Source organism: Chrysemys picta, chromosome 12 (genome assembly GCF_011386835.1).
Source record: "Chrysemys picta bellii isolate R12L10 chromosome 12, ASM1138683v2, whole genome shotgun sequence".
Lineage (NCBI taxonomy): Eukaryota > Metazoa > Chordata > Testudines > Emydidae > Chrysemys > Chrysemys picta.
In genome coordinates, this window is record NC_088802.1 from 36,465,937 (window position 1) to 36,610,115 (window position 144,179).

General features: G+C 43.4%; 2 long non-coding RNA genes across 2 annotated transcripts; both read right to left on the reverse strand.

The window, feature by feature from the left end:
- Window positions 1–15,706: 15,706 nt before the first annotated feature.
- Window positions 15,707–23,731, reverse strand: LOC135974780 (uncharacterized). Its single transcript, XR_010591865.1, has 3 exons — window positions 22,108–23,731; window positions 20,559–20,740; window positions 15,707–16,450 (listed from the first exon to the last, which is right to left on the reverse strand). It is a non-coding gene; the product is annotated as an uncharacterized LOC135974780 (long non-coding RNA).
- Window positions 23,732–39,018: 15,287 nt separating this feature from the next.
- On the reverse strand, window positions 39,019–120,099 carry LOC135974781 (uncharacterized). The gene is made up of 3 exons (XR_010591866.1): window positions 119,954–120,099; window positions 54,380–54,550; window positions 39,019–41,410 (listed from the first exon to the last, which is right to left on the reverse strand). It is a non-coding gene; the product is annotated as an uncharacterized LOC135974781 (long non-coding RNA).
- Between the last annotated feature and the right edge of the window lie 24,080 nt (window positions 120,100–144,179).

Below are 144,179 nucleotides of genomic sequence, written 5' to 3' on the forward strand. Positions count from 1 at the left end.
AAGGTTGTGAAATCTCAATCCTTGGAGATTTTTAAGAGCAGGTTAGACAAACACCAGTCAGGAATGGTCTCGATAATACTTAGTCCTGCCATGAGTGAAGGGGACTGGACTAGATAACCTCTCGAGGTCCCTTCCAGTCCTATGATTCTATGAATGTGGCCTTCCTCCATTCATATGCAGGCATGTCTCCATTGAAATCACGAGGAGTAAAAATTGGAATAGTGAATCAAGTCTGAGATGCATTGCCTGTGCAAATCAGTGTAGCTCCACTGACTTTGGTGGGGCTATGCTGATTTATGCCAGCTGAGGATCTGGCCCTCAATATTTGGAAATCCAACAGGCCCCTTTCTCCTTCAGGAAATGCTGTCCATAGAAACTGCCCTATATAAGAAACCATGCCATAGGCTGGGGGCAAGCTATTGCTAACATTTCTGTCTTCTTGCTTCAGGACTCGGTGTATAATTAAGGACACTGGTAAAGTTAGCTTTCAGCTGTTTAAACTGCCTTCACTTGGTATTATTCATTCCCTGCTTTACTGGGCTAAGGGACAAATCTATATTTTTGTCCTTTTAAAAAGACAAAGGAAGCAAATGTACAAACACAAATCTGATATCCTGCCCACACCTGACAGACACACCTGACATAAAATATGTTTGCAAATTGTCTATACAACCTACCATGTGGTGGGGAGGGGGCAGGAATTATGAGTTATGACGTTCCCTTATTGAAATAACCTTTTGTGTCATTTTGAATTCTGATGTGAAGGAAGATTATGTATCTAAAACCCCAATGTTGAAGTCTGGCTGATTAGTAGTGACTCGAGAAGCAAATATGATTTTGCTTTACACCTGGAAGAGAGCCCAATTGGAAGGAATCACAACTTTTTTTTTAATTGGGGTTATAAAAATGGATGTTGAACATAGTGCCTTCAAAGACCTTGTCGGATGACATGAAAGATTTGCACGCCAGCTAATGGCACTTTTTAAGGGTTTCTCGAGGGAATCAGCAATTGCAACATCAGAGTTTTTCTCCCCTTCCTGTTCCCAGCTGTACAAATTAGCAAAATGGATTAGGAGGGGGAGGGAAAATGAAATGTGACAATTATGCTGGGTAGCAAAAGTAAAAGGAAAGAAAGGGAGTTTAGCACTTTGAATGTGATTGATGACTGACCTGATTCACCACTGCATTCTGCCTGTTTTAGGCAGGGGTAACTCCACAGGAGTTACTCCAGTGTAAAGCTGGGTGGTGAAAAAAGCCCCACAATTTCAGCTGTCAGTAATCAGTAGGGTGATTGGAGACGAGTTCCAGTTCAGGGCTGATGGAAGTCATCATAGCTCCATTGATTTCATGTGACCCATTATCAGCGTTGTCTCTGTTCCTCCGAAAGCAAGGATCACTTGGGATGGTTATTCTCTAGGCTGGGAAAGAGATTACTGTTGTGTCCTGGCTGTTGTTCGCTGGAAATATGTGGAGGTTTTGTCACTCACTTTGCTATCCCCAATGATTTTTTCTTCCATTTGTTGTTGCAGTTTATGTGAATCTGGTGCTCATTAAATTGGAGGTGACTGGGGAAGGCTTAGGCAAAGAGCCAGATATATACCTCAGCTCTGCCCTGAAGACCCCAGCCTCATTATTCTAGTCCTGTACCCACATAGGGCACTGCCAATAAACCTCAAACATGACCTGTAATATCCACTACTGTTCCTGTCCTGGACCACAATGGAAATTTGCCAATGCACCTTAATTCTGACCTGCAGTGTTCTCTGCTGTTCCATTCCTGAGCCTCTCTTGAGACGAGACCAACAGTCAGGCTGGTGGTTTTATGATGGAGATAAATGCCAGGAAGCAACTTGGAAGACCAACAAACCTATTTGCACTGAGATATTGGAACTCGTGTCTCAAGAGATGAAAGGCTAATACACTGTACATCAGAGACCACTTTGATGAACTTTACACATTGTTATAAACACAGAGGACCTGATTCACTTTTCCTCTGCACCTTGTGCAGTCATTTACACCCAGACAATGAGAGTGCAAAAGTGGGTATTCAAAAATTACCATTCTGATTCGGTAGCAGCTAATGCCCATTTCTGCACTCAGTTTGCAGTGGTATCAATGATGGCCCAAATTGCTGGCCAATGGAGAATCAGGTCCTAGGTGTTTGTAACAACGTGTGCTGAGTTGTTACTGGTATTTGGTGCATTATCAGTGTAGAAGTTATCTAGTTATTCAGAGCATCACAAAATTCAATAGTATGTATCAAAATTCTTATCAGTCCTGTCCCCAGCCACATGATTGTTTTAAGCAGCTCTGAAGTTAATAGTTAAGCCATGTCAAGGAAAACTGGTGAAAAATCCCCCCCCGGAAGACAGGGGCATTGTTCAGTCCACAAGAGACCGAATTGCTGATTGTTGTTGCAGAATGACTACATTTCTGTGTTTACTCTGATCTGTGCATATCCAACAACCTTTGAAAGTTTAATGTGAGGATCCCATGACACCAAAGCCCTGTGAGTGACTAGAGCAAAGATGAAACATTTTGAGAGAGATGAGGGATGTGTGTTGCGGTCATTTTTATTCAAATATAAATGGTGAATTTTGAATAGTGATTTTTACATAGGTGGTGTGATGCAGTGAAGTATTCAGCAGAGCGGTTTACGTGTGCTGAGAATGAAGGGATATACCTACTAAGCCTGGGCATGGTTTATTGAGATGGACTAGGACACAAGGGGGTGGTTAAATGGGTTGCTGTGTAATTCCTGAAGTTGGAATTCAGTTGGGATACCCTGCCCCACACCCATGCTCTTACAAAATGTGCCATGGGATCTTTAGTGACCATGAGCATCATTCAAAAGATGGCATCCCCAAGAAGAATGATTTTTTTTTAAGGGTTGAATTATCTGCAGATTGATCCAGATTCTGGATGCACTGAATGAATCTAGTATCAGAGGGGTAGCTGTGTTAGTTTGAATCTGTAAAAAGCAACAGTGGCATCTGAAGAAGTGAGGTTCTTACCCACGAAAGCTTATGCTCCCAATACTTCTGTTAGTCTCAAAGGTGCCACAGGACCCTCTGTTGCTTTTTGAATGAATCTAATGGGGTCTGTAAAGTGATTCTCAGTCAAAATAAGGAAGGTCCCATCTGAGGTGCCCATCTTCCTAACCTGATGCCTGGATTTTGCAGAGTTAAATGGACATTTAATTTGATGACAACAGGGGATCAGGGAAATGTGGGAATTACAATGTATACTATATGGAAAGAACTTCATGAACCCTATGTCTAGACAAAAATTTCCCGGCACTACCTATAAGTTGTTACCATCCACTACAGTCCAGCTATTAAGGATCTGCTTCTGTTACACCAGAGAGTAATTTAACCAGACACTATAGCTGTGTAACTCCGTCAACATCAGTGGAGTTAAATTGAAAGAATTCGGCTCTGAGTGTGTGTGTTTTATTCTCCATAAAGTAAGATGAATTCTTCTGTCCAGTGTAACTCCATAGACAGACAGTAGTTGGGAAAACACATATGATGGATATACAAGGTTATGAGTACAGGTTTTAAACCAAAATGGTTGAGAAGGGAAAAAGCCCTGTACCTAATGGCCGGTTTGAGAATAACGGCACATTTAACAAGTATTCTTGTTGGGGATGGATTTTGGCAACGTTCAGTAAAATAGCCACTGGAATGTGAAATATACCGATATAATACATACTGAAAAATCACTTAAGGTTAGGTTTGTTTGGGATGGAAACAAACTAAATTCGCACACAAGGGCCATAGACATTTGGCTACCTTCAGCATGTATAGCTCCTTTTTACACCTTCTGTAAACATTCCTTTTGCAAGAAGTGGATCCTCTTTTTGTTGTTTTTCTTCTGTTGTCTGTACCAGCTACACAGAACTATATTTGAATAGTTTGAATGTAGACATATATTACAAGCCCTGCACTCCCAGCAAACCATTGCATTTTTTTCAAAAAGCAAATCATTTTTATTAAATCCAAATTTGTTCCTTATGGTTTCTCTGAGTCTGACCTGATGTTGGCCTCTATTTTAGGATCAGTGGTGGGCACCATATTGGCTATTGTTACTCTCCTTTTGACCTGAGTGGTTAGCGAAATTCAGGGTCCTGTGGGTAGCTTCTGTTAGGAGGAGAAATTGATGATGGAGTCAAGCGTTTTCTTTAATGCAATCCTGTTTGTTTACACAAAAATCTATAAAGTCCTCATTCCCTGAACCCAGCAGGTATCAAACAGGAGATAGTTCCTTTGCTTATAGTTCCAAGCCGCTTTTCAGACAGCAGTAACCCAAAGTTTTCTCTGTAGGCTTTTCTCAGGATCTGCTTTGGCAGGCTGTGTCTTTGGCATTCTGTTCCTGCTTCTCTGGTATTTTCTCTTGCTTTTCATAAACCTTCACAAAGCAATAGCTAATGAAACCTCTACCCACATGTGTCTTGCCTGTGCCTTGGTTTTGGGTGGGGGCATATGCCTGGGTTTGTGTGGAGGCTGATATGGGTTTGGGTGGAGATATCTGATTTCATAAAGGAGTTTAACTGTTACAACTATCTTCAATGAATGGTGGTGATTATGCCCAACCCATATTTTTAGAGTTGGAGGTTTTGCTTTTTTTGTCAAATATTTTCAATACTAATCGCCAACCTCTCTCTCTCTCTCTCTCTTTTTTTTTTTTTTCTTTTTTCTTTTTCCCTCCTGGTCAGATACAGATTTGTTCTCTGACAATGATTGGGCTCCAGGTCTGCAAATACTTTAGTATGTGCTTAATTTTACTCCTTTAACTTAACAGGATTGTTAAACTGACATGCATAAAGTTAGTCCCATGCATAGATATTTCTGAGATCAGGGCCTTGGTTTATATTACAATATTACCATCTTAGCAGATGTTTGGCTAGTATTATGTTTTTTCCAGACATAGAGACACTGGAATCTACAGAACGATGTTTATTTGCGATTAAGACCACAGCCAAACAAGAAAACACTAAAGTAAAGTCTCCAGGAAGGATCACAGATATTTACAAAGCAAAAATGTCTAGTTTCTCAGATCCCTTCCTGTGTCACTTGTCTGTCCTCCTTGTTTCTAGTACAACTGGTTGACGAGCTTCAATATCTACATAAGTCATATCATTCATCCCAGTAGGTACCATCTGTGGAGGCAACCATGCATTACCATGTAATATGTAAAAATATACCATGACTTCATGCAGAGTCACTTCCTTGTGCTCAGGCATTGCTGCCTGGCAAACTTTGAGTTTTGTTCTGAGGTAGAAGTCAATTTGAATTAAATGTTCTTACCCAACTTGGCTCAGACGTTTGCCTACATCAGCCTGGCAGCTTTGGGGGAGATGAGTACATTATAAGGTGCCTCAGACTGGGATCAAAGATATGAGACCTTTGCACCTGTTTAGTGTTTTTTTTTCTCTTTGGTGCTTCCATGCAACTGCTCATCTATAGTACCCACAAGGGGTTGCCTGCTTTTAGTGCGTAGTTAGGATAATTTACGTGTCTGCTGTATAAATAAGCCAACCTTTTAGCCGATGCTGCTGCCCATTTGGATCTGAAGTCTTTACAAAGAGCACTGTCAATTTTCAAACTGCCCTTTACTTCCACAGGGCAGCAGAAAAAGTCCCCTGTGTTTTATGGCTTTTCTATGCCAGCTACTCTCCATTTTTCTGAATCCAGTGTTTTCTTTCTCATTGCCTTTCTTCGTGATATCCACTGAGAACAAACCCCCAGACCTGAACACAGCCCTGAGCACTGGGAAACTTTGGGCCTGCATACAAACTTTGCAGGTTGGGTCCATATTAATTACAGTGTCTCTTTTTCCAGGCCTTTCTTGAGACAGAAGGCTGCAGCCTTCTGGATCTCTAGTCAGACTGAGTACTAATTTATAATAAAGCCGGTATTGATGCAGTATTGAGTGATTGTTTCAACAGTTTCTTCCGTGCAATCTCAGCTCATGGCCAGCCACTGTGTACTGTATAAATGACACATGCTTTACCAGATAGACAACGGAGATCACAAGCTCCTTGGTGTAGGGGACATTCTCTACATTGACATTTGGACAGTGCCCGACAAAACTGGGTCTCGATCCTGATTGGGGCAAAATCTTCATAGTTTCTGTGAATAAGTTTTTTGTTTGAGATTTTTGCGTATGCATTTTAATGCCAGATCTGAGTGTTGTCCTGTGGTTAAAATGGGGCATGAGAGTCAAGACTGGCTTCTACTTATGGCTTTGCCATGTCTCAGTCAAGATGCCATTCTTAACTCATTAAAGAAATGAATCTAACCCCCATCACAATTAGCAGAAAGACTCATGCTGACTTCAGAAGTCATTTTGCATTGCCAATTGATTTCCTTGGATATATTTGGCTTCAGTTTTAATTTTGTTTTCTTACACTGGTTTAGAATTCCGTTCAGATCTTTCAGTTCATCTTATGGGTCTCAGTTCTTCTCTCATTTAGGTCTCAATCCTGCATGGTGATGAGAACTCTTGCCCTAAGGCAGCGATGCACTGAAGCGCACAACAATGGGACAAGCCATGTGCTTAAACACTTGCTGAAATGCTTGGTTGGATTTGGGACCTAATAATGTTTTTGCAGATGTGCAAATCTATTGACTTCAGTCTTGTTACTCCTCATTCATATCAGTATAAGTGGGAAAAGAATCAGAATACAAGGGCCCAAGTCCTCAAAGATAGCTAGGTGGCTAATTCCAATTGTAATCAATGGAAGTTAGCTGTCTAAATACCTTTTACAGATCTGGGCCCAGATGAAAAACCAATGGGTTGGTCTCCTTCTCAGTTCCCTAAATTTAAAAAAAACAACAGTAGTTTGGAAAGGGCTGAAAAACAGGGGAACCCTTTGAAGAAATTCTCCCATGCATGAAGCTTTCTGTGTGCAAACTGTACTGCCACCTGTCAGTAAGCAGCTTGGAAAAATTAGTTTAATTTTCCATAATGATACTCTTACATTAGAGCAACACATCCTGCTGTACTTCCTAATCTATGGCTTTAAAAATTAGTCCAGACAGCTGTGGGGTTTTTTTAATGAACTTAAAGTTCTCAGTAATTATAGATGGTGTCAGGAGCATACACATAGTGGAGATCACAGTACAAAAGTGACTTTTCTGATGGCCCTTTCTCTAAAGAATGGCTCATTTCAATGGTCTGGGCTGCAGGATGCCAATGCTCATCATTTATAACCAAACAGGAAGCTGTAGCACTCCAAGACCCTACTGGAAGAAGAGTCCTCAACTTTAAATACTCTGCCATATCCTTCAGTCCTGCAGTCAGAGCACAGCTAACAATATTATCCGGTGATGAGGAGAACTGGTCAGGATTTTTTTTGACGCAACAGTTTTGTTGGAAAATGCTGATTTGCTGAAAACAAAACTGGTGGAAATGTATCAATTTCAACTAAATTTTCTCAAGTCCAGGATGCTATTTCTGGTAAAAAAAAAAAAAAAAACAGAGGGTGGGAGATTTTTCTGGTCAAAATCAGCAAGAAAGAGACCTACTCCAAAACAGCCAATTGACTAGGACACTTACCTGAGAAGTAGGAGACTCAGATTTAAGTCGCTTCTCTACCTGATTCAGAACTTGGGCTTGAACCTATGTTTCCAATATCCCAAGTGAGTGCTATAGCCACAGGCCTGGGTCCCCCTGGCTTTTCAGTAAAAACAATGTGAAAGGTCTCAGTTTTGTCCCAATGCAGAATGAGAAATTTTTTTAAAATCACTTGCATCTGAAGAAGTGAGGTTCTTACCCACAAAAGCTTATGCTCCCTATACTTGTTAGTCTCAAAGGTGCCACAGGACCCTCTGTTGCTTTTTAAAATCTTAAAAATGTTCAAAGGACAGAGAACCAACTTCCCACCCAGCTCTAGTGATGAGTGGTTCCCTTTGACTTCAGTGGGAGTTGAGGGGTCTCTGTTCTTCCTAGGAAGTGCTTGGGTCTACTGTAAACTTGTTCCAAAAGAGGACTATTCTTTTTTTTCCTTCAGACTGAGGTCAAATTTCCACAGAGCAGGAATGAGGTTGGATCTGTAGCGCAGCTAAATAGCGTGCCCTAAATTGCTCTGTTGGTTTGTTTTACTTAAAAGATTGTAGAACACAGCTGGATCATCTGAATGCAGCTGCCTTGTATCAAATGTCTTAGATCTATTATTCAATGCACTCTCATCCGGAGGTTAAAGATGGGATCCACTTATTGAAGAGAAAGGAGCCTCCCTCCCTAAATTCCTTCATGTTACTCTGGTGCTGTTGTTATAATGTGAGTACAGCACAGCCAGACTAAGAGGATTTAGATTGGACATGGTGGTGGTTGTTGTTGTTGTTGGTTTTTTTTTTTTAACAACATACCAGACACCTTCTTCGTTTTGTTTCTTCTGTGGTCTTCATAGAGTGAAGCAAATAGCCATGCTTTGGGTAGATTCCATGCAAGTTTGAGGATGCAGCTTTCCCTCAGAGGTGTCCTAACAGCCAAGTGGCCAAGCGCAGCATATTATCACTGGGGATGGATGAACTCCCCTTTTCCCAGAAGTTCTGATGGGTGAATGCCCACAGCAGTGATGGACCCACGGTGCAACGTTCACGTCTGGATCCAGATCCAAACTTCCACAACGTTCTAGCATGTTTGGATCCAGGATTTGGGTTCTGGCCCATCTCTAGTCACAAGGTTTAGAGACTCAGATTCTGCTACATCTGTCCAGTGAAAACCAGGAGTAACTGCACTGAAGACAGTAGAGCTCAGTGTTACAAAACTGGAGAAAGGAGAATTGAGCCCTCAGTATGGAGAAACAGCTGTAAGTTTGAATGGTCATTGGAAGAATGTCTACATTTATCCAAATCTCTTGAGTCTAGAGGTAGGGCTGGAAATCTCATGAGAATAGGTTTTCCTGTAGATTTTCTTTTGCTTCTGTCTGGGATGGAAGCAGTATTTCTCACAGCATTTCACCTCTTCCACTTCAGGTTCCATTTACATCCAGCAAGTCAGAATTGCAACAAAGACAGGTATTTCCTTATGGATTTACATCATGTGCTCTTCCAACAGATGTTGGATGATGGTGGCCACTGTGCAAGGAGATGGTCTCAGTCTAGTTTCTGCTGGAGAAATGAATCCCTGTCACTAAACCAACACCACAACTGGAATTTAGTCATTAGAGAGGCCAACAGCTGAATGTGCCATGGAGACTGAATTCCTCTCTCAGCCCAAGAGGTGTCCCCTATGGGTTAAGACTGACACAGAGATGTAAAGTGGAGAAGCTTGCACTGCCACTGACTATAGCACACTTGTTCGGTAGATAAACGGAACTCTAGTCTCCAGAACTGTCAATAGTTACACTCTAATTGGTCATCTTTCACAAGCACAAAAACAGCTAGGAGGTCAAGAGAGGCTAAGGTAGAGGAACGGCATTCCTTGCAAATACAGCACAGTCTATGGTATATTATTACAATGACATCATATTTTCATAGGGACCCAAAGACATTTATTGCGTACCCCATGGGTTTGATCTCCACCAGGCCAGTTCTTGCCTGTTTTCTTTACACAACTGTCAGTTAAAACTAAGCAGAAACATTTGTATATCCTGGTCTGTAATGAATTCAAATAGGGCTTGTATTTACCGTAAGATTAGAAATGAAAGCTGCTCCTCTGATGACTTTAAAAATGTCTGAAAATATGGACATGACTTTAATTCAAGTCAGTGCCGCTAGATTCCCAGGCAAGCTGACAGCCCCAGGTAGATTGCACCAGGAATCCTGTGCTGCTGTTTATATTAATGTCCATCTTCCTTTACCTCTCACACTTTCACTGCTTTCTGCCAGATGGCTATTAATGTTTACAGGACTACAGACAATTATACCTGTCAAGGGCATGCCAAAGTATTTAGCATTTATGGGTTTTGGGAGATTACATTCTAAATATTAAAAGCAGACATAGAAATGGCAGCCCTCCCACTCAGGATCCTCATTAGATCACTGCTTTGCAATGCTACAGGGATGCTCTTGAGGTTCACAGGTGTAAAATTTGATCACCCTCCTCTACCAAACAAACAACCACTCCCCTCCCCCACAAGTGTGCCCACGCCTGACAACTTTTGTCGCCACCTAGCCCTGGGCAAAGGGCTCTGGTGGAGTCTTGCACCCACTTTGTACAGATGTAAATGGATGAGAAGAACTAAGAACATAGGTTTTTGCTTTCAGTTTGTTTCTCTGATGTAGATATAAGATTTTCACCTGCCAAGGAAAAAATGGCATGGTTCAATGTGTTCAATCTTTCTTTCTTTCTAATATTGGTGAAACGTACTGGCCTAACAGTCATGGTGGCCTTTTTATTTCAGGAACATTTGCAACGTAACAGTGGTATTGGAATGTAAGTCTCCTCCAAGCAAGAGAGAAAGAGTGTGTCTCTAGAGATGTGAGGGAATTTACCTCAGTATCCATAGCCATTGAGTGCTCGGCTTTCTGATGAGATAGGAAGTATAGACTAGCAACAACATAGTGAACCTGACAATGTTCAAAAGAAACAAACTGAAAAAATAGTGACATTTTCTTTTTTCTCTGATCTTTCAGTTGTAATGCCTTTAGGGGTTCCTTTTAACAGCAGTAGGCACAGAGATTTCCTAGAGTGTCCCTTTAAATTCATTTACTTTTTCCTGGGGCCTTACATCAATAGTGAATTTAAAAGCCCAAGAGCTTCTGTTATATTTAGCTGCTTTCCTCTGAAGTATACATGGTGAAGGTGTGGCTACAAATTGAGGGCAGTTTTTAAATGAAAATCAATGATGTTTAAGGATGCAGGGAATATTCCTGACAGATTATAAAGTAGGAAATTATATAGGGACCTTTCAGATTTCCATTGCACACCTGTGTTTTCAAAGGTAAATAGATTTGATTTGGGGGGCAATTGAGAGAGGCAGTGCAATCCAGTGGGCAGACCGCTGGACTGGGATATGAGAAACCTAGGTTCTAATCCCAACTCTGTCACTGACCTGCCTAGTCATTTTGAGCTCTCTCTCTTCTCTACTTAGATTATAAATGTTTCAGGGCAGGAGCTGTCTCTCACCATGTGTTTTTACAGCCCCTGGCACAATGGGGCCCAGATCTCAATTGTAGTGCTACTGTAATAATCATCATCAAAATAGCTTCTTGACATTTTGTAGAATACTGCTGTGTTCATCTGATTTCCAGGCAAACCTCTGAATCAGCTCCAGACTTACTCAAAATTCAGCTCAGACTCATTGGAAACTACCCCCAAAGTTTGTGAACCGGACCCAAGTTTCTGGTATTAAGGAAGGGTTTCCTTTGGAAAGTTTAGCATAGGTCTAAGTGATGATCCAAAGTTGTGCCTAAAGAAAACGGATCAAATTCAACTCCTGTTTAAACTCTCTGGGAACTGTGTGCATTTATGGCCAAATATCAAAGACAGTATGATCTTTAGTACCAGGCAACACACCTGTACTTGGGGATAATTGCTGCATTTCAGGCTTACTTCTGAATGTGCTTGCTTTTGTAGGGCAAAGTCAGATTCTTATCATGGGTTTGATTGTTGGGGATACTTTTCTGATGGCTTCATTTCTTATTAACAGCACATAGCTCTTCTGTGGCACCTCGCAGCCAAGGATCAAAGCACTTTATAAGCATTATAGATCTGAGCCAAAATGCAGAGAAGTCAGTGGAAAGATGTCCATTAACTTCAATGGGCTTTGGATTGGGCCCTAAATAATTAAGCCTCACAATACCCCTGCCAGGAAGTAAAATTTAAATAAGACTCGTGTTCAATCCAAAGGCAAGAGCCTATTTCCTTGGCCTTATTAAACCAGGATAAAAACACTCTCAGCAAAATGTTAAAATTTCCTTTGGCCTTTCCAGCCAAGCTGCAACCAGGTTAGTCATATAACAGCTATTGGATCTCTGTATGCTGTAGGCTGTTTCGTGCCACTCATGGCACTGTCATGCAAGAGATAGAGATGTTAGATCCTCAGCTGGTGCAATTCAGTGTAGCTCCATTGACTGCGGTTGAGCTATGCCCGTTAACACCATCAGAGGATCTGGCCCTTATTGTTTACTCATTCACGGAGTGTTTGCCCTCCTACATCCAAGGAGGAAGGTCAAAAGGGGATGGGGGGAGGGGTGTCTCTTTGACAGTGACCTTGAGAAAAACAAAAAAAGAACACCAAACAAAAAAGGCCGATCATTAAAATGTACTTCTCCCCCGTGCCCCTTCCACAGCTTCCCTGAAGAAGCCCCCGTAATGTAAAAGTGTATCTCACAGGGAGAGAGGAGGTTAGCCCACCCTTGTGAGAGTGGGGTCCCCAAAAACCAATTTCTCTGACATTAATGTGGTTAAAGAATAAAGGGGCTCATTACTGAGTCCTACACGTATTCCCTGACTCCCTCCGCGGACACACAGGCTTAGCTGCGAAAGCATTTCCAGGAGTCTCGTGTTGATGTCAGTGGGCCAGGCTCTGCCCTCAGAAGGGCGTGTCTCTCCCACATCGGGCCAAATTCAGCTCTCACTTACACTGGTGTGAATTCAGAGTGACTCCATTCTTTTCATGCAATGGGCGAACAAGAAACGTTATTGAATTCAATGGAGTTCACCTAAAGGATTACTCCAGATTTAACTGAGAACAGGATCTGGCTTATTCATTCCCCCAGATCCCTCCCCATTGCAGCCTTGCTTATCCAGTACTTGGATTTGGAACAATGGGTCAGATTTGCTGAGGAAACCAAAATCCATTTGGAAGTTTCTATAGAATTCCACCTCCCTAGAGGAAATAGGATGCAATAGAGCAGCCCGGTGCTATGGCTGTGTTCACTTTTCAGGAAGTGCCATCACTCTAAATAGTGAGGGCATCTTCCAGTGTTCATAGGGCAATTAATAAAATTGAGTCAGACAAGGTCATTGGTTTGGAGGATAAGATGCTGCACAGATGGTCCAACCATAGTTATTCACCAAAACGGAGTTTTCTATGCCCAGTTCTCCAGGGTATACCCAGTCAGTGGGGTAAGTTAATAACATCACATGAATGTGAATAATCATTTCAGGCATTGCAGTGTCAGCGTGACAGAGGCGTCTTGATTACATCAGTGAATGAGTGCATGTTGGCCCTGCCAGCTGCGCACCATACGAAACTCAAGAGTAGGAGGGAGAGGGAGGGTTCAAGGACTCTCAGACTTCTTTGCAGAAGTTTGATATCAGTCGAATTGGCCTTAGCATAATACATTGTCTGATCTGAAAATACAGAATCCAATTCTGACGAGATTTGAATAGAGACTGAACTGAAAAACACTAATATCTGTCTGTTTTAGGGTTTTGTACTGCTATTCATCATTGTAATATCTAGCGCTTTCCATATAAAATAGATTAGCAATAGCAAAATCTTTAGTGGACTCCTGGAGTCTCTCATTCTGCTCTCTTTTCAGGTTATAGAGGTGCAAGGTCTCTTTTCCTGGGATGGAAGGGGAAGAAGGGAGTGGTGGATGTTGTGAATGTCATTCTGGTCCTGGTAGGAAAGCATTATCAAAGAAGAAGCTTATATAGCATTTCCTAAAGGAAATCAGACTGTGGCTTCATCTAACCTCCTCTGGAGGTTCATCTCACAGCCAGGTCCCCTCAACTGAGAGCTTTTTCCCAGCTCTCTGGTACTTTGTTCTGTGTTCCGCATTGTCCTGGATGAGCAAAACTGTCTTGGCGGCTCATAGATGGAGACATGGTCTCTAATGTAGCTGGGACTTGATCCATTAATAACTGAACATTAGGACCAAGCTCTTAAAAGCACCAGTGGAAGCTGACTGGGAACCAGTGGTGGGACCAGAGCACAGACTTGTTGAGCTCATGGCAGCCTGACCTCTGGAGGAGGGGGGAGCTGTATTTTGCACAAGCGGGAACCTGTGTATTTTTTTTTCTCCAGTTACAGAGCATCACAGTAATCCAGTCGGGAGGTGACAAAGACACTTATGTAGCCCTTTTCATCTGTAGGTCTAAAGTGCTTCACAAAGGCCAATAAGTATCACTATCCCCATTTTAACAGCTGGAGAAACTGAGGCCCAATTCCATTGTAGGCCACATTTTTAAAAGCAGCTTCTAATCTTTGGCGTGTCAGTGTTTGGCTGCCTAGATTTAGATGCCTTGCACCTGATTTTCAGATGTGTTGAGCACCTCTATCTCCACACCTATTGAACTTCTCAACCCCTCTGTATTCATAGGCTTTTGAGAGGGGGCAGGGAGAATCATGAAGGAATACCTACACCCCAGATGTATGTATCAATAGTCATTGTGGTACTAATGTTCTCGATGGGCGGATTGATTCAATAAAATACAGAGTTTAATTCTTTCTACCCGTGTATTTTCTTTGGTACTATTTGCATTTATTTTATTGCACTCTTGTGCACTTAGTGTTAGGCACATGAATACATTCTTAAACAGAAGATTTTAAAATAAGTTCCTCCTTCACTTACCTGCCAAGAGCTGGGCCTATAGGGTTCTGCTGCTGCTAACATCTGTTGCACTGAAGACAGTGTAAGAAACTCATCTCTGGCACTGCTTTACGTGGCATGAATGGTGTAATTGGGTGTTACAGGAAAACAACAAGCTCAGGTCTTAGCAGGTAAAAACAAAACCAGAAATTCCTTTCAGTTTCCCTTTACAATGTAAATGGAAAAAAAAAAGTGGGGACATGGGGGAATTATTCTGCAAAAAGATTGGTTTCAGGTTCAGAGTGAGTTTCTGACAGAAATTCTGATCAGTTCTTATTCCAGCCTAACCGCTTGGATCCTGCCCTGTAGTGGTGAAATTCTCTTAGCTCTGATCTCTGCCTAGTAATTGAGGGCTGGATCCTGCTCTAGCTACATTGGTGTAAATCAGAGTAACTCCCCTGAGGTGAATGAAAGAATGGAGCTGACTTCAGGGGAGTTACTCCATTTCACACCAGTGCAACACAGGGCGGAAGCTGGCCTCTTAGCTTTCCTTGGAGAAACAGGACTCTGTAAGGCTTCCCCCGTGCTGTCTCTGTGCTTCCCAGCTGGAGATGACAACAGCCCATTGAACAGTGCAGGCACCTCCCAGCATTTGCAGGGGAATTAAAGAGAGAGACTCAGACAAGGTTATTGGTTTGGAAGATGAGATGCTGCACAGCTGATCCAACCAGGGTTATTCACCAAGAGTGAGCTCCATGGGCATACCTCCAGGGGATTCCTGGTCAATGGGATAAGTTAATAATGTAACATGAATGTCAGTAATCTCTTCTGTCGCCGAGTCAGCAGACAGAGGCCTCTCCTTGATTTCACTTGGGAACGAGTGGATCCTAGCAACCCTAAAGCAGCAAAGTGGGAGGGGAGGGTTTCAAGGACTCCTTGCCTCCCGCAGAAACTGACACATCCCATCAAGGTACCCTCGGCCTGACATCGCTTGATCTGCAAATCAAATCCCAGCAGAACCCCATCTCTCTCAGGAGGCCCAGTCTAAATGGATTACAGCAACGGGCTGGTGTAGGTCTGGCTGGGACCAATGCAGTATGCTCATTTCAAAACACGTGATGGACCAAGAAGTGGAACAGATGTGGAAAATGGCTTCTGGGGGTGAAAATGAGGACAATGCTGGTCTCCTGATTCAGGAGAAGGAAACAACTCTTTTCCATGCTGCCCACTATTATTATTATTAATTATTATTTATTAATTATGTACATTAGAGTAGTGCCAATCATCCCCAATCAAACTTGGATGCCCATTATGCTAGGACTATACACATACACACAGTAATAGTTCCTGTCCCAAGGAGCTTCGAGTCTGTTAAATAAACAAGGAAGAAAAGGGAAGCAGATACACAGAGGAAAAAGATGACTTGCTTCACAGAGCAAGTTAGCAATCAAACCCAGGTCTCCTGGTTTCTAAGCCAGTATGTGATCTCCACTGGACCACACTGTTTCTCTACTATGTGTTTGAAAAAAAGAATCCTAATTGCTGATCTGCTATCAGCACCTCATCCCCAGACATCAGCATGTTGGTTTCTGACTGCACTCAGCAGTAGGCAGGAAGAATTCAGGGAGGCGAGGGTCACTTTAAAACTGTTCCACAACAATACTTCCAGCCCTCTTGAAAAAGTCAAACCTCCCCCGCTGATGGTTATTCTTTTAGCACAGCATGGCGGGTTACAATGAGGCAACTGAGCACACAAATCGAAACAGGTGGGAGCTTTCCCTGGCTATGATGGTGTGTATGGAACACAGAGGTTCCCATGGTTCTGGGCTCGCTGGTTGTTTTTTTTTTAAATGTGCTCAGAAAATGCTTGTTGAGCAAAAGTACATAATTCTCCCATGGCCTTTTCGTTGTGCTAGTGAAAGTTGTTTATTTTGTTTGATCCGTGTATTATGGCCACACAGCTGTTGTGGGAGATTACTTCTCATTTCAGAGCGATGAAAGCAGGTAGAATGTATCTGAAATAACAGAAGAGGGGGGGAGGATGAAGGTGGAGCAAACATAAGCAAAGGGATCAGATTTTCTTAAAGAATATAATAGATCATATCTCCCGCATTTCAGATCTGATAAGACAGAGAGTGAGAAACCCCATTACCCCACCCCTCCAGGACTGATCCTGCAGACTTCCTTCCCTTTCCCCATTGTGAACACTCCCACGGAAGCACAATTGAATAGTGTTGAATAGTCACACTGTGCCATGCTCACATTTCTCAGGTGCCACCAGCCTCTACTAACAAGTACCATGGGAAAGGCTGAGTTTTCCAATCCCAACCAATTGTGTGGACCCAACAAAAATCCTTGCTTAAAGGAGGAGAAGGATAGTACTTATTGTTATCCACACCAACCATCTTAAACCTTTTTAAGCATATACCTCATCAATACACACACACAAAACCTTAGTGATCATAGAAACCTCAGTGATCATAGAATCATAGAATATCAGGGTTGGAAGGGACCTCAGGAGGTCATCTAGTCCAAACTCCTGCTCAAAGCAGGACCAATCCCCAAATAGAATCATAGAATATCAGGGTTGGAAGGTACCTCAGGAGGTCACGTGTACACACCCATACACATCCATATACAAAGGAGTGGTGAAATATTGGCCCTCTGACAATAATAATAATAGCTGGCATTGATATAGCATTCTCCATGACAGAACCACAAGCACTATATATAAAGGTAGGTACGGCACAATTATCCCTATGTGACATGGGGAAAATAACGATGATGTGCCCTTCTGCTGGGTCATGTGACAGAGCTGGGACTAGCTGCTATTCTTCTGGTCCCTCTCCAGTGAATTATTCTGCTGCTCACTTGCTAAGGCCTTTTTAAACCATCTCTAAGCTTATGAGCCAGCTCTGTTATTGTCACTCCTTCCTGTTATCTGTTCGCGCTGCACTCCATGTTCTGAGCCTAAGGGAGCCAGTAGCAGTCAGTACAGGGAGAGCACATTTATATACATCAGCTGAATAATGAATATACGGTTAAGAGAAATATCTTTTTGCCTAATACATTATTATAAGTTGGGCCGTGGTATGGCAAAGAGACAGGTATAAATGATTTATACACTCCAATTCTAAGTCCTTTGTTACAGGTGTTGCAGGCATCCATTAGAGTTTATTAAATCATTTGTACCTGTCTATATGAAGTGTTATAATAATAATAATACATTGTAGATTGTTTTATTACAAGAGTGTTTTCCATTCATCATTTAGGTAACCTGGCTATATGTGCCAGTACGGAGGCCATTTGACTGGCTGCACCAGGCATTAAGAGTCCCGGGGTGTGTGGAGAACCATCTCCACAGGTGGGTGGAGCGTGGAAGCAAACTTGGTTCCGTCCCTAACACCCCCTGAGTAACTGACCACAGGCCAGGCATAAGCATTTCTAGGGTTGTAGTAACCTACTTCCCACCCTGACAAAGAGGTGAGGAACTCAGCTGCTCTGAGTCAGAATTCTTTCCCTGGGTTCCTGCTGGGGCAGAGCAGCGATGCGCTATGAAATGAATTGTTGGGTTGAGTTTGTGTGGATGTTTTCTCTGTTCTGAGGCATGAGGTAAAGAAAAGCTGACACCAAACCCAGGGAGTTTTGTAAGGAAGAAGCACATGAAACAAGGTGTGGCCCCAAACCAAAACATCACCTTTCAATATATTCTGATCCACATCCAAATTTCACAGTTTGGGCACCTCTCTATAAGAACTAGAACTGCAGCTGCAACCTCTAGCCTCCCTCCCGTATGTTAGGAAGGTTGGGATATAGATTTGGTGTTTGCACTTCAAATCACTCCCTATGAAATAGATTGGAACTATAATACTAGACGCAAGCCCCTGGAATGACAGAACACGTTTCATTGTTTAGGCTCATAACTATAGGAGTGTTCTGTGTGGTACTGAATAAGCTGGATTCAGCTTTAATGACTCTGCTAACAGGGATCCTTTACTCAGGATGCTGCACTGGCTGCTAGACTGACTAAACACAGGTTGTGCTACCTAATGTCACCACACGCAGAGTCTCCCTAAACCCTGGTTTGGACTAAGCAGACAACTGGCTGAACTGTATTGTGAACCAGAACATCAGAACTGACCCCTTTCAAGCTTTGGGGATGTTTGTAATCAGAGCTTATCCTCTGCATTTTCTGTACAAATGGTTCAAGGCTGGAAGAGGAGAGTCAAACTTCGAGAATACAGAGTTGCATCTCTGGATCTCAACTTCATAGCTCAGTCCCCTCCCTATAGAGAACAGAGACAACTGGACAGAGATTTCAATGCCAAATTCCATTCCAATGTGGATAATGAAGACATGCTGAAATAGTTCTTGACCTCCAGGCTCTTTGAGCTAATCATTTCATGCTGAGGAAGGTCAGGTGAGGGGGAAGACTTGCCTTTCCATCCTCCCTGTCTTCCTGTTATCTGTCCTCACCAGACCCATCCTTGCCCTCACATTTAAGAAGCTCCTGCAGCCTGACAACTGTTCTTTGTTTTTGTGTGGGTGTGTGCATGTGTATTTTTTCTCTCAGCTGTACCTTGTGAGAGACGATTAAGGTGTCTGAGCTGCAGTGTTTTTAACCCAGTTGTCAAGACCAATTATTTCTGATAGTGCTTGACAGGTCTTAGCTTTTCTCATGGTTTTTCAAGGGGATTTCTTTTTTTCTCTTATAATTTTAATTCAAAGAGGGCCAAGGAATGGAGCACTTGGGAGAAGAGGAAGAAAAAATACCTTCAAGAATGCTTTGGAGCAGACAGCTTCCTTTAGAGGAAGCTGATTCTCATCCCCCTCAGAAGGCTTTCTCCTGGTTAATGGAACCAGACAAGAAGCAAGCATTTCCTTTATTGAGAACAGTGATGTTTGTCTTATGGGTAGAAGAACTTATTTTGTTAACGGAAGATGTCTATGAGATTGGGAGTATCCTTTACCAGTATAGAACCAAACCTGAAAACTGAGTTTTTAAAGGAGGGCATGGAAAACTTATGAAACGCTCAGTGGAGACAGAATTCTGCTTCCCTTTTATATAATAATATATATTATTTATGCGACTCCTGTCAAGGTATCCTGGGTTTATTTGTAATAAAACTACAGTAGATCATGGCTGGCATTTTCAATAGGGTCTAAAGGAGCTAGGCACTCAACTCAATGGAAATTCCCCATAGAAAATTCCAGCCTATGGGCCAGGTCCAGCCCAGGGTTACTACTGCTTTAGAATTCTATGGCCAAGTTTATAGTGTGTGTTTGTGGGGGGAGGAAAGGGGTTGGATTGAGATACAGGACAAATTTTTCAAAAGCCCCTAAATGGGGGGAGGGGTTCAAAATTTCAAAATACCTTTTCATCCTGAGGGGTTAAAAAGTCAAAAATTCTCACAAACTAAAAATCCATTTTTTTTTGGTTCAAGTCAATCAAAATATTTCATGTCCATAATTTCAAAATGTTTAATTTAAATTCTGACCATTTTTATTTTTAAACTTCATTCCCCCATATAATTAGCTTAAATTTCTAACTGAAAAGTTATTTTGAATTGGAAAACTAGAATTTTTCCTTTAAAAAAATGTTGAAACAAACCATTTGGACAATTTTAATATATTTTTTTTAAATCAAGTTGAGAAATTCATTAAAAAAGACCCTTTCCAACAAAAAGGTTCAGTTTCAACAAATTGACATCTTCTGACCAAAAAAAAAATCTTTTTTTTTTTCCTAAAAAATTCCCAGCCACTTCTACCTAGGAATTTAGGAATGTAGGAACAAATTCAAGTTGAATGAAAAGATCAATTTTCTAACTAAACAGGTCCGGCTGTCTCAAACAGTCACCCAACACTTTCCAAGGTGCTACGGGGATCTGCTCCAAATGCCTACCAAGTTCCCTGTGAGAATCAGTTGACGCAATAAAAGCAGGATGGACAAGACCCCCCCCGCAAAAACTAAAACAAGATGGCTGGATGGCGCCAACAGACACCTGACCCTTACAGGCATCCTACCCAGTAATGTGCCAGATTTGACTCAGGACAGAACATCAAGTATGCACATAATGCATTCAGTGGCCTCCACACTGTCCAAGTGACAGCATGAGAACTAACCTCTACTTAGGAGCCTAAGTCCCATTGATGCATTTGAAATTTTTGCTGTAAATTATATGAAGGTCTAAATCAATCAGGACATGGGTAGCGGCAAAGCAGCACAATTTCCACCACTTCGGCATTCAGTGGGTCCATTGTTGCTTTCAATCACCATGGTGTCAGTGGAGCTCATTAGATCCATACTGGTATAAATGAAAGCAGAATTCAGTTTCAAGTTCATAAAAACAAAAAACAAACAAAAAACCTCTTTACTCTGCCCACCAACCTGTGTAGCCCTCCCATCCTGGACAGCAAGAGAACCTCAACCAAAGTTTTCAAGTTCGGGTTTCTAAAGCTAAGCACCTGTAGCCATCAAACAGGTCTGATTTTCAGATGTGACTTGACCAGAAGCAGGCTCAGAGGCACAGCAGTTATGTGACATTATTCTTTAAATTTTTTTTAGAAAGAAGTATATCACGCTGTATATCACAAGAGCTGGTCAGAGTGCTCTAAATTTTTAAAATATCATCTCAGTTTCAAAATTAAATTTTGAAAATTAAGGAAATAGGAAGAAGTTCAATGAAATATTCTCAATACCCCCCCCCCCCCGATATTTTTTTACTAGCTGTAGGACTGGTCGATGTTTTTGTCTACTTTTCACATTTTTGAATTTCAAAATTTTGAATGATTGAATTTTTTAAAAAGGGAAATTTTTAAAAAATCCGCAGCTTTCCTCAGCCCCATTTCTTTTCTCCCAGCTCTCCATATTGGATTACATCTGGTATGTCAAAGCTTGAGAATGTCGTACTTTCTCTCTTCTGTAAATATCAAATCCCCTCATTGTACAATGTGCATATAGAGATTCAAGAAGAGAAATATAACCATTATAAAACAAGTCATTGATTGAGCTAGAAAAGGCTCTTTGATGAGTTGGATTGTATTCCTTCCCATGGTGTTCTAAAGGCTGTACAGATGTTACACAAAAAATGGATAGGATTGAAATGGGCTGTATGCAACGTGAGAATTTCTAGTTTTATGATTTGGAGCTTTTTACATGAAAGACGTTTGTGCCCAGCTTCCATTCTGATCACACTGAAAAGACTGTTGCACAATCTGGGGAAGAAAAGTAAACTTTCTGCCTCTGCCTCTTCTCTCTGAATCTATTCAAACAGAAGAATAGATCCTTAGTAAGCCAGCATGGCTCCAATGAAGACAGCATAGGTATGCCAGTTAGAACCAGCTGAGGATCTAGCTCAAGGAGTTTTGGAACATCCAAAGAGGGCTGTTTTCCTCCCCCTCTTTGTGTTTCTTTGTACAATTTCAATCGCTGTGTATGATTTAAAGCAAAACCACCTTCTGATTCGAAATGGAGATGGTGCCAGCTTATCTCCATTTGTGCAAACAGTTGTCTGGTTCATTTGCTACAGTAGTTTCACATATCAGTAAAAAACAGTCAGCTCCAGAGTTAGGCAGACACATTTTGGTTGGCTCCAGTTGTATTTTCCTCTGGTTGTGTAAAGTTTGACTGGGGAATGGGTGCTATATGTAAAATATTGTTCATGCCACAGACCTTAAGCACTAAGGATTTGCTTTCTGGTCAGATAAGTCACCTCCACCTGGGAAATAAAGCACAGTCATTATCATTGTTTATTATTATGAATATATACTACAGTTGTACCTAGACATACTATAGTTGTACCCCCAACATAGATTGTACTCCCGTTGTGCTAGGCACTGTACATGCATGTGGTGAAAGACAATCTCTGTAGTGTGGCCTAGTGGCTAGAATACTGGAGTGGGACTCAGGAGACCTGACTTCTATTTCTGGCATTGTCACTAGCCTGCTGGGTGTCCCTGAGCAAGCTGCTGCTCCTCTCTGTGCCTTAGTTTCCCCATCTGTCAAATGGGTATAATAATACTGACCTCCTTTGCAAAGTGTTTTGAGATCTGTGGATGAAAAATGCCCTATAAAAGCTAAGTATTATTACTGAAGAACTTAGTCTATATAAGCAAGGCAGAAAAATCAAATATTACCTACAGATGAGACACAGAACACCTAAGTATTTTGTGCAGTGTCACACAGGAAGCATTGCACAGTACCAAGAACTAAAGCCAAATCCCTTGAGTCCAAGACCAGTGTCTTAATCACAAGACCCTCCCTTCTCTGTTAGAAGTGTTTCAAAAGTAACTTGGGAAGGACAACAAAACTGGGCATGTCCCCTTTTTAATTCCTCATGATGTAGGAAGAACCTCCAACTGCCAGAAGCTGGGACAGGGATGGATCACTTGATAATTACCCCCCATTCTGTTCAGTCCTTCTGAAACATCTGGCACTGGCTGGGCTAGATGGACAATTGGTTTGACCCAGCATGACCATTCTTGCGATAAGAAGCACTGAATTTTTTTTTATCTTAAAAAGTTTGTCCTTCCTGCTTCTTTATCCCTTAGAAATATTATTTTGATGGAAGTTTCTAGCATGTAGGAAAAGCAGGAAAATGGAGCTGAAATATACTATGAAGTCTAATATGGGGATTTGCCCATATATTTTCCCTCTCTGTACCCACTGGATTTCCCTGGCAGTCACAACCTACTTTCTTATTTCCAATGCCCTTGGACACAAAGACAAAATCTAATGCCAGCCTGGATTTCCTTGCATAGACGTTATCCCTCCACATTACACTTACTAACTTTCCTAGTCAGAGTGATCAGTGACAAAGGGTTTGATGAAGAGTTTTGCTCTTCTCTAAAGAACATTGTCACTGAAGGACACCTAGTACATTAGGATAAGGAAAGGTGTCACCATTCACTCTACTTGTCACTTTACATCTGGCCAGCGGAGCCAGGAATGAAATCCTGGTCCAGGAGAGCAATATTAATTTGTTAATGAATGACAAGAAAAAGCCCTATTGCGTGCAAAGTGGAGATGGGGTGGAGGGGGGGAAGGAATGAGGGGAGAGGAAGGCACTTAAATACTCAGATGTGCAGGTCACATGAATCGTTAAAGAAATAGGTGTCCCGATGCTACAATGATGAACATGGGAGAGAGAGAGAGAGAGAGATTAGATTAGATAAAATGATATTTTCAGAGCCAAATTGTAAACTATAGCTTAGTTAAGCCCTGGAACAGATTTTTAACATTTTTAACATAAAATTGAAGGAAATTTTTAAACAAAAAGCCATTTTGAATACAAAAAGTCATAGACTTTAAGGCCCGAAGGGACCATTGTGAACATCTAGTCTGACCTCCTGCACATTGTAGGCCACAGAACCTCACTCACCCACTCCTGTAATAGACCCCTAACCTCTGGCTGAGTTACTAAAGTCCTCAAATCATGATTTAAAGACTTCAAGCTACAAAGAATCCACCATTAACACATTTTGGTCGAAAATTTCACCCAGCGCAAGTCCTAAGCATGTAGAGAAGCAAAACACGTGGCTGTAACATAGTATTAAAAGCATTTTAACTTACAGTCATTATTCTAAGTAGGTTTATTGCTATAGCTGTGACATAGCCATTAACAAAACACCCAGTTATTAGGCAAACATGACATTTCTTGTAATGTAACAGCCACATCGTTAAATATTGTCTGTATGCGCCTTATCAGAGGGTTGTTAAAACTCCAGAAATTCATGTTAAAATAACTGATTGGCATTTGTTTAATATGCAACAGCGTTCAAATAAATCTCCTTTAAAAAGAGGGAATGTATCTGGGACACATAAATGACTTTTGGTGTGTGTAGAGTGTGTAGCTCTCAATGAGTAATAAATTGCTCCAGATGACTTGTTGTTATGGATGTGATATTGCATGATATTAAATTTTAAGGCATACCTTCAAAACTCTGAAACTTTATGGACTCTCATGCTTTATGTTCTTGTAATCTCAAATCCTTCATTCCGCAGACTGCAGTTTTTTGCCATATCTCCAAGATTACCATGTGTATGTATGCTTGTTTATTTTCAGCACTGTAAACTGATTTTCCCAGCCTTTCAAGTCAGTTTCCTTAATAGATATTAGTTACCACTGCGCTGGAATATAGCAGCTGTAGACCATATTTCCTAATACCTAACACTTTACATAATGATTTACTGTTCCTACATCCTGTATGCACATTAGTTAACTAATTAATCCTGCTGAGTAGCATATTAATTCTTTTTAATTTCCTACCTTACTTAAGGTGTAATATGGGTCTGAAAGTGGTCAGATGGTATCAGAAAGAAGTTTTATAGGTTGTGATTTTCAAAGTCAACTTGGGGATGCTGCCACACAACTTTGAAATTAATGGGAGTTATGTGACTAAATCCCCCAAGCTAGCATTGAAAATCTAAACCAAGATGTGCATCTTCATTTATCTGTGAACAAAGCAGCATTGTCATAGATAGTATTGTCATAGTCCCAGGATATTGGAGAGACAAGGTGGCGGAGGTAATATCTTTTATTGGACCGACTTCTATGGGTGAGAGAGACAAGCTTTCGAGCTTCCACAGAGCTCTGCTTCAGGTCTTAGTAGGTTTCCGAGACCTGAGTAGGGTTTCCCATTGGCTACAGCCAGTAGCAAAAATCCCCAATGGCCAGAGATGGGACAAGATGTGGAGGGCTCTGAGTTACTACAGAGAATTCTTTCCTGGGTATCTGCCTCATGGGTCTTGCCCAAATGCTCAGGGTCTAACTGATCCCTATATTTGAGGTTGGGAAGGAATTTCCCCCCAGGTCAGATTGGCAGAGATTCTGGGCGGTTTTCGCCTTCCTCTGCAGCGTGGGGCACAGGTCACTTGCAGGTTTAAACTAGTGTTAATGGTGGATTCTCTGTAACTTTAAGTCTTTAAACCATGATTTGAGGACTTCAGTAACTCAGCCAGAGGTTAGGGGTCTATTACAGGAGTGGATGGGTGAGGTTCTAGGCTTGCAATGTGCAGGCGGTCAGACTAGGTGGTCACAATGATCCCTTCTGACCTTAATGTCTATGAGTCTATGACCTATCTTCCATCACTCATGGAGGTGACTTTCCTACAGTGATGGAAAAAAAACCTTCTGTCACTGTCAGCCATGTGCACACGATGGAGTTATGACACCATAGCTACGGCGCCATGGCTAGGCTACTGTAGTCCCTGGAGTATAGACAAGCCCTAAGTCCTGGCTGGATTTCCAAACTAGGCATTCTCTTGCCTGTGGGGCCCACTCCAGCAGGCATGCTCAGACCATGCCTGACCCGCACAAACAGATGGGGGTGAGCAGATTGGGAATTTGGGCGACTGGCTGGTGGGTGTTTGTTCCATAGTAGTCCAGTGGTTAGGGCACTCACCTAGGCTGTAGGAGATCTTGGTTCAAGTCCCTACTCCAAATCAGGCAGAGCAGGGATTTCCCTGAGAGAGGGCCGAGCTGGCTCAGGCACTGAACTTCTGAAGAGGGCTCACGGCTGAGAATTCTGAATGGAGGGAGGTGCCTCTCTCTGGCCTAAGGCCCAGATCAGTGGGAGTTAGGTGCCTAAGTTGCTTTGTGAATCTGAGCCCCATCCTTTTCCTCTGCATTTCACTGCTACCTAGCTTAGGTGGCTCCCCATTCAGCTTGCTTGTTTCACAGAATCCCTTTCTTAGGTACCTAACTTTGGCCATACATTGTCTGTGGCGCCTGGGCACCTAACTCAGGGCTGTGAATTCCACGGGAAGCAGAGTGCCCAGAAGCTAGGCCTTGCAATGCCGAACACTGCACCACCAAAGGCCCTTTGTGAATCTAGCCCTAAGCCGTTTTTGAAAATAGGACACAGGCTCCTGAATCGCCTAGGTGCTCTTGAAAATTTTACCCAGAGTCGCTTTTCAGATTACAGTGGCTGTTTAAATAAAATACAGCTGTTTCTGGCCTTTGCCAGTGTACAGAATTTGCTTTGGTCAATGTATCACTCTTGCACACAAAATCACTCTTATTGCCTCCTAATGAGTAGATCATGCCAAATACGTTTCCCTTGCCATTGCAATAATCTGTTGCTGGTCAGACCAGACACTCCTTGCTAAGGTGTGGAGACTACTTCAAGTACTACACAATGTGTGAGGTTAAACTAGTTCTTAATAAAGCAACAATTATCATCCAGTTTGATTTATCTGTTACACTGGTAATAAATCCCAACTTACTGCGTGCCTGAATTATACTCACTCAGAATTCAAGGTCTTGCTCAGAGCAGATCAAATACTGAAAAATCTGTTTCTGAACAGTTAGCAGTATTAGGGCTGATCCACACACAAATGGTGCCCCATTTTAACTATACCAGCTTAGTTAAAGTGGTACAACACCCGCTAGTCTGGACGTAGTATTGGTATAATGGTGCTTATACTGGTATAGCTTATTCTTGTGTGGTAAGAAGAATAAGCACCAATACAAGGCACCTTTATACTGGTATCAATGCACCCACACTAGGGGCAGTACTGGAATAACTATATCAGAAAAAAAAAACCCACATAGTTATATTGGTGTAAAATCTGTGCATAATAAAGGCCTTAAACAAGAACCTGCACCATTGAAGTCAATGCGAGTTTTGCCATTAACTTCAGGGGCTAAATAGAAATCTAGCCCCCCTTTCTTATTACATGTTTGCAAACATTCATATGAGGGAAGTTTTGTTTGTAGGAATTTTGGGGCCTTCACTCAGGTTTGTTTAAGCAAGGAATGGAATTTGTGTCTGATGGAAGTAACAGTTGATACAAGATATAAAGTGGTATCGTCCAGTGAGGCTAAAAGCTACAATACCATGTGACATAGATGTCCAGTCAGAACGCTTGAATTGTGAATATTTGAGCTAAATTCTAAACTAGGATGATGCGGTGAAGCTCCACTGAAGTGGAAAGAACTGGGCTGACTTGCCCCAGCTGAAGATCTGGCCCAGTGAATTCCAGCATGGCCAGCCCTCGCTGCTGGATCACGAGCCTCACAGTATTGGGGTTTCTCTTCAAACCCCAGTGGAGATGAATCTCAGCTTTCATTTAAAAAAAAAAGTTTCCAGACCTCGTGAGTACAGAGTTTCAAAATGTGACCCCAGTGCACCCTCAAGGCTCAGATAAAAAGAAGGCAAAGCTAAAGGTCTCATAATACATTTTTTTTTAAATCTCATGGTTTTCAAGCTTACCTCATGATTTTGGGGGCCTGGCTCATGATTTTTAAATGCTCAGTGTTGCCAATTCTATCATTCAGCATTTCAAAATGATAGACTTTTGCTCTAAAATAGGCCATTTGGGGCAAGACTAGCTCTATTGTGTTGGTGGTGGGCAGTGAAAATCCACAGGGGTTTGTGAAATGTTGCCGTTTTCATGCATTTTAAATTAATACTTCAAGCTTTTTCAAATGGCAAATATTTCACATAGCCTTACCTGCAATCTGCAGGGAGGCCTGAGCAGAGAGAACACTGGGCATCCAGAACACCTGAGATCCAATCTCAGATTTGTCACTGACTCTCTGTGGCCTTGAGCCAGTCTTGTTATTATTTCTATTATGGTAGCACCCATCCAGTAACAAGGCCTTGATGGGCTGGCTCCATATAGACAAATAATCCCTAATATACTGATGGGGAGAAAGTTCTTATGGTATTTTCAGCCTGACTAGAAACTGCAAGGACCAGAAATCTCCTGAGAGAGCTTTTCTGTGCCCTGTCCAACCCAGCTTTGCAGATCTACATGATTTGGATGGTTTATAAAAAGACTGGGATAAGCAGTCAGACCTATTGATGAGTCTTTTAACCGAACCCCTGGGTGAAATTCAGGGCCAGCCCAAAGTTTCAGACTTAAGTGGGACTTAAGTAGTGCATAGTCTTCATTGTGTCTCACCTTTCGATAGGGGTGAATTCCAATCAGTATAAAATGTGCTCTGAACCACTCTGCTCCTTATTTTATGCTTTAGTTCCTTTGGCAGAACGTGAAGATGTGTTCTTTACACAGCTTGGGAGAGGTACGAATCCTCGAGAAGTGCAGAAAGGTTATCCGGCTCATTGACACCCATATTTTTGGTATCTCGATTCTCCCAGGATGGTATTAATTGTTCTTTCAATTTGAATGACAGCTATAGCACTGCTCCAACAACCCTACCAGCCAGACCATTCCAGAAATTTATGACTTTTTGCATGAAAAGTTCTACCCAGGGGCTATTTGAATTTCATTCTCCCCACCCCCTCTCTGTTCCTAATTATGCCCTTTGGTCCTTGTCATTTGTACTGTGTTAGAAATAATGTGATTGACATTACATTTTCAGAGGGGTTTCCCCCCCCTTTTTAAAGATCCTCTTCTCAACATTTTGAATGAGCCACTTATATTTAAAGGGCATCAAACTCATCTGAGTTTGAGATAACTTGCCTCTTCCCTTGGCAAGCTGGGACAAGGCAATGTATTCAGGGCAGTTTTTGACTTTGAGGATTGTTCTCCAGCCTGGAGCTGGGTGACTGCTGTGAAAAGAATAAAGCAAAATAAAGTATTTATTTTAGTACGTGCCAGAGATCAGTTTGGGGCTAGATTATGAGTTGGCTGGCATGCCCGCAGGTGAATAAGAATCTCTCTTGTACCTCTAATACAGGCTAGCCAGTTCTTGAATCCAGGTGTGCAGGAGTAAACAGGGCTACGCACCTTCTTATTCATTTACTGTGAGTCCTGAGATACTAGCATGAGCTGAAAAACACCAGCCTGCATGTGCTCCAGCAGAAAACTAAAGAGGAAGATTCCCTTACTGGGGAGATTCTCAATTTATAAAGTTTCTCATACAATATTTTCTAGTTCACACTGATTACTGGAGGACCAAGAACTCTATGAGTTCAACAATATGTGTTCAAGGTTATATCACCTCTTTATTTGGCAGTGGTGCAACTGCTTCTGGAATACTGTATCCATTTCTGTGTCCACAATTCAAGAAGGATGTTGATAAATTGAAGAGGGTTCAGAGAAGAGCCATCAGAATGATTAAAGGATTCGAAAACCTGCCTTATAATGGTAGACTCAAGGAGTTCAATCTACTTAGTTTAACAAAGAGAAGGTTAAAGGATGACTTGATTACAATCTATAAGTACCTGCATGGGAAGCAAATATTTAATAATGGGCTCTTCGGTCTAGCAGAGCAGGTATAACACGATCCAATGGCTGGAATTTGATGCTAGACCAAATTCAGGTGGGAAATAAGTCATACATTTTTAACAGTGAGAAGAATTACTCATTGGAACAATTTACCAGTGGTTGTGGTGGATTCTCCATCAGTGGCAGTTTTAAAATCCAGATTGAGTGTTTTTCTAAAAGAGCTGCTCTAGTACAAACATTTTGGGAAATGGGTGTTTTGGGGAAGTTCTATGGCCTGGGTTATGCAGTAGGTTAGATTGGATGATTACAGTGGTCCCTTGTGGCCTTGGAATCTATGAACAACACCCCTCTCTTCCCGGATGAGGTGCATGACCACTTTGAACATATTAAAGATGGAGAATAGGCTCTGCCCCTCCCCCGTGTATGGGCCATCATATCTGAGCCAGTGCAGAGGCAGTAGCAACTTAGTGCTGGTATTGGACAGGAACAAATTACGACCCCCTTAGAGGTAGGAGGAAACATGAAAGGAATTGTGCTTACCAAGGGGGTCTCTGAGCCTTCCAGGGGGTGGCTTACGTGACCGGCTTCGGTGTGGAAAGTGAGAAGTAAACCCCTGCAAGCTGCTGCGAAAGTTATAGTAAAACTTTCTTTTCTCATTCTTTCTTCACCCCTCCCCCTTCCACTTTCCCTCCTCAACAATTGCTGGAATGGTGAACATTTTCAAAAGCGGGAGAAAATAGTTAAAACAAAAACAAAAAAATTGTGAAAACGGTGTGTGTGTGTGTGTGTGTGTGTGTGTGTGAATGAAACAATAGTCTATTTCGAGAATTGCAAAATAAAAACTTTTTTTTTCCAAAATAGGTTTTTCCCTTTTTGGACTAGGTCTGTTAACAGAGTATAGATTTATGAGCATAATTAAATTATAATGTAACAGAGACACCCTTTCCATTTGAAATTAGATAGATAGATTAGATATAGATATAGATGAACTTGGACTGAAGCAAAGGAAAGAAATAACATTTTTTCTTGTTATTGAGCCAACTGGGGTTGTCCGGAAGGGAAATGGGCACATCAAACATGCTTGTCTCTCTTCACAACTTCATTTTTCCTGAAATTTCTGGGCATTTAAAATAACCCTGTCTCCTTCCCTCATCATAATGTTCTTCCCTCCTCCTCCCCCTTTTAGTAAACTAGAACAAATCTGGGGGGAGGGATTGAAGGTTGGGCTCCAAAAGATGAACTTCAGGGCATTTTTGTTTGTTTCATTTTGTAATTGAAAAGAAGTAATAAGAAAGGCAGGACTAGACTGTAATTCTCTCACTCTTACAACCTGTAAGCTGCGGGCCACTGTAAAACAAACTGATTAAATCGATCCATAATGCTAGGCATTTGTAACATCCGCTGTGGTCTGAGTGTGGAAGGCTGCATGCCTGGAAGGAGAGAGAGAACTGAACAGAGAAAACTTCATCAAACAAAAAATAAGCATAAAATAGACTGAAACAATATTAGCTTCATGGCAAAGGGAAGCGTTTGGTATGAAAAGAACCAGCAGGTTTAACAAGATCAAATGTTAAGCAAAAGGTTGTTGTGCTTTTTGTTTTTTAGCATCCGTATTGCTATTGTGTGCAGGCAAGTGGCTAGGGGTTAGTTTGTGTGGGCTTCGGCTGTGAGTGTATGTGTTTTAGGGGGTATAGACGAATATAGGTTAGGGCGTGCTTGTATTTGAGTGTGTGTGTGCGCATGCATGGTTATGTAGTGAGTGTGAGTGTGTGTGCACGTGTTCAGTATTTGCCAGTGGGCGTGAATGTGGACACAAGTATATTTGGATGTGTGTGCAGGTTTGTTTATATATGCTTGGGTGTTGTATTTGCATAAGAGTGTGGGTGTGTAAACTGTCACCATTCAGATCATTGTCCCCCTGTCTAAGACGCTTGCAGAAACATAGTTCTCTGCCCTCCCTTGTGCACACCTGCACCGTCTCTGTTTTACACTCTATTTGATGTTGTGGCTTCCATGCAAATCCTTTGAGTTTCTGAACTCATGAAAATGACAGAGTAGAATGGAAGGCTGGAACAGCTCAGGGTGCCTTGAGAAAGGCACTTCCTAGCCCCCAATATTACGGCACTATCATGTTGCACTTAATTATTCCAAAGCATAGCAAATTGCATTAATTAAAGTGGCACATCTGGCCTTGTTATCAGAGTTGGTGCAGTTCTGGTTTTGATCCTGAAGTGACAGAATCAGACGCTATCAGTGCTCCAGGGTAAACATTCATTATGTGAATAGAATGCTTCCTTTATTTTCTGGGAAGCCTAAAAATGTGTCCAGTAGAAGTGTAGGAGCTTCATGTAATCTCTCTAAGGAAAAGCTAGTCAGTCATTAGCAAGATTTAATCACCATTGGTATGTTGACACTAACAAATCTCCTCCTCAGAAATGTTGTGTTTATGCCTGCACACAAACCCAGTAATCTTCCCTCCTCTCTTCTCACCAGTGCAATGAAATCATCCTGTGTGCAATTTTCAGCAGTGTGTTTTAAAAAGTCATTGAATAAAACAATCATTGTAAATCTAAACCCACTTTCTATTTACTTTAAGTATTCCTATGGCTCACATTGTCCTAATATCTGCGCCCCCTCACAACCTTTTCGGTATTTATCCTCATAACACCCCTGTGCGGTAAGGCAGTGCTGTTATCCCAATGGGGAATTGAGGCACAGAATGGTTAAGTGACTTGCCCAGGGTCACAGAACAACTTTGTGGCAGAGCAAGGAGTTGACCCCAGGTCTCCCCTGCCTAGGCTTGTGCCCTGACCACTGGACAATCCAGCCTGTGATCTATTTTCAGAAGCTTGTTGCCTTCACAATGCAGGTAAATGCATCTATATTTGCTACTTTGTGTAAATACTTTCTATTTAAATAATAAACCCTGCAAGGAGCTGGATTATCCCATTTAATGCAAAGTACACAAAAATGCGCTGTCACCAGAGACTTAGACAGCCATTCACTTCAGTGGTGATACTCCAGTGTTGGTTCGGGCGGGGTATAAAAACCTCGGTAAATTAGAAAGAGAAAGAGACGGAGAAAGAAAGAGAGAGAAATCAAATAGGAGTGGGATTAGACTCAGCATGTGATTTCAAAGCTAGGCCTTGCGTTTGGCTTTGACGAACACGGCACTTGATAGCGGGCTACACATGAAAACACCCACCTAGCCACACACATATCACAAAAGAATGTGCTTAGCTCACAATTAGATTAAAATCCAGAAAGTCCTAGTTGGAGTCAACAAATACAGTGTGTTTAGGGGGCTGTCAGAAAATAATTTTTGAAAGCCTGTAATTTCTGTGCTAATGCAATCAGCTCATCTCTAGGGTTTTCAGACTGTTTTCAGCAGTGCTTGCTATTCGGTTTAGCCTTATATCCAAAAAAAGCCCCAAAACTTTAAAAAACCTACTCTAATGAGCTAAGAAATGACCCTGAGTGCTATTTGTGATTGCTTGGAAATGGTAGATAATGACACAGTACCAGAGCAATTACTCCTCCCAGCTAATCCTCCACTGCCAGGGCAGTTCTTCCTACTGATTTGCTGCGTTCACAGAGTGCTCTGAACAGCCCAAGGTTTCGGTCAGGCCATCAGCTACTTAGATTTTGTGCTCTTTTGCTAGAAGCATGGGAGCACAGTTAGTGCTCAAAATCACCCAGGGTACCACACTTCAGAAAAAAGGTGGACAAATTGGAGAAAGTCCAGAGGAGAGCATCAAAAATGATTAAAGGTCTAGAAAATATGATCTATGAGGGAAGATTGAAGGAATTGGGTTTGTTTAGTCTGGAAAAGAGAAGACTAAGTAGGGACATGATAACAGTCTCCAAGTACGTAAGAGGTTGTTATAAAGAGGAGGGTGATAAATTGTTCTTCTTATCCACCGAGGACAGGACAAGAAGCAATGGGCTTAAATTGCAGCAAAGGAGATTTAGGTTGGACATTAGGAAAAACTTCCTAACTATAGCGGTATTTAAGCACTGGAACAAGTTACCTAGGGAGGTTGTGGAATCCCTGTCGTAAGAGTTTTTTAAGAACAGGTTAGATAAACACCTGTGAGGGATGGTCTAGATAATACTAATACTAAGCAGGGCCGGCTCTAGGCACCAGGCACCCAAGCACATGCTTGGGGCGGCACCTGGTAAGGGGCGGCGGGGGGAGCACGGCGCGGCATTCCGCGGGGGGGGAGGTGGCGCTCCGGCGACGCATTGCGGCGCTGGGGGGGTGGGCCCCGGTTGTGCGGGGCTCAGCGAGGGGGCGGCGCGGGCGCGGCACTGGAAGGGGGTTCCGGCAGCGGGGGGCGGGCTCCGGCAGCGTGGGGCTCGGCGCTGGGGGGGGTTGCGGCGCGGGCGCGGCGCTGGAGGGGGGTTCCGGTGGCGCTTGGCAGGGGGCAGGGGCGGGCTCCGGCGGCGGGGGGCGTCGCAGGGCTTGGCGCTCGGGGGGGGGTTCTGGCGGCACTCGGCGCGGGGGGGGTGGGCTCCGGCGCGCGGCGCTCGGCGGGGGGGCGGCTCGGGGGGGTTCCGGAGGCGCTCAGCGTGGGGTGGCGCGGCGCTCGGCTGGGGGGGCGGCGCAGCCCGGCGCTCGGCGGGGGGCTGGGGGAGGCGGCGCTTTTTTTTGCTGCTTGGGGCAGCAAAAAAGCTAGAGCCGGCCCTGATACTAAGGTGAAAAAAACACCCCTCTGAGCAACGTAAGTTTTGCCGGCATAAGTGCTTGTGTGCACAGTGCTATGTTGGGGGGAGACACTCTCCCACCAACATAACTACTGCCACTCATTGAGCTGATTTTATGTCAATGGGAGAGCCCTCTCCTGTTGGCATAACGCGGCTACATGAGCGATCTTGTGTATCAGTACAGCTGAAAACTTGTAAGTGTAGACATGGCCTTAGTTCTGCTTCAGTGCCATGGACTGGACTAGATGACCTATCGATGTCCCTTTCAGCCCTACATATCTGTGATTCATTGATTCTGTATGATATGTTCCTGCTTGCATGCTCTTGGGCAGAGAAATCAGGTAGGACACTCAGTATTCTGTAGATTTATTTTTCTTTAGTGAACTTAGTGCACTGAATATGCCAGAGAGACAGCTCTGGCGACTGGAGTTCTTTGCTGTGTCTGGCAAACAAATTGAACACAGACAGTGGCAGTGTAAAGGTTTCAATGCCTCCTGACAATGTACGGTAGCCAGAACCAGCTCCAGGGTTTTTGCCACCCCAAGCAGCCACACACACACACACACACACAAAAAAAGCCGCGATCGCGATCTGCGGCGGCAATTTGGCGGAAGGTCCTTCGCTCCTAGCGCTAGTGAGGGACCGTCCGCCGAATTGCCGCCAAATAGCTGGACCTGCCGCCCCTGTCCGGAGTGGCCGCCCCAAGCACCAGCTTGCCAAGCTGGTGCCTGGAGCCGGCCCTGACGGTAGCCCTGTTCTGAAAGGATCATCTTATGGTGGTAAGAGCTCCCCATTCAGCACATGCCCTCTCCACTAAGGATATTATCAAAGATGCGAAGCCATTTTGATGGGGGGGGGGGAGTGTTGGTGAGCAAACACCTGTGCACTAGGTATTGTTCCGAGGCAACCTTTCATTTAACATGGACCCCTGGGATGGTTATCATCGGATCAGAACAATTTTCCATACAGTCCCCTGGGGCATTTAAAAAGGAAAATTATTGTGCCCAGTTCTTGTCTCTAACATGAGACAATCTCACATGGAGAACTTTGTCTTTCTACAATCAAGCCCATTTAGGGAAGACCTCGACTACATCCTTTCTATCCCATCAGTTGTTTTCTAAACACACCGGGACAGCTCCCCAGCTGGTGTAAATGGACGGCTCTCCACTGATTTCAATGAAGCTACCTTGATTCACACCATTGGATGATCTGTCCCAGTAAGTGCTCAGTTAAATAACCTAGAGACATGGGTCTGAAACATAAACTCAGAGGTCTAAGAATGTTTCCACTTGTAAATTCAGTCCCAGCCAAACTCCTGTGAGAGGAACAGTCACAGATACACAGTCACACAAGGCTGTAACAGATTCCCGATTGTATAGGGTAAGTGTTTGCTTCACCCGCTCTGTATAATTGCTGTTACTGATATCATTACGGCTCTCTCCCCTTGGCACAGCACTGTGGGAGTTCACTTGGCAGCTCTGGCCAGGCACTGGGTTTCCCAGGAGCAGCAAAGATCGGTGGAATTTCTCCTTAAACACATAAATTGAGGCTAAAAGAGTAATTAGCTGGGCACTTTAATCAACCTTCACTCCAGATGTATTCACTGCTAAGGTTGTAGAAGGCTCTGAAGATTCCCTAATGCACGAAAGCTTATTGTTTTTTTTTTCAGGTAGAGTGGAGTTAAATTGCGCTATTTTCTAAACAGCAGCATTCTTTTTTAAGGCTACCCTCCTGCTCCAAGAATATACAGCATATCTCTTAATAAAATGGAGGCTAATCAGGAATGCAGATGAAGGTAAACGCCAGAGCTGCATGGTGAAGTAGCTCAACACCCGCCATGTTATGGCCAGTTCTATTTATGTCCCTCTCGCTCCTCGACAGAAGAAAATAATTCATGATCAGGGAGACGAGAATAAGTTGGGGAAAAGAAAGGTTGCCTACTCAGAACAGTTAGTGAAGTCAGCTCTTCTATGGTTTGCTGGGAACACTTTCCAGTCTCACACAGATAAGATCTTAAATTGCTTTGATTTGCTTGGCTTCCTGAAATTCACCTTTCTGCCTTCATCCCCTAGTCCAGACAGATTGTTCAGTGAGAAAAGATGGGGCTCCCAGCCTTACGTCATCCGTGTTACCTTGAAGAGCTCCCTCTGTCTTACATGTGGCAGATAATTAGTACTAACAAACGTGGATTCAGATTGGGGGATTGGAAGTTCAGGGATGTTTGAATCCATGGTTTTGATTCAGTCCATTATGGCTACAAAATTCAGATCTGTTTTTGGGGTGGGATTCTGAAACACCCTCCCTAAAGATTGGGGGTGTTCAGCTCATGGTGGCTGTTCTGTGACTATCTAGGCCTGTATATACTAATGGCATAGAGACATTACCGATGGAAGTGAATTTAGATAATTGTTTCATGACAACGCTAGTGGCACTTTCTGTTGCTCCTGTCTCCGGCCATCCCTTTCTGCCTCCAGGACATTCAGGCTGGTCAGCTCTTACTTAGATTGTAAACTCTTTGGGACATTCGTCCTTCTTGGCTTTGAAAGATCATGTATGTCCTTACAGATGAACTTTACTTTCCCTGTCATCAGACTGTGCTACTCCGCTGTCTTAGAGGCTTATAACACCCCTAATTGCTTTCATAACCCTGCTGGATGGTCAGTTTATTTCCTGTAGAAAGAACAATGGATTCTCTACCCTCTGATACTCAGGGCTCATTCATAATAATGGGAACAGAAAATCAGAGTAAACTCAAACTAAACTGACATTCAACCTGATTCAATGCACCACTCAGAGCTGTTAGTCAAAATGAAAACTTGGGGTAGGGAAAAGTCTCTGAAGTACACTGTCTTTATAATGCATATGGACACCTCCCAGTAAGAGGTCCAAAGCAGCAAATGCAGAACTTAACTGAATATCTTAGCAGCCACAGCTAAAGCACTTTCAAAAGTGCCACTTAGGGTATGTCTACACAACAGGTGGGCACGGGGAGAAAGACACGCGCTAGCTCTGCTCGAATCAGCACATTAAAAATAGCAGTGTGGCTGCAGTGGCATGGACGGGTGCAGGCTATCCCTCCTGACCACCTGGGTATGCATTCCGGTGGCTAGCCTGGGTTGCAGCCATGCTAGCTCATGTCTGTCTACTTGTGCTGGAAAGCACCATTCCACCTGCTGCATTGACGTACCTTAAGGGATGAGCATGGTTCGAGCTAAGGCGGGTCACGGGGCCCTAGCTAAAATGGTGACTGCGGCTATGTCTACTCTGCGCTTTCATCGTTAAAACTTTTGTCGTTCTGGGGTGTGAAAAAAAACAACCCCTGGAACAACAAAAGTTTTAATGAGGAAAAGCGCCGGTGTGGACAGCACTTCGTCGGTGGGAGACACTCTTCCAGCGATGAAGCTACCGCCCCACTGGGGGTGGTTGTATTTTGTCATCAGGAGAGCTCTCTCTTGCCGAGAAAGAGTGGCTACACTGTGCACCTTACAATGGCACGGCGGTAGCTGCTCAGCCGCGCCGTTGTAAGGTGTGCAGTGTAGACATAGCCTTAGAGCCATCATTGAGAAGGAGGTTTGTTTTCCCCTCTCATTTGTGATCTTAGCGGCAACACCACCCTGGACTTGTGAACAGAGCTCCCATTAAAGTCAATGTGACTGTCATACACAGACAGAAAATGCACATTAAAGGCCCCTGATGTGGCTCTCTTTATTTACTACAGTTGGCTGAAAATTTTCAAATATTGTTTTTGATGGGGGAGGGGGAATGAAAATACCCAGTGAAAATGTTAGGGGTTCCTGACCAGCTCTAATATTTAGTCACTTTTCCTTCAAGAGTCTTTTAAAATCTAGCTATGCCCCAGCACTGAATCAGGGTCATTGATCAGGAAATCAGATCCCCAGTGGTTAACCACCCATGTTTGCAAAGGGGTGGCATGGGACCCTGCTTCTGTTTCAAACTTATACATCTCTTAGGTTACTGTACTTCATCACCAAGATACAGGGGCGCCGGAACGGGGGATATAGGGGGCCTTGGCCCCATCACTTAAAAGGGGAAGAGGCGGCATAGGAGAGGGGCCTTGGGGGAAGGAGTGGCACGAGGGCGGGGGCTCGAGGAGAAGGAGTGGCACTGGGGGGTGGGGCCACGGTTCAGGTGCCTGTGCCCCCCCCCCCCACTTTTAGATTGTTTCCACCGCTCCTGCCAAGATAGCATGGTGACTTGTGCTCTGTAAAAATAGATAGATAGATAGATAGATAGATAGACCAACCCACCAGAAGGGACCATTAGATCAGCTAGGCTGACCTCCTTTATAAAACAGCCCATAGAATTTCATCCACTTTCACCCGTGTGTTGAGCCCAATAATTTGTATTTGACAAGCATCTCGTCCAGAAAGGCATCCATCCGGTCTTGATCTGAGAACATCAAGAAATAGAGAAGCTGCCACTTTCCTTGGGAGTTTGTTCCAATAGTTTTAATCACCCTCCCTGGTTAAAAATAAATAAATAAATGGTGCCTTATGATTAATTTGAATCTGTCTGCTTTCCGCTTCCAACCACTGGTTCTTGCTATTCTTTCTCCACTAGGCTAAAGACTGTTTTAGTACCCAATATTTTCTATCCATGAAGGTACTTATACACCATAATCTTGTTGCTTGTGGTCTTCTTTTTGATAAACTAAACAGACTGAGCTCCTTAAGTCTCTCACTCTAAGACATTCTTTCAAGCCTTTGAATCATCTATCTATCTATCTCCATGTGCCCATATTCTCTCTGAGCTGTATACCGAGCCCTTTACTCACATTGATGAACAGTTATTCATATGAGTAATCCGCTGACTTGAGCAATACTACTCACATAAGTAAGTTCTCATGGATGTGAATGAGGCCTGTACAGTCCAGCTCTCTCTCTCTCTCAAATTATTTGACTCCATAATTCCACCTGGAAGTGATTTTCACTGATTGATTATATGTGGAAGCATCTCCTTTTACCCCGCCAAAGTGGCTGGCAATATTACTTGCTATACTTAGCAGTCATCTCTGGCGTCGCTTGTGAAAACCACTACAGTTTTACATTAAAATTTGCATCACGAAACTCAAACTTGCCAACTGGCAGGAGCAACAGCGACTCTCTTCCACCTCCCCTATTCAGCTCTGGCCCCCAGCCAGTCAGGAGGTTCATTTATCGTAATGAATTTGTGTCATTAATATGTTGGATATGTGCAGCAATTGCAAAGTAGTACATTAGTAGAACAGCTATTGCTTGGGATGCCAGCATTTTATTGCTACGGCTGATTTACAGGACAATAAGCAACTCTGCAGTCGCCCTTGAGGACAGGAAAAGGACAGGTAGTGTGGCAGCAGCAAGGCAGAGAAGTCCTGGGAAGGGCCAGAGGAGAGGGTGAAATTTTCCAGGACTCTCGCAGCTGGGGGTGGACTTGATGATTTCATCTTTTCTCTTTAAAATGTCTTTGCCTTAGTGTGAGCACTCAGCGACTCTAGAGCTGGGGCGAGAGAAATGCCGTATGGCAGAGCTGCTGTGAAAATCTCAGGCATTTGGAAAGAAGATTAGATGCCGTTGCAATACTGTAGGTTTGAAAGCTTCTATGTGACCAGCTCATTCATCACTTTATGGTAAAGATACGGTAAGGACAGGCATTATATGGTGCTAACATTCAACAGTCATAACTTAACTTTCAAAAGACTTTACAGATCCAAGTCAAGACAAATTGTTTCTTTTTGTGTGTTTGACTCTGGGGCTCAGATACCAGGCTACAGGAATAGCTGCAGCAGAAATGGATTAGATTAGATTAGATTAGAGCTGGCAAAAGAATCTCTCTGAGAAGATCAACCCTAGAAAAGGTTTCAGAGTGGTAGCCGTGTTAGTCTATATCAGAAAAGTGATTTAAAAGAAGCATGAGGTGGGACTGAAATGTACAACAAACTTGGTTGCCAGGAATAAAAGTCAGATCCTCACCACCAGTAAGGGCTTGATCCTGCACCGTTGGAAATCAATGGTAAAGCGTCCATTGACTTCAGTGGGGCAGGATCTGGGCCTACATCTCCATTGCAGCACTCCAGCTGCACAAAGGGGACTTAAAGCTGCCCTATGCGGGCAGCTGGGAATTCCTCTGGCTCAGGGCAATTCCCAAATGACCTAAAGGCATCATTATTGGTTCTACATCACTCACCCCCAATTCTGTAAATGCTAGAAATTCTGCTCTTTACAAAGTCATGGAGGAAGCTGTGCTGAGCCATGATGGAACAGAAAAATTATGTAGCACAACATATGAAAGTGCAACACCAGAAATTAAAGAACTGCAGTTAAGAAAGGAGAAAAAAGGACATGATTTCATGGCTACTGCTTTAAAGAGAAGGCTGGGTGGGAGTGAAGCTCCCTGGAGAGATCCACTGGAAGTCAGATGAGGAGCATACTAGATAAGCAGGCAGCAAAAATGGACAGTCAGCAGTTTGGGGAGGTCTTTTTACAAAACGCTCTAGAGCTTGCTGAGTAGGTAGGGTTTGAAAGGTCTCATAACACCTAGGATGTTTGGTCCATGGGGGGAGCAGAGTGCACTCAGCTCCCACTAAAAGAACAGGAGTACTTGTGGCACCTTAGAGACTAACAAATTTATTAGAGCATAAGCTTTCGTGGGCTACAGCTACAGCTCCCACTGACTTCTTTTGAGGGACCCCTGCAGCTCCAAAGATCAGGTTCCTACTGGATAATCACCATATTTATGGTGAACTGTTAGCCACCTCCTCATCCAGAGAAGCGAGAACATGCAATTCACAATTAGTCTGTGGAACTCATTGCCACGAGTTATCATTGAAGTTAAGAGCTCATCAGGATTCTAAAAAGGATTGAACGTTTACGTGAATAACTAGTGTATCCAAAGATATAATAAGAATTTTAAAATACCAAGAATCTGGGAATGGATATAAACCCTCCAGCTTAAGGTCATAAATCAAACTTTAACTATTGGGTGTTCAGAGGAAACTTCCCTTGGGAGCAGAATATCCTATAATGGCCACTTCAGGGTTCCTTGCACCTTCCTCTGAAGCAGCTGGTATAGGCCACGGCTGGAGATGAAATATTGATTGAGGTGGAGCACTGGTCTGATCCCATCTGGCAATCTGAAAGAAAGAAAGGAAGGAAAGCTATAACACGTTTCATAGACTCTGGAAAAAATGCAGTGGGCAGTCCAACTTCAAATTGTCTCCCCGGCTCTTAATTACTATTGTCAGCTTGTCTTTTTTAACTAATTAATGATGCTGTCCTATAACTGCATTTCTCGTTGACACCATTGCATTCTAATGGAATGAGGTATCGATTTCACTGGCTCTATTCCTGGTTCATGTTTGTTTGTTCTTCCAATCAAAAGTCAGACAACAGGAAACGTCCAACTAGAGCCCAGCAGAAAATCAACAGTGTTATCTGAGAGCCATATCAAGTAGACTTAGGCCAGGAGTGGCCTAGGACTCAGCTGCTGAAAACCTATTAGCAGCATCTCCGATTTCCCATGCTCCTGCGGGTTAGGTTGAATGCAGATTAACATTGCCCACAGCTTGTGGTTAATTACTGTTTGTACAGTTACAGTCTGCAGTTATGCTTGACAAAATGCCCATAAAAAAAACCTTTCTGATTTTGGATAGATGCCACCTCCCCCCACACACACACACACTGGGTGCCAAAAAAACTTTACAGAAAATAGATTTGCAGTAGTGTGCAGCTCTTGCGTTAATTGCAAACAGTGGCACCTGCTGTGGCAGTGTTAGGAGTGAGGATCTCAGATTGCACTGTGCACTGGAGCTTTGCAGAGCTGTGACCTACTAATGCACCATGACCCAGGGCAGGCATCACACAAGCCCTCTCGCTTGCTCTCCACCATGCCTGATAGAAGCACCTGATTTGTAAGGAGACTGGTATATTCTGGCCCTTCACTGTTAGGACAACGGTGCCAGATCCTCAGCAGGTGTAAATTGGCCTAGCACCATTAACGTTGGTGGAACAATTTACCCCAGCTGAGAGTCCATCCCCTAGTCTCTTTCTATCACTTTAATAGCTTTTTCATCTTTCCTTGGTCACCTGTTATTAAGGACAAATGAACTGGGTCAGATAAAGCAATGACTGACCTGAACCTCTGCCCAAAACTCAAGCCTGCCCTGTCTCAAGTGTTGAAAACTTCAGGCAATTTTCCAATCTCCCTCTGTTATTTTTCATTTTCACGCTGCCTCTGCATTTTGTGGTTTGAGCTGGGACCAAAAAATGCAAATATGGAAATATCATAAGAAAACCTAGTCTCCCACCATTTCCAGTCCAATTTTACAGGTTCCAAAGCCCAGATAATAAGCTGGTCTAAATTGGCATAATTCTAGTGATACAAGATGGGCGAGGTAATACCTTTTATTGGCCCAACTTCTGTTGGTGAAAGAGACAAGCTTTCAAGCCACACAGAACTCTTCCTCAGGTCTGGGAAAGCTACTCAGACCTGAAGAAGAGCTCTGTGTAGCTCAAAAGCATGTTGTTTTCACCAACAGAAGTTGGGCCAAGATAGAGTGACCAAATAGCAAGCGTGAAAAATCGGGATGGGGGTGGGTGGTAATAGGTGCCTATATAAGAAAAAGCCCCAAATATTGGGACTTTCCCTATAAAACCTGGACATCTGGTCACCCTAGTCCAAGGAAAGATGTTACTTCATCACCCTTGTCTCTCTAATATCCTAGGACCAACACAGATACAACAACACTGCAAACAATAATTCTAGTAATGTCAGTTGAGCTATGTCTATTTATTCCAGCTGGTGGCCTGGTTCTAGGTGCTCAGATAACTTCTGAATAAGATCCAAACTCTAAATCCTGGTGCCTATGAAGTCAATGGGAATTTTGCTTTGACTTCACTGGGGCCAGGATTTCACCATACGTGTGTATCTAAGCTGAACCATCTAACCTTTGTAGTTCCTCCATCATTACCTGTGAGCCCCACTAATGGAATCTCCCACCCTTTATTACCATTATTTTTCTTGTCCTAAGTTCTAATACCTGAAACTTTAATGGCAGCTGCAAGGACAATTTGCTTATTCTCCTCTCTTCTAATCATTGCCTCTAAAAGCCCCGTTGCATTAAAAAACCAGACGCTCTTCTGTTGGGCTAGACGCATGGAATCCCCTAATGACCCACAGGGCTTTACATCACCACAGATCAAACATTACTCTAGTCTATATTAAGCATCAACAATGTACAAGACACAGGGCCAAACCCTTAGCGTATGTAAATCAACATAAACCCATTGCCTTCAGTGGAACTATGCTGAGTTACGCCAGCTGAAGTTCCATGAGATTGTCCTGCCCCTGGAGAATTTATAAAATAAGACAGAGATTCTCAATCTTTTTCTTTCTGAGCCCTCCCCCCTCCACAAACATGCTATAAAAACTCCACGGCCCACCTGTGCCACAATAACTGGTTTTCTGCATATACAAGCCAGGGCTGGTGGTAGGGGGTAGCAAACAGGGCAATTGCCTGGGGCTCCACAGCCGCTCCCCCCCCACACACACACACACACCATGAAGCTACATTGCTCAGGCTTTGATTTCAGCCCCGGGTGGCAGGGCTCAGGGCCCTGAGCTTCAGACCCATGTGGTGGGGCTTTGGCTTTCTGCCCTGGGCCCCAGTGAATCTAACACTGGCCCTGCTTGGCAGACCCCCTGAAACCTGCTCGCAGCCCCCCACGTGACCCCAGATCCCTGATTGAGATCCACTGATCAAAGAGACAGAAACAGAGAAGAACGGATGCAATTGGAAACCCAGAGGAAGGAATAACTTGGAGGAGATTATTTGATGCCTTTATTTGCTTTGGTGTACCTCTGTGGGCCTCAAGAAGGGAGTCCTACGAGGGATTTGAGCATGAGGAGAGGGTGAAGTAGGATGGAGACAGCATTCTATGCCGAGCATGATGGGTGGAGAAAAGCACTGAGACAGGAGTGGGAGAAAGAGGTAAATGGAACATTGATACTGTCATCATTGATGGGATGAAGGCGAGGTGCATGACAGGAGAGGGAACCTGAGCTGTAGGTCAGCTCTTTGTAGGGTCTTGATTGGGAGAACAAAACCTTTAAAATTGATACAGTACACAGTGCAAGGATTCGGAGAGGGTGTAGCTAACTAGGCCTCACACACCCTTGTGAAGAGGATAACAATCATTAACCCCATTTAGTGATGGAATATCTGGGAATATCTTTGTCCAAGGCCAAACAGCTAGTCATTGGCTGAATCAGCATTACAGTCTAGGAGCTCCTGGCTCCTAGCCCATGCTCAGTTCATGAGATCTGTCCTCTCAGGGGGGTCCAGCTGATTGAGGAAATATGCTTCAGAAGACCCCTGGTAGGTAATGGGAGTAGGGTCATGACCTCCTCTGGAGAACTGCTGGTGACCCCCCTCAGGGGTCATGATCCAGGGGTTGAGAATGACTAATGGAGAGATTTATGCCTTGTTAGCAATAGAATTGAGCAATCAGCATAATGAAATCCACGCTTTGCATTACTGAATGGAATAGAGAGAGGAATCGGTGCCAAGGCTTCTATAGTATCTACCACTTGGTTCAATCCCATTACTGCCTTAGGAACAAGTACAAGATGCTGCACCCAATGAGTCAGTAGGTGTTTTGTTACATTCTTCAGTGAACAGAGGATCAGGCTTATGGAGGCACAGGGAAGCTTATGAGACCAAATCAATCTGATTCTGCTACCCAGTTAGCAGCATTATCCATGGACAACTTAATAGTAATACCCTGTCCTACTAGAAAGGGATTGTTGTCTTGTGGCTAGTACGGAGCACTGGAAGTCAGGACTCCATTCCCGGCTGTGCTCTGATTTGTTGTGTAACCAACCCCCCCTCTCTGCACCTCAGTTTCCCCATCTATACAATGGGGATAATTTTTTTACAGATATTGTCTACTTTTCCCTGGAAGATTTCTATTGGTCATTGAAAAACTGAATGCCCCAAACCAAAAATATTTTGTTTCTGAAACGCATATGTGATACTTCGTGGGAGCTATAGTTCAGACATCTTATGCTCCCATTCTTCACTATGGGCTAGGCTCCAAGGCCAGACTATATCTCCCATGATGCATCACAGCCTTGCTACTACACGATGCACTGCTTCCCCCACCAAGAGTAACTTTACAACTCTGGGGCTGGAACAGGTTAGAACAAGGCCTCGGAGACCAGCTGAGTGATTCAGCTATAAAGCTAGAATGGTAAAGTTAGTGAAACACCACAACATTGTTAATTCCAGTCATTCAAACTTCATGAGTCAGGCCTCCAAAATTCATGAGATTGGCTTAAAATTCAAAGGACCTTTTTTTAAAATTGTAGGTTCTGTGTCTCCTGGATTTTGGATCCTTAGGGTGCATGTGGATCATATGTTCAAATAGAGCTGGTCAGGAATTTTCAGAGTGATTTTTTCAATGGAAAATACAGTTTCTGAAAAAATTTAAAAAAAAATCCATGATTTTGTCAAAAATTTTGATTTTTCTGCCAGGAAAACTGAAACAAAAAGTTTCATTTGAGGTCAGTTTGATCTGAACTGAAATATTTTGGTTTGTTAAATTAACCCAAAAGGTTTTATTTTGATTCAGTTTAACTTTAAACTGTATTTTCTTATGGTGATACATTGCCTTATAGAACGAATGGAAGCAAAAGGCACCTCAACTACAAATTCCACGGGACAACGCACCACCCTAGGGAAATGCAGCTTAATGTTGAAGTTACTCGAAACAAAACCTTTTGGGTCAGTTCAACAAACTGAAGTGAAACATTTTGATTCATAAATATCAAAACAGTTCCTTCTGATGTTGCACCAATTCCAAATCAATTTCACCTTTTGTCCCAATTCAGAATGAAACCAAAGTTGGAAATATTGGAATTTCCTGCAGGATGGTAATTTTGATTTTCGCTCAGCTCCATTTTCAAGTTTTTCTCTGCAATCCTGAGAGCGAGAGTCTATTTTTAAAAAAAATGAAATGCGGGATTTTTAATGAAATAACATGACTCCGAGAGAAAGACCAAATATGAGACTCATGATACAATTGCAAGAGTTAGCAGCATGGCACTGATCAAATTGTCTCAGGCCCTTTGATGTAAGCACTTTTCAAATTCTCAGTTGATTCAAACGTTACGTACAGTCTATGGTTTGTGGTGTCCAGTAAGTTAGATGTGCAACTGACGATGGTTTAGTTAGCTTTGGGGCTTGCTGTTGTCTCAACAGCTTGCTTGATCAACAGTAAGTCTTACTTTGGAATACTGTTCATGTTCTGAGAGCCTGTATTCACCAAATGCTGTGTGCTTCCCCACTGTACTCCCTACTGCCCCAAATATTCTCTCTTGTTGAGTGCCAATCCCGTTCATATTTGAACTGGCAATGGGCCTGGATTAAAAACTTTTGTTAGGATTGCTCCATGTATATGGAAACATGTGTACTTTCTGGTTGAGGTTTTTTTCAAAGCTCAGGAAAAAAAGAAGGAATGAAATGAAGTGTGTGTGTGTGTGTGTGTGTGTGTGTGCGCGCGCACACACACACACATGCCTCTTCTCCATTTAGTCTCAGAACAAAACGGATTCTCTCTCTATACACAGGGAGCATTGGCTGGAATGTAAAGATACAACATGAAGAAAATGAGAAGCAACAAAGGTTCATAGCTGATGCACCTTACGTCTGAAGCTAGATCTGAACCCAAACACTCTAAGTTTGAGGGGGTTTGGAATCATTGTTCTGGTCATGGGTATAGTTTGGAGAGGGCTACCCCACCAAAAAAACTGCAAGCCCTGGGCAGACTTGGAATTTGCCCCCCACACGCAGCCCCATTGGCTTGGCTGAAGCTGTTCCCCCAACCCCAATACAGAAGTCAAACCACACCTATGATTCTGGTTCAGTCACAGCTCTGACTGGAACATGGAGCTGCAAGCCCATTGATTGTGCTTAGGCAGCAGGCCACAGCATGAAGTTTTTTTGGTTTTTATAAAGATTGGACCACAGCCAAAACATCCAGCCCCAGATCTAATCTGGAGCTCAGACCCATCTCCGATTTGAACATGTCTATGCTAGAGTAGGTTCTTCTATTGCCCTTGAGAGATCACCGTATTCTCTGTTATCCAGCAGGCATGGGAATCAGCAATTGAGATAAGTTTGGAGAGTGAATGCATATAGTTGAAAGAAATGGAATATGGGTTTTTATTTTAAATATAACTTTTAATTTTTAATGGCAACAATACCCACACACAGGAAATCAGCTGGACTCCCAAGTCATGCGTCATTAAGGTTCTGCCATCAATTATTCAAAACCATCTTCCAGGAAAGCGATTCTTCTTCAGTTTTCTTGGATATGCAGTTTGGCTGTTTTCACTCAAACTCAAGGGAGTTTGAACTTATATCTTAAGTGCCAATTTTACTTTCACTTATATATATGCAGTGTGTGTTCTTTCCTTCAACCATGGAGACTCTGCAGTGTTGTTAGTCCTTGTGTCTTTGCTGTTCTTGCATTCTTTCCCATCCCTCTCTGATTGCACCGTTGTAATGCACAGGAGATGGCGAGTCAGTTTGTCAAGCTGTTTTAGCCAGTTGGTTGTCACAGGGGAAATTCAAGGAAAAGCATGTTATGTGCTTTGTGTCCCAAGATCTGGAGGTGGAAGCAGTAAGAAAGCAACTCTGTTTGTCTCAGCACTTTTCGAAATAGAAATATGATGTTGGAGAAAAGCTGTTTAAATACTGATCTGCAACTGCCTGTCTGTATGTCCCAGTGAAATGAAGATCTCTAAATAGGACTGCAGAAATCTATCTGTAAAACATCAGTGGTTAACTAGTGCCATGGGACCAGGCGAAGGTTAATCTGTTTCCATTAAGGATTATTAAGTAGAACTTTGATGTGTCTGGGGATGTGTGTGTGTGCGTGTATGTGCATTCTATCACTGCATTAGTCAGCGAGCCATGCACACTGTAAGAACGAAGGTGTGGGTGCGTGGGCGCACACACAAATATATACGCACATTCATTCACACCAAGCTTTTGTGCATCAACAGGAAACATCCCATCAGCTTTTCGTTTTTTTTATTTAGTTCTCTTTAACCTCCCATCCTTATACACTACAATGGTGCAAATTAAGCAGGATACCCATTGGTGTTGAGGAAGAAAGGTGCGAGGGAAGACCTGGAAGCGTAAAGCTTCACCCCTGGTGTCATTAGTATAAATTACATTTGTGCAATTTATATTTTACGACAGGCGTGTCAATTAGTGTGTGAAATTTAATAACCCAATTGAGCATCCCTCGCTCAAAGCTAAATTGAAATCTGTTGCCTGTTTCTGAATGGGGAATCGTGGACGGGAGGTCAGGGAGGGGCGTTATTCACATTGATTAAAAAACGAATAGGTTTGTCAGCCATGCTCACTGGCAGGGTGATTGACTCCAGCTTTGCTCGTATAGTGCAGCTGATTTTTTTTAGCATGCTGACAGGTTGAAAGAAAAGGGCTGGAAGGGAGATGCTGGAAAATATTTATTTGATTACATTTGCTTATGTTTCTGGTGGGGGGTAAATTACAGTCCTAATGACTTCAGTACTTGAAGGCGTGCGCTGAATGAGCCTAGCTCTGAACACCTGGAACCTTTGCTGCTGTGGAGAAGGAATGCCTATTAACTGCAACCTCCTTCTTGAAGGTGAAAGGCAAAGGAAGCCATTGGTGTCTGAGTAAATTCCAACCACGGCCAAAACACTGGAGCATAAATACACTGCAATTAACATGGTCTTGCCAACCCTAAGCACACAAAAAGCACCAGTCCCACGAAATTATGAAATTAGCTTAAAAATCATGAGCCTTTTACATTTTTGTTGTTCTTCTTTTTATTTGCTTCCTGTTATTTCAGAAATGAGGGTTTCTGTTTTCAAGCTTTTCTCCACAATCATGAGGCATAGAAATGTACTTTTTTTTTTAATGGAAGCTGATATTTTCACCCAGTCATATGACTCCAGGAGCTGGGGCTTTAAGACAAAAACACAAGTTTTTAATGAACCTCATGCTATTTATTGTTTGTATAAAAGGTCCAGTTCCTGAACTCAGGTGGACAGTTAGGTGAGATTTCAGCACCAGTTGCTGGAATGGCAAAATTGCATGAGAATCCCAGCTTCAATTTTTTGAAAAAGTAATTTTCTAGCACTCGTGGTAAAGAGGAAATCTCTAAAATGTGAATGAGTGAACTTTGAAGGCTCAGAAACCAAAAGGCAAATAAAAAGAACCCAAATTTTTAATATATTTTTAAAACATCACATGATTTTTAAGACAACCTCATGATTTTTGTATATTTGAGGCTGGGGGTACAGAAGTTAGCAACATTTTTAGCCCAAACTACACAGTTTCTATTTACAGCCAAATCCTATTCTTCTGAACCATAGTTCATTTAAATATTCTTTTCCTCCAGGCATGGTGGCATGGGCCATCACCTGTTTACCTGAAACCGTGATGTTTTGACACCTTGGTTGCACATTTTAAAATGTTTGGTGAAATGATTTTATGAATAAAGCTGGTTGAAATGTTTTTAGCAACATCTTTTTAAGCAAAAAAAAATGCAGATTCGGGTCAATCAAAACATTTTGCAAATATGTGTTGAATTCACTGAATTGTTTCAGTTCAAAACAAAACAAATTTCCAGAAAAGTCAAAACATTTTGTTTTGCTATTTCTGAAACAAAATGTTTCAATATTTCTATTCCAAATGACTTTTTTCTTTTGAAATTTCCTTAAATTGTATTTAAAATATTTTCAACATTAAAAAATTGACATCTTTCCATCTAAACAAAACATTTTAGTTGTCCTAATATTATTTCTGTTTTATCTTTTCTGTTTGCTAATAATTTCAAAGAAGTTTCATTTTTGCTCAACTTGAAATTTGTTTCAATTTTTCAGATATGCCAACAAACCAAGAAGTTAGTTATTTGCACAACTCTAGTTCAGACATGCCAAACCCACAAAAAAACACACAGAAATTGGGCTTGTTTTTGGCTTAATTGACTTGTGAGTTGCTTGTTGTCTAGTTTTTGGCTTGTAGCTTGTTGCTTGTTGCTTCTTTTTTTTTGATCGGCTCCCAGCAAGCGGGGGCAAGGCGGGACAAGCAGAGGCAAGTGGGGGAGAGAGTCAGGAGTGCACAGCGGGCCCACCACAGTCCCAGACTGCACACCGGGGGATCTAGTCACATAGAATGTTGGGGTTCTTAGGGATTGACTCGTTTTGAAATGGGATTAGCTTGATTTTTGGCTTATTGTGAAAGTTGGGGTGCTTATTTACTGCGTGAAAGTTGGCAACTGTGCTCTAGTTGTGAGTGTTCTCAGTGATCCACAGCCACTTAGTTTATCAACCTCAGCTGTGGAGAATCACATTGCGTAGGATCAGAAAAATGCAGGCCTCAGTTGCATCTGAAAGTGATACTGAATTCCCCAACAGGATGGTTTTGGTCACTGCCTGGCTACTTGTTTGTGTATTTATTTATTGTGATACGTAAAGCAGGTCAAGCTGATTATCTCATTTTCAAAAGAAAGGGACACTAGTTTAGGGGTGTCTCATTTTGTGGGTACCTAACTTGTGGAGCTTAGGCCCAGATCCTCAAAGGTGTTTAGGTGCCTAACTCCCATTGGGCATCTAAAATACCTTTGAGGAGCTGGGTCTTAAAATCTGATGTCCAGGAGTGCTGAGGACTCACAACTCGGGCTGAAGTCAATGAGATCTGTAGGTGCTCAAAAACTGAAAAAATTAGACCCAGGGGGTTTCAGTTGACATTAAAATGGTGATGCTCCCCCCCCCCCCCCAAACAGCGGCCATTTCTTTTCAAACATAAATGAGGATGGTGAAGGTTCTGAGTAGGCCTCATTTTAGCTATTTTGATTATTTATTTAAAAAATAATAATTAGCTCCGGAGTTTGATGCCTGCCTCAGTTAGGCCTCCCCGTTGGGCTCACAACCCATGTTTAAGCCATTTGAAACATCTGAGGACCTGGTTGCTGGTGCAAAAAGAGAAGCCCTTTATAATTATATTGTCCGTTATTACTTAATAGAAATGGGCCTGACCCATAGACTTTGGAATTAGCTCCAGAGGGGTTTAGATATGTGGGTTTGCTTCAGGTCTTGCTCTTTGATAATGTGGGAATCTTATTCTAGCGAAACTGGTTTGCTAAGGCCTAACTTCTTCCATCAATGGCAGGTAGTAATCTCCAGCCAGACTTTCTGCTTCAAACACCTCATGTGCTACTGGTTCCCGAAGTTCTCTGAGGAAAGTGAGACCCATCAATCAGGAGCAAGGTGATCAGTGCTGTCTAGCTAGGTTTTCTTTAATTAAAGCGATACAAAGGGATCTTCTTCAGCAGCATCTTCTCTTCAGACGCTAGTGAAAACATAGGCAGCAAGCAGGAAGCAGTGAAGAGATGTTTATGAAATCACTTTCATGGGCATTGCACATGGGATGATGGGTTTGTAAATTAGGTCATGCAGTTGCCTGAATATATGTGCAATGTCCTGGATATTTAATGGCATAAGGAAGTAATTGGCTTCAGCTTTTAAATGTTGTGAAAAAAGACATTGCCTGGGTTTGAAGGGAACTGTTAAAGAATATTGAGTTACTGTCCTGAGACACCAACTGCACAGATACAATCTGAAGAGGGAACCTGACCCTTCCGGGATTTCCTCTGCATCGAATCTGTATAATTTCAGTTTGCAATCTGGAGCACACATCTATGTTTCTCTTCAGCCTGCTCAGGCGAATAAAGCAAACCGTGTAGCTCCACCAAATGTCAGGAAAGCAGCAGTTTGCTACAGGAAAGAAATTCTAGGAGGGAGGATTGGCTGGGCATGGGCAGGGAGTGCATTTCTAAAGCATCTGAAATGTCAGAGTTCAAGTCCCCAAAACGTGAACATAAAAAGAAAAGGCTGCCTCCAAAGGCTCCTCTGAAGGGGTTTGCTTGGGAAAATAAAGATTAAAAATAGGATTTGGAACACAAAAGACCCCAATACATTTAAGAATCAACAGCAAGATTTTTTTTCCCTTAAGAGCATGAGGCTCTAGCCATGTACATGCAAACAGCCTGTATAATAGGAAAGAAAGCAGGCTGCTGATCAATTGAAGCTCCAAATGTGTTCTGGGCTATTGAATTACCTTGTCTGCTCCTGATTCCATCATGGGCCAGATTTTCAAACCAGTTCAGCTCAAGAGCTGGTCAGAAAATGGATTTTCTGTGGCATGACAAAAATTGAGCTTTTGAAAACAAAAAATCATCTCAATTTGGGATGAAAGGCCAAAATTTTGAATTTTCCTGAAAAATGAAATTCGGGAAAAATAATAATTCAGGTCAATTGACAAGTTTCATTTTAATACATTCAAAATGTTTCAGTTTCCATCCTTTTTTATTTTTTTAATTTTAAAAATAAAAAAATAAATACATTTCAAAACAAAAAGGAATTTCACAGTGAAAAAAGGAAACATATTGTGCCAAAAAGGGATATGTCAATTTTTTTGGAAACATTTTAAAAGTTTTAAACTTAAACATGTTTTTCCTAAATGAAATTCTGACAAAAATCAATACAATTGTGAAAAAAAAATCCGTTTAACCAAACGGCATTTTCCAGTGGAAAATGGTTTCAACTGAATCACTATTAGCTCCCCCTATAATAATGATAACTAGGATTTTATTCACAGCCAAAATCTTTGTTAATCCTGAGTTCAGGTTGTGCAGTGTTGCCTCATGCTCTCTCACAGTGTAAGGGCTAAAAGTAAATCTCGGAACATCAGGAAATACAAATTTAATTACAGCTGCTTTTTCCCCTGTACTGTGTTGCCAAAACCCCTTGACCAAATGACCCCAAATTTGTACAACTTGCTCTACTTGGGACCCTAGTGATGCATAATATTTTTTAATATGATCTGAGTATGCATGTGAATTTTAGAGCATTTTAAGAAACTGTTAAACAGAACCATAAAGAACAATCCAAGAAGTCGTTTTCTTTGAAGCTGCTCCCTTCAAGCAGTAGGATTGGAGAAGCATCCCCAGACTTGCTGTTACTGAACTGAGAGCTGACCATGTAATCTGCTCCCTGATGGGCTTTCCTAGGGATGTAGGGAATCATCAAATTCCTCAGTCCCTTAGATGATCAGATGTAGAGGAAACAGGCCAACTGACCATCCCTGGAGCTTCAGGATCTGGACTCCGAAAAGACACCTGACTGTAAAAAAAGGTGCTTGGGCTTGTTGGGAGGAAACAGGGGAGTGTCCCAGTCATGTTGAAAAGGGGTAAGGGTTATGCTGGGGAGAAGGTAGTATCCCACAAGCCTCTTGAGGGGATGGAGTCATGAGCAGAGGGTGTGGGGGATGGGTCTGCATGGCAGAATTGGTCAAAAAAGTTCCATCTGAACATTTTTTCCATATGAAATGGCTTTTCAACTACAGAGAAATTTTCACCAAAAATATTCCATTTTCAAAACTTTTTCAAGGATTTATTTAAAAAAGATCCTGAAAAAAAAAACTGAAAATATTTTGGGAACCGAGACTGTATTTATTTATTTATTGTACATTTGTGACAACCCTGCCCCCCCCCCCCCCCCAATGTCAAATAAAACATTTTGACGGAAATAAAAAAAAGGTGTATGGTGGGTGGGGAATCCTTTCCTGACCACCTCTTCTGCCAGCAGCAGGGCCATCTCTGGGAAGAAGGAAGTGGCTGGGGCACCATACCAGAGGGAAGAGGTGGTGCAACTCAGTAGCTTTGTTACAAAACTAGGGAGATTCATGGAAATGTCACTTGGAGTTTTCCAGTTCAGATAAACACTGAACTCCAAGCAAACTCCAGGCCCTTGACAAACCCAACCAACCAAAATCTGCTAAACAAAACCCGTACCATAAGCGCACACATGCTCTCTGCCTCGTTTTCATTATCTATCTCAATATCAACATTCTCAAGTTGCCTGACGTACCATTTATGACAGAACTAACCTGCCTTGGCACTGACACTTGAATTTCACTTAAGGTTCATCATGTTATTAATGACAAGATCAATATTACCAAAGCCGTAATAAGAGCTTTTACCATTCATTCACCTCCCTTCCCCCTTCTCGTATGACGCGACACGCTTTTTAATATTCCATTTCTCCTCCAGGGTGTTCGGCTCAGAGCTGGCGAGGCGAAACCTCCACTGCAGTGGATACTTCATTCAATTCTTGACAGCCATGTTGACGTATTTCTTCTGCGCCTTGGAACCTGAGTGATAAGGCAGAGGAGAAGAATAATCCAAAGACTTTGTCTAATCAGAGCAACTGCAGTGGCCTTGCTGAACTCTCCCGGTACAATTAGGTAATCATGCTGGCAGACAAGCTTGATTCATATCCTTTTACCATCAGTAAAGTGATATCTATCACCTTTCCGACAAGACCGTTATTGCTACAAACCACTTCAGCCTCGCTTTGCTACCCGGTTAAAAACCCCTTGTAAAAGCGAAAAAAGGACTTGGACATATTTTATGGCAAATTAACTTTTAACATATTATTTCCCTCCTTATATTAAGATCCCATTCCAAGCTGACACTTGCAATAATCTTAGTGCTACTTCACAAGCCGTGAGAGTGATTATTGGATGGTGGGTTGGCAGCTCTTCCCCAAAGTGCTAGCGAGATTTAGGAGAAGGGGAAAATGTGCACAGAGGGTTAAAGAGACTCTTAAAATGGCGTGGATGACTACGTTAGAAAGTATGGTATATATCTGTCACTCGGCTAGCTAACTGCTTAGGGCTAGGATCGTGGCATAAAGCCATAGACCTCTCTGGAGCTGTAAGAGGTGGAGTGTAGAGGCTTTCCACTGCACTGGGAGTGCCCAGGAGGAATTCTGGCTGACTCAGCCAGAATCCTGAATGGGAGCTGCCTGCTGCCGTGACAGTTTTGTTACCACAGCCAGAGTTTGCTCCCCTCAGTTCACTGCAAGGGTTCAAAGCCTGACTGAGCTCACCAGTGCAAATTAGTTTAGAAGCTCTTGGCTTTATTGTCATCCTAATCTCAGATTGGGAAACCCAGATTGCTAAAGCTAAGATTTAATCATGGGTATTTTTAGTAAAAGTCATGGACAGGTTACAGGCAATTAACAAAAATTCTCGGCCAGAGACCTGTCCATGACTTTTACTATAAATACCCCCCCCCCCGACTAAATCTTAGCTTCTCCTAGGTTGCTGCTGCTCTGGGGGGACCCAGGGACTGATGGCGGGCACCTGCTCTGCTGCTCTGAGGCCCATGGGGACCACTCTCCAATGGCCGCCAGGGCTGCCCCTAGGCCACTGCTCTGGCCACCCTCTGGGCCACCCACTGCCCACAGCTCAGGCCACCCTGGGGGCAGTTCCCGGGACCGCTGCTTCTCTGGCAGTCCCCAGGGCCGCCTCCAGGATTGCTGCTCGGGTGGTCCCGGAGCCAGCCGCATGGGCCACTGCTTGGGCAGTCTCCGGGGCCGGCTGCCTGGGGCCGCCCGAGCAGTGGCCCGTGCAGCTGGTCATGGGGCCACCCAAGCGGATGGCCCCACGGCCACTCCAGCAGCAGCCGGTGTGGCTGGCCCCAGGGCCGACTGACAGGGGCGGCTCTAGCTTTTTTGCCACCCCAAGCACAGCAGGCAGGCATGCCTGCGGGAGGTCCCTGGTCCCATGGATTCGGCGGCTTGCCTGTGGGAGATCTGCCGGTCACGTGGCTTCGGGGTACCCGCTGCCGAATTGCCGCCGAATCCGCAGGACTGGCAGACCTCCTACAGGCGCGCCGCCGAAGGCTGCCTGCCTGCTGCCCTCGCAGGGACCGCCAGGGCACCCCCCACGGCTTGCCGCCCCAGGCACGTGCTTGGAGCGCTGGTGCCTGGAGCCGCTGCTGCCGACTGAGTAGCTGGCGCCGGCCGCTGCAGCTGTGGAAGTCACGGAGATCCTGGAAGATCACAGAATCAGTGACTTCCATGACCTCCATGACAGACTTGCAGTCTTAATGATTGCACATCTCTGTTCGGCCAAGGCCTAGCCAGGATGGAAGATGTCTCAGTCTTGGTATTAAGGCCATTCATCTCTCTCACACACACACACACCATACTGGGGGATCTGATCCAAAGGCCAGCGGAGACAATGGGAAAATGCCCATTTAGTTCAATAGACACAATGAAAAGCCTCCCATTGACTTCCGCAAACTTTGGATCAGATCCACAATGCAACCTGAAAATAAGGTCACATTCCACCCCTACAGTGCAGGCTCCCAGCCGACATGGAACCAGACAAGGAATGTATCATGCTCTGGGGTCTGTTTCAGATACTACTCCCACCTGCCCATCTAATAGGAGCAGACAGCTCTCATCTGTAATGGGTAGATTCTCAATGTTCTGCTTTGCTATTGTTCTTCAAAGTGAGGCCCTGATCTTGCAAATGTTTATGCACGTGCCTAATTTGAACTCTCATGCATAAAGCAACAGAGGGTCCTGTGGCACCTTTGAGACTAACAGAAGTATTGGGAGCATAAGCTTTCGTGGGTAAGAACCTCACTTCTTCAGATGCAAGTAATGGAAATCTCCCCATTGTGTGTGTGTTTGAGGGAGATTTCCATTACTTGCATCTGAAGAAGTGAGGTTCTTACCCACGAAAGCTTATGCTCCCAATACTTCTGTTAGTCTCAAAGGTGCCACAGGACCCTCTGTTGCTTTTTACAGATTCAGACTAACACGGCTACCCCTCTGATACTTGTCTCATGCATAAAGTTACTCCTGGGTTTACATGTGAGAATCTGGGACTAAATCCACAAGGAGATAGAGAGAGTACCTATAGTGATAGTTACTGTCTAGCAGTGCTGCCGGCAGTTTGGCTGCAGTCCTAGGTGGCTGATTCTCCATTGCCCTGCAGTCGTTCACACCAGTGCAAAGTGTGTGTGTGTGTGTGTGTGTTTAAAATGTTAGCAAATGATTTCTTTATCAGCTGTTTAATAATGAGAATATTACTGTTCCTTTATTCATTTTAAAAGGTCCCTCACAATCACTAGTGGATTTATTTGCCAGGCCTATTGTTCAAACAGGTACAGTAAAGTAACCACCAGCCTGGCTTATTGGTGTAGATGTTTCATCAGCCATTTAACAGGCTGATTCCTTTTTAGCAACTGAGCCTGTCAGTGGGAAATAACTTGGAATGCCAATTTGGGGCTCAATCCATGCACACACGCAGCTTGTAACGGGGATGTCCATGTCTGTTCTTCAGGTATTTCTTGGCAAGGGTTTGACTGTGTATGTGTTGTTTTACTGCGGGTTTGGGCGTTGTTGAGGAACAAAAGTCCTAAAAGGAAATGGGTTAAACAGTTCTGGGGAAAAATAAAAATGAAATGACGCCAAAATTGTTGGTGCCTGTATAATAGAGTCTCTAGTATAGTGGATAATAGAGTCTGGAGTGCTCAGCCTCCTGTGAGGTCATTTACACCAGTACAAAGTGAGGGCAAATTGGATGTAAAGGATAGGTGGATAGATCAGCTAGATAGATAACAGGGGTATGTTCTTGTCTCAAGGTGCAGGGGATGATGCCTTAGGAGGAGAGTAGTGTGAGTCTGTCTTTACTGAAGGGAAGAGATGCAGGCCTTGGCTACACTTGAGAATTCACAGCGCTGACGCAGCTGCGCTGTGAAGTGCGAGTGTAGTCGCGCCGCCAGCGCTGCGAGAGCTCTCTCGCAGCACTGCAAGTACTCCATCTCTCCGAGGGGAGTAGCTTGCAGCACTGCGAGCGAGCGTGCAGCGCTGCAGGCGCTGATTACACTGGCACTTTGCTGCGCTCGGGGGGGGGAGGGCATTTTCATACCCCTGAGCTCAGCAAGTTGCAGCGCTGTACAGCACCAGTGTAGCCAAGGCCTAAGTCTCCAGCCTCTTCTCTCCAATTGACTTGACACTCTTCATTTCCACTTGAATAGCTATTGGAGTGCAGCAGAAGATGTTTCAGTATAGAAGGTAAAGGCCTGTTTTACACCCTTTTCTTTTGTCCACCTGGGATGGATGAAAAAATGGACAAAAATCAGAAGCTGTGTGGACAGATGCTAACTTGGGCCTGGATCCATAAAAGCGCCTACTAAAACTTTCTCTTTTGCCCCCAGTAAAGGCTCTTCCAGGGTGTCACTCCTCACAACCTGCAATTGTTTCCTCTTTCCCAGATAGTCTCTCAGGGTCCTCCTCCCAGCCTTCCCATCTTCCATTCCTGGACAATCTTTCTCTCAGGCCCCAAGGATGGATTTTACTACTTCTGTTCTTGATCTTCCTACCATAGGAAGCAGCGGGCAGGTACTTGGCCGGCCCCATTCAGTTAGACCTGCTCCTCTACCTCTGACTCAGTACTGTGTCAGGACTCCCTGTGGCCATAAGGTCTTGAATACAAACATACAGCTTCATCAAACCCCCTCAGAGTTGGCTTGAACCAAATAGAACCCACTGGGTATCGCATAGGAGAGACTGATCTTATGAGATTTACAGTTTGATCTTCACAAGGAAAAGGTTCAGATGACTTTGGATCAACATGGATGCTGGTGGTCACTGAACCTCCAAACTTTGGAAGCTCACACTAGATTTAATGGTCTCTCCAACAGCCCTGTGAACTCCGAGACAACATACCCAAATCTGGGAGAGGAGACGCAACACTCAGTATATCTAAGAGGATCAACAGACAGGAATTGCTCCATTGTAGATGGCAAGTTTGTCATTGGTTAAGTGTTGCTGACAGGATGCTCTTGGCAACATAGAGAAAGTAGACAAGGAAGAGCGGAATATGGAAGAAGGTAGAACATAACAAAAGAACGGCCAGTATCTTGTATTCCAACAGTGGCCAATGCCAGGTGCCCCAGAGGGAATGCACTGAACAGGTAATCACCAAATGATCCATCCCATCGCCCATTCCCAGATTCTGACAAACAGAGGCTAGGGACACCATCCCTGTCCATCATGGCTAATAGCCATTGATAGACCAATCCTCCATGAACTTATCTAGTTCCTTTTTGAACCCTGTTATAGTCTTGGCCCTCTCAACATCCTCTGGCAAGGAGTTCCGTAGGTTGACTGTGCGTTGTGTGAAAAAACACTTCATTTTGTTTGTTTTAAACCTGCTACCTATTAATTTCATTTCGTGAAGCACTTGAACATCTGGCTGTTTCTCTGCAGTTCATCTTGAACTATCCAAATCACTTGGCTTTGCAGAATTGGGCTACAGACCTCAAGGCTCTTATGTACTTGACAAATAAATGGTCTTCTTGCTAGACATGGGTTCTAACTACAAAGATCCAAGCTGGATCTGAACCCTCCCAGAGTTTGGGGTGTTCAGGCCGGGGGCACTGGGTAGGGATCATCTCTACTTATTGCTGGTGATGAATGCAATGCTAATAGTTTGGCTTTGAGGATAAACAGCAAAACCATGTGAATGCTCCTCTGGTGAGCTTCTAAGGTCAGCAAAATTGGACTGAAAATCTCCTGAGAAAAACTTCTAGCATTCCTTGCTCTGTACAGGTGCAAAGCAAGTGTGGGTGAGTAGGTCCTACTTCAAGCACTGGAAAAATAGACCTTACTCCCTTCCGTACATACTACTCCATAACTGCCTCCATGACATTGTGGCTACAAGGATTCATTTATCAATGCCCTAGGGTCCATTGGTAAGTCTGAGATAGAAGGCAAGCCAAAGACTTTACATGCCAGGCTGGGAGTCATAAAGAAGGAAAGGAGACAGAACTTTCTAGGGATAAAGCTGCATGTAGGCAGCTGACAAAAAACAAAAGGGACACACAAGGCAGAATTCTGGGTTGGCTGAGACACTACAAAGAGAACTACTCCAGTAAGGTCCCTGCTGTGATACTAAAAGTCATTGCTACCCACATCGCTGGCATTATTCTCAAAGGTACATCATTTTGCATATTATCATCAATGCCATTGAGTCAAACATTCATAGTATAATCTGCAAGGCATCATTGAGGTGCTGGCAGACTAATCCAATTTAGTAAGTCTCTGTGTTGACTAGAAGGAGATGCTGATGAGTGATGGGAGATAAGCTTGAAGTAGCAGGATGGCATCTGCCACTGAAGAGGAGCTAACAAGGATGAGTGCATTGAACAATTCATTCAGGCTGGGCCTGATCTTGCTCCCAATGAAGACAATGGGAGTTTTGCCATTGATTTCAAAGGGGGTGAGACCGGGAATCTAAGTTACTCACCCCATTTCTTGTGCATGGCTTCTGTTCCCTCAAACAGATCTCTTTCCTTTTGACTTTCTGTCAGGCAAAAAGCTCCCAAACCCTAAACACAAAAATATTTTCTAAAAATAAAAGCTACTCCTAAGAAAATAAGTGAAAGCTGATGTTCTATTCCTGTCAACTTCCCTTCTAGCCAAGGGAGGAATGGGCATCACGGCAGGGCCGGCTGCAGGCACCAGCGTAACAAGCAGGTGCTTGGGGCAGTCAATTCAAAGGGGTGGCACTCCATCCGGTATCGGGGGGGCACGTCCGGGTCTTCAGCGGGAATTTGGCGGCAGGTCCCTCATTTCCTCTCTTCCTCTTTGAGCTGCCACCGAAATGCCGCCGAAGAGGAAGAGAGGGAGAACCCGCCCCAGAAGTGCCGCAGAAGAAGCGGCGCGATTGCGCTGCTGCCGAAGTGCCGCCGTTCTATTTTATTTTTTTTTCCCGCTTGGGACGGCAGAAAAGCTGGAGCCTGCCCTGCATCACAGAGATTTCAGAAGAGAAAAATCCCTTTGGAATAGTTAACATACCCAACACCTTCAACTTTGATTCAGTTGCAAATGACTATAGATATCTAAGATGCAAATGACTATAGATATCTAAGATGGTTAGAGCACAGCTTGAAGATTGTGCTCTGAACATATCTCAAGGCGTTCTACATCTGCGACTTAAACAGTATCATTGCAAATGGCAATGATTATACACAGCATAATAATTCACTCATCTAAGCATATTTTGTTTTGCTTTTTTTCTCAGTGGGTCTAATTCTGCAAAGTGCTGAGCACAGATTAACATCTATTATTAGGTATTCACTATCTCACAGCTTTGTGCTCTTTGTGGATAAGATGTATAATATTTATGTGTATGTATATAAAATGCATAAGATTCACTCATATTTGGGTAGATCTATTATGCTTAACAATAATCCAGTCTGCTTCAAGAAAGAAAGAAAGAAAGAAAACAACTTGATCTCTACATATCTACGTGGAATATATCAAGGAAGAACACAAAACAGGAAGTAGAGTCAACATGGGCACAATAGATTTTCGTTGTGACTTTTATTATTTTTAAATCAAAACAGACTGATCCACCATGTGTCCAGTTTTTTGTGGACATTGAACAGTCCCACAACTGCTGCAATGATCCCATAAAATTTTATGACAAGAAGGGGTGGGGTTTTTTTTAAAGTGCAATCCCCCGTTGGTCTAGTCTTGAGACCTCCAAGAAACCAACATCAGGCTAAATAGACGTGACATAACTCAGCAGATTTTTCCTAAGCTCTAATTGAATTATAACCCATTACTTTATGGCTGTGTGATCCAAAGCTTGCAAACTCCCTGCGCAGTAGAAAATAATTTACTGTTGTAACAAGACACAATGAGCTCATGGCCAGAGTCAGTGGGTTGTGTGAACCACATACCTTTTGGGGACTATTCCAGGTTACTGATGGAAAAGCAATGTCCAATATATGAGTGTTGGTGCCTCTAAGCATTACAGGCCAGTGTCTCTAGCCAGACTACAGATCTGTAACCAATTGCCTTTGCATGTTCACTTAAGTGAAACAGAGGGGGAAACTCATGACACACAAATGGCTGCTTTAGTCTCCATCCTAAGATAAATCAGTTATCTGTTTTTTCTCACCATTCACGGCAATGGCAGTTTATGAAGCAGCTGTCTAAAAGGAAATTTACTGGACAATTAAAAGTGCTGACTTCCAAGCAGTGCTCTCAGAGGTGGAGTCTGAAATTATTGGGTGTGAAATGCAAATAGATTTAACAGTTTTACTGCTATTTATATGACGTTCATCCATTCCCAGCTATTTTCCTCCCTTTTACTCTGATTCTACATGGCCCAACTTTCACAGACTATAACAATCTCAGACACATGTAAGTAAAATAAGAGCATGCACCAAGCTTGAACTTACCCAAATTAGTGGTGTGCATGTAGTTGGGGTGGCATGGGCAGAAAGTAAGGTGGATCCCAAACCCTTAAAAAATAATAATTTAGAAATAAACCAGAAATTCAGCCTTCAGGTACTCTAGTTCTGGTTCGGATTTAGCCAGTGTAAGTTGTAAGATGTACTATCTTTTCTCACACAAATGACCAAGTGCCTGAAACTTACTGTTCCAGATGGTGGAACTCTTACGGAAACAGCTGTATTTTGCCTTTTCAGGACTGAAATCTTTAGGGAACAGCACATGACATTTCTTGTACCACTAAGTGTCCGCCTTAATCCTTGCCCTGATTAGACCTTGATCATGAATCCCAAACCTACTTTAAACCTATTATGAATCCAGATCCACACCCTTACTCCTCTGCTTAGTTCTATACTTAATAGAGGGGCAATAAATGTAGCTTTGAATCTTGTCAGTAAAAGGGCTTCTACAATTTCCCTTGCCAGAGCCTCTCTTTCCCTGCACTGTCTATATAATTAAAAAGTAAAACTGAAAAACAGGTACCAAAGTTCATGCCACAGAGAGTGTGTGTGTGTGTGCGCACTAACAGTTAACTGCATGTGCACATGGACATATCAATCTATTTAATCTATCATACCATGACTGTGATGTAAGTGCTTACATGGGTAAATACGAATAGAGACGCCCATAATGGACTTCACAATGAGTTTTCTTGCCAGGTTTGGGGAATCTCTGATTTGCTATATGTCTTTATGGTTCTGCCTCTCGCACAGGCCCTGGACTGCAGTCGTGATGGGAAAGCTTTGGCAAACAGTTTGGCCTTGCAAAGCCCTTACGTGTGGTCAGAATGGGGCTCGCTTCTTCTGGGGCTCACTTCACAGGCAAGCTCCCTGGTGGGTCCTGGGTGCAGAGGTGGAACACTTGTGCCTGCACATAGTTGGTTCTTTGACATCTATGAATTTTGCACATACAGAAGCAGAGTCTTTCCCCCACTCCGCACCCTTTCCTCTGGTCAGGTGGCTTAAAGAGACAAGAGGCTGCTCACATGCCTCAGCCAAAGATTTGCACTGTGGCCAGGGTCCTACCCCGTCTCCCTGCAACCATGGCATACGGGCCAGGTGTATGTCTGGTATGGGAAGGAGGAGTGGTTGGAGCCCACTGAGCTCTGGCTGTCGTCATTTGGTGTATGGTCGCTTGGAGACAGTTGCCAGCTGGCACAGGTTAGAGCAGTCATTAGGTGACTTTAACCTGTGCTGCTAGGTGGGGCCAAGCGGAGAATCAAGGAACCAGAACCAGCTCCCTGCAAGTGTCTCCCGCCCCCCAACACACACACACCTTGTTACACCAAGCATAAACTCAGCCAACCAGAGAATCTGACTCTGCTTTGCACCTGTGTGTGACTAGTTTGCAGGTGCCGCTTGCACTAACCCATAAAGCTTTTCCTCACTTTTCCTCACTATGAAAACTAAATCCAAGGCTGCAGAACAGCAGCGTCTTGCGCATTTTTGCCCACATTAGGGCACTTGCATTCCTGCAACTTGACCCCTCAAGACAACCCACCCAAGCTTCCTCTCCTCTATATAATAAATGATGATGACCATTCTGCCAGCTCGTATTTCCATGCAATGACCGGGAGGTATTTTTTGGCTCCTGTGTCTGAAGAGGCAAACTATTCCGGGGAATAATGAAAACCTCACTTTTGATTCTGAACTGAAGTTTGCCAACCTGGAAAGGTTTTAATGCCTTTCTGATGAACTTGTCCTCACCGAGCCTCCAACTGGCTGCAGTATTTTGAGGATATAGATCTAGATCTATAGCTGTGTGTAGATCATACATGCACATATAATTATCATTAGCAGAAAAAAATAAACAGTATAAGTTTGGGGACCCAGTGCTTGAGCAGATTGTGACTAAGATGAGATTGTGCTTCCAATGCGAAAAAAAAAGCATAGCTCAGTGTGGTGGTCTCTGACTACAAAAGAACCATGCTAGTGCCAAGGGCATTTTGCTATTGATGCAGAGCAGATGCAGTGCGCGACTCTGGAGGCAGTTGCATTTCAGCCAGGGCAAGGGAGCAGGGAATGATTTCGGAATAATTTAGATTACACAGAAGCTTGATACTTTGCATGGAGTGCTCAATATGGGTCTGATCCAGCTATGACTGAAATCAGTAAGAGTCTTTCCATTCACTTCACTGTGAGCTGGATTGGGTCATAAACTATTAACGGCCATTTTTTGCCCTTCAGTGTGCTCTTGACTCCCATCAACCCAACATATATAATAATCAGACGCTATTTGCTATGTGTAGTAGAAAAATAATAATACCAAACTCTTATATAGTGCTTTACAAAGGAGATCAGTAGAATAATCCCCATTTTACATATGGAGAAACTGAGGCATGGAAAGGTTGACGTCATTTTCCCATGGTCTCCCAGCAGGCCAGCAGCAGCACAGGTAATAGAATCCAGGTTTCCTGAACCGCTGTCCAGTGTTCTAGCCACTAGGCCAGTTTGGAACATCTTATTTAAATTGTTTTTGACATATCTGGGTTTTTTATATTATTAATTATTAGTAGTATTATTACAGCAGTACTGGAAACCACCAGTCAGGGATCAGGGTCCCATTGTGCTAGGCACTGTACAAACATCTAATAAAAAGCCCCCCGCCCCCCCTTCCAAGCATGTACAATCATGGTTAAACATGCAAAATATAGCTGAACTAAATACATGGGTACAGGTCATGGGGAAAGGGCAGGCTAGGTAACAATAACACAATATGTAGACTAGCTGAATGTGCATCATATCTCACCATCTGCCTATCCACGTCCTCCAGTCCACTTCTGGGGGTGGGGGTGGGTGGGTCTGATGCTCGTCATACTTACACCTTTGTAAATGAGGAGTGATTCCATTGAAAGCTATGAAATTAATGGCTTGTGTTATAGATCTGGATTGGAGACAGATTTCCAATTTCACAGGAAGTTCTGCAATTTCAAAAGAATGTTCCGTTCCAGAACAGAAAGAAAACGCTGCATTTCAAAAGTTATCACAAAATAACGTTCTGGAAAATAAATTGTTTGCGGTCAATTGAAACATTTCATTCTGATTTTTGTCCTTTTATAACTTTTTAATTTTTTAATATAAAAACGATGAATTTTGGTTTGAAAAGTCATTTCTAAACGGAAAAAAACCCCAAAATTTCCATTCCAAAAATGTCAAAATAAGCTTTTTGGACGCTACTGAAATGCTTTATTTCACTTTTTAATATAAACTTTCGTCACAGTTGACACATTTGTCAATTTTGCCAAAACCAGCATTTTTCATTGAAAAAACAGTGTGACAAAAAAAACATCCAACCAGCACATGTTGCAAAGCCACTGTAACTGAGAGTGGGGAACCAGGCTTTTGGGAATTTTGCCTCTTTTGCTGTGAAATACCGTTGCTCAGTTCCCCCAGCTTCTTTCCTTACCCGTTTCTCCAGCAAGACCAGAGTGTAATATATTCCATATTGGATTTTTTTTTTAAGTTGCTTTATAATTTCCTGTTTTCACCATCCAGAAAGGGGAATTTGAAAAAAAATAAAATCAAGCTTCAGCTGCATGCAACTTTATATTAACCAGAACAAATGACTATAAACTTCAGGTCATGGTCTGAATGAGGAGGAAAGGAAGACAGAGAGAGGCTGGAAGGGTTATAAAGTTTGCCTAGGCCATGTAGTTTCCTACTTGCCAGTTTGTCAAAAGAAGATCAGGCTATGGCACTGAGCAGGAAGAAACACACCCTCTGGTCTTGTGATGATTACACAAGCCCAGCTGTGAGCTCCAGCTGGAACTTTGAATGTGAGATGTAGCCAAACTGCAAGAAAGGAAAAGTTTAGACCAAAAAAAGCAACATTTTTAGGCAATTTCAGGGCGAAAAGATGGGCAGGAGATTAGCAGATTTATAGCTGTTGGAAGGGTTTTGCATTTGATCTTTCTGGGAGAGTTTTTAATAGGAAAAAACCCCAGATGGTGCCTGCTTTCCAGCTCTCTGTGCATGAGGTTTCCAGGCTCTCTAAAACAGGATATATACTGAAAGAGGGACTCATCAAATTTCTCAGCTGCAGCCAGATCCTCATTCCCAGTCATTTTGGTTAGTTGTTCGGGATAAAATTTAACAGCCAGATCCACTATGTTCATTGAAGGGCTGTTCATGGGCTGAGATTCTTAACCCAGTGGTTCTGAAACTGTAGTCCATGGAGAAGCACTGAGCCACAGAGCCCTTCTAGGGGCACCATAGATTGAAAGATTTTAAGAATCATGCTGTAAGTGAACAGGGAGTAGAGCTGGTAGAAAAACAAATGACAACACAATTTTCCATTGAAAAATGCAGGGTCATTGAAATCAGAATGTTCCATGGGAACATGTTGATTTTGATTTAAAAAATTTCCACAGGAAAAAGTCAAAACATTTTTGACAATGTCAAAATGTTTCATTTTGATAGTGTCGTTTCATTATTTTACTTTTATATTATATTAAAATATTATTTTTAATATTGTATCCATGTACCTATATTTGATATGGTTATATAACCTATAGTATATTTAATATACTATAAAAGTCAAAACAAAATTATTTCAAAATGAGATTGACATTATTTTTCATTATGAATTAGAAAAATGTATAAAAAATGACATTAAAGGTTTTAAAAATTCTTTGCCATTATCTGAGTGAAATGCTTCGAAATTTCAGAATTTTCATTTTGTGGGAAATTTCAGCCTTTCGTTCCAGTTCATAATGAAAAATAATTTTGAAATCTCGAGATTTCCTGTGCAACAGAAATGCCCGTTTCTGACCAGCATTGTGGGAGCTTGGGATGGGACATTTGTCTATGAAGGGCTCTCTCTTCCAATGTCATCCTGAATGAAAAATATGGAGGCCTACCAGCTTAGCTGATGTTCTTTGAAGTTCTCCCATACCCAAATAGAATTCCATTGCTATATAAATATACATTTCTTCAACTGGGCAATGTGGTTACTTTGAAGGATTGAAACACGTCATAGCATCAGCCTCCAGCTTGGCATTGAAAAGAAGCCACCAAAATTAAATCGAGGTGCTTCTGGCAGGCAGGGTCAGTGTAGTGAAAATTAAAGACTCGATCCTCCACTAATAGTAGGCAGCAAAGCAACTGCATGTCTTCTGCTCCCAAACTGATGCCTTGGTACTTGCCCAGGATGCCAACTGCCAGAGCTTCAAAATAAGTCTTACAGCCACAGCAAACCAAAGCCTCTGTTTTATTAAGACATTCCTATTATTTTCCTCCTACCCCACTATCCAGCATACTCAGTGTTACTGGGAACAATAAAGAGAGGGTGAACATTACTGCGGTGGCTTCAGAATTCTGTGGAATTTTCTCCAACAATTCCAAGAAGCTGCTGAGATCTGGCCTATGGCTGCCAGAGCTGGCCCTTGCTTTGAATTCTGAGCTAGAGGATGTACATGCATTCTGATTTCATGGTACAGGATCATTCTAGTTATGAAAAAAATAAGCTAAAGGAGGTTGGAGTGCTCTTTGTACAAGAGCAGAAAAGATGCTTAGTTCATTCAATAGAAATGATATGGTATTCCCTAATGTAATCAGCTGGAATAAGGAGAGTGAATTTGGAGAGGATTCTTCTCCATTGGCTTGGTGCATTAAATATCCACCTCTGTATGTTTGAAGATCACAGTAATAAATAATATAAATATAATATAATATATGAGAATAAGAAGTGAAACCATATTTCCTCAATGTGATAGTGACTTAAAGTAGTTCTCAAGCATTGATACTTGATATGTACTGCTACTGGTGCTTCAGCTTTTGTGACTGGTGAACTGAGATCCCCCTGTGCATCTTACTAATCTTACATATCTCCAGCCTCCTCTCAACCCGACTGTAATGACCAATTGCGGCATGTTTCCTAGTCAGCGGTGAGTGCTCCACATACAGAGAACCATGGATGGCGACAAATACCACTTTGCAATCATGAGCAGCCCAACCCTGAGTTCATGATGGTGTGATTTAATGGGAGCTGCCAGTAGTGGTAGGTGAGATTCTGCTCTCATGGACAGCCAAAGAAACTCTGTTGACATCAATGGAGTCCCTCCTCATTTATGCAAATGTAGCTGATGGTAAAACTTGCCCCAAGATCTGGTGAAGTGCCCCCAAAAGTTCAGAAGCCACCTACCTATTGGGTGTCTAGTGTGTGGTTATAAAAAGTGATCAGCATTGGCCTTACTCTGCTCACATGGATGTCAGTGGTAAAACTCCTAGGGACTTCAGCATTAGATCAACACCGAGTGCTTTTGGAAATGTCCCCACCCTTACCCTTCCCAAAAAAATGGTTAGACTTTCAAACGACTGAAAAAAAGGAACTTTGGTATTTTTTCATTCCAAAGTTATAGAAAGAAAAGATTGTGTCCTGATTAGTAGCTGTCGCCCTTGAAACAAAAGTACCAGAGGCTGACAGTCTTTATCTATATGTTTCTTTCAAGAAATGTGGCCATTTAATAATTAATGTGTATAAGTGCCTAGCTATGAAAATTCAGAATGAAATATTAAAAATGGTTAGTGCCAAATGGAAGGGCACCGAAAGGAAAATGGAATGGGAAAAACGTTGTTCTCTACTCCCGTCAAATAGCTGTAACGAACAGAATGAATACAGCTGGGTGAATACACGGCATCTGGTAAAAATAGGTGAGTTTATGATAATGACATTGAGGGACCTGGCCATCCACAAAAATGAACTAAAAATGACTCAACCAGCAAAATATCTCCAAGTAGAGATAAACAGTGGCTTCCCACGACTTTGAACATAAAGAGGGAGCATTGGTGTTTTAGAACCTCTGGGGATTGAGTAACAAGTACACATGCAATAGCTGCTGTCTCGGTTGCAAAGGGGTATTGAAACAGGCATCTCCAGAGCTAAAGCCATGAACTAGAGGTTAGCTCTTACTGCTGCTACGCATAACAGCTTCATATCCTCTGTGGACTGGGCAGTGAAAACTGAAAGATGTAATCTGCATGTTCTTGCCTGGTCTTTGTAAAGCTCAACCATTGGCTTTTTCTAAAGAGGTGCATGTCAGGGGGGTGAGCTTATAACAGTATTTAGTGATGATGACCTTGTAGCCAACTTGCCTTGAAAGACAGCTTTCAAGTGAGAGAGCCCTCTTTCTATGGCTACATGCCTTGCATTGCCGTGGGTCAGAGCCACACTTACTCTCCTGTCTACCAGCTGGCTCAAAACTTCAGAAGAACTGGATTTGGAAATCAAGAATATTCAGAGTTATAAGTAATGATAACAAAAACATTGGAAGGGATATTAAACCTGATGCTTTGTGGATTAAGCCATTCTTGAATAGAGACCAGGATGAGACCTAATGTAGGGGCAGATAACGACACACCTGTCTGTTGTGGAGCTCTTATCCATTCCCCTAAAGCATCTGGTATTGACCACTGTCAGAGACAAGATACTGGATTAGCTGGATCTTGGGTCTGATCCACCCTGGCAATTCCTGTGTTCCAGTGTTCCCACAGCAACACCTTCTCTATGGTGCTTCCAGGAGAGCTGCCATGACACACTGCTCTATAGTGCAGAGGGTCAGCCGAATCCCCATTGCATGGCTGCTGTGTGGCGTGAACCCTTGTCTCCCTACCATCACAGAGCAAAAGCAGTATGGTCCTGCCCTGTCACGTTCCTCCTTTGGTGGAGGCGAGGGACCCTAAGCAAGTAGCAGCTGTTGATGAATGCTCAAGGCACGAAGCCACCATGTGCATAGCTGGGAGTGATTTCAGAGTAGCAGCCGTGTTAGTCTGTATCCGCAAAAAGAACAGGCGTACTTGTGGCACTTTAGAGACATAGATACATCCGAAGAAGTGGGCTGTAGCCCACGAAAGCTTATGCTCAAATAAATGTGTTAGTCTCTAAGGACAAGTACTCCTGTTCTTTTTTTCAATAATAAAGGACAAGAGAAGAGAAGCCTGTAGTATGGAAGCAGTATTGTTTTCCAATGGAAAGGATTTCAGCTTTTTCCAGCAGGTGTCAGTGGTTGAATAAGCCTGAGAGGTTTCGGTTTGTTTGTTTGTTTGAGGGATGTTTTTAGACTAAAATAAGGATGCAATATGTTGATGAGCAGAAGCAGGATTAAAGTATTGGTCCAATTCCTCTCTCTCTCACTCACTCTGGCTTTACATCAGTGTAATTCCACTGACTACAATGGAGCTATGACGATTTACACCAGTTGGGGATCTGGCCCGTTCAGTCTGCAAACGAGATCATTGTCCGTATTTCACCCCGCCCCACTCTTTGAAACTCAGGAAGGCATGGAGACACTGAATCATCCCCAACTGACTGTGCATGCATTATTGTCGGGTCTTCTTTCCAGTTCCAGGATTAGGGGACTGACTCCAGTGCCTCTGACATCCATACAATTACATGTATCGTCTTTCCATCATTTGCATGGCTGTGCAGAGGCTGGGCAAGACTGGCTCTGATTGCCATATGGAACGCATCTCTAGCTGCACCAGACTCAAAAGCACCAATTAGAAAAGTGTTTTTTTTCTTCCCCCTCTAGGAACAAAGTCCTTGGAAACTATTAGTGGCTCAGAGGACTCGATGGCATTAGCATCATTAATTGTGTTTGTCAGGCCTTTTTCAGAAACCAGATTTAATGTTAAGGATTAAATGGTCGCTTGGAAGGCCACAGGAGTGGGCAAGGTGGCAGTGCACAACCTCAGCAGCAGCCACCTGAAGCTTTGTGCCCAAGGTCCCTGACAGCTCCACAGCAACTCCTGCTATGCCCTGTAAAGAGGCACATCCCTCACCCCCTAAATCTGCCTCCAAGCCCCCACTCCTTAACAACAGCCAGCATCAGGGGCCTCAGAGGAAGGTGCAGGGCCCTCCCGAAGTGGGCGGTTATGGAATAGTCTGTCCATATGGGAAGTTTGGCTGGAATTTTCGAAGAGCCCTACAGAGACAGAGTGAAATCCTTCACCCCATTGAAATGTCCACTGAAAGCCAATGAGAGTTGGGTGACTACCAATTAATTCCATAAGACTCTTTGAAAACCCCGGCCTTGATTCCTCAGCTAGTATAGTGGATTGTCTTAGTTAATTATTATTATTTTGTATTGTGGTAGCACCTAGGAGCACTCATCATGGACCAAGACCCCATTGTGCTAGGCGCTGCACAAGCCCAACAAAAAGATGGTCTGCCCCAATGAGCTATTGTATATCCTGTCTTCTTTTTGCCTGTCTTTTAGACAGTAAACTCTCCTGGGAAGGGACTTTGTGCTGAGCAAGGCAAAGCATGGTGCCAATGCTCAATAATAGTAATATAATAAATCATTGTTTTGACAAATAACTGAAAGTGAAAGAAGAAATAAACGGAACTAGTGTGTCCTCACTGAACCAGAGCTGACTTTCTCTTTCGTAACCGCCTTAGGTGACCTTGAGCGTATTCCTGTTCCCAGTGCCCATGCGTCTGGGTTCTACACTCGGACTCTGTTTTAAATCTCTCATGAATAACATTGTCAGATTTGCGTTTAGCTATCTCAGGAATGTAACCAGGCTGATCTTCATGCTTACTCAAGACATTGATTCATTCTCTCTCTCAATGACCAGATTAGATTATTGGAATGCATGTTACCCAGGTCTTCCATCAGCTGTACAGATGTCCCTCCCCACCAATGCAGCTGCCCACTCTCACTTAGCAGGTCCACCCCATCATTCTGCCTCAAAGACTCCCATTCAGAGATTCAGGGCTTCCCAGCATATAGAGCAGACACAGCTGGTGATAGAGAACCCACCATAAGGCTGAGAGCTTTGCTTGGGAGAATCATAAGAAGTTGTAATGGTCAATATCAAGTGTTTCAGAGGCAAGTTATCTTAATTCTCGCACAATGCACCTAACTGATTGTGCAAGAGAGATTCCTTCCTGACCCCACTGGTGATCAGTTTATGACTTGAAGCATGAGGGTTTTGTGTGACTAGATGAGGGACTGGGATTGAGGGAAAGGGTTGGGTCTTATTCTTGCCTTGCTTTTAAGGGAACCCAAACACAATAGATAGGCAAATGCAAAAGCAACAAAGATGTAATTAAAAGAGGGCAAGGACAAGAGTAAAGGGCTGTGGAGATCAACATGGGGTGATCCAGTTAAAGGCAAGGAACTGGCAGCCCAGCTAAATTCAGTCTTGGTGTCAACAAGCTCAGTTCTCATTGACTTTAATAAGAGTTGTACCTGCTTATGCCAGAGCTTAGCGTGTGCTGTCCATCCTCCATCCTGCTGGTCCTGCTTAGACAATAACAGAGCAACACAGCTGCAGCACCTTCCTGAGTGATTTATATTTATATTTCCGATAACAAGAGCAGCACCCACACAGCTCACTGGGGACAATTCCCCCAGGCCTGACCCCAGGGCTTCACCTTAGGTTCCTTTGTATGAACAATAGAAGGACAAACAGCAGCAGGGGGCTTGTAAATCTAAAGCCAGCACTTCTACCAAGGAAACAATAGGAGCTGCCGTACCTCCAGGAACGCCGCCAGCTTTTCTGCTGCCCTAGGCGGCGGAAGGTCCCGCCACCAAAATACCGCTGCGGTCGCCACCCTCCAAATTGTAGCGCCCTAGGCAACTGCCTAGGTCGCCTAATGGGTTGCGCCGACCCTGCGTACCCCCCAGCACTGCCTATGGCCTTAGAGCAGCAAGGTACTGTATCATTGCCATGCCCTTATGCAGCCTCTGGGCTTGGGTCAGGGATGCAAGGATAGCGCTGTGCTCCATCTCCTACGACATGTCCAGTTATTGCTGTGGCTTAACAACAGTGGAGGCTTTGCATAAAATCTCCTATCAGTGACCCTTGCTTGCAGCAATAAAGCTGAATAGTGGAAATTAGTGTGATACTGGCAGCATTACGGGGTTGCTGCTGTCAATTTGTTTCGCAGGCGGAAGTGGCTGTCAGGCCTAGAGCTGTGAAAAACCAGTGAGCAGTTGGCTTTGAAATTTTGTGCAACACTATTCCCATATGGGGAATTCCTTACCCCTGCCATTGTTCACTTTGCCCTAAAATTCAGCAAAACTGATTTTTGTGCATCAGTGTGGAGAAAATACTGCAAAACTTGGAAATAAACGGAACCCCGTATGTACATGATAGCTGACCATTTGCATTCAGAAACTGACCCATTTAAACTGGTGAAACACGGGAATGTATTTTTGCAAACTGATCCCATTTTAAAGTTGGAAATAAAATGCCAAAAATAGACAGCTTAAAAATGGTGCATACTGTTTCTTTTCGTCCTACTTATGCCACTCAGGTTAAGAGCCATCCATTCATTAGTGACTCCCTTCATGCTGTCTGCCCCTAAATAGTACAGACATTATTTTGGCATTACCAAAATCAACTACGGAGAGGTTTTTTGATTTTGTAGCTTCAAATTGTTTCTAACAGATCAATTGTTAATAATACACGAGGAAATATAAAGTCACGTTCATCGGTACCAATAAATCATTTTAAAACAATTTTGGTTTGCAGGAAAGGAAATCAGGCTGATAGTCTCATGTGATCTGACATTTGTTCTCTTGAAATCTCCAGGAACCTCTCCTCTAAGTGGGCAGGAAATTTCATAATAAAGCAACAGGCCTTTCTCGAGATATGTTGTTACTTAACATTTCTAGTTGTGGATGTCAGAATAAACCTGATAATTCAGTGGCAGGGTAAACATAAAAAAAAATATGGAACTTTTACAACCCTGGGAAATATGTGGAGTTAAATTAGAACTTCCAATATGGCTCTGGCTCAGTTCTTAATTTATCTGAATGGATTTACCCATCTCGACTCAGTACCAATCTGGGAACCTCAGCCTCCAATAACAAAGGAACCAGTAATGAATTCCCCACCTCAAAATTGGTAGAAGTCAAAGAGGAGGAGGAGATGGCCTCATGATGAAGCCACTGGACTTTAGGGATGTGTCTAAAAGGGAAAAGCAAGAAAGAAAGTTGCAGTCACAGCAAAAATGAGTAGCAGCTCTTTGTAACACTCAGCAGGGCTGCACTGTGAGTCAACCTCCTCCAGTTCATGACCAGCCCGCTTTGTACTCGTGGTTTTGATGCAGGATGCACTCTGGACTGAAGAAAAAGTCCAGCATCTGGTGTAACAACAGCCGACCCCCGATAAGAGCTGCCCTTGGGACTGCCCAGTCAGACCTATAAACAATCTGAACTTTCTGTTAGTCTTCATGGATATCCTGATAAGCTATTGATTTCCTACTGGGAGACAGTTCAAAAGCCTCACTCCAACCATACCGCCAGGCCCTCGCACGTGGATGCTACTGACAAAAAAGTGTTGCCCCATTTCTGTTAGTAACCTTCCCCCTAAATATCTGCGGTGCCCTTTTCATTGTTAGCACAGTAAAACTATTTAGGAGCTCAGAAGATGATAGCCTACTGTCTTCAACAGGGTCCAGGAGTTCACACAGTGGCTTTTAGGCTGACATTTTCAAAGCAGCTTAAGAGATGCTCATTAAAACTACTGGGAATTGGGTAGTTTTCATTTTTTTAAGCAACTTCATTTTTATTCTTTAGCACTTCAGGCAATGCAAAGCTTCACGCTGCAAACACAGAGTGGCACAACCACGCACCAAGCTAATTCCTTTATACGATTGAGCACATCGATGGAACTCAGCCCTCCTTCCATCAGGCAGAGTTTTGCAGGACCTGACTGGGTCCAGCAGCACTGGAGGTGGTATCCCCTCTTTGGGATGCCCTGTTTCTTGGGGCTGCAGGGGAACAGTTCAGTCCCCAGTATAAGTTAGAGCAGCTCTGAGACTGCAAGGCCCCTGTACGGATAATCACAACATTCTGAGACAACAGTGACAGTAAACACAACAGCCCCTGTCTACACTGTGCTCTTTATTAGAGCTGATCAGGAAATAATTTCTCTCTCTTCACCATCCCTCCCCAATATTATTTTTAACCCCAAAATGAAAAATTTCTAAAAGAAATACTGCAACTGACCCAAAATGGAAAAAAAAAAGTCACTCTTTTTGAGAGTTTTGACTTTTCGTCCTGATTCAAGATGGGAAAAAATGTCAAACGCCTGAAAAGATTCATGGGACATTCCACTGTGGATAATGCTTCAATAGTCATTGGGCCAGAAAGCGAGAGCGAATGACACTGCAGCCCAGTGGTCAGCACACCCACCTAGGAGGTGGGAGACTCTGGTGAGGGCACTCACCTGGGACCAACCCCCCTGTTTCAATCGCTCTTTCTTTATTCAGCCACAGGGGAACAGCTTCAACAGGAGAGATGGAGGGCATCCCACATCAGACTAGCCCCTAGCTCAGTGGTTAGAGCACTCTCCTGAGAGGTGCAGGAGACCTTGTTCAAATCAAGCATGATGGCATCAAGTAGGGTGGCCAGGTGCCCGGTTTTTGACTGGAAAAAATGGTCGAAAAGGGGACCTGATGGTATCCGGTCAGATGTACTGACCGGACACCCAAAGTCAGTGGGCGGTGGAGGCGGGGAGACACCGAGTCATCAACCGCACCAGTCCCTACTCAGCCGGGGCTGCCTCCTACCTGCATCGGGCGGCTGCAGCTCCCAGCCAGGGCTCTGCAGGCGAGTCCCTCCTGACCCATGCAGGAAGGGAAGGCAAGGGGAAAAGCATTGAGCAATGGAGGGAGGGGGAAAGAGGAGTGAATGGGGGGCGGGGCCTCAGGGGGAAGGGGCAAGGCAGGTCCTCAGGGGAAGGGAGAGGGCAGGAGCGGGGCTTTGGGAGAAGGGGCATGGCAGGGGCGGGGCCTTGGGGGAAGGGGCAGGGCAGGGAAGGTTCTGGCACTCCTGCTGGAGTGTCCAGTTTTTTAATATTACAAACTTGGCAACCCTAGCTTCAAGTCCAGCAGACACCCAGAGTCTAGAGGACATAGTAGCAGCTTACAGCAATGCTTGTCTTAGATGGAGGGGTTGGGGAGGCCAAGTTGCCTTTTATATGGAAAAAATATTCTTGTTTCTCAATGATGAACAGACTGTTCACACACAATCAGTACAGATCATCCACTCTGCTGCCCGTGCCCCCAGTCGCTATCTTTGTCCGGACATTACAGTTTCATACTGCATTCGCATGTTTACCTCTAAAAGGAGAGATGGTACAGTCAGTCTGAAACCTCATAAAAGAGTATGGTGCTGTCCAAACAAAGATAATGCCAAGGGTGCAGGGTCAGGAGAGGCTGTAATTATATGCAAACCACCTCAAAAGCCAAGCCAGGCTTGTCACAGGATAAATAGGAATCCTCAGAAGAGTTGGGACAAGGCTTTTTTGACATCCTAAAAGCATTTTTAAAGTAGTTTAAGTAAGAGTCTGAGTTCCACCATTATAAGCCCAGCAATGAGTAACAAGAGGATATGGGGCTGATTGCATTTTAGCAGGAAGAGTATCCACTGTAAAGTTCAGGCTTAACTCATGAGTGGAGATATTCTCTGATGGAACAGAAACCAGTGACTCACCGAGTCACAGATTTTAAGGCCATTCGGCCTTTCAAACTTTTCCAAGCAGACTAGAGCTGGGCATTTCAAGGGCTCCTAAGGGAGTTAGGCACTTAGCTCCCTTTGAAGCTTCCAGCCCAGATGGATTCGATTGTATTGCTAGGAAGGGGGTGGGGAGGAGATTCTATTTGTATGGGGTGGGAGGCTATATGGAGCAGATTGGAATTTGGACCAAAGCCTCTTCACTTTTGAGAAGTGTCATGGGTTCTTTAACCGCCATACATGGTCAGGACCACAGTTTTATATCTCATCTGGCAGAGCACACCAGCAAAAGAGCAGTGGGCTCAAGGGCCGTCCTGGGGCATTGGCTCAGCGTTGACTGAAGGGAAATCATGAGACAGAGATGGCAAGAGCAGCTAGTTCATCCAGTGCATCCCCCTGTGACCAATACAGGCTTACAGAGAGAGAACTGGTTGGGAATTTTCTGTCTGAATGATTTTCTGATGGAAAATTAATTTGCCACAAAAATCAAAATTTGCCATGGGGAAAAATCTTGATTTCACCCCCCTCAGCCCCAACATTTTTATGATTATTTTCCACCAGGAAAACTGACATGAAATACTTCATTTTTACTCAGCTCAGTCTGAATTGGAACAGTTCATTTAGTTGAACTGACCTAAAACATTTCAATTAAATATTAAATTGCAGTCCCCTAACAGCCTTTTGAGGGCTGTAATTTGAGCCCTCCCTGGAAAACTTCATCTCCCATAATGCAATACAGATTTCCCTCTGCGCAAACTCTGCATGGTGCATCATGGGAGATGTAGACTGGCTAGAGAGCCTGGCAATATGGAAGAATGGGGGTATCAAGCTCCTGAACTACAATTCCCATGAGGCAAGTGCCACAATGGGAGAATGCAGTTAATATGGAAATGATTTGGAATTAAGCATGTCAAAAACACCAAACATGTTAGTTTGGGGACTATTGAAATGATTCATTTGGATCAAAAATGTCAAAACAAAACATTTTGCCATTTCCTAACAGAACGTTTTTGGAATTTCTGTTCTGTAAAAAAAATTGAAATTTCCAGTTTTGAAAAAAAATGTTGAAATGTCAGAATTTCCCACAGGCCGGACATTCCGAATTTTGCTTGCCTCTAATCGTATATTTTTCTAGTGTCTCCTTCAGTACGTAAGTTTTAGGCCTGATAACCTTAACAGATACCCCTGGTCTAGTTTACAGCACTACTGGAGAGCCCAGTCGAGCTTGTACACAGGCAAGAATTTCAGCCAACATTTCATCAGTGTGATCAAGCAAACAAAAGAGACTCACTTTCACCAAAGGTCATATGCTCCCACTGATTCCTAATGCAGCTTTCAGTCGAATAAATGGAGCCCTGGTGTAAGACAGTATTTAACCCTAACGAAGAATGGCTGAGCCATGGAACCAGGGACGGCTCTATGTTTTTTGCCGCCCCAAGCACAGCAGTCAGGCAGACTTCGGCGGCATCCCTGCGGGCGATCCATGGTCACACGGATTCGGCGGCGTTTCTGCAGGTGGTCTGCCTGTCCCGTGGCTTTGGCGTACTTGCCGCTGAATTGCCGCTGAAACCGTGGGACCGGCGGACCTCCCGCAGGCATACCGCCAAAGTCCGTCTGACTGCCGCCCTCACAGCGACCGACACGTCGCCCCCCGCGGCTTGCCACCCCAGGCACACGCTTACTGCGCTGGTGCCTGGAGCCGCCCCTGCATGGAACATCTAGCCCTTCAGCTTTAACCAACAAGAATTTCATAGATATGTACACTCATTTCAGCTCCCATCCATGATATAGTTTAAACAAGTTTCCAAAATGTTTTCCAATTCCTACTGCTCCCAAGGGGAGTGGGGGAGGGGGTAATAAGAGTTTCCAGAAGTTTCAACTGCAGGAAATAGCTGATTTTCAACACCTAAAATTAAAAAAATTTCCAAGGTAGCACTCCCCTCAGCAACCGGAAGGAAAATATCCTCCCATTTCACTCATAGAGGTTAGCTCTAGGTGAGAGATCCTACCAGAGACTATACGGTCCCTTTATGGTACAGCTTTCATATGCTATTAGTGGTTCTTGTCACTCACAAACACACATACATACACTCACTATTCATAAAGAATACTATTTGAACATTGGGTAAATCCACCTTATTAATCAAATAGCATGATTTATCATATCATAAATTAATAATAAGTGCATCCAGTGCTTTAATGATAACCAGAGCTAGTCAAAAATCAGAATTTCCATCCCACATTTCATTTTTGCTCAGTACAACACTGAACTGTGAACACCTGGGCATAGCAGTGCCTCATGGGAGTTGTAGTTTAGGTGCCTCATGCCCACATTCTTCTCTGTGGGCCAGGCTCCTGGCCAGACTACATATCCCATGAGGTACAATAGCTGTCACAGTGCATCATGTAGCACTGTAGTCCAGCCAGGGAGTCCAGTCCATACTCAGGCAGACATGGATTAATGTCAAACTGACCCAAAATGAAATATTTCAATTAGGTTCAACAAACTGAAATGTTCTAACCTGGGATGACCGAACCCAAAATGAAATATTTTGGTTTAGTTTTCCTGATGAAAAAAAAAATAAAAAAATTTCCACAAAATCAAAAATTTCTTGCAGAAAATATTGATTTTGCAGAAACAACATTTTGCATTAAAAAAAAATAAAAAACACTTTCACAGAAAATTCCTGGCCGGAGCTACTAATGACTAAAATATCAATGCCATGTCCCAAGGATTTTAACAAAACAAAGGGGGACAACATGCTTGGAAAAAAGTCATTGCACCATCTTTAGTTCCGCATGCATTCAGACACTATGTAATATTTAGCAAGCACTCATGAGTCGGGTTTGTCAGAAGAAAAGAAACAGCACTGATTAAATGAAAGGGTGCAGATCATACCAAGTCCAATCAGTCTTCTGCGTATATCCAGTCCACACTAGACACACTCAGGGGCTCACAAATATTAGCACAACCACTCCTATCAGAGTAAGACAAAGCCATCATCTCCTTAGCATAGCAACTTCTGTGCTAGTAAAATGATACTTGTTCTGACAGGCACCTTCTCTCCCATGCTTGGCTGCAAACAAAGGAGAAGCTAAGGAGATAGTTCTTTCTTAGACAACACTGAGACTAGAGTTGGTTTAAAAAAGAAACTGTAGAATATCAAGGTTGGAAGGGACCTCAGGAGATCATCTAGCCCAACCCCCTGCTCAAAGCAGGACCAACCCCCAGAGAGATTTTTGCCCCAGATCCCTAAATGGCCCCCTCAAAGATTGAACTCACAACCCTGGGTTTAGCACACCAATGCTCAAACCACTGAGCTATCCCTCCCCCCTCTGGAAACGTGGAATTAAATGTGGAATAAAAAAAAAATCCTTTTCTGAAAAAAATTAAATTTGAAAAATTTCAACCCAATCTCTCTCTCTCTCTATATATATATATATAGAGAGAGAGATACCTATCTCATAGAACTGGAAGGGACCTTGAAAGGTCATCAAGTCTAGTCCCCTGCCTTCACAGCAGGACAGATTTGTTTGTTTTTTGCCCCAGATCCCTAAATGGCCCCCTCAAGGATTAAACGCACAACCCTGGGTTTAGCAGGCCAATGCTCAAACCACTGAAATGTGTAAAATTCCACCTTTTTCAGGGGGCAGGGAAAATAAATGAAAGCGCAGAACACTTGTATTCATTTGTGCCACATTAACCAAAGGTTCACGTTTGCATTAGTAGGTAGCAATCATGTGAGACAGTGGGTGGGTACTTCTGGGAGAAGGGGACATTGGCAGGCCCTAATATAGATTATATATTTACTAGAACAAGATGCATTTTTTTAATCAAAACATTTTTTCATGCCCAGTGGCTTGTCGCCCAATATTAAAATCCTCACTGCAGATTTAAATTTTGCTGAAATTTTTTAATAAAAAAAAATATGAGAAATTTAGAAAAAAAATGTGCAAAAAATATATTTAAAAACCCCATTCTTCAACCAGCTCTAATACTGGCACATGCGTGCAACTCCCTTTCATTGTGGCTGGGTTGGGACAGCCTTCATGGCGATAGAGCAGCATCTCTTCTTCATTCTGACATTCAGTTCAGACGCTCTCCTGAACCGCATCTCACTCAGTCTCTTGGGTTGCAAGCCATGCCAACACAAGCCTTCTGGTGAGATTTCTGCTACTTCCTGCCTCCCACTGGGCTATAAATATGGCAAGGAAGGCTGTGCTAAGAGCATTTTGACATGTTCACTTCTGGTCCCAGTCAGAATCAGGAAGCAGAGAGCTGCGCAACTACAAAAGCGATTGTTGTTCATAACATTCTCCAGTCCTTTCCAAACCTCAAGTTACAGTATTTCTTGCAAAAGTCTCAACACCCTCCCCCACCCTTGGCCTACGAGCCACCTACCTCTCTGTCTGAAGTGGAGCCAGCTTTAATTTTGGGAACCAAGAGTCCATTCCAGAGCATCCCGGCCTTGCAATGAAACTCAGTGTTTTGCACAAGTTTTCCGATGGGGCAGCTCTTTGTGGGTTTAGGCCCCCCTTCTCTCATGCAAACCCCTTTGGTCTTTTAACACCTGGTGATGCTGCAGATTTTAAGTGTCTTTTATATGCAACATTAACCAGGCAGGACGGCATGAAAAGAGACAGATGTTTTGGTTAAAAAACAAATCAGTGACCTAACTAGGGATTTGGCTTGGCCTTGCGGCATTACCAGTCCATCCAGGTGCTTCAGGGGTACCAGCTTTGTGCTGCTGGGTCAGCTGACTGATCCAGACTAAAGAGAAATATAAACGGGGCGCTTGTTACTGTACAAAGGAGTCCTCGTTAAAGTCACAGTAACGGTGAACCTTCCTGCTCTGAATGGGCTTGACCCTTTTCTATGTGAGCGTGTGGACTCCTTGGCTCTTTCCTGCAGCCCCGCTACATGTTATTTAGCCAGGCTTTCATTCCAACACGGAGCCCCAAGAGCAATTAAAGACTAAACAGGGTTGACAGATGCTAGTAATGTGCAACCCAGCCATGGAAACACTAATCGAACCAGATGTGTGGGTGAGGGAGAAAGATTCCTGCGTCTGTACAATTGAAAAGATTATACTCTGCAACTAAGGGCAAGAGTGAGGCTCTAGTTCATTGCAATGGCTGCTGTGCATTCAGGTCAATGCACCGCAGACCATGTGCAGATTGCAAAGTTGGTGCGACACTTGTGACAAGCTTAGAAAGAGCTCGTGCTGGAAACGTGGGTCAAAACCCAACAAGCTTATTTCGGGGAGGAGAAGAATCCAGTCCCCTCTGTTGTCCCACCACAAAACACGAGTAACGCTCTCATTGACGTCAAAGGGATTTGCTCATATTTTGAAGAGGGAGAAAGAGCCAAGGTTCAGAATGCTTGCAAAATAATTTCCAGTGAGTGCCAGGCAGCCATGTCGCATTGTGTGATTCAATTTTTTTGGTCTAGATTCTAATCTCACTAAAACACCAGTGCAAATCAGGAGTCGTCAATGGCATTAGACTGGTTTAAAACAAGTGTAGATCAGAATAGATTAAGACCAAATTCGCCCCGATTGCAGCAATTGGCAGCCAGTTGCTGAACTGCAAACCCAAAGTACAGACATAATTTGGACTGTTGAATTTACCCTGGTTTCAAGCAGGGGTAAACTCCACCAGTGCAGTCCTGCCTCCCCTTTCCCTATCTACACGTGAGGCATTCAGGGGTTCAGACACACTGATGGCTAGCGTGAGGACAAATTACCAGTGTATTCTAAAGCTAAAGATTGTCAGTAACTACCCCAGCAGTTGGTTGTGTATTCATCTCTAATTCTTGTGTTGTATTTTTCTCTGTATGCGTTTAATATTTACTAACTCGATGGCAGTTTTAGTAACCATAGGGACTGTGTGAATACAGCCTGAGAATTGGATTTGTGCAACAACGATGGTATTTCACATCAATATATTCACCATCTCATTCGAGGCCATTTGACAGCCCTGCAGTGTCATTTCTTTGCACTAATTTCTATTTCACTGCCAAGCGCTCCCACATTTCCCCAAAAAGACGTACATCACTGGGAGCATGGGAAGGGAGGAACTAAGTGGAAATCAGTGGCCCTCCCACTAGCCGAAAGACAAATGAGGACTATTTAGGATGGGGCGGGGGATGCTTGATTAGCTGCCAGCTGAACAGACCCTTAGGCAGGGCCAGTGTTCAGTGGGGCACCAAGAAATGACCTAGCGATTATACCAGTTCCTTTTGTAATTTTTCATCATGGTTTTGTACCATGGGTATTTCATTCTGAAGTCTTTTATTGTGTAAAGAGGTTGTTTTATGATATCAGTGGTTTCTCTACGTTGTGGGCAGGTTCTCCTAACTATCTTGGTGCTTTAAGGGACCTCAACATGTAGTAGCTTCCGAAGGGTTAACAAGTCTACCTTCACAACCCCCAAGGAGGCAGAGAATTTTTTCCATCTCCATTTTGCAGATGGGGGCCTGAGGCACAGAGGGAAGAGGGGCCAAATTTTTAAATGTAATTGGACACCTAAAGAATCAGATGGGTATCAAATGGGATTTTCAAAAGTGCCTAAGCAGGTTAGTGCTTAACGCTATTGAAAACCCTCCTAGCTGCCTGTCTGCATCTTTAGGCACATGAATACTTTTGTGAATCTAGCCTTAAGCGACTTGCCCAAGGTCAACCAGGGCAGTCTCTTGCAGAGCTACGAATTTGACCCAAATCTACTGACTCCCAATCCAGTGCCTTAAACAGAAGGCCATCTTTCCTCTGTAAAAGCAGCAAAGAGTCCTGTGGCACCTTATAGACTAACAGATGTATTGGAGCATGAGCTTTTGTGGGTGAATACCCACTTCGTCGGATGCCTGTGCTTTTACAGATCCAGACTAATGCGGCTACCCCTCTGATATCTTTCCTCTGCTACTTCCAGTATAAATCAGATGTAACCTGGCTGAAGCCACTTGCAGAATCAGGCCCATAGATTTTATTGAGATAAATCCTCAGCTGGTGTAAATTGGTGAACAGTCAAACCTCAATTTTATGAACACCAGTCTTGCAAATAACTGGTTATATAAACTATTTTTCTCAATGGGGCGGAAAAATAATTACATAACGAAAGTGATGTTGATGAAGAACAGGTCGACATCCTTTCACATTCCAATGCCTTCAGTGCATAAGATGTCACTTCGTAGTGGTTTGAAGGGCAAGAAAAAAAGCAATGCAGTGCACCATACTGCAACGTATACACCATCCCTGCTGTAATTTTGAGACGTTCAATTTTATGAACTTTTGGATTTTATGAACTCCTCAATCCCCAATTAGTTGTGAAATAGGGGTTTGACCATGCCGTAGACTTCAGTGGAACTGTGCCAAGGATATGAGGATATGGCCCCTGTATGCTTTGTGTTATGATTTCATTAGGCACACAGTGGCATGTGCTGTAGTTGAAATTGGCTCTAGATTATATTTGCATATGTACATTCACTATTGACTTAGGAATGACATTGATATTTTTTGGTAGGGTGGTCACTGCCTGGCAAAACCAAAAAACTTCGAGAGAACTGGGATAAGTGAGCAAACTGAATTTCGAGAGGGTATTCATCACATCCAGAGCCCACAAAAACTCCCATACTCCAGGATTTCACAAGACTGCAGAAGGTCCTCTACAGAAATGATGAGACACGTTACTGCTGACACGCCAACAGGGTCATTTCACAGAAGTGCTTACTCCCATCTTCACTGTCCCCCCTCTCATGCATAGGGCAGGTTTCACAGCCACCTAGGGCTCCTTATTAGTCCTGCCACTAAGATTCCTGCAAGCATGTGCTGCACTAATGCCCCACTGTCTTTTCTACCCAGGCCCTCTCCTTGGCCAGCTCCCCCTACAATTTGGGCTGTGTTGATCACATGGGTGCTGATCACCTTCCACTGTTCTAACTTCAAGATGTTCTTCCCTTACTAGGGTCTGTGTCCATAATATAGATTGGCCCATAGCTTAAGCTGTATTTTCTTTGGGGCAAGGACTTTGTACATATTTGTATAGTGTCCAGCACAATGGAGCCTCTGGCTACTTCTGCAATATAAATGTAATATAACAACAGCATTGGTATTCAGGCATATGGCCTTAGGGCAATACATTGCAGTATGATCTGATTATATGAATACACTGTGCACTATGCTATTGATTTCCATAGAATCATAGAATATCAGGGTTGGAAGGGACCTCAGGAGGTCATCTAGCCCAACCCCCTGCTCAAAGCAGGACCAATTTCCAACTAAATCATCCCAGCCAGGGCTATGTCAAGCCTGACCTTAAAAACCTCTAAGGAAGGAGATTCCACCACCTCCCTAGGTAACCCATTCCAGTGCTTCACCACCCTCAGAGTGAAAAAGTTTTTCCTAATATTCAACCTAAACCTCCCCAACTGCAACTTGAGACCATTACTCCTTGTTCTGTCATCAGGTACCACTGAGAACAGTCTAGATCCATCCTCTTTGAAGGTAGTTCCACATGAACATTTCCAAAAACTAATTTTTGCTTTTAAAATTGCAGTTGTGGCAGGAAAACAAAAACCTTTTTTTTATTTTTTTGAAATTCAGCAGGAATTCAGGGGTTCTGCTCCCCTACTACCACTTGGCAGCCCTCATTAAGGTCTAACTAATTAACTAATGAGTTACATTCATACACTGGGGGAGAAAGAAACCCTTTTCAGTCCTGTGTGATCCCCAGATAAAACGTCAAACAGCACAAAGAGTTGCCACATTAGGCAGTGTCGCTGCCAAGATTTTCTCATTTGGGATTATGGGGCTGATAAAATTAACAGTTAATAGAGGGAAGAGACCGGTAACAGCAGGTACCTTTGGTACTTCTGGCTTCTGGCTGTCCCTAGTGACTGCCTAGCTATAAGTTAAAGCCCCAGTAGTGCTTTCTGAAATAGTAGGGAATGACTCCAGAATCATTCCTGGCCAATATTCTTTCTCCCAGTTACAATGGTTCTAGCATCCAAGCTTGCATGTGAGCTACTAAATGACACCCAGTCCCTCTGTTTTCCTAGGGCATGGTCCTCCCCTGCCTGGGACAATGTGGAAACATTTACATTTGTGTAAGGTAGTTGTAAAATTCTACCAGATCCTAACTCTCCATTCACTTCCATCATCGTTACCATGTTACATTCAGGCTGCATTCACTCACAGGTGTAAAGGTGCAAGGCAGAAGCAAATCAGGCCACCAGACCTAACTGACCTGATTGTCAAGCACTTCCGGATACCTTGAGTATGAATGGCACTGGATAGAGTAAAATCCCATGATGCGCTTTCTAACCAAGCTGATCAAACTGATTTTCATAGCAAGTACCATCAGCTAGAATTTCTGTAATAAATGGTATCAAGAAGAACACAAATACAAGCAAATATTATGAGTTTGTGCATTTATTCTCAATTGTAAAATGACCATTGAGTAGAGCTGAGCAAAAGTGTTTCATGAACAAGTTTTTCTAGTGAAAAACAGCATTTTGAATTAAACAATCTTGGCCAAAAAAAAGTTTTGGTTTGTTACATTTTTTTTTTCTCATTTTTGTTTCAAATGGATCGTTCACATTCCAGTTTAAAAAAACAATTTTCAGTTAATGGAAGGTTTTTTTTGCAGGGGGGTATCCTCCCTTTCCCCCTTTTTTTGCCCTTTGAAAAAGGGGGAAAGAAGGGGAAAAGGTGGTGGGCGGAATCAAAATGAAACAAAGTTCTTCTTTGAAAAGAAACAAAATGAAAATAATCATTTAACAGAAACATTGCATGAACATATTTCAAACTTAATTTGTTTAATTCTTTTTCAAATTTTTCACAGAAAGTACTTACTCTTTTTGACCAGCTCTACTTACAAGGCTGTGGTGTCACAAAGATTTGGTATCCTAAAAATTAATGCAGAATTTTGATTCCAATTAGAAAACATGGCATACAGAAATACCTTTGTGCTGTCTGAAACATGAGGACACCACAACAGACAGCACTGCTATCATCATATTAATATGTAAAAATTGTAAGAAGAAAAAATATGAATCAACAATACTTCTTCCTTAACTAGTACCTCTTTTCATCTGAAGGTCTCAAAGCACAATACAAAAATTAATAAGTTAAACCTCACAACACCCCCGTGAGGTTGGTAGGTAAGTCCATGCACTTTTCACAGATGGGGAAAATGAAGCACAGAGCTGTTATGGCCCAAATATCATAAGGTATATTTCTTCGCCTTTTCAGAGGACACCACCTGTTTAGTTCACCTGGAATTATGGGGCAACAGCTAATCTGAAAATTAGGCCCTTTAAGGTGTTTCAAGTTGGGAAGCCAACAATAGAGGTATCCAAAATTAGTGGGCAATTTGGAAAATATGGGTCTTACGTGATTTATGCCCTTAGTGAGTCTGTGGTAGAGCCAGGAATAGAACCCAGGAGTCCTATCTCCCAGTTCCCCGTAATAAACAGTAGACCATGATAACATCCCATTGCAATACTAGGGTAGTTACTTCTACACTTTCACTTAGGCTAAGAATGTCAATTGTTATATTTCTTGTTATTGTTGTGCTTGGAGATAATGAGAATTACAAACTTATTTTGTTAGTGGTCACCACCATCTCCCCCTAGTGGTTATTCTAACCCTACCAATGAGATCTGTACAGTAAAATATCTATAGTATGTTTAAAGAGGAACTACGGGTAGAAAGGGATACAGTGAGCAAGACACTTTGCAGAGAGTTCTGTTTGGATAGTAAGATTCTCTCTTTAGAATCTATCTTCACACACCAGGGATTGGCTCGGAGATGAAGCAAATTCACAGCGTTTGAAAAGTCTATTTAAGCATTTATACTGTGGTGCTCATCGCTGTGAAGTTTGAGCACCTATAGATTACAATGCGCTGCTGATCAAAATGTCTTCTGGAATGTTCATTTTTTAGGTCGGCTCAGTTTAGGGACAGAGCTGTCAGAAATATGTCTAGACTTCTGCTGGGATCGGATCGCTCATATTCCTTGGAATCTACAGTGAAAACAGAGTGATTCCAAACACTGTTTATTTTGCTAACGGTCACACCTGTTACTGCTGGATGGTTTTTTGTTCCACCCTCCAGAAAGAAAGGTTTGGGGGAGGGAGAAATGAAATCTACCCGAAAGTTTAAAAGAAAAACCAACACAAGGGGCAGGTGGGAAGACCTTGTAGCTGACATTGCAAAAGCAGTTCCCAGAGACAAGTGGAGTCTAGTTACCTTTGCATACAAAAGCAATGAACAAATGCACACACCCAGTAATAGAGCAAGTTTGCAAGAGAGCAGCAAGAGAAAGAGAGAGACAGGACATAGTCTTGAAGTTTAGAACCATATCGTATATCAGTCCAAACATGTCCGAAAATTGAAGGTGTGCAGATTGCGTACTTCGGCTGGGTTTGCAGAGGGACTGCCAAGTTGCAGTTTAGATCTCAATCTAAATTCCTGCCAACATCTGGGGGAGAACTGGACCCTGCATTTTGATATCCTGCCTACCCAAAGTTCAGGAGAACAGGCCAGTCTGTTCAGATCCAGTGGTTCTTATTCAGGTTCATCTTTGCAGAACAATTTTTGGGTCGTCAGATTTGGCATTGTGAAAAAGGGAGATTGGGGGGAAAGCTGAAAGCAATCTGTAAATACATAGGTGAACAAATACATTTCAATTATAAAAGGAACCAGGAGCACAGCCCCATAAAGCGGGAAGGATCTGGCAAGTTCCCAAGTGGCTGCTTTGAAACCCACACTGTTGTATTTTGAAATGGACACAAACATTAGCAGAAAGTGGGGGAGCAGACAGGAATGGTTTAATAGACTGTGGAATAGCTATTAAAAAAATAGAAAGGGGAAAAAAGAAAAAGCAGATGGCAGCCCCTTCACAGGAGCCATAAAATTTCATGGTGTATTTTCTATCCATGGTTTCACTGTAATTCAAGCCTTGGGGGCCAACTTTCTCTCGCAGTGGTGAGCGAGAGGCCTTGGAGGGCAGAGCTGCAGACGAGCCTTAACAAAGGATGGACACTTCACAGGCAAACTGACCAAATGCTCTAGTCTCATTTCTCCGCTTGGGACTGGAAATAAAACTCACTTTGTGGAAATATCTAGGCATCACTTAAATGTGTCCACTCTGCAACCAAGGCAAAGTTGCAGACCCTGGAAATGAAATAAGAAAAAAAAATCAAAAGCTCCTATATCTGCAAAGGGAAACCTCTTTTCATTGGCTCTGTATATCTGGGAATAGGATTGCAGGGACACAGCATGACAAACTGACAAATAAAGGTTAGAAATAGATTGACTGTCTATAGCTATACAGCCTGATCTTGCATGGAGAACAGCTTTAATTTTATAGAAGTGTAGTGCCAGGAAGATCAGGCTCCTGGGAAAGATATACAATAAGGACCAAGATTGCATCTCTGTCTTAACCAGAAAACCTCCTTACCTACAACTTCAATCCCTTTGATTACAATGAGCATGCTAAGCTGAATGTCTACTTGTGACATCATTGACTTGGATGTCAATGGAAGTTTGCCTAAGGACTGAATCAAATCTCAGTAAGAACTTTCGGATTTGGTCCTTGCTTATTATTAGACTTAGATTGTAAGCAAAACCCCAGATCTGAATGCAACTGAGATGTAATATAAGCTCAGTGTGTGAACTTTGTGGCTTCAGCTAGTTTAATTGTCCTTTCAGTATAAGACATTTGTAGCATTATCTGTTACGTGCACCTGCAAAATCCATCAGTGGCTCCATCATTTCTGAGTAGGTGACATCATGTAACATAGCACTATACATACAGTGCATGTAATATCATGTGTGAAACAAGTACACATCCATTTTACTCATGTATCATTCCCCTGCAGGTTTCGTATGCCATCATTCTATGCTAAGACTCACAAAGCGTCGCTGAAATCACAGATGGAACAGACCTATTATTGTGTTCACTCCCTTTGGCCAATGCAAGACTGTTCAAACTATATGTTTCAATGCTATACTGAGTTCACTTTTAAAATGCATCAAATCGAACACTAATGAATCAAGGACAAATATAAATAAAGACAACTGTGTGCAGTGTTGTTGTAGCCATGCTGGTCCCAGGATATTAGCGACAACTGATCATTTACAGGTTGTAAAATGGGAATCATTTTCTGCAAAAACAAAAAATTCATTTCATTCGAAATATTTTTCAATGTTCTTGAGAAAATGATTCTAAAAATGATTTTGAAACAATCTGAAACAAAAATTGTTTTGATAAGGAATTAATAGAATAGAAATTAAACGTTTTCAGTTTGGGGGGGGTTCCCTCCTTTTTCCGCCCAGGAAAAAAAATGGCCAAAAGAGGAAAGGAAAGAAAGGAGGGAAATAACCCCCTGAATTTTTTAATTCAATTCCATTTAATTCCAGTTAAGACAAAAACAGTGTTTCTACTAGATGTGCGATATTTTTGTTTCCAATTGTTGTGTTAAAAAATTGCAGAAGTTGAAGAAGAAGAAATTGCAAATAATTCAAAAAGCCATTTTTCATCACAAAAAACCTTTTTTAACAAAAAATATTCAAATATTGTTTAAAAACTATTTTAAAAGTACACATACTCTTTAGTGAGTCTTCATTTTTCATGTACCCTATTTATTTATTTAGCATTGTAGAGATCGAGTAAGACTCGTGGCCCCGTAGTGCCTGGTGCTGTACAAACCCAGAGTAAAACAGTCCCTTCCTCAAAAAAATCTTACAATCTAAGGCCCTGATTATGCACTTGTTCAGGTTTGTGCACGTGAGTATTTCTGTTGGCATCAATGGGACCACTCAGATGGGTAAAGTGAAGTGCATATACTAGTGATTGAGGATTAGGGTGTAATTTAAGACAAACTGTTACATTGGGTGTAACAAACATTAGGAAGGAACAGTGGAAGGATGTTGACAGTAACAGCATTTTAAACAGTAAGCGTGAGTATGTAAATATAAGTATTTTTTGTGTTTGAGCACAACTCCATCTTCCTACTGAACAGATCTCTGACCTGTTGCTTTATCTGAAAGCACATATATGTTTCATCACATCTTGTTGCCATGGCTTCTAGTTACTGATGGGATCAAGAGCCGAAAGAAATTTCTGGGAGATGAACTTTTCTTTTACTCTTTCATGTTGTATATTTTGTCCGGAATGTAATAGAAGCCAAATAATAGTTGTGCTAATGCAGCTATAATGAGAGACAGAAAGAGATAGAGATGTGATGATTTCATGCCTGTACGATGCCAATAGTGAAGCAGCTGCAAAGGTGGTGAGTAAAAAGGAAGCAGTTCTGTACATTAGGGGTCTGATTTTCAGAAGTGCTGAGTTCCCGAAGCTCCCACTGAAATCAATGGTCGGAGCAGGGCACAGCACTTCTGGAAATCAGGGCCCAATGTTCATCTGGTGGCAAGCCAGGCATGAGATGAAATGATCTATTTTCTCACTGATGCACCTTGGGGATTTCCCCTGAGGACTTTCCCTGGTGTCAGTGAGTGAACCCCCTCCATTGCAAAACTACTGGAGACAGGAGACATTAAACAGGCTTAAAGCTCAGTGCATTAATGGGCGATTTTTTCAGTTTCTTTACAAAGCTCCCCCAGGTAAATATCATGTGAATTGGCAGGGCGAATGGCCTTGGAAGCTCTAACACAGCTGTTTGTAAATTACCAGTGTTGGTAACAAACACGTGAGCTTGATTCTGATTTCCATGGAGAGAGCTTTGCACGGTCTGACACTAGGCTATCAGGAACTCACTGTTTACAGTGGCTTCTCCATATGTACAGGAGCCAGCTTTTGCTAATGAGCATTTTTATGGCAAGGTTAAAAAAGGGTCAAGGTTTTAATTATGGCCGTTAGCCCTTTGACTGGTCTGTTTTGACAAACGGCATTAATATTTGCAGAAAGTCAAGGCAGATAATGGAAAAAGTAAATAATAGCAGCAATGTCTGTGTGAAACAAACCCTTTAACATGTGGTCTGGAAAATTCCGTCTCCAGGAATTGGATATCGCATCCTACTCCTGTCTCGGTGGTTTGGACTTTTTGGGTAAACACCTACCCCTGTCAAAGAATGTTTAGAGATGAGCTGGCTTGTTCTGAATTAATTCAAGACTGTCCAACCAAAGATCTTTAGCCACACTAAACATTAGTCATGTTTCACAAATGATGCCTGCTTGCCCAGGCAAAACTCAGCCAGGCTGTGCAAACTGGTTTTGTACAGAAACTGGAGATTGAGCTAGTTGAAAAACTTCCATCAGAATATTTTTCGGTGGAAAATTGGCGTTTGGACAAAATGCACATTTTCTTACAAAACAGGTCTCCTTTGCTATACAATTTCCAATTTTTCATGGAATAATGAATATTTTTTTCCATTTTTGGAAGTTTTCCGCCAAACATTTCAGGTTTGCTGTTTTTCAACAAAAAGCTGAAAGTCTCTGTTGACAGAAATGAAACAATTTTTTATTAGAAATTACCAGCATAATAAATAAATAGATAATTTCTGGCCACTTGTAGTTGCAGACTTCATGGCGACTTTCCCCTGTTGTAGCCCGCAAAATTACTGTAATAATCTTTCAGTGTAAATGTAGCCTATTCTTTAAAGTGTTTGTTCCACACAAAACAGGGTAAAATGCCAGAGCTCTCTATTTCCAGCCCTCTATCTTTTTAAATCTGGGACTCTGCTCCAAGATCAGCACAGCTCTGGTTGCGGTAATACTTCTGTATTGAGCCGTATCTCCATTGAAATTGAAGATGTGCTAATAAAGACGCCTTGTTCGAGAACAGCCCTGGTCTGTGAGTTCAACTATACTGCAACTTTGAACCTAGTTTGTAATTGGCTAGTGGTTTGGCTGCATCTAAATAGGTTTTGTGTCCATCCACTGCATGGTTAATGCTCCATTAGTAGACATGAAAACTAATTGTGTGTCACCCCTGCTAATGGCCAATGATTGTCTTTCTGTATTAGTTCATAACATGATGGACATGGCCTCCAAAGTGTGCCCGTTCAGCCATTCCTCCTTCCTCACAGGTGTCTATGCAGTAGGACCTCCCAGAATGCATTGCTCCCAAGTGCTGCTGGTTCCTTTCTGTGTGCATTTCCTCCTGACTCATTGTTCGCTACTACATGTACTGCATGGTAGAGTTGCTTAGATTTTTCTCTGAAATGCACCAATACAAACATGGTTGTCACACAGACGCTTTGTGGAAAAACTGCTGTGTGGACACAACTCAAACGTGTTGTAACCAGTAGGCCTGGATGAAATTTTACAGATAAAACATTTTTTTTCAATGAAAAAATGCAGATTTGGGTTGACTGAAACATTTCATGAATTTATGTTGAATTCAACAAATTGCTTGGGTCAAAAAAAAAAGAGACATCCTTTCAAAAACTCTGACAAAATCATAATGTTTTGTTTTCACATTTTTTAAATGAAATGCATTGGAGGGGGTGGTGTTTCAATTTGAATTTTCATTTTGAATTTTACTTCAATTTTATTTGTTTAAAAGGTTTAAAACGTTTGAAAACAAAATGAAAGGCTTTGTTTCAGTTTCCTCCACTCCCAAAAAAATTAAAAAATTCATTTTGGGGCAACCTGAAACTATTTTCTTTTCCAGTTCAGCCAGCGAACTGAAAAAAATCAGTTATTTGCACAGCTCTATAAAGCAGGTCAGGTGACAGTGTCACAAATGGCTGAGAGAAAAACACCATTTGTATTTGTAGACAGGGTCTTAAGAGTGGGAAAATTGCTGCGGATCCTTATCTGAACTATCTGAGCTACTGCACCACTTGAGTCTTAGCTTTTGGGACCCAACCTTGCACATAGATCAACATATATGGACCCTCAGGGCCACCCAGAGTCCCTCAGACTTCAATGCATTTGCATCCAAGAGAAGATGACATTAATATATTATGAAGAATATATAATTCAAACATCACACCCATGACTAACCCTCCTTTGTAGAACAAGATCAATCACATGCAGGATAAACTCTCCCAGAGCCACTTGACAATGGACCACAATACCACCATCCCCCACAGAGTTTCATCCCAAGTTACATGATGAAGGTCTAGAAACCATGAGAAATATTTGAACCACCACCTGGGAATCATGTCCATGCAACCTGTCTCTCCACCCCCACTCCCTAGCCCTCTGGTTGGTAAAGACCAATGAAGAACTGAGTCCACTGCTAATGAAAATGATGGTCTCCTCCAGAGATGAACCTGGCAACATCCCTGAGAAATGCAATAGTCCACCTGCCACTGCATAAACCCAGAGCACTCAGTGAAATAAAAATTTAGGACAAATTAAATGGACCAAGGGAAATGCTTTTTAGTGCAAGTATTTCACCTGTGAAACTCCCTTCCATGTTATATAACTGAAGCAAATAATGTAGCATAATTCTAAAAAGAATTGCACATTTAGATGAATAACTGTGGCATCTGCAGTTTGATTAGCTAGGACTAAAATCATAAGGGCTATCAGTCCTCTTACTTCAGGGCATAAAATGATCACCAGCTGGAATTAGAAACAGTAATTCAATAGCGTTTAGAGTCACAACATTAAGTGGAATCCAGCATCAGTTATTGTGGGAGCATAGCTGAGGAGTTAGACCATTGGTCTGTTCCAATGAGTTCAGCCTTATGTCCCCACTTAACAGTGGTTGCACACCAGGTTTCTTTAGATACAGGTGAGGACGGTGTATCTTCAGATCTCCTACTCACTTAACAGTGAAGCAAACTGGATCCAGGTGGACCAAATCATTTTCAACCCCCATTGCTACCTACAAACTGGTACATGTTTATGAGAATTATTTCACCTCCATTACAAGTGACCATTCCCATTAGTGTTAATGTGCAGATAGGACGAGGGCTACTTTTATATGGCTTCAGATCACAGGCTTTTTTGTGCTGTTCTGCTATGCTACAGAACTGTGTAGAGAATATTTTCTATGCCCCGAACCCACCTCATATTCACAAATGCAGGGAACAATTAGGCTTTGTTCTGACTGAGCTCAGATGAGCCAAAGCTTTCATGCTCAGGTGGGCATACGCATCTCTTCTTTCCTGAACAGGTGGCCTGGTGCTTTGGTCTGCGATATCATTAAGATGCAGTTATTTCATGTAGTTATATGGACTTACACAGTAACCTCGATGCTGTTACATGAGTAAACTATGCAGTTACACATTAGGTTGTAACATTTCAGCACCTATTAGGAACAAAAGTGCCATTGTGAACACACGGGTTACTGAATAACCGCAGACATCCCCATAAAGAGCAGAAAGCGGTTTTAAGCTGTATTTTTGTTTAGTTCTGATTTATACAAGAGGCAGGATCCCAGTTTGCTTTTTCTTCACTCTGTGCCTCCTCTCTCCTTCCTCCTTCAGCAATCCTCCTCCTGATCCTTTCACAGCAGTGTTTCAGTGGGAATGTGCTGTACAGGGATCAAAATGGGGGGAACTGGGTGAAATTCTCTGGTTTGTGTTATGCGAGAGGTCAGGCTAGATGATCTAACAGTCACTTTGGGGCCTTAGAATCGGTGAATCTCTGGAACTGCATATCTGACTGGATTGACCACGGACCTGATTTTCAGATGTGCTGAGCACCATCAGTTCCAATTGGAGTCAACAGGAGCTACAGGCGCAAAGGTCCTTGGAAAATCAGGGCTGTATCCGCTGCATGTGCATCACCCTGTCGAATGTCTGATTACAACCAGTGCTCATTCACCCTGCTTCAGTTCCAATGCACCAGAGCCACTGCATGGAGTATGTTTTGCTAATTACCCTATGCTCACTTGTGATCACATTGCACCCCATCTAGTGGCTTGTGCTAGCAATGTCACTTCTGCTGGGTAACCTTGAGCAAGTCACTTCACCTCTCTTTGCCTCAGTGTCCCCATCTCTAAAATGGCTGTGATCATAGACTTATAGAATCATAGAATATCAGGGATGGAAGGGACCTCAGGAGGTCATCTAGTCCAACCCCCTGCTCAAAGCAGGACCAATCCCCAACTAAATCACCCCAGCCAGGGCTTTGTCATGCGATGATACTGACCTCCTTTCTAAAGTGCTTGTGATCGGCGGCACTTCGGCGGCAGCTCCACCACGCCGCTTTCTTCTTCGGTGGCAGGTCCTTCCCTCCGAGAGGGCCCGAGGGACCCGACGCCGAATTCCGCCGAAGAGCCGGACGTGCCACCCCTTCCCCTTGGCCACCCCAAGCACCTGCTTGCTGTGCTGGTGCCTGGAGCCGGCCCTGGCAATGGTGGAAGGGCTAGCACGGACAAGCTGGCCACCTGCATTGTAACCACTTGGCTGTGCTGATCTGCCCTGAGCACGGCCAGATGCCACACCAGTTTAAATGCCAGAGTCTGTCTGTCCCAGCACCGCCACCACTGCTAGTCCCAGGGGAGCGGCAACAGTGGTAGCAATGGTGGGATATTTTCAATACAAATTCTAGTGCAGATGCAGCCCCTGTGTCTCGGGTGGAGGAGGGTGGTAGTGTTCGCAGTGGATCCTAGGAATGTGGGTCAGTGTGTGGTGTTGTCTGTGCTTGAATTGCAGCAGCCTGGAGGAACTTTACATGAATGCAGACGTTAGACCCTGCTCCTTCATCTCTCGTCAACACAGATTGCTATATCTCACTCTGCCACGCCTGCCACGGCCCTTTGATTTAGGCTACACCCCTTTCTCCCTTCCTTCCAGCCCTGACGCTTTCCTCCAGTCCTCAGCTACCTCTACACTGTAAGCTAGGGGTGTGATTCCCCTGCTGGCGTGCGCATACCGCAAGGTTGCCATGGCAGCATGGGTACCAGCAGCAGCGGCATGGCTAAGCAGTGCCGAGTACATGCCCACCAGTTTCAAGTGGGTTTGTACTCAGCATATCTCAGCTATATCTCCACTGCCCCTACCAGTGCCACCACAGCTACACTGCTATTTATACTCACCCTCGCTTGGTGAGAGCTAGCCAGAGTGTGTGTACACACCCCTAGCTCCTAGTCTACACACAGCCCCCTCTGACACATTCCCCACCATGTGGCACTGGGAACCCAAGAGCTACCCTCTTCTGCAGAGAAACAGAACAAGAAACTTACGGGGCTAGTTTCCTTGTCCAAGTTGAGGAAAGTGCCAACTTCAACAGTGAAAAGAAAGTTGGATGCTGATGCTGATCTCAGCTGTAATCACCTGAGGTGTTAGGAGTGATTCATGTCCGAGATTTTTATTTTATAAACTGACAGGTCCAGATCTTGCTCTTGAATGAATGTTCATGGTTCCCCATGACTTCTACTTATCTCACATGTATTGAATTTGATGGTCCGACTGAGATAGGGGCCCTGTTGTGCCAGGCACTGTACAAACACACAGTAAGAGACAGTTCTTGCACCAAATAGGTTAAAGTCCAAATAGACAAGACAGACAAACAGTGGGAGGGAAAACAGAGGCACACAGAGCAAAAGTGGCTTGCCCCCTGTCACATAGCTGGTCAGTGGTAGAGCCAGAAATAGAACCCAGGCCTTCTGACTCCCAGTACAGTGCATTAGCCGCTGGATAATGCACTGAAAAGCCCACTCTACTTGAGCCATCTATAGGCCCAGTTAGATACACTGACTCAAGGAGGCTGACAGATACACACATATACTTTGCTTCAGGTGTATCATTCTAAGTCAACATCAGGATAATGTGGGTTGACTGTTACAGAATCGCTATTAGGACTTTTTGTGTTGCATTGCACTTAGTCTAGAAGAAAAATAACACCACTTTGGTCCATGGAGATAACATCCCAGATTAGGTCCCCAGAATAAATTAGTGAAACATTCCATTCTCCTGCACTACAATCTCATACCTCTAAACATCAACAAAAACTCCACGGGTTTGATGGAAACAATGGTGTTAAGTCTCACGGTGTTTGAGGAATTTCCCAATATGCACTGTGTCAACTTTCTGGTTACACTGAACAGAGTGGTAGAAAACAGCCCCATCTGAGACAGATGCAAGGCTGAAGTTCCAAGCGTTTGTTGAAACACATGAAAACAGACTGAGATTAACATTTACCTTACAGTTCTTGCTCCAGGATTGAGATAATTTTTTTATTTGAACTTCCACAAGCCAAGTTTAGGGGTACCTCTGTTAAAAGTTACTATGTTTCCTTTGGTGGAATATGATGAAACAGGAATTCTGGAGTTGATGGAACATCACACAGGAAGGGTGTTTAAAATAAAAGAAGAATTTAGTATGTATCCCAAGGGGAAAAAAAACACCTGCAAAAACCCAACATTAAACCATATCTTCATCTTTCTTGTCTGCACACTATAGCTTTCATTTTACTCTCTTTGGGTCAAATCCTGAAAGCCTTCTTCAAGCAAAACCGTCACAGAAAATATTAACAGCTAATCATATAGTGTTACATGTCTGTCTAATATCAGACAGATACATAGAACTGCATGGGGATAGATAGATGTGTGTGTGAGAGAGATAGAGAGATCCTGAAGTTGCTTAGCCTAAGTCAGGAGTGATTAAAAACTGAGTTAGAATGCCAGGAGTTAGCCCTTTTTAATTTCCTAGCTAATGGGAGTCTAAACATTTAACTAGATAGCCAGCGAATTCCCTTAAACCCACGAAGCACTCTGCAGAAGAAGTCAGTTCATTAAAGCCACTCAGCAGATAACTTGAGTTTGTTTTCAAAAAGGCAAAGCCATCTGTCCATAAGGATTTCTCACGCTTCGCATGCCAGCCCTGGCCAGGGAAATACAACATTAAGTACACCAAAAGAAATTGTTGAATGAATAAATTATAAAGGCCTTCAGGGTATCTGTCAGGGGTATTATTTTACACACTCGTGCAGAGTAGGTTAAAGGGGCATGTTCTGTCATTATTCCACTCTGTTCTGTCTGGAAAGACTCGGCATCTGTATGAAAGTGAGACTATGGGCATAAACTGTCATCCAACAAGGCAAGACAAGACTCAACTTTGTTGAAGTCACCTCATTTCAATTTTTACTGGAACTCTCTTTAAAAAACTAATGCTAAGTACATTCAGTGCAGTGAGTGATTAATAGCAGTGGCAAGAACAAGGCTAAATACTGCCAAGGTACTATGCAAGCTTTCAATACTGACTTCAATCTGGACTTGCAGCATCCCCTGCTATTCTAGTCGTGTACCCCCAGCACAGTCCTATCACTGCACATTAATCCTCTCCTGCTATTCCAATTCAGGACCTCACACCGCTCGGCTAATGTACCTCAATCCTGAGCTACGGCATTCCTTTATTGTTCCATTTCCTGCCCTCCACAGAGCTCTGCCAATACACCTCAGTACTAACTTCTTACATCCCAGTTATCCCAACCCTGAAAGGCATAGCTCTCTGCCAACAGCACAGTTGTGGTTGCACTTACATTGCATTTTACACACAAGGATTTCAAAAAGGTTTGCAAATATTAAGCAATCAATCAGCCCAATTCTCATCCCAGTTTTTCACATGTGGAGACAGACACACAGAGTTGGTAGATGATGTCTCTAAGATCATACAAGTATCAAAGGGGTAGCCATGTTAGTCTGGATCTGTAAAAGCAGCAAAGAGTCCTGTGGCACCTTATAGACTAACAGACATATAGGAGCATGAGTTTTCGTGGGTGAATACCCACTTCATCGGATGCATGTCATCCGACGAAGTGGGTATTCACCCACGAAAACTCATGCTCCTATACATCTGTTAGTCTATAAGGTGCCACAGGACTCTTTGCTGCTTTTTAAGATCATACAGAAAACCTGTAGCAGAACTGGGAATACAACCCAAATCACCTGATTACCAGTCCTCCTTCATACAATTCATTCCTGATTAAAAAAAAAAATCCCAGTCCAATCCAGTTTGGAGGTTTGCTTAACCAGTTTTCCAGTCATGCTGAACTGTCATATTTTTAAGACATTTAAAAGGGGAGAAAGCTACCAGGTGAGTCACCAAGCATGATCAGGATTTGAACACTAGCTATGGATGGACCTTATGTTACAAGTTTACAAAATCTCAGACATTTAGATGCTTATCCAAACTTTATCTATTGAGGAGAGGCCTAAATTCTACCATTGAGAGGACATTTAAAATTTTGCCTCCATAAAAATCAAACGGACTGTTGCCATGGACTTCAGTAGGGTCAGGATTTCATTCAAGGTGCTTAGTGATTAGTATTGCCTTTGAGAAAACAAATCACTCTTGGTAGCAGTAAATCCCCAAAGTGATATCAATTTTGATCCTTCTCTTAAAAAAAAGAACTAAAAGCCCACATGGGCCATACCCCCAGATAAGCATGCCCTGGAATTTCAAGCATAGGAAAGAAAAGTTGGTTCTATGCTTCAAGCACAAAGGTGGAAAGCTGAATATCGGACCTTTGGGCTAATTCAGAGTCAGTGTAATCAGGTGCAGCTCCATGGGCTTCAAAGGGGTTGCACCCAATGACACCAGGTTTGACGGTGGCCCTTACTGTGCGACATAGGGCATGTCACTTGCCTTCATGGAGATAATACCTCCCCTCCCTCCCAGAATGAATTCACAAGCTCATCGGGGACAAGGCCTGGATCTCACTATGAGTGGGAGTTTCAATCTGGGCTGGGAATTGGGCAACCAGATCCTAACCTATGTGCACACCCAGTGCCTCGTATAATGGGGATAGACAGATGTGTGTGTGTGAGAGAGAGAGATCCTGAAGTAGCTTAGCCTCAGTCAGGAGTGATTAAAACCTGAGGTGGAATGTCAGGAGTTAGCCCTCATTCTTGGTCAGTAAATAGTAATAATAATTAATGTTTGTATGTTGGCTGGAGATCCTCCAATCCAGTAAGAGTCCAAAGAGTCATTAAGGATCTGAGGGCAGAATTTGGCAGCAAATGTCATGTTTTGAGAAGTCAGTTGCTGAGGAAACAGAACATGGTATAACGATAGGCCCCCCATGTCCTGCCCCCAGCTCATCGCTATCCTATATAACCCTCCTGCTTAGGTTCACGGCTATTCATTGACCATCTTGTGGGCTAGATGGTGCCTCTAGACCCAGCGCTGAGTGAGGGGTGCTCTGCACCCTGCATTGCCCGGAGCAGTTCAGGAGGTGTTGTGGCTCAGAGATCCCCTTTTCAAACCCAAGTCTCCCCTCGCGCCGGGAGAGTTGGTATTTTTTTGCTGGTATGCAATCAGCAGCAAATTCTACAGCATCCCTGTAGGGCTCAGTTTGTGTGGCTGGCATCTGGCAGACAAGGCATGGGGAGGGGGAGGGGGGAAGAGTCAGTAATCATTTCCCACCTCTTACACCCCGGGGCAGACGTGGTCCAGACCACAATCCAGCCCTGAGCTTTCAGTAGAAATCACATGGGCTTTACTTGGAGGCATATTTCCTCGTCCTAGCCCCATTTTGCTGTAATGAACACAGCAGCATTGTTCTTGCCAACTGTATGATGGTCTCTGCTGTTCCTCCAAACAGCTCATCTGGCCCATTAGCGCTCTGAGCTTGAACCCGTGGCCTTGGCCTTGCGTTTCCTGCCTGAGCACTGAGAGTTAGTTTCAGCTGGGGGGGGGGGGGGGGGGGAGGAATATATCTTTCTCCACCCACCTTTGTGTCACATGTCATCAGAGCCCCTGCCCTATTTTATAGCCCAAAGAATGAGCTCCATGTGAAGCCTGCAGCTATGCTAGCGTATCTCAGCCTCCTTAAGGAACCTCCCCTATGTTGCAGGGTGAAAACAAAATCCATGTTCCACAGCCATCAGTCCTAGCCCAACTGGTAACATCTCTCCCATCATGCACTGAGCCATTCCCCATGACTGCAGAGGTGGTGTTCAGGGACTGTGTGAACAGAGGTAATTGAATGTAGTGTGTGTTGTAACGAGGGATAAGAAGCATTGGGGCTTTATTTTAATATTGTCGACAAAATGAAATCATTTTGACTCAGCACTCTTTACGGCTGTCACATCTGAAAAAGATTTCATTGCTTTGGTATCTGCAGCCTGGATTTAAAAAAAAAAAAAAGGAGAGAGCAAGAGAGAGACATTAAAAAAATTCCCTTATGATCAGGAGGCAAATAGTTTGTAAATAGAGCCACAATGTCTTTCATTCCTTCTCCACCATCTCAATTTAATTCTGTTGCACCCTTGCTCAGGCAGAAATGCACACTACCTAACCAAAGACCATAGAAGGAAGGTAATAGGCATACAACAAGGAGTCCCAGAAACAAATAATGCCAGGCGACGTTTGGATATTTGCATTTCAATAGAGCAGAAAGCATCATTTCGCAGTTGTGTTTTGCCAGACTCTTTGCAACACCCTATTGTTGCTGTTTGATTAATCGCTTCATGCTTAAAGTCTTTTGAAATACTACTACTTTTAGCAAGCAGAGATAAATGTGCTGCTCTTCAGACACAGGCTGAGCCTTAAGGCTCTGTTTTATTTTGTTCTTCTCTTCCTCTCTTACAGAGCCAGAAAATGTGTAAAACTGGGGTTTGCTGGCTGTAAAATAAGGAGTTGGGCTTTAAAGAACAAAGTAATGCTACACACCACCCACACCCCCAACTCCCCAAGCAGAGCAGTGATTGCAAAATTACAAAAGCTGATGTAATACAAAAGTGAATTTTTCCAAATGTGCAGCATGATTACATATTGGCAAATTAAAGGTCTGATCCAATATAAAACTGTTTCCAAATGTATAAACCACTTGACACCACCATTATTACATCTGTCCTTTCCCTTCTGGCAGAATTTCTCAGTTCTTTATGTGGAAAAAAACCCAAATGATCTATTTGCCCTCTATGTGTTGCAGTGTTTGGAACTTGGTTTGGATTAAACTAGAATCCACTCCCTTCCCAAAGCTTTTGCCCCAAACTCAAATCGGAAACCTAAACCTGTTATGTTTCGCCATACACCACAGAGGCTGTTTAAATGAAGATGGTTTTGCTGCAGTACCCAGGGTAGAGCCATGTGTGGAAAAAACCTGGGCTGGAAGAGGTTTTCTTATTAAATTTTGGAACTTCTGATCTCCCTCAAAAAGAGTAAGTAAAAAGGTGTATCCATATGAATAATGATCTTTATTGAAACAGTAAACTGGAGACTTTCTGGTTTGGTTCAAGTTTCATCTAAAAATGATTCCCCCATTCCTAACGCAGACATACATCAGTGTCCTGATTCGACTTGGTGTACATTTTTTTCCCCGTTTGAGTGACTGGATATGGAGGTATGAAATGGCTTTTGAATCCCACTTAGGTACATTTAATCTACTACGTATAAGCAAACTTCAAAAGAATTGAATAAGAAATCTGCAGATTAGTTAAACTTCTTTGGTCTAGAACTGGTCTTGAAATCAAGGATGAGAAAATCATTTTTTTTGGTGGGGGGAGACACGACAGAGGAACAAGTGACCTGAACTTCAAATGAACCCTCCTCCCCCCAGGAAATTTGGGCAGCTGAGCCCTGCACCCCAATTATTTTTCATTTTCATGTGATTCTGTACTTGCTGCTTGTGAAGAGTACCATTAGAAAGGCTATTTTAACACTATTACTAGCCAAATTTTGCAAACTCAAGAATTCAAACTATCCAGTCTTCTAGGTGTTTATTGAAACCTCTGGACCTTCGGAGGCTCACCTGTCACTTCTAGAAATCCCCTAGAATCTGGATTTCTCATGGGGGTTGGATTTTACCATGAGACTAGCCTTAAAAATCAGTGGAAGTTACTGGAGTATGGAGCAGATGAAATCTCGCAATTTTTCTCCTCATGTGCAATGCCAAATATTTTAACCCTCCTCTCCTTATATGGGCTGTGGAACTACTGTAACTGCTTTTATTACAATGGGGCTGATTATTCCCTTGGAGTAGCCCCAAGAAAGATCTTCTGTAGCCAAGGGGGCAGCATGGAGGAGGTAGGGCAGGGGAGGGCCAGAAGGACAAATGCATTAACACTGCCTAGGGAATCCAGTCAGTAAGTAATACTGGTCCAGGATCCTTATGAATTAGGGAATCTTCTCCCCACACTAAAAAAAGGGAGGGTGGGTGAGTTCCAGAGCATAGGCTGTCCACGCAGGATCCCTGGAACCACTGGCTTTACTGGAATCTTTTTGCTTTGGAAGAATTAAGAGGAAAGTCCGTGTGAGTTTTCCTCCAACCAGAACCTCTCTCCAAGAGCTCTTCCACAGGAGGGGGCATGTCCACACCCTGCTTAGAGAAAAGATTTACTTCTTGCTGCGGATCCTAAGAGCTTTCATTAGGGCATCTGGGAATTAGTGTGCCAGCCTTTGACCTCAGACCACTGGAGACTCAAATCCTGACTCAAGTCACAACTGAAAATGAGTTTGGTGGCCTCTCATTCCTCTCTCTCCACGCTTGTCCCAAAGCCACACCACATACAGGTCAGCTTGACTAGTTATCTGTCTTGCAGAGAAGCCCAGGAGTGGAAAGTCAGGGAGGTGAAAGTGAAAGCCAGGTTTGAAGTGCATGGGGAGAGCTTGCACAACACTTGGGTATGTCAGTCCTTGCTCAAACCGGCTCTATTCTTCCTTCATTTTCATGAGGGCATCAGATTCAACTGCTAAAGCTATGTAAAATTAACTTCATTTTCAATCAACAGTGAGGAGGGGCACCCCCTGGGTTTGAATTTGTTGCTTTGATCCTAACTGAGAACAACACATCAGAAAAACATCCAATTCCTAACTGCTCTCTGGTGCTTTGCAAAGCCAAAAATCAAGGAGAGGTCCTCCCTCTTACAGCTGTGGTTTTCAACCTTTTTTCATGTGCAGACTTCTAAAACATTTTGAATGGAGGTGCAGACCCTTTTGGAAATCTTAGTCTGCAGACCCCCAAGGGTCCACGGACCATAGGTTGAAGACCCCCACTGTCTTACAGATACATATGGTTCATCAGGCACCAAAGCAATTGTGTTCCCCAGGCGGAGCTAGAGGTGGGCTCTCTGCTCATCTGAAAACTTACTTTTGACACCAAGAAAGGTAGGTGGCTGGGAGTGAAACTTTGAATAAAGCAGAGCTAATTTTCCAGAACAATGCAACATTTTAACAACCATAAAACAGCTATAATCTACGCACGAAGGTATGTGTAATCGCAACTGCATTGCTGCCTGGTATTATTTTCATAATAAGCCTGTTTTATTGCAGTTTACATCCGGGTAAGCTGTAATGAGCTATTTCCCACAGTGTAGCTATGGCCCGCTCTCAGTGAAATCTCTTCTGTTTAACATCCATGCTAGAGGTTAATAAATGCCACAGTGTCATTTCCTTGATTTGCTGGTTTTAGTGAATGCCAAAGGGCAACGTACTTAGCAGAAGCTGAGCACAGAGTAGGGAAACAACAGCTTTCAACATCCATCTCAAATGGTTTTTCTATCTTCCGTCAAAATTCTTTTAGGGCCACTTTGGTCTTATGGTTAGTTTTCAAGAGACCCCGTGATTTTTTTTTTCCACTCCAACTTTCCATTGGATAGGACCAGCCAATTGCCAGTGTGGGAGTTCAACTTTTGGGGGATGTTCTAAAGATTGAAAACCGGGCACCTTGGTAAAAAGGTGTGCCATAGTGCAAACAAAAAATAAATAAATAAAAGTTTGATGCAGAGTTTACTGGGTGAAATTCCAGGGCCCGTGCTAAGCAGTTTCAGGCTAGATGTTCATAATAGTCACTTCTGGCCTTAAAAATCTCTGAATATTTTCAAGTGCAGTATCTAAAAAATGAGGGCTGCATCTTTAAAGTCACAGTAATTCCTAGTTTTGCTGTGACAGTCCTAGCTTTTCATCTGAACTATTTTGAGGACACTTGCAGTGTCTCATTTTTTCATTTAATCAGTTTTTTTAAATTAATTACACAATGTTGTTTAAAATGTACTGCTGAACAAATAATCCAATGGAACAAGCGTTCAGTGTGATGAACGGCTTTTGGAGTGAAAAGTTAAATGAGCATAGATGCTATTAAAGCTGTGCTTTGACTCAAAGTAAACGTTAACTATACTTGTTCAAGTATTTCATGATATACTGATGGTCAGTTATTGGAAACAATCTTCCACTGAGACATGCTGTTGCTGTTGGCAGCAATGATAGAAGCCAACATTAAAAACAACTGCAGATTTTATCTTTTGCAGGAGTAAAAGTGTTCCCATAAAAATACCCTCCCCCCATTTTATTTTTATTTTGAAATGGAAATTTGAAAAGACTCAATTAGAATCATTCAAATGGTCTCTACTGCTTTCCACAGATGAACTAGCTGACCAAAGCAACCACCGACCTCACTATTGCATTAAAGAACCTATTTACCAACTAGCACCAGCTGAAAATTTTCAACTGTAGTTTCCAGTAGGATACAGGTATTGGTTGAACAGCCGCTAATCAATCTTAGTATGTAGTGGAAAAAAATAGGGCTCCATAATGATGAATTGGACCTGCAGTCAGAAGGGAAATAGGGCCTTATTAGATTTCAATCCATCTAGGCAGTTTCTTGACTGGCCTCTCCCCCAGTCAGAAAGGGAAGCCAGGACAAATGTGTGTGATAGAATCTCTTGTGAAGAATGTTTTTTGTCAAGCCAGCTCAACCTTCCATTGTGTCTCCATTGTCCCAGGCTGCGGCCAGGCCACTGTTCACAGAGGAGCACTGTGATGGATGCTGCCCTGACCTAACAGCAGTGAGGCCTCCAGGCCTTGACCCATGCAGGTTGCAATTAGCCAAAATTAGTCAGCTGGATCCAGGGTTTGTCTTCCTTTAAACACCTAACTGTGTGAAAGCAACAGTCCTTTTCACCAAGTCCCCCACTCAACCCTTTGTGTCCTTATCCCCCTCCTCCAGGGAGCCTCCTTCAGTTTTGTTTCTTCCCTTTAGGAACTATACCAATCATTAAAGAAACTTAGCAGCCCCATTAACACCCTGGGCAATTCTTAACTCATTAGCCTTTAAAGTTGTTGGACTGAAGAAAAAACTAAACCAAGCAAATGCTTAAGCCCATAAAAGGATGTTAATGTTTTACCCCAATGACAATGACCGAAGCAGTGGGACAATTATTATGTATATTTAAATGGGTTTAGTGTTACTTTTCCTTGACATGAGGTCCTCCATGAAGGAACTAATTAAAAATGGAGGAGTTTAATCTGGAGCTAACTTCAGAGGTTGATTTGAACTCCCCAACTGTGAACTTTCAAACACAGAAGTACGATTGTTTATATTGACGGGATCCAATATCCTGACTTCGCAATGCACTTTTTACATTTTGGCATGCCTGCCTGCCTGTGATTATGCCAAACGGTGACATTAATTATACACTATCTGATCTTTCAGCAGAAAGCTCAAGGAAAGGCGCCACTAAGAGCAACTTGGATCCCTCTGCTTTGACGTCGTCCCCTCGTGTCTAAAAATAGTGTCAAATTAAAACTAAATTCCCACTGGATTAAGGGAAATTGTATTCAAAAGCTCAAAACCACATCCACTTCTTTCAAAGAATCCAGAAAATGGATTTTCTAGCTTTAAAACAATGCACTATTTTTATTCCTGTGGATTGTATTGCTTGCTGCATCAGAGGGGAGATAAAAGATGGTCAGATTAGGAAACGGGGCTGAGGTACAGTCAAGACACCTGGGCCAACCTTGAACTGTTTCCTTGCCTAGATACAGGGTAACACCTTTTCCCTTGATTTAACTGGCCTCGGGAGAGGCAAGGCAAGCACACAACCAGCTAAATCACACTGCAGCTAGACTAGCTAAATAGAGATGCATCTTCACTGGGAGCAAGGGGTGACATTTCCAAGAGTGCCTGCGTGACAGAGGAGCAGAGCTGTTCGGAAGATGACAATGCCGGTACGTGGTAGCTTTCGAGGCTTTGAAATAGGTTTTCATTCTGCATTGGAACAAAAACCAAAACCTTTCCTATGTGGTTGTGTCATAATGTGGGTTTCTGAGCTTTTCGATTCAGGCAGGTTTATAGAGCAACACCCACATTCTATAGCCCAGTGATGGTGGTAAGCATTGGCCTGGGATATCCGAGTTCAAGTGCCTGTACTGCCTGCATTAGAGGACTTCCCCCCCCCCAAATCACTCCAAATCAGGCAGAGCAAGGACTTGAACCTGGATTCCCCCCACCCCATCCCAGGTTAGGGTATTAACTACCCGGCTACACCAAAACATTTTGGCTTGGATGGAACAGCATATTTCAGCAAATATGATCTGACCAGCTCTACTTGGAACTGTAAGTAACACTACAAAAGAGATGTAGGCACATTAGGCCAGATTTTCAAAGGTATTTAGGCAGCTAAAGATGCAGATAGGCCCCTAAGGGGCAGATTTTTAAAGGTATTTAGATATAGGCAATGCCTAAATGCCATTCATGTTCAATGGGATTTAAGGCTTGTCTAGTGCATGGCAAGCCGGGATGTAAACCGACAGCACACGAGCCTGCCATGCACCAACTAGGGTTGCCAACCCCCCCGATTTGGCTGGGCATCTCCCAGAATTGGGCTCTATTTCTCGGAGGCTACTGAAGCCAAACAGGGAGATTTTAGGCCGCTAAAAGTCCCGCAGTGCAGAGAGGGAGGCTAAGGCAGGCTCCCTACCTGCCCTGGCTCTGCTCCACTCCACTCCCAGAAGTGGCCGACATGTTCCTGCGGCCCCTGTGGTGGGTAGGGGGTTTCGATGCTCTGCCCTCACCTCAAGTGCTGATTCCATAGCTCTCATTGGCTGGGAACTGTGGCCAATGGGAGCTGCAGGAGCAGGGGGGGTGTGCCTGCAGGCAGGGGCAGCACGGAGCCCTCTGCCCACCCCTCAGGGACATGCCTGCTGCTTCTGGGAATGGCATGGGGCCAGGGCAGGCAGGGAACCTGCCTTAGCCCCACTGTGCCACCAACTGGGAGCCACTCAAGGTAAGCGCCACCCGGTTGGAGCCCGCACCCTCACCCCCTCCTGCACCCCAACCCTCTGCCCCAGCCCTGAGCCCCCTCCCAGAGCCAGTACCCCAACCCCCTCCCATACCTCAACCCCATGCTGCAGCCCTAAGCCCCCTCCTGCACCCAAACTCCCTCCCAGAGCCCACACCTGCTCCTGCACCCCAACCCCCTGCCCCAGGCTTAGCCTGGAGCCCCCTCCAGCACCCCAGCCTCCTGCTTCAGCCTGGTGAAAGTGAGTGAAGGTGGGGGAGAGCAAGTGACAGAGGGAGGGGGGAATGGAGTGAGCGGGGGGGGCTCGGGAAAGGGGTGGAGCAAGGGTGTTTGGGTTTGTGTGATTAGACAGTTGGCACCAACTGCCCGTGCGGACCCTGCTGCTGTGCACTAGAAGTTCCTTAGTGCACAGTGTCCACTGCCAGCTGCAAAGCAGAATAGCTCAAAGGGCACTAGAGAACTTCTAGTGCATGGCAGCAGAGTCCACATGGACAGTTAGTTTGTGGCACACAGGGGTGTAAATCTATACCCGCAGTAGCATGCCACAAGCTAAATGTTCATCTAGGCAGGCACTGAAGAGAGCCTACATGCCCTACATTTCTTTTGAAAATGGGACTTAGGAGCTTTTAAAAATGTTACCCCTTGATCAAGTTTAGCTAACACATTAGCTAGCCCCAATTAAATCTCCCCACTTTTCCTAATCTAGACAAACGTTTAGGGTAAATCTGCACTTCACGTTGGGCTGGAATTCCCAGTTTGAGGAGACATACCCACGCCAGCTCTGATGGAGCTAGCATGCTAAAAATAGAGCGTAGCCATGGCCATGCAAGCAGCAGGAGAGGATAGCCGCCCTATGTACAATTCCATCCAAGAGGCTAGATATGTACTCGGGGCAGCCAGCCCCTCCTGATGCTTGCACTGCTGCAGCTACACTATTTTTAGTGCACTAGCTCGAGTGGGTAGGTCACCTCCCAGCTCAAAATGTAGACACATCCTTAGGCTACATCTATACTACACACCACTGGCAATGGTACGTAGAGTACGTGTAGCTACATGACACAATGAAAAGCAGAGAGTGTGCAGCTACATGTGCTGGACCAAGGACTGGCAGGAGGGAGAGCCTTTCCCCACTGCCTGCCCCCTGCATTTGGGGGCAGGTGGGTGGGGAACTACCCATGTATGTACTTATATGCCCCCAAAAGAACGCAGTGTAAACCTACGCATCGATTCTTGCTTTTAGAAGTGGTCCAAATTCGTTAATTAAAAAAAAAAAAAAAAAAAAAAACTTTTTTTTAAAATGGAAAATGGCTTTTTCAAATTAAACAAACATGGTCATAATCACTCGGTATTTTCATTGAAGTCAATTTTTCACTGAAACAAGTCAACTCAATTCTAATTTAAATGACAATTTTCTCTCTTTCATTTTTGGCTCCTTCCCCCGCCCCCCCCCCCCATCTCCCTTTTTCCTTCCCCCTCCCTTTCTACTGGGGGGAGGGGGGACAGGAAGAAAACCAGCAATGCTTTGCTTCAGTTAGAATCAAAGCAAATCAAAATGAATATTTCTTTCATTTCAATGAAAGAATTTTTAAAAGTTGAAAAATTTCTACAAAAAACTTTTCATTTATTCTAAAAGTTGTTGTTGGGTTTTTTGTTTTGTTTTGTTCCCTCTAGGAAATACCATTTTTCAACCAGCCCTAATTGCTTTTATTTTGTATTCCAATAATTGTATAAGAGGGGAAAACCTCTTTAGCTCTATGTTCAGCAATAATGACACCTAGCTCTTATACACCATTGTCATCCACAGATCTCAAACACTTTACAAAGGACATCAGAATCATCATTCCCATTTTTCAGATGGGGAAACTGAGGCACAGAAAGGCAACAAGACCTGCTCATGGTCACCCAGCAAGCCAATGGCAGAGCCAAGAACTGAGCCCAGGTCTCCTGAGTCCCAGTGCAATGCCCTATCCACTAAGCTGTACTGCCTTTATATGATCTAGAAAGTGTATAAACAATGGATATTGTTCTTCTGACTTATATACACTTCTCTTTTTATTATTTGTTATCACATTAGCATCTAGAGGCCCTAAGTGAGATGGATGCCCCATTGTGTTGCTGAGCACAGAGTAAGAGACACTCCTCGCTCCAAAGCACTTACAGTCTAAATAGATTTCAGAGTAGCAGCCGTGTTAGCATCTGAAGAAGTGGGCTGTAGTCCACGAAAGCTTATGCTCTAATAAATGTGTTAGTCTCTAAGGTGCCACAAGTACTCCTAGTCTAGATAGAGGAGACAGACAGACAAAAGATGGAGGAAAGGTCACATTTTTATCATTATGTCACAGATTGGCAAATCCCCTCTGTGCTTCTGAAGTTTACAGCGGCACACCTGGGAAGTGAACACAGATCTTTTGAGTCCCAGTCAAGGGCCTTAACCACAAGATCATCCTTCCCCCTGAAAGCTGTGCTGGTGTTTGTGACTGGGAGTTTCATTCAAGCCTCTAGCTAAACAGATACCCGGAGGAGAAGACAGCGTGGATTTGCAAATACACTTGAGACTCCTTGAGTACGGCTCAGTAGATGGTGCAAGTGGAAATCTGGCCCTAGTTGAATCCGACAAATAAAGCCAAGGCTTTTTGAGATTAGCATTGACAGACAGGAAGGATCTCAAAGCCAATTGCAGGGATGCAGCCCACAACCAGCCCAGCTTCTCGCATTATGGGTAGGAAGATGAGGCCCGAAGCGTTGGGAAGCAGCTGGTCAAGAAAGCCTCCCATCCATTTTCCAGGGTTGGGATACTGGTGCTTGAGGTGAAGGTTGTGCCCCAGGCGCCCATCCCTAGAACACAAGGGAAGGAGACACATGGCTGCATAAGCAACTGGCAAACAGCAGGCTAAGAGGAGGCTGGCTTCAGTGCCCCACCCACAGAGCAGGGACAGAAGGAAGGGGCTGGGTAGGTGCGACAGGGCTTCCTCAGATAGCCCCCAGAAAGAGATAAATGAAAGAGACCTAGTCAGAGATGGGTCCTGGAAGCAGAAAGTCAGTGTGGGAGAGATAAGGTGTCTAGAATGACTTAGGAATTGTCAAATCTGTGGTCCACTAACCTACCTGACAGTAACCAGTAACAGCTGCTTCACAAAGAGGTCCAGGAAACCGTAGTGGAACATTATGGAATAGCCTGCCCATAGGAGAAGCTTCTTTCTGACTCCCATAGTAATGGTTGACTTATGCCCTGAAGCAGGAAGTTTTATATCCCATATCCAATTCTTATTCTATCTAATGTAAATACAGAAGATTCTCATATAAAGGGTCTAATTCTATTTTCCCCTCTCCCCCCGCTAAGCTCTTGGGCTCAATAATATATAGTGGCAGAGAGTTCCACTGGTTAACTTGCATTATGTTGCATCTCTGTGCTCTTAACCATAGCTGTATGAAATATCATACATGTAACACGAGATGCATTGAAACTTAGTTTGTGACTGTCTCTGCCTAGTTAGCTTGAGTTAGAGAGGAACAGCAGCGTTTGCTTCCTCTTTGTTCTCACAAGCACAGAGTGGTTATAGCAACTTTGCACAGCAGGAGACGGGGTATTTTTAAAGAGTCTGTCTGTACAGTGGCAATAATGTTTGCCACACATTAAACCAGATTCCTATTCTGCAGTCTGGAATAAACAGCAGTGCAGAAAATAGCATGTATAAAGTAGCAGTTATATCGCAAAAAGCTTTCCTAGGACAACATTTATGCCACTTACAATCAAGATCATTGCAGAATGGTATCGCTGCTGACCCAGTTCATCCACTGCCTTGAAAGAAATTGGGTTTTTTAAAAAAGAGGAAACTGCCATGTAGCTGATTCCAGCACCTGGAATTGACTTCAGAATCAGTGGCCTGCCCTCTACAGCCCGGGTACGTTCAAGGTTCAAACCCAGCATGTGCATTTGAATTGAGCATATGCTTTCTCTTTGTCGACACAGAGCATTGGGATCTGGGTTGGCTCACAAAGAGGAGAGAAAGCAAGCTGTATGTTACTTCAGTTGCATCAACCCCCTAATGGTGGGGACCTAACCTTCATTGTCTTACTGGAGTATAAAATGAACCAGCCTCTTTGTATAAGGCAGGAAGGATGGTCTTGTGGCTAAGGGTGTGCCTATAAGTGAAATGCTGCAGTGATGCAGCTGCACCAGTGTGTGAAGACACTCCCTACACTGATGGGAGAGCTTCTCGCTCAGGTGATCCACCTCCCGCGAGGTGGTAGCTCAGTCAACAGGAGAATTATTCCCTCCCCCGAGTGCTGTCGACAGGGTTATGTCAATTTAACTGGGTCATTCAGGGGGTGTGGATTTTTCACAGCGCTGAGCAACGTAGTTATGCCAACCTAATTTCCTAGCATTAAGTAGGCCTCAGACACTACTGCGAGACTCGGAGATCTGGATTCAGCTCCTGCCTCAGTTCCCATTTTACAGATGGGGCTGGGCATGGGGGGACATTACAATCTAAACAGGCAAATGAAGTGTTAAACTCTCAGAAACTGTTTCTATGTGCATGTACAGCCCCCAGCACAATGGTTTCCCCACTTTGGTTGGTTGGGTCCTTTAGGTGCTAGCAGAACACACCTAATGCCAATTGTAAGCACCCAGAATTTCAGAGGATTATCTCAACGATCGATGAGTTATTTTAAGTGCCTATACACAAATGCAAGAAGCCTGGGAAACAAGCAGGGAGAACTGGAAGTCCTGGCACAGTCAGGGAACTATGATGTGATTGGAATAACAGAGACTTGGTGGGATAACTCACATGACTGGAGTACTGTCATGGATGGATATAAACTGTTCAGGAAGGACAGGCAGGGCAGAAAAGGTGGGGGAGTTGCGTTGTATGTAAGAGAGGAGTATGACTGCTCAGAGCTCCGGTATGAAACTGCAGAAAAACCTGAGAGTCTCTGGATAAAGTTGAGAACTGTGAGCAACAAGGGTGATGTCGTGGTTGGAGTCTGCTATAGACCACCAGACCAGGGGGATGAGGTGGACGAGGCTTTCTTCTGGCAACTAGCAGAAGTTGCTAGATCGCAGGCCCTGGTTCTCATGGGAGACTTTAATCACCCTGATATCTGCTCGGAGAGCAATACAGCGGTGCACAGACAATCCAGGAAATTTTTGGAAAGTGTAGGGGACAATTTCCTGGTGCAAGTGCTGGAGGAACCAACTAGGGGCAGAGCTTTTCTTGACCTGCTACTCACAAACAGGGAAGAATTAGTAGGGGAAGCAAAAGTGGATGGAAACCTGGGAGGCAGTGACCATGAGATGGTCGAGTTCAGGATCCTGACACAAGGAAGAAAGGAGAGCAGCAGAATACGGACCCTGGACTTCAGAAAAGCAGACTTTGACTCCCTCAGGGAACAGATGGGCAGGATCCCCTGGGAGAATAACATGAAGGGCAAAGGGGTCCAGGAGAGCTGGCTGTATTTTAAAGAATCCTTATTGAGGTTGCAGGAACAAACCATCCCGATGTGTAGAAAGAATAGTAAATATGGCAGGCGACCAGCTTGGCTAAACAGTGAAATCCTTGCTGATCTTAAACGCAAAAAAGAAGCTTACAAGAAGTGGAAGATTGGACAAATGACCAGGGAGGAGTATAAAAATATTGCTCAGGCATGCAGGAGTGAAATCAGGAAGGCCAAATCACACTTGGAGTTGCAGTTAGCAAGAGATGTTAAGAGTAACAAGAAGGGTTTCTACAGGTATGTTAGCAAGAAGAAGAAAATCAAGGAAAGCGTGGGCCCCTTACTGAATGAGGGAGGCAACCTAGTGACCGAGGATGTGGAAAAAGCTAATGTACTCAATGATTTTTTTGCCTCTGTCTTCACGCACAAGGTCAGCTCCCAGATTGCTGCACTGGGCAGTACAGCACGGGGAGAAGGTGACCAGCCCTCTGTGGAGAAAGAAGTGGTTCGGGACTATTTAGAAAAACTGGACGTGCACAAGTCCATGGGGCCGGATGCGCTGCATCCGAGGGTGCTAAAGGAGTTGGCGGGTGAGATTGCAGAGCCATTAGCCATTATTTTTGAAAACTCATGGTGATCGGGGGAGGTCCCAGATGACTGGAAAAAGGCTAATGTAGTGCCCATCTTTAAAAAAGGGAAGAAGGAGGATCCGGGGAACTACAGGCCAGTCAGCCTCACCTCAGTCCTTGGAAAAATCATGGAGCAGGTCCTCAAGGAATCAATTATGAAACATTTAGAGGAGAGGAAAGTGATCAGGAACAGTGAGCATGGATTCACGAAGGGGAAGTCGTGCCTGACTAACCTAATTGCCTTCTATGATGAGATAACTGGCTCTGTGGATGAGGGGAAAGCAGTGGATGTGACCTTGACTTTAGCAAAGCTTTTGATACGGTCTCCCACAGTATTCTTGCCGCCAAGTTAAAGAAGTATGGGCTGGATGAATGGACTGTAAGGTGGATAGAAAGCTGGCTAGATCGTCGGGCTCAACGGGTAGTGATCAATGGCTCCATGTCTAGTTGGCAGCCGGTTTCAAGTGGAGTGCCCCCAAGGGTCGGTCCGGGGGCCGGTTTTGTTTAATATCTCTCAGCAAGTTTGCAGATGACACTAAACTAGGAGGCGTGGTAGATACACTAGAGGGTAGGGATCGGATACAGAGGGACCTAGACAAATTAGAGGATTGGGCCGAAAAAAACCTGATGAGGTTCAACAAGGACAAGTGCAGAGTCCTGCACTTAGGACGGAAGAATCCCATGCACTGCTACACACTAGAGACCGAATGGCTAGGTAGCAGTTCTGCAGAAAAGGACCTAGGGGTCACAGTGGACGAGAAGCTGGATATGAGTCAACAGTGCGCTCTTGTTCCAAGAAGGCTAACGGCATTTTGGGCTGTATAAGTAGGGGCATTGCCAGCAGATCGAGGAACGTGATCATTCCCCTCTATTCGACATTGGTGAGGCCTCATCTGGAATACTGTGTCCAGTTTTGGTCCCCACACTACAAGAAGGATGTGGAAAAATTGGAAAGAGTCCAGTGGAGGGCAACAAAAATGATTAGGGGTCTGGAGCACATGACTTATGAGGAGAGGCTGAGGGAACTGGGATTGTTTAGTCTCCAGAAGAGAAGAATGAGGGGGGATTTGATAGCAGCCTTCAACTACCTGAAGGGGGGTTCCAAAGAGGATGGAGCTCGGCTGTTCTCAGTGGTGGCAGATGACAGAACAAGGAGCAATGGTCTCAAGTTGCAGTGGGGGAGGTCCAGGTTGGATATCAGGAAAAACTATTTCACTAGGAGGGTGGTGAAACACTGGAATGCGTTACCTAGGGAGGTGGTGGAGTCTCCTTCCTTGGAGGTTTTTAAGGCCCGGCTTGACAAAGCCCTGGCTGGGATGATTTAGCTGGGAATTGGTCCTGCTTTGAGCAGGGGGTTGGACTAGATGACCTCTTGAGGTCCCTTCCAACTCTGATATTCTATGATTCTATGAACTACCCAATCCCCTGCAGTCCATCACCCACTTCTTGAACTGACCTATCCAACTTCTTGGACCTGGCCCTTGAAAGCAAGGCCTCTATTGCTGAAATGAGCTAGTGCAGTGAAGTGGTACTTCAACATCACCCTTCCTGTTAGAAAAGACACATGCAGCCTTTTTTCTGTTGCTTTAGCTAAACATGGCCATTCACCGTGATTACCACAGTTTAAGGAAAGCTTGAATTACTGACTGATGGGACATTCATGCTCATGGTTGCCTCTGCAGGCACTTGGGGCATAGCTGCAGTTCTGCCAGTTCAGAGTCTTGGTGGTTTTATATTTTACCATTTTAAGAACATAACAAAAGCTGCAGGAACTTCCTGCTCCCTGAGCCAAATCAGGAATGTAGCCTGACTATACAGGACAAAAATATTTGCCCATTTTAATCAAGCTTCTCACTGGAATCCCCGTCGCCCCTTCCCCACCCCTCTCCAGGCCTGTTATACCTCCGCCATGCTTCACACGAGCCCACAAAGAATATCTTCACTTATTCCTGCGTTGGGGTTGGCTTCCTTCCCCCGGCCATATTCTTTCCAACATTCGTGGCCTGTCAACCAGCCCTGGTAACAAAAGCCCCACTAATTGGAATGTTCATGGAGATAGTTCGTCTTGCACAAGAACAACACATGCATGCAGGAGCAGTCGGGGCGCCTTTCTTCCTAGCAGCCCGCACCTGTCCTTTTTCACAGCTGGATTGCTCCAACCTGGAACCTAATCCCGGGAGGGTGAGGCGGGGGGTTATTTTATCTTCAGAGAAAACCAAACAGGATGGGCACTCATCGATCTTAAGAGAGAAACATTAGCCAAGTCAAACACATGCTGGGGGCTGAAGCAACAGGATGGCATGCTGCAATGCCGGGATTCGCTGTCTCCTTTTACACCCAGGACATTCTGAAGAGTGGCTCCCGCACAAAACAAAAGGAAACTTAAAAAGTGCCTTACACAAAGTAGTGGCAAGTCAGTGTCAGGATCCCAGCTCCACAACAGAAAATGAGTGCAGACTTGCTACTGACAATCAATACATGCAAACATAACAATCCATTAGAATCCACTTCAAAGAGCTTCCCTGATAGATAGCAGGGAGAAGCTCCCTCCTGCTTTCAGGCTTGTGCCTTACCACCAGCTGCAAAGCAAACTTTTCAGAAGCAAATAATTGCAAATGGGGGGGGGGGGGGTGACAGCATAGAGCCGTCTAGCTACCTGACATCAGGACACTAACAGACCACATTAAAATTATTCTACTAGTCTCTATTGATTTATGTTGATTAAGCTGGATTCTGCAGGTTTGTGTTAGTTTATACTGGAAAACCAGAAATTCCACGAATCACTAAGCCAATAGACCCATTACTCTGTTCCAAAAACCTAGCTGTGAACTAGGAAGCAGTTAAAAAGTCTCCAAGAAGCTCAGGTAGTTATATGCCCAGGTACCATCATTTGTGACAGCAAACTTGCTCCCAAAATCAATTTTGCATGAGTCAAATTGGAAGCAAGGCCCTTAAAATTCTACAAAATCAGGTTGGCACCCTTGCAAGAATATTCTATTGCATGAGATTTCCAGTGCTTCCTGCTTCCAGTTTGGGCCCCAGATGCTGCAACAAGAGTCTTTGGGGCCTTCCACTGGAAGTCCTGGGAAGAACAGAAAGATGAAAATGAAAAATGTTGGGGGTGAGGAGGGAAATGATGGGAACACTTAAAATCTGCAAAATTGGTTCCGGTTTGGTTTGAGCTGAAGGATCAAGTTAATTTTTGTTTGATCTGAACTAGTTCATTCAACATTAATTCAGAGTACGAACTGCTGGCATGAACCTCAACAGTTTATTATTCCCTTGGCCTCTCTCCCATGCTTATGTTGCCTCAGTTAACAAAAACACTATATAATTAATAGACATCCATTAATGCTGAATTCCATGTTAACTCATGAATGGAGAGCAAACAAACCTAATATGATCATCCGTGCATTGATTAAAACAAAATACCCAAGAGAAGGGATTCAACACTGGGGAAGTCTTTAGCATTAAAAACCAGTCATTTTCTAGTGATTTGCCTCATTAACCTCAAGCATTGTGGACCTGCAATCTCTGCTCAGATACTGAATGATACTTCAAGCAGAGCTGCAGGTGAAACGCCACATCATCTCTGGAGGTTTCCTTAACCATCCTACATTCTGTTTTGATTCTTTAAAAATTCTTTAAAACTATTATTTTAATGCCCAAAGCAATATTTTTCAGCTGAAGGAGTCTTTGTAAGTTTCCAGTAGGAAACAAGATTAGTATTATAGATGGTCAAAAACCTTTTCACTGGAGAAGTTTTTCAACAAAACATTTTTTGCCTTTTGAAAGGCAAGTTTCCTTTGAAATGTTTCGATGTCAGTGAAATGAAAAATGTCTCTCTCCTATCAAAAACATTTGTTTCATTTCAATTCAAATAAAAAAAAAAGTTGTCATATTTTCATTTTCAGATTCTTCATTTTCTTCACAGCTTGAAGAAAAAATTAAGCAGAAAACTAAAATGAAACAAAAATTGTATTCAATTTGTTTTATCAAAAAATTCAATGAAAATTTTGAATGAGTCCAAAAATTCATTTTGTTCATAAAATTTCACAGAAAGTATCTACTTTTGGCAACTAGCCTGAGCTAATTTCACACTGAGTACTTCCTTTGTGACCTAACCCATCTATTCTAAATGCAAAAAGAACAGATTCCACGAGCATGAACTAGAAATTAGAGTTTTGCCAGCCATCTAAAGTATTAACGGCCTCTACTTTCTCATGGAACTAACGGCAGGTTTGAGAGAGCGGGATTTGATTTTGCAGAAACCTGATTTTGGCAGACAAAATGCCAATCAGTAGAATTGGTCAAAATACTTAGACTGAAGTTTGCCAAAAAATATCCTTAAAAAACCCCCCACAAAACCACCAGTTTTTTCATGGAAAATAGTTTGTGGTGGCAATTTTTAAATTGCAGTTTTCACTAAAAATGATACTAAAATGGTTATCAAAAAATTTCTTTTGCCAAAAACCTATTTTTCAGTCAAAGTTTGATAACCATTTTGATAGGTTTCCATTACAATCTTGCAATTAAAAAACAAACAAACCCTGCAAAGAGAAAATGACATTAAAATTTCAAAACTGCTTTTCCATTTTTTTCAACCAGTTCTAAAAATCAGGAAATCATTCAGATCTAGTCTCCAGAAGACAAAGGTTAAGTTTCAGATAAAAGTCCTGGTCCACCATTATACAGCTGAACTTTAAAGATTTCCATTGCACTGAAAGAGTCATAGTCAGCATATTTTGGCTCGCAGTAGCACGGAGGGGAGGACGAGGAGGGAGTGTTTTTTTAAATTTGTTTTATGGCAGCTTAAAAAAAAAAAAAGATCCACACACATACACAGTGGAACTGAAATCAAAAATAGACTTGACTCACAGACAATCACCTCATACACAAGAAGAAAGTCACATGATAGGGTAGAAGCTGCCCAAATGCGGCCAAGAAAGAAAGAGCCAGGAGCATACACTTGTGTTTATTTTCTCTTGATCTGCAAAGTAAGCTGCCAAACAGAATCACTTACCTCATGAGTCCACAGAATCACTGCAGCCGGACAGGCAAGAGGTGAAAGGGAATGCTCAAAAAAAGTTAAAGAAGCTGCCTGCGAATACAAGGAATATTTCCCCCTTAGGTTTGAATAAGCCAGTTAAAGTTTTCATCTGAACTGAGCCCCAGTTTTGCCTTCCAAAACTGAACTTTGGACTTCTTTTTGCACTTCCTGGTTCTATCCAGAGGCTTGGTCTAACTGGAAGGAAGGAAGGTCTAACTGGAAGGAAGACCATTCTTCCACTAGGATATTTCTGGCCAATCCAAAAACAGGAAACAGCAGCAGCATCCCAGAAGTCCTCTTCTCACAAGCCTTCCACCCAGTTTTGCAGGCAAAGAGAGTTTAGTTCCCATAAATTTGAAGACGCTTCTGAACTTTGAGGTTCTCTCAATCTTTTATGGTTCACCATACACTTCCCTTCCTCTCGACATCCCTACCGCCTTCCAGACTGTTCTGTTTGACAGTTACCACCAGATAAACCATCCCATCAGCTCACACGATTAAAAAAAATAAAATAAAATTTTGAATCACGCCTTGAAGAGAAAACACCCAATGAAAAGAGGTCCAGGGACTGCAATCCACCTCCCCGCCACAACCCCATACACAAAATGGCTCATGAACCCTCAGATTCTATGAGGTCCACTCATCCCTAGGCTGCAACCCTGTTGCTTTACATCAGAACAGAGGAAACCCCTGAAGCATCCAGGCCAGGCTTATCCCGATTCTCTAGAGTCAGTACATTGAAAGTCAGGACACGTGGGGAGTTCTACTTCCAGTACTAGCTGTTTTACTTTAACACTATGTCTCTGCATGTTAAAGGGTCCCAAATGAAACTAGGTCACAAAAATCATCATTGTTCTTGGAAGTTTTGAGGCTACTATTAACCTCCTGAAATAACAACCACCCTGAATGCTCCTGGCTGACTAAATGCTGAGATAGGTCTTGCAAGTACCATGTAAAAAATAAAAAATAAATAAAAAGATGAAAGAACTCCATGGCTCCTTCCAGCAAGAACAGCAAGGTATAGTCCCGAGGAGACCCCTCTCTACTTATCTTTAATGTGTGGGCACCTGAAAGGACTTGGGATGCATCATCCTAAATCATTCTAACAGCTAAAACCCCACGTTGTTTTCATTTAATCTGAACTACATTGTTAATGTTGCTTAACACGTACCTAGCAGTGCACTTTTCGTCTACAAAAGCACTTCACAAAGCTTAACTAATTAATGCTGCAACAACAGTCACTGCAACAGGCAATTCTTGTCCCTTTATTCTTTTGGCCAATGATGAAATTCAGCTAAAAGTCATTTACAAGAGACCAAATGATACGTTTGTGCACAAGGCACCTTTACATTTACAAGACGTGTACTAGTAGGACTCCCACACAAGGGTACTAATAAAGCCAATGTCTCAGCCCCTACAAAAGACAGGAGAGTTTCAGAACTCAGGTCTGTGATGAGACCTCAGGATTATGAAGAGGTTTCCACATCATCTGTGCTAGGGAGTAAAGAACAATTACTGATCCAGCCTGAAGAACATCATTGTCTTTTGTAGAGGGTTTAGACCAGGATTTTCAAGGACATTTGCAGGGAGAGCTGGGTGCTTAACCCCCTTAGGACCCTTTGAACATTCCATCTTTAATGTATTGCCCTGTTTTTCTAGGCATCCCCATCAACGCAGCACATGTATTGTCCCCATACAGACTGATGTGGTCCAATGTTCCTGCCCTGTTTCATGACTCCTCTCCATTTGTCTGCTTTAAGCATTCTCATACCTAGTTGCCTCTTTCCTCTGTAAGTAGGGTACATCTGCTCTCTCTGGATCACATTCATTACGCTCACCAGCTAGGCACAGCCAGGCATGAGGATTGCAAACCTCTTCTGACACATGGACCCTGTGTGGGACCGCATGCATGCAGACTGCTACCAGAAACAACATGCAGCAGGCCCATGTGGAATGCTCGCATTACTTGGCTACAGGAATGCCCCAGAGACCCTGCCTTCATACAGAAAGATCTTGGGTCAGTTAGCAACTCAGTGACAGCTGTAAGATTGAGTTAGAGGCACCAGGTTGACATTCTTCCCACTACCTGCTATTAAATGGGAACAGCAAGAAAACAACCGGCCCGTGGCAATTTTTTTCTCCCCTCTGACCACAGCTGGGGATGGTTTTTTCCCTCCAAAACATGTTTTTGATGTAAAATGGCCGGTTTGCAAAAACAAAACTTTTCTGAAAATTCCCAGTTTTTCCTTAAACACAAAACAACCCCAACTGGCAATTTTTCAGTTTTGGGGGTTTTCACTGCCCCCCTCCCCCATTTTTCCTCCCTTCCCCAAGAGTTTTCCCATTTCCCCTCTTTCTTCCCTGTGGAAGCATTGACTCACCACCGGAGCATCCCCTTGTGAGTGGGTGTGGTGTAGCCGCTCTTTTATCTAGCTCCTCTTGCTGAGGGTCACCTCAGCCCTGCAGTGGTCTGCCTCTTCTTGTGGCTTATCCCTCTGCACAGGTCACTTTAACAACTCTCCTCTCCTGGGATAAACAATAAACTAAACTCAAATAAACAATTCTTTGCCCCTACCTGGCCTTGCTCCACAGATTCCCCCCTCCTCCGCCTTGTATCAGGATGTTTCTGTCCCACCTTTCCCAGTGGCTGGCAGGGGACCCCAAGCCCTCTCTCTGGGCTCCAGACCAGAGATTCTGTGGCAACCAGTGAAGATCTGCTAATCAAACACCTCACTTGCACTTCTCCCTAGTTTGACCTTCCTTCGGGCCCCTCCCTCGGCTTACCATACATCTGCACCTCTCCAGACATTTCCTCCACTGTGTAGCAACCAAAAAAGGCTGCAAGTTCTTCTTCCTGCAGTCCTTTGCCTCTGGTCTTCCTCCCTTTATACTCACCACCCAGCTCCTCTCCCAGCTGGGCTTCATCTTCAGTTGGCCTGGCCTACCCTCCAGGTGCAACCAGGCACCTTAATTAAGCTCTGGCGCTCCAGCTCTTAGTGCCAGGGTGGGGTATATGCCCCATCATACTCCCCTTTTCGCCCCTGAAAAAGGTGATAGGAAGAGAAAAGGCAAAAAAAGATGGAGGGGAGAATGTTGAAAGCAAACATTGAAGAAAACAAAACTGAGGAGGGTGTGTGTCCATTTTTTTTATTCATTTTTAAAAATTAAATTTTTGGTGAATTTAACACCAACAACAATTTAAGTTCTCTTGCAAGACACATGCAACCATTTTTCAACCAGCTGTCCCTGCGACTATTTTTAAGGAGCAGGGGTTTGGACTGTTACTGTAGGGTACTACAGAACATCAAGAACTGGCTGCATGAGGAGACGAGGAATTTGTAAGTCCAGGGAGACCTGTTCGCCAACAGCCCAGTCCAGCAGAGGAAGAAACTCTGACTGTGGAAGGAAGAAAAATCTTGTTGGAAAAATACAATTTTGGTCAAAATTTAAAAATAAATGGATCCCTCTCTGGTCAGAGAGGACTAGCAATGTGTAGTAGAGTGGTCACCAAGGATTTAGCTGAGTTACTCAAAGTATTATGGGCTGACGCCATGCTACACCTTCTCTCTTACTTCCTGTTCAGTTAGTGTGTTTCTCCCCACTCTGTATATAGTTGAGTAAAACAGCTCATTCCTAGCCTGCAGTACTGTAAGGACAGGATGTGTCGTGTGCACTGAGCAGTCCCTTGACAAAATACTCATTTTGCTTCTGGGTTTTCCCCAGGTTTCACTGTCAGATCATTGTGACCTTCTGCTCACTCTATTCACCATCAATCTGCAGCTGGTTTCACAGGTAGAAATCCCAGTCTCTCTCCAGCCTCCCACTGACAGCCTGAAAAATGGCCAATATCTGAAGGGTTAACATGCATTCTGGCTTCAGCAACAGCACATGGCTATTGCATCCCCTTGGCTTTCCAAGAGTACCTTGGGTTAAATGCAGATTTCATCCTATGCAAATCCACTCCAAGTTCTAAGCCACTGGGAGACAGATAAGCTAGAAGAATCTCTGAAGAAAAGAGCGGTGCAACTCGAACACTTTGCTACTAGTTAAACCCACCTTCAGTACCAATGCGGATCAAGGGATGTCTGTAAAACAGTATTCGATTTTTGTTGGTTAAATTCTGTATCAATAAAGGGCAGCAGAAGGCTCCATAGCAGGACATTTTCAAACCAACCCATGGTGCAGCATGTGAGGACACTCAGACTTCCCTAAAGTGCTCACAAGCTGCACTGGGGTGTCCACCTAGCTCCAGCGTTTGAGCTCTGGGAGTACTCTAATCAGGAGCACTGGGGTATTTGAAATCTCAATTATTTATGTGTTCATGCTGCGGGTTAATGCTGACTGACACTAAAGCACTGCCTAGATTTAGCTTCATAAAATTTTTATCCCCACTATGAACTGCAAGTCTTTCTCCAATTTCATTTAAAGGAAATGGAGTATTGAAAAGCCTACTGAGGAATTCATGAGCATTCAGCTACAGCCCCACTATTCCTCCAAGCCAAATCCTGGGACTCGATTACCATGGCAACATATCATAATTTTAATTCCCTTCCTGGTTGCATTTGCACACAGATAAATAAATTTTCCTTGCTTTCCTATTAACCAGCCATCTACTGCAAGTCTTGTTCATGGCTCTTGCTTCCTACATCACGGCACAAGTAGGACGCACATGTTGATGTTGATTCGTTCTGCGTGCAAAGCATTTGGAAAATGTAGCAGCGAATTCAGCAAACTCAATCAAATATATATTTTCAGTTGCACTAATCTTCAGGCGTTGCATCGCACTCCAGTTGGGAGGGCATCTGTATGGGACCATGCAATTTATAGTAGAGCCATATAGGGTGATCTTTTGTAGGAAATTACATGTTCCATAGCTGTTCTGTGTCTTTATGAATTATTGCAACACACAAAAATAACCCTTACTAGAATATAGGCAGAATTAAAAAGGGAAAGGGGCTTTTATGGAGGTAGTCTCTTCAGTGGTGATTTCATTTACCTGCCTCAATGACATCTCTGATTTTTCAGAAGAGATCCACAAAATTATTATACCCAGGTAGTTAAAAATTCTTATGGGATTATAATCCCCTCTCCTTCCACAACACTGGATTACAAACACAATAGATGCCTTTCTGATTTTATCCACCGTATATTCATGGCCTATAGTGATACAGTGTCTTTGGACATATAGGTAGGGTTTGAGCAGAACTATTATAAAGCTCCTTTCTTGGGGATTTGTGGCTAGGATGTAGATTTGAACTTGACTACAGAACCTGATAACTATAGTGTCAAATCACAGTCATTATTTCAACCAAATAAAATAATTTGGTTGAAAGAATGAAATAAAATGATTTCAGACCACCGTGCCTCCTTTTCACCTTGTGCCCCATCAATGAGGCCCCATCATTAAGTTTTAGAAATGTTTTGTGTATTACTTTTAATATGCACTTACAGCATCTGAAAGTGAATGCTGTGACTGTTGTGCCATGTCCTGCGCTATGAATTCACAATAGCCTGAGCTGCATAATATGTGAAGACCAAGACTATAACAGGATTCAAAAAAGAACTAGATAAGTTCATGGAGGATAGGTCCATCAATGGCTATTAGCCAGGATGGGCAGGGATGCAAAACCATGCTCTGAAGTGTCCCTAGCCTCTGTTTGCCAGAAGCTGGGAATTAGCGACAGGGGATGGATCACTTGATGATTACCTGTTCTGTTCATTCCCTCTGGGGCACCTGGCATTGGTCACTGTCAGAAGACAGGATACTGGGCTAGATGGACCATTGATCTGAACCAGTATGGCCATTCTTATGTTCTAATATGTATTGTTGATCGTACACATTCATCAGAGAGGGAAATCATGGTCTAATCTGTGGACGTTTATTTGCATGCATATAAACACATGCTTCTGTGTCCCACTAGAGCTTTGTGGGAACCAGAATTTCCATTTTGCAAGAAATGCCACAATTTTAAAATTTGTATTCATTGTTACTGTTGTTGGTTTTGTTTGTTTCTTGTGTTTTAATCATTTTGAGTTAAAGTGTTTTGTTTAGATAAGATTGAAACATGACATTTCGATTTTGACATTATTTAATTTTCCTTTAAGAAATTAAAATATATTACAAAAAAATTCAGAATGTAAAATTGGAACATCCCATTCCGAAAATGTCAACATGAACATTTCAACCTTATCAAGAATGCTTTCTTCCCCGCTGAAATGAAATTTCATTACATAGACACACTCCTGCGAGAAGTGTTGGTTCTGACGAAAAGGTGATTTCTGACAGAAAAAACGTCCATCAGAAAGTTTCCAACCAGCTCCATGTCCCACTATGAGAGAGGTATTTGAGTGTGCACTCTTTGCCCCTAGTGTGCTGGGTGCTCATGCGTATTGATGATGAGGCATTCCTAGGAGTGGGTCTCCTCTACTTTCCACAGTTTACACTTGTCTACTGTAAGAGGCTCTTGAGGTAATGCGAAAATTCAGCCCTCAAACTGAAGGGACAGTGGAGTTGATTTCCCTTCTTCTGATGGAGTCATTCCTGCTGCCAAAGACTCCTACTAGACCTGATGATCACCAGCAATTAAATGGCCTTCGGTATGGGCCAGACTGCACCAAAGGCAGGTATTTTTGGAAGGTGTTCTCCATGGGAACTCCCTCAAGTTGTCCATACCACCTTCCTCCAGGCGAAGCTGCACACTGTGCTGCATTCTCAAAGAGCTCGGGGCAATATCCTCAAACAGGAAAGGATGAAAGAAAGTGCAGCTCCATGTATGGTTGTCACGCTCGCATCTGTTATGAGAAAGCTTTTTGTGCTTAAATGAGAAAACGAATATCTAGATTCCTTAGCCCTTTACCCAACCCCTCTGTGAAACAAATGCACCCCAATACATGGGATGTAGCATAATCTAAAGGTGGAACATATTTGCAGGAGTTTTCTGATAAAAATATTAGCAGCAAGTCACTGTTCTGGAATCTCCAGTCATTTGCCCCAGTAACAGAGCTGGTACAGAAATTATTTTTCCACCATTAAAAACTTTGGTAAAACATATTATATCTCTCTCACACACACACACACACACACACACACACACACACACACACACACATATATATTATGATTGAGCATTTTCTTCAAAATGTTTCAGGTTTTTGTTGAAAATTAATTGTTTTCATTTTTTTGGCAACTGAAAATTTTGTCTTTGCAGCTGTTTAGGTTTTCAATTAAAACCTAACCATTTTTAACAAAAAATTGAATTATTTTGCAAACAGTTTTATTTAGTCCATTTTAAATTGAGGGGGGAAAAATATTTCAAATGACAATCTGTAACCAGCTTTACCTTGTACGTATGTGTTCTTTTCCTCTAAGGCTCAGATGCTGCAAACGCTTTGGCTCATGCTTTTCCCCTGGGTCAGACTGGCAGAGACCTGCGGGGGTTTCACCTTCCTCTGCATCATGGGACATGGGTCACTTGCTGGTTTGAACTAGAGTCAATGGTGGATTCTCTGTAATTTGGAGCCTTTAAATCAGGATTTGAGGACTTCAGTAACTCAGCCAGAAGTTAGGGGTCTATTACAGGAGTGGGTGAGTGAAGTTCTATGGCCTGGAATGTGCAGGAGGTCAGACAAGATTATCATGATGGTCCCTTCTATAAAATCTATGCGTCTATCAGTCTGTGAATAATAGTATAATATGCTAGCTCAACAAAACCAAACACCTGGGGCCAGATCCTCGGCTGGTGTGGATCAGCACAGCTCTGTTGACTTCAATGGAGTTTTGCCGATTTACACCAGCTGAGGATCTGGCCTTTATTATGCATTGCCTATCCAGCTATAAAACAGCCTTTTTGCTGAGGATTTTGCTGCTTTTTCCCCCTCTATTCCTTTATTTTCTAAATGGTAAATTGTTGTGGGGGGAGAGGGGATTCTGCCTTAATAAAGGCACAGAAAAATGAAAAATTGGCTACTGGGCTGAGACTTCCAGTTGACATTGCCTGTAGAAATTAACATTTATTTTTAAATTAATATAAAATCCTCTGAAAATTGGAGTGGTGGACAGAAATGTTGAGAGACCCACAACTCTGGCACAGCTAGTTGTCACTGCTTTAAATGATGGGTGTACTGTACACAGACTGTATACATGAGGAGACTGTTAATGGTTATGGATTTTGCACACACTGTTTCAAGGGTCTACCATCCAGATGAACTCTCTGTAAATATAGGCCAGTGTCAACTATAGCGTTTGCAAGGTAAGTATCCAACATCCATAGGTATTCAAAACCCACTGTTAGAAACTGTGTACGGCATACTGCGAAAGTGGGCTTTTGTGATCATTCAGGTACATGGCTCAAATCTTATTCTTCAAAACCCATTTCTGATTGGTACCGCTGTGTTTCCTGTTACTCTGCTTAGAGCGATCGGCCAGGCCATTTGATTGTAAGGATCTGATCAGAAGTGATATCTCTGCCTCTCTGATATTTTCAAAGGCAGGAAAGAATTTCTCACCTTTTAAGTACCATCTGGCTCCATTTTAAAAATGTAACAGCTTGTGGGAGAGAGCTAGATAGAGCAATGACAACCTGTCGGACTGGCGTTCGCTGTCTCGCAGAAGTGGGAAACGCACCATGTCCTTCTAAGGTAGAGAATTTGTTTCTACATTTGTATCTGCTTCAGGAAGTTCACTGTTTCATGCATCGACAGATCCAAATATGAAGTGCTTCTAGCTGGATAACGGAGACTTGTACTAGTTGTACCATGCTGGCAATGCTTGTGACAGAATTTCCCTGTGCTTGTGTGAGAGCACAACAACATCAGATGGTACGTGATGAATATTACCCCGCCCCAGCATATAAGCATGCATGCTCACACCCATACAGCTCAGTGTGAATTGTGTTGCACTGTGGAGCCTTGCCAGGATTTTTGTTTTGTTTTTTTGCAGAATTTCACAGGTTTTCCCTCACTTGACCAAGGCTTTGTTCAAAAAACTCACACCATTTGCTTATGCTCACAGAACCTTTCAGCTGAGCCCGGAATTCTAAGAAGCATGGCCATGAACCAAAACCTTACATCCGAACCACCCTGATATTGAAGAAAGTTTTGATCAAGATCCAGATTGTACAGCTGAACTCTATACTTAGTAACGGCAAACCAAACCCCTTGAACTGAACCTCTCCAAACTTTAGGTCTGGGTCTCTTTGAGTATGTCTACACTGCAAAGAAAAACCCACAGCACCACATCTCGCAGCCTGGATCAATGGACTCGGGCTTGCAACGCTCAGGCTGTGGGGCTAAAAATAGCACTGGAGACACTCAGGCTCAGACTGGATCTCGGACTCTGAAACCCAGCGAGAAAAGGTGGGTCTTGGAGCCCAGGCTCCAGCCCGAGCTGGAACATCTACACTGCTGTTTTTAGCCCCACAACCCAAGCCCAAGTCAATTGACCCAGGTTCTGAGACTCAGAGCTGTGGGTTTTTCTTTGCAGTGTAGACGTACCCTCTGGGACTGAGGCTCATGGTTACTATCTATCTGAGGCACTTATTACCATAGAATCTAAGTGCCTCACAATCTTTAATAGGTTTATCCTCACAACCCCCCTTATCCCCGTTGTTCAGATAGGGACTAAGGCCCAGATCTGCAAAGGCATTTTAAGCTGATTTCAGTGGTAATTAGGAGCCTAAATACCTTTGCGGTTCTGCCCCTAAGTGATTTGCCCAAGAGAAAGGCTGGGGTAGAGCAGCAAAGTGAATATAGCTCCCTTCAGTCCAAGGTAGCACCCTAAGCATTAGACTGTCTATCCTATCAAAAGCACTGAACAGCCACAGGTCTCATCAAGATCAAAGGTGATCAGCACCTCTGAAACTCTGCCCAACACTAGACAATTAAATTACCTGATCCCCAGAATGCACTGGGGTGACGCTTTTGTTTGGAGCTGTTAATAAGTATGAAGCAATGGAGTGAGCCAATCCATCACCAGCTAACTGAGCCATCAGCAGCCATGGTACCCACAGCTCTCACACATGCCAGGGACTTTGGTGAACATCCAGGCAGTCAAAAGCACCAACTGGGGCCCTGAATAATAACATGCATTTTTATGCTAAGTACTTTTTTTTTTTAAATGTGCTGATTTTTTGGCAACACGACAGCCACGTTAATCAGACCTTTCATTTCTCTAACCAGCTTTAAAGGATTTGTAATATTATACTCATATATTAGAAGGCAGAAGGAAATTGTTTGTCTGATTCAAAATCTGTTATTTATTGTGCATTACCAGTGCAATCTCCTTATGCAGTCAACAGCAGGATACTTTATCAGGGCTTGGGGGGCCCGTCTCCAATCCTACCAAATGGCATAACCTACTCTGATCCTTAGACGCCACCTCTCGAATACTAAAGAGCCAGGGCATAAAGAACATACTTTCCAATTAGGTCATTGGCTTCAAACACAGGGTGTACTAAATTAGTAACATTTGGTGGTAAATTTCTTTGAAGTTCTCATTAATCTTGCTCTTGGGTTTGAACTTTTCTTGGCCATGTTCCTCATAGAATCTGGATCCCAGTTATGTCAAAACAACTGATTAGCCCCACAGTTTGAAGGCAGGGGGGATTAGGTAGGGCGGGTGTTAGATTTCATGAAAGGCCTATTTACCTAGTCATTCAGCATGACCAAATGGGAGGGCAGCCAACAAGGGCGACGCGTTGGAAAAATTCCAGGGTTCCTGGCTCATTAGGGATCTCCATAGCGAATGGTCGAGTTGCAGTTGTGATAATAACCAGCATTAGAATTCAGCTGCCATTAGGACTAGGACAAGGCCACTTTCATTTAGTCTCATTTGCCATCGTGACAGGGCTCTTCAGTCTAGCAGAAAAAGGCATCACAAGATCCAATGGCTGGAAGTTTAAACTAGAAACAGCAACCATGGACTCTTCTTAGATAGCCAGATACAGCCAAAAAACTGTACTCAGCGTCAATAAAATGTTCATGGACTGAACATAAATTGGGGACAAGCCACTACTGGAATCAATCTCAGACCAAGGCAGATTTCATGTACATTCAAGGTTCAGGTCAAATGTTTCTTGTAGCTTAAGCTATTGCACACTGGTTTGCAATGCTTCAAGTCCATTGTAATCTCTTTCCGTTATAATATCCCACACCTTGGTTGCAACATGCTGAGCCTGGTTGGAACCAGACTTGTAATGAACACAGCTCTGGTGATAGATGCCTTACATCAGAAGTGGTGTTATAAGAGAGAGTTTGGTCTAACTACATGTCAGTTAGACTATGCCAGCAATATCATGTAAAACAGCATTTCTTCTGCTCTACTAACAATTCAACACGGGTTCTGAGCAGACCCAGGTCATTCTACATGGGGCTACATCTTAAATCCAGCTGTAACCTACAACCAATACAGAATTTGGTAGTGTGCTTGCTAAGTGGTGTTTCTTATCATAAGCATATTAAGCTGATGCTGTGATCTGCACTGGCAGCCTACTGGCCTGTGTTGATTTATAAGATGTTGGTTTTGACCTATAAGCCCTTAAAAAGAGGGGGACCTATCTATCCAAGAAACCACCTCTCATTCTGGGAGATATTGCCACAATTGTGCACAACAGTTACCTGAGCTGGAGTCCTATTGTTATAAATGAGAAGGGAGTGCTAACAGGACATTATTTTTAGGGGCCTGTGTCTTTACAACTGAGTCCACTCCCCCCACCCACCCACACACACTGGTTTGGTAAAAGTCAGACTTTAACAACATTCAAATTGCATTTGAAAGCCCATTTTTCGCCCTTGCCCACAAGGAGGTGGGTGGGGATGGTAACAGCGTTTTAGGGGGATGTTGAGGGGCGGGTCTATATTACATTTTCTTCTATCTATGCTGCTGCTGGGTTATATGATCTTGGGATAATTGATGGGTCTGCAAATGTATATGGGTATTTTAAAAAAAAGGTTGACGAGAGCATCCAGATCTCTTTGGATGGGTTTGTAGAATAGTAGAAATAAAAATAAATTATAGCCCAGAGGCAGCAGGGAAAACAACCAAGATCTTAGAAATAAGCAGTAAACTTCACTTTGTTCAGGAGAAACACACACAAGTCTAGGGTTCTCTTTGAGTTTGATGAAAAGGTTTGGTTTGATTCTTCTTTTATGAACCTCATCCCTCCATCTCTAGGGTAAATCTAATATTCAAAATTTCACCTAAAGCTTCCTCACTTTCTCCAAAATGTGACACGTATGATGATTTAGACCCTGATCCTGCAAACACTTGAGCGTGTGCTTAACTCTAAACACAGACTGTAGTTTCACTGACTTCAATGGAGACTACTTCTGTGAATAAAGTTAAACCTGTATCTAGTTGTTGGCAGTATCATGGCCTTACGATTTAAACAGAATAAATTTTAACAAGCATAATTAGGATTATTCAGAAATGTGAAAAAAAAAGTAGCAGCAGAATCTTACTGGCTGGAAAAAAATATCACACGTATGATTAATCTTTGAGAAGTAACATGTGATCAGTGACCTCAGGGTAGCACTTCAGAAAACCCTTCCCATAAAACTGGAATTATGGGGAAACAACATTGACTGCTCTGGGGTGAAGCAGAGGCAAACTTTCCATGGAAAATATTTTTTTCCAAGTTTTTTTCTTTAATAAATTTTGCCTCAGAATCACTTCTTCCATATTTTGGGATAATGTCATGTCACACACTCAGAGTGATGTCACAGCATGGAAAAAAATTAAAAAGGAAAGAGAAATAGCACAGAATAACCCCCTTTCAGAGCAGTTACAGTCGATCTTTTGAGGGCAGGGGTGGTTATTTTCCAAAGTAAAAAAAATTAAGTCTCTTTATTTTAGTGCAAGTTATTCTGCAGTCCTCTGAAATGCTGGATAATGAAACTAAGCTTCAGCAAAAGCATTGGAGTTAGAAAGGTTTATTTGTTCAGTTAGTGCCTAGCTTGTGTGTCATATGTATTATGAAATCCTCTGTATTTTCGAAGCAGTAGTATTGTTACTTGCCTTGTCCATTTAGTTAATAAAACTCTTCAAGGCATATTGTCACTTACTATTGTACAGCACCTAACACGAGGCCCCGGTCTCTGTTGCTGCTATAAGGAAGGCAGAACGATCTAGTGGCTAAGGGGCTAACTGGGATTTAAGAGACCCAGGTTCAGTTCCTTATTCCAGCATGAACTAGATACGTCACTTAGGATAGGCTGTGTATACACAGCAAAAGCTGTGCATAAGCTAGCGCGCCAGCTGGATTCAGGCTAGTGTAGGTAACATGAGGAGCAAAGATAGTGTAGTGTGAGCTTCACTACGGGTACTGAAAGCCATCACAGACTCTGGGTCCGTACTTGGCTTGCTGGCTTGTCTGCTGCTGTTGCGGCCCACTCTGGCTGAATTCAAGCTAGATCAGGTAGGCGAGCCTATGCACAGCTTTTGCAGCATAGACACAGCTTTAGATAATTGCCCAGTTCTGTTCATTCCCTTTGAAGCCCCTGGCACTGACCACTGTCAGAAGGCAGGATACTGGGCGAGACGGTCCATTGGTCTGACCCAGTTTGGCCGCTCTTAGTCTCTCTGTGCCCCATTTTCTCACCTGTAAAACCTCCAGCTGGCAGAGGTGTAGGGAGGATGAATACGTTACCAGTTACCATACCACAGATGCTATGACGATGGGGGCCATATAAATACCTAACGATAGGTGCTACTGTAATACCAACAAGAAACGTTAGCTCGATGGTTAGCGGATACTTTGCCAATGTGCCTAAGGGTGAAGGAAGGTGAGCACAAGAGACGGTCTTTCCTTGCCCAGTCCCTCCATGCCTCACCTACCTACCCTTGCCAAATGGATTCTGCTAATGCCTACCCTAGACCTGAGTGTTAAAAAAGCAGATGAATTAGCATGCTGTGAAGTGGTAAGAAAAAGCAAGATTGTTTTGTGGAGTAAAGTTTTTTCCTCTGGTTTGAGGCCAATTAAAAATCATTAGGTGGGCTACAGCTTCTTCTCATCTGGCATAGCATGAATTCACATGCTATTTGCTATTTCAGCACAATTTACAGCCTTTTTGGAGAAGGGGGAACGTAGTTATTTAGTAACTTCTCTGTTCACCCTTACCAGGGTCACATCTTTTTGTTCCTTGCCAGAACAGTGCAAGCCATAAACTACAGGAGGGAGAATGTAACGGGAGGCAGATTATACTGCTCTGCACCTGGGTAGCACAGCAAGCAGCAATGTAGCACAGGAAGGTGGTGTATTAAGAGGCAGAGTATTATGGGATTGATGTGTCAGAGATGGTATGATGAAGCAATATTATAGGACTATGGGCAGTATATTGTCATACAGATTATAGGGATTAGATATATTCTGATTCTGACGGAATCTGCTGCAGCCAGTTTAGGATTCAAGGGAAACTGCGAGGGGCGGGAAGGAGAAATCCCTAATCATCTTTCCCAGCAGAACTTCTCCCATCCGAAAGAAGAAAGTAGCAAGGCACCTTCAGCCTCTCTCTGCCAGAGCTGTTGTCATTCCACAGAAGACTTCTATGGATGGCTCTACGTTCTACAGCTTAATCGGTGCTCTATGCAGTTACGGCAGTTTACACAATAGCACAGAGCTACCAGGGAGCGGTAACATAGTAAAACCTGCTGCAAAACCCTACTGCAAGGGACTATGTGATGCAAATTATCAGGTCAAAAAATATTCAGAACAGTTTTCAAAAGTTTTAGCAATTTTTCCGGGAGACTTTTGTATTTTTGAAAATGTGTTAGCCACCCTGATAAAAAAAAGTTTCACTGAAGTTTTGGACATTTGAATTTTTTTTCCAATCAGCTTTAGCGGACGTGGTCCACCTGATTCCATGCAATGGAACTTCCACCGCCTATCTGGAAGGAAAGTTGAGCTAGATGACCAGAGCTGTGCTGTACCTGGCTCTGAAGTGGACCCTTGTGCACGTTCAACCCTGGCATTAAAAGAATGGGGAAGGTTTGAAAAGTGTGGAGGCTCAGCACAGACATCTAGTGATACAGGGAAAAAGCTTCCCCATATTGCTACACCAATTTTTTAGCATTTCATCTCCCATCCCACATCATCAATGGGAACTAACTGTTAAGGCCATAAACATAAAAGGACAATGGCCCATGGTCTGAAACTTACCAGAAGCCTTCACTGCCACTATCAGAGCATAAAATGAATGGCTTCCCCATGTCCTCCCCCCCACACACACACACACACCCCCACACACACACCCCTTCAGGATTGCATCTTTTGAACAATAATTCTCCTGGCTAAACGTCATTTATCTCCAGGAAGTTTGCAAAAGTCCAGGAAATACAGCAACTAAACTAGGAATCATCAAGCAAGGCATTTTTGAATAGTCTGGAGAAAGATGGCAATGCAGTCAGATGAGCTTCCCCAACAACTTCCTTGCCTTGATTAGCCTGACAATCAACATCTTATTATGCAACCACAACATTCTTCTGCAATTTAAACAGGACACAAGTAATGGTGTGTGATCTTCAAGGTCACGTTATGGAGAGCTGTCTTTAGTTCGGCAGCAGCCAGCTGGTTAGGAATAAAAATAACAATTTCACTAAAGTAAATTAAGTCTTGGATGCATAATAAGATTCAGCAAGTGCAATGGAGATGATCAGATGGCAGATCTAAACTCTGCTTACATTTCTTGTTACCATATAAAACAGTCTTCTAAGATCCACAAGCATCCTAGACTAGTCCTGAAAGGAATTAAAAAATACCGTTATATCCTGCTACACAGGTTTATAATGGTAGACAATTGAAAGGGGGAATTTCTTGCTATTGTATGTGGAAGCACATGTCTGTTTAGAGTATGTTTCCTTGAATATCCTTTAACTTGCAAAGGGAATTCATCTCACCTCAGACAGCCACTTTCATGCACAGGCAAATATTACATGCTACACATTAAAAAACTCCTCGGACCTGTTGTGCAATTTTCTTTTCCCACCTTCCCATCTAAAGAGAAACTTACTTTTATGCAATAATTGGCTCCCTTTTTCCTATTTGATTAGTAATTGCACATTGCTTCAAAATCATTTCCATGATAATTAATTGCGATGTCACAAATGCCAGATTGTGACATCAGTGAATGATGTGGGTTCCTTATAAAGGAAGATGCATCTATTTGTTCCTACTATTATTTTATTGATGGTGGCAATCACTATGTGCCAGACACACTCTAAGGAAAGACAATTAGACAGGTTTGGGGAAAGGGAGGCAACCTAGTGACAGAGGATGTGGAAAAAGCTAATGTATTCAATGCTTTTTTTGCCTCTGTCTTCAGGAACAAGGTCAGCTCCCAGACTGCTGCACTGGGCAGCACAGTATGGAGAGGAGGTGACCAGCCCTCTCTGGAGAAAGAAGTGGGTTCAGGACTATTTAGAAAAGCTGGACGAGCACAAGTCCATGGGGCCAGATGCGCTGCATCCGAGGGTGCTAAAGGAGTTGGCGGATGTGATTGCAGAGCCATTGGCCAATATCTTTGAAGATTCATTGAGATCGGGGGAGGTCCTGGATGACTGGAAAAAGGCTAATGTAGTGCCCATCTTTAAAAAAGGGAAGGAGGAAGATCTGGGGAACTACAGGCCAGCCAGCCTCACCTCAGTCCCTGGAAAAATCATGGAGCAGGTCCTCAAGGAATCAATTCTGAAGCACTTAGAGGAGAGGAAAGTGATCAGGAACAGTCAGCATGGATTCACCAAGGGCAAGTCATGCCTGACTAACCTAATTGCCTTCCATGATGGGATAACTGGCTCTGTGGATGAGGGGAAAGCAGTGGACGTGTTATTCCTTGACTTTAGCAAAGCTTTTGATACGGTCTCCCACAGTATTCTTGCTGGCAAGTTAAAGAAGTATGGGCTGGATGAATGGACTATAAGGTGGATAGAAAGCTGGCTAGATCGTCAGGCTCAACGGGTAGTGATCAATGGCTCCATGTCTAGTTGGCAGCCGGTATCAAGCAGAGTGCCCCAAGGGTCGGTCCTGGAGCCGGTTTTGTTCAATATCTTCATTAATGATCTAGAGGATGGTGTGGACTGCACCCTCAGCAAGTTTGCAGATGACACTAAACTGGGAGGAGTGGTAGATACACTGGAGGGTAGGGATAGGATACAGAGGGACCTAGACAAATTAGAGGATTGGGCCAAAAGAAATCTGATGAGGTTCAACAAGGACAAGTGCATAGTCCTGCACTTAGGATGGAAGAATCCCATGCACTGTTACAGACTAGGGACTGAATGACTAGGCAGCAGCTCTGCAGAAAATGACCTAGGGGTTACAGTGGACAAGAAGCTGGATATGAGTCAACAGTGTGCTCTTGTTGCCCAGAAGGCTAACAGCATTTTGGGCTGTATAAGTAGGAGCATTGCCAGCAGATTGAGGGACGTGCTCATTCCCTTCTATTTGACATTGGTGAGGCCTCATCTGGAGTACTGTGTCCAGTTTTGGGCCCCACGCTACAAGAAGGATGTGGAAAAATTGGAAAGGGTCCAGCGGAGGGCAACAAAAATGATTAGGGGTCTGGAACACATGACTTATGAGGAGAGGCTGAGGGAACTGGGATTGTTTAGTCTGCAGAAGAGAAAAACAAGGGGGGATTTGATAGCTGCTTTCAACTACCTGAAAGGGGGTTCCAAAGAGGATAGAACTAGACTGTTCTCAGGCTGGGTCTACACTACCCGCCTGAATCGGCGGGTAGAAATCGACCTCTTGGGGAATCGACGCTCTTACTCCACCAGCGGAGGTGGGAGTAAGCGCCGTCGACGGGAAGCCGCAGAGGTTGATTTTGCTGCCGTCCTCACAGCGGGGTAAGTCGGCTGCAATACGTCGAATTCAGCTACGCTATTCGCGTAGCTGAATTTGCGTATCTTAAATTGACCCCCCCCCCCGTAGTGTAGATGTAGCCTTAGTGGTACCAGATGACAGAACAAGGAGTAATGGTCTCAAGTTGCAGTGGGGGAGGTTTAGGTTGGCTATTAGGAAAAACTTTTTCACTACGAGGGTGGTGAAGCACTGGAATGGGTTACCTAGGAAGGTGGTGGAATCTCCTTCCTTGGAGGTTTTTAAGGTCAGGATTGACAAAGCCCTGGCTGGGATGATTTAGTTGGGGATTTGTCCTGCTTTGAACAGGGGGTTAGTCTAGATGACCTCCTGAGGTTCCTTCCAACCCTGATATTCTATGACTCTATTCTATGATTCTATGACTCTAAAGGGAACAGCAACTGGCAATTTATATACTAGTCAGCTTGATTCACTGTAAGCAACACTGCAAAATAGGGGACTTTGAGAAGGACTTAAATGTGCACAGCTTAAGGCCCTTGCAGATAAGTCCATGGAGGTAATATCATGCAAAGGAGGCTCTGTGGATTAATGCATCAAGATGATTGTGCAAGAAGCTGACAAAATGGGTGAACAAATATGGTGATATTAGCAGAGCATAGTTAGAGATACATATCTTGGTGATTACCAATGGATCAAATCATGGTGTCCTTACTGACCGTAAAAAGTTACCACAGAATGACTTGTGGAATAATTTGATTCTTAGTTGCCACCAAAGTCCATGCACATCCTCTCAACTTGGGTTTGTAGCCTGGCCTTTCTACAGAACAGTTGGGCCAGATCCTCATCCTTTACTCAAATGGAGCTATGCTAATTTCCTCCAGCTGGGCAACTAGCCCAATGCAGAGATTCAGAAGAGGCTGCTTTGAGCTTTCATCTGGAGGCTGGAATTACCTGCTGCTGTATTCATTTACAGTATACTTTGCAAATGTCATTTGACAAAATGTTGCTCTGTCAACACCACACCATTCCTTCATGTTGGAAAATATGAAGACTGCTTAGATCAGTTCCACCTTAAATGTAAGCCGCTAGAGAAAAAACCCATTCTGAAGTTTGATATTTACAGTTATTCAAATTCTCAGTGCTTGCATTTGTTAACATACCAATTTGTTGTTTAAGAGGAGGGAAAAACTTGCAAATAGGATTTTTTCCCTTGCAAGAATGAAATCTTTAATATGCTAAGTATATTCCTTTGAGCTACAGTCCACATGCAAAGAATTTTTGAGCAATTTAACACCATATAAGTACACAGTTTGCTAGCTTCCAAAATAAAATCTGAGCATTGCTGTCTATGGACTCAATCCTGCAAAGACTGACCCACGGCTCGACTTCAGTTCCATTGACTTCAGTGTGCTTACTCACCTGCTTAAAGTTAAGCACACATGTAAATCTTTGCAGGACTGGGGCCTAGAACTTCAAAATGGGGAAATGTATGTAGCTTTGTGTTTATGGAAACAGTGCTCAGGGGGCAAATGTTAGAAGGAACAACTGTGCCGTGTTGTCCTGCAGATGCTTACTTCTAAAGTGTCCACCATCATTAGTCAACAGCACAAGTGGAAAACCTCTCTGGCTTTCGATGGTTTCCAGTTAGAATCATACAAGATATGGGTTGGAAGAGACCTCAGGAGGTCATCTAGTCCAACCCCCTGCTCAAAGGAGGACCAACCCCAACTAAATCATCCCAGCCAGGGCTTTGTCAAGTTGGGCCTTAAAAACCTCTAAGGATGGAGATTCCACCACCTCCCGGGGTAATCCATTCCAGTGCTTCACCACCCTCCTAGTGAAATAGTTTTTCCTAATATCCAACCTAGACCTCCCCCGCTGCAACTTGAGACCATTGCTCCTTGTTCTGCCATCTGCCACCACTGAGAACAGCCTAGCTCTACCTGAAGGGGGTTTCCAAAGAGGATAGTCGAAGGTTGCTATCAAATCCCCCCTCACTCTTCTCTTCTGCAGACTAAATAAGCCCAGTTTCCTCAGCCTCGCCTCATAAGTCATGTGCCCCAGCCCCCAATCATTTTCGTTGCCCTCCGCTGAACTCTCTCCAATTTGTTCACATCCTTCCTGTAGTGTGGGGCCCAAAACCGGACACAATACTTAGGGTGACCTAGTTCAGAAGGTTGCCATGCGCCACCTGCAGTCACTATGCCAATCCATCTACAGCAGTGCCTCCACTTTCGCTCAGTGATCCTATTTTCCAGACAAAACCTCAGCATTTGGAAATTTCACAAACTTTGCTTTGACCAAAACACATTTTTTCTCCAAAACATTTTTTTAAATAAAATCTGAAACTTTCACAAGCTCCAAGGCAAAAAACTCCATAAGCTCAGGTTTAGGGACACAAAATGACTCAGAATACAAGTGCAAAATTATACTCACTGTTTTTCAGATGGGACCTTCTGGGAGTTAATATTAGGGCTAAGAGGGTTGTGTATCTGTTGCTGGAGGAAGAGGATATGCCCTAAAAATTATGCCCTTGTCTATCCTGGGGAATTGCCCCAGTTACAGTCATAAATGAGTGGCTGATAATGTAACTGCATCAGTGAAAACTCCTACTGTAGCTGCTATAAACCAAGATTTGCACCAATGCAGTTTACACCAGTTTCAAGCCACACCAGAGCTGCATGAAATTTTTGAACCAAAATCCTCCCCCGCCTCCAGTCAGTGAAAAAATGCAGATTCACCAACATAAATGCTTTGCGAATTCATGTCATTTTCACCAAATTCTCTCAGTCAGACGAAAGAGTTCAGAAAAAGAAAACCAGAATGCTTTGTTTTTACAGTTTCAACAGGAAACATTTTGATTTTTCAGTCTGAAGTGACTTCATTTCAAAATTTCCTTTAATATTTTTTTTAATCAAAAACATTAAAAATGGTCAAAACTGAAGCAAAACATTTTGTGTGACTTGAAAAATTAAAAAAAATCCTTTGGATTTGCCAAAATTTTAAAAAAAATTGTTTTCAGTTTGGCCCCAAACAACTTTTTCTTCAATTTTTCAGAATTGTCAGGAACTCAAAAAAAAAATTTCCATTATTCAACCAGCCATAGTCAATATGGGTGCAGTGCAGTTCTGTGTTTCCCTCTAGTAACTGGCCCATATATGGAAGTTTGAGCCTGCTACTGCCTCTAACCCAGGGGTGGGCAAACTTTTTGGCCCAAGGGCCACATCTGGGTGGGGAACTTGCATGCAGGGCCATGAATGTAGGGCTGGGCTGGGGTAGGGGGTTGGGCTGCAGGAGGGAATGCAGGGTGTGGGAGGGGGTATGGTGTGCAGGAAGGGTCTCAGGGCAAGGAGTTGGGGCAGAGGAGGGGTGCAGGGTGTACCAGGGGGCTCAGGGAAGGGGGTTGGGGTGCAGGAGGGGATGCACAGTGCGGGAGGGGGCTCAGGGCAGTGGTGCAGGTAGGGGTGCGGAGTGCAGGAGGTGCAGCAGGGGGCTCAGGGTAGGGGATTGGGGTGCAGGAGGGGAGCGGGGTGCAGCAGGGGGCTCAGGGTAGGGAGCTGGGGTGCAGAGTGCAGGAGAGGTTCAAGGTGTGGGCTCCAACCTGGTGCCGCTTACCTGGAGTGGCTCCGGGGTGGCAGCAGTGCGCACTGGGGCCAGGGCAAGCTCCCTGCCCTGGCCCCGGCCCTGCGCCGCTCCTGGAAGTGGCCGGCACCACGTCCCTGCAGCCCCTGGGGGTGGGGAAGCAGAGGGCTCCACGCGCTGCCCTTGCCTGTGGGTACCTCCCCCGAAGCTCCCATTGGCTGCAGTTCCCCGTTCCCGGCCAATGGGAGCTTCGGGGGAGGTACCCACAGGCAAGGGCAGTGCATGGAGCCCTGTGCCTCCCCACCCCCAGGGACGTGGTGCCGGCGCTTCTGGGAGCAGTCCAGGGCCCGTGGTGCCATGGGGGTGGCAATCCCATGGGCCATATCCAAAGCCCTGAGGGGCTGGATCCGGCCTGCAGGCCATAGTTTGCCCACCCCTGCTCTAACCTAAGGGATCTGTTCATTTAGCTCAAGCAGTAACGGCATATACTTTAAGATGCAAAGGTCCCAGGTTCAATCTCCACAGATAATCCATCAAGGGATGCCATTACAAGTGAAAATTGTGCCTTTGCTGGTCTACACTAACAGCTTGTACTGGTGTAGCTATACCACTGGTTGAAATCCCCTGTGAAGCCATGTACCTTTCACTTAATTAACTGCTGACGCAATTAATATAGATAATGTACATATCATATGAGATTTACTTAATGGAAAATCTGCTATCCCTCAGGAAACTCCAAGCACTACAAAATATTCACCATGTGTTTGCAATGAGAAGATAAACTCAATATCCTGGCTTGCTTGTCATGCTGACCGCAAAATTCAAATGAAGTCCATGCTACTGCCAGCATCTTTTGATCAGTCTTGTTGTCAACAGTGCATCACCAGTTTGTTAAGCATAGTTTTGGCTTCTTTATTAAATTAAGTTTGAAACTAAGTCACTGCATATGCTCACCACCAGCCCATCTAAACTGAAGCCCAATGAGAAGACTGGTGCTATTGCTTGAGGTTTGTGACATTCAAGAGAAGAAACAGTCTGTAAAACAAATTCATTGGACAGAATCAATTGTTCAGTGGCAGTATCAGGTACATGAGTTTTCCCACAGGACTGTAATGGAGATAAGTGTGCATTGATGAGGTGTGTCAAAATTAAATGAACCACAGATTTCCATCCAGCAGAGAAAGTGCACTGGCCTATAAGCAAAACATTTCTGGATATTGGGTAGAAGCACCACATTCCATAATGCAGAGCTCAGCAGGAGCAGAAGGGAAATGACCTACATATTCCCTTTCAACCAGCTGCAGGAACACAGGGTTTGTTTGCAAAAGCAAATCTCCATAGCTCATCACTAGGTTGGTTTCTGATTCCCTGGAAATTGTTTCACCTAAATTAGTTTGCTACTCAAATCAGGAATAGCAATCACCAAGCTCAGGCCTTGTCTGTGCTAAAGAAATGTGTGTACAGCGCCTGGCACAATGGAGCCTGATTTGGATCTCTAACACCACCGCAATACAAATAGGATTGAGAAATGTTTCCCAGTGTTAATAGCGTCACTATTCAGCCAGGTGTTGTCAGCAGCAAAAAGGGCTGGGTTCAACTTTCTAAGGGTTCCTTCTAAAGACTTAACATCAGCTTGAGCCCCCACCCAGAAACCTGGTAAACTATATATGCCATCCTGGGTTCCATGGATGGGCAATATTTCCCCACTTGCAAGCACTGACTCTAGCAGTTAAAATACAGAACTTTATGGTGGGGAAAGGGGGAAAACAGAATGAAGATAGCTTCCCCCAGGTGTCTTACCAGTAGGCCCAACCTCAAATCTCCTGGCAATTCTCAGTGGCTGATGTGGTCTGGCCACTTCCCTGCTCCCCACCCACCATTAGCTGTCCTGGGCTGGAGAAGTCCAAGGATTCTAGCAGGACAGTGCTGCCTAGGCAACTCCAGGGTCTGTATTATCTGACCCAGCTGGCATGATTTCAGCTTCAGTTGCTTGGTAAAAAGACCCACACCAGAGCACCTTAGACACGCTGCTTTTTCTGCCTAGATCTGCACCCCCCACTGCCCTGAACTATTCCTTATCTTAAAAGAGCCACCATGGTGCAGCTGCTCAGCATTCTCCACAGTTTTGCAACAGTCTCATCTCAGTTCATCCAAATCAGCATTACCTAGGATATGAACCTTAATAGAGTCCTCGCCTCCAGACAACCACTCCAAAACAAACAAACAACCTTCTTCTGTCAGATCTGGCTAGGCTCCCTTACCCAACTGTTCCTAACAACAGTCAGGGTGACCCCAGGCACATTTTCTATAGATCCCTTGCCCCTTCATTTCCTAACATAAAAACCTGCATTTTATTGCCCCCAGATGCAAAATTTAACTGTATTGTAACCAAAATGTCACAAACCATCACATAAAACTGAAATGCAAATGAGTCTAGGCTTGGGCCGCTCAATCAATTCCCTTTGCTCTCCAGCAGAGGTCAGCAGGGAGTTCCCTTGCCATTGAAGCCCTTGTCCATCTGGAGTTCTCAAGCAGGTGACAATAGTGAGCTCCCTTCTCTCTAAGCCTGCAGGCACAGGGCTTACACTAGCCTCCATCTAACACCACCAGTAGTAACAAGGTTGGGAGCCACAGTGTGGACATACCTCTGGCTTCCACTGACATTTCGAGCAGGATGTTGATTCAACCTGCTCTGAGCAGGGTTAGAGAACACAGTGTTTCAAATGCTGTCAGACGCTGGTGGTCCATCAACACATGGGCTGCCAGTGTTGTCACTACTACTGGCACACAAACAGTGCTAGAAACGG